The 105,000-nt window shown below is 42.9% G+C and overlaps 4 protein-coding genes and 1 long non-coding RNA gene across 5 annotated transcripts in view; 1 reads left to right on the forward strand and 4 right to left on the reverse strand.

Moving 5' to 3' along the window:
• Window positions 1-3: 3 nt before the first annotated feature.
• On the reverse strand, window positions 4-45,707 carry LOC135098823 (rRNA methyltransferase 2, mitochondrial-like; the record flags this gene model as incomplete). Its single annotated transcript, XM_064001220.1, has 9 exons — window positions 45,101-45,707; window positions 41,720-41,812; window positions 36,435-36,948; window positions 30,728-31,127; window positions 13,665-13,820; window positions 10,878-11,015; window positions 7,053-7,121; window positions 401-543; window positions 4-126 (listed from the first exon to the last, which is right to left on the reverse strand). Coding segments are annotated over exons 5-9 (591 nt in total), but the record flags the coding sequence as incomplete, so codon positions are not given.
• LOC135098824 (uncharacterized) lies at window positions 23,008-24,805 on the reverse strand. Its single transcript, XM_064001221.1, has 2 exons — window positions 23,156-24,805; window positions 23,008-23,031 (listed from the first exon to the last, which is right to left on the reverse strand). The coding sequence occupies exons 1-2, from the start codon at window positions 24,803-24,805 to the stop codon at window positions 23,008-23,010; spliced, it is 1,674 nt and encodes a 557-aa protein (XP_063857291.1).
• On the reverse strand, window positions 23,296-26,373 carry LOC135098825 (uncharacterized). The gene is made up of 2 exons (XM_064001222.1): window positions 25,106-26,373; window positions 23,296-23,432 (listed from the first exon to the last, which is right to left on the reverse strand). The coding sequence occupies exon 1, from the start codon at window positions 26,371-26,373 to the stop codon at window positions 25,111-25,113; it is 1,263 nt and encodes a 420-aa protein (XP_063857292.1). The 3' UTR covers window positions 23,296-23,432; window positions 25,106-25,110.
• Window positions 45,708-65,082: 19,375 nt separating the features above from the next.
• LOC135098827 (uncharacterized protein K02A2.6-like) lies at window positions 65,083-66,417 on the forward strand. Its single transcript, XM_064001223.1, has one exon. It carries the CDS (start codon window positions 65,083-65,085, stop codon window positions 66,415-66,417), a length of 1,335 nt encoding a protein of 444 aa, XP_063857293.1.
• A 36,148-nt stretch (window positions 66,418-102,565) lies between these two features.
• The window catches only part of LOC135098830 (uncharacterized), a 5,782-nt gene continuing 3,347 nt past the window's right edge, over window positions 102,566-105,000 (reverse strand). The window contains exon 2 of the long non-coding RNA XR_010267410.1: window positions 102,566-104,736. This is a non-coding gene — a long non-coding RNA (uncharacterized LOC135098830). The remainder of the gene's footprint in view (window positions 104,737-105,000) is intronic.

Below are 105,000 nucleotides of genomic sequence, written 5' to 3' on the forward strand. Positions count from 1 at the left end.
GCCTCCCTCTGCTGTGTTCTGAATAGCAAACCCAAGAGCAGCATAGGCCAGTCTGATGATGTTCTCATGGTCCAAGTCTTTTATGCCTGAAGCTTTTGGTGCCATATCTGACAGCACAACATCAATCTGCAGATAAAAGATGAAGTGAGCAATACATCTGGGGCACTCATTATTTATCCTTGTCTGGGTGCAGTATGGTGGTTCACAAGACTGTCCCTTGGAGGGAGTGTGAATGATATGTGTGTGAGTGAATAGGGCCTTGTCTGGGCCACCCCATGTGGGATTGCTGGCCTGATATATTGATCAATAGATAATTATTTTCATACAATCCTTAATTTTCATGATAACGATGATGATGATGATGATGATGGTGATAATGATATGAATGCAACAGCCTCACCTTTCTGCTGCTGAGGAGTTCCAGTATTTGCTGCTGTGTCTGTGGTGAGGTGAAGTCTCTCCCACCTAGCAGAGTGGCACCAGGCAGTGGATGGATGGTCTGCAAGTCAATTCTTATCACCATACCCTGACCCTTGTTCTTGGCTATATGAAGGAAAACCTTATCAATCATTATTACTCACATCTATGTTTCATTAGCTCTGCTCTTATTCTAAAGAATACTTAAGAGGAAAAAATGCAAGAACAAGAGGACCAGGTGTTTAAGGATAGTGTGTATGAACAGTAGGAACCTGTCATGGCCAGCCTATTAAGGGAGGGAGGGAGGGAGGGGAAGAGAGAGAGAGAGAGAGAGAGAGAGAGAGAGAGAGAGAGAGAGAGAGAGAGAGAGAGAGAGAGAGAGAGAGAGAGAGAGAGAGAGAGAGAGAGAGAGAGAGAGAGAGAGAGAGAGAATAAAAACTGAGAGAAAGATCAATACAATGACATAAGGAAAGCTATGCATCCACAGAGAACAAATTACAATGCTCTACTATCAAAACTGAGAGAAAAATCAATACAATGACATAAGGAAAGCTATGCATCCACAGAGAACAAATTACAATGCTCTACTAACTCCTTAACTCTTTTTGCTGCTTAAGTTTGCATAACTTTTTTCTGCATCTTAGGCATTACAAGCCCTGTATCTTAATTTCATTTACCAGTCAACCAACTAGGCAAAAATTAAACAATTCACTCACAGAAACTACAGAACATCTGACATATTTTTATGATCTCTGAATGGGACAGGCCAAATTTTGTGCTGTTCAATGCATCTCAAGAAGTCAATGCCTTCACTTATACAAAAACTATAACATTCCAGACAACTATTGCTGCCTTTTCAAAGACACTCATTAGTTCTCCTCTACAATGAACATACTTTACTAAAAAATCTAAACTGGAAATCTTACATCTCATCTCTTACTAAAAATAGGTTGCATGAAGTTATGTGTTCTGTGTCATATCTACCAATGTTATCCTCCTCAAATATGCTAACACTATACAGAGACCTTTTCCATCTTTATACTATCTTTCTATAGGTACTGTTCTTCTAAATCTATTAATAGTGGTGTTCCTTAGGATTCTGTCCTGTCACCTACTCTCTTCCTGTTATTCATCAATGACCTTCTAAACCAAACTTCTTGTCCTATCCACTCCTACGCTGATGATACCACCCTGCACTTTTCCACGTCTTTTCATAAATGTCCAACCCTTCAGTAAGTAAACATTTCATGGTGGGAAGCCACAGAACACCTGACTTCTGATCTCTCAGAAATTTCTGATTGGAGCAGAGCAAACTTGGTATTGTTCAATGCCTCAAAAAACTCAATTATTCCATCTATCAACTCAACACAACTTTCCAGACATCTATCCTGTCTTCTTCAGTGACACTGGCCCTCTCTTCTAAACTGAACATCCTTGGTCTGTCCTTTTCTTATAATCTAAACTGGAAACTTCACATCTCATCTCTAGCTAAAACAGCTTCTATGAAATTAGGCATTCTGAGATGTCTCTGCTAGTTTTCTCACCTCCCCAGCTGCTAACTCTGTACAAGGGCCTTATCCATACATGTATGGAGTATGCTTCACATGTCTCAGGGGTTTCCACTCATACTGCTCTTCTAGACAGGGTGGAATCAAAAGCTTTTCATCTTATCACTCCTCTCCTCTAACTGTCTTCAGCCTCTCTCTCTCATCACCACAGTGCTGGATCTCAAGCTATCTTTTTCAGCTATTTTCATGCTAACTGCTCTTCTGATCTTGTTAACTGTATGTCTCCCCTCCTCCCATGGCCTCACTGCACAAGACTCCCTTCTTTCTCTCACCCCTATTCTGTCCACCTCTCTAATGCAAGAGTTAACCAGTATTCTCAATCATTCATCCCTTTCTCTGGTAAACTCTGAAAATCCCTGCCTACTTCTGTATTTCCACCTTCCTATGACTTGAATTCCTTCAAGGAGGAATCTTTAAGGATTTCAAGACACTTATCCTTCAATTTTTTACTACTACTTTGGACCCTGTTTGGAGACCGGCATCTTAGTGGGCTTTTGTTTTTTTATTTGTTGCCCTTGGCTGGTGCCCCTCCTACATAAAAATAAGTAAATAGATAAATAAATAAAATAAAATAAAATCTGTTTCTCTTGATACCTCACTTCCTACTGGGTGGCCAGGACAGAAGTCCCCACCTCTCCCTAAGCAGACATTCCTTTCTTGGTTGTTCAAGCATCTGGCCTCTAATAATATCTCTCGCTCATGTACTCCTTTACCTTATTTTTCCATCTCCCAAGAGTGGACTTCTTCTACTAGCAGTACCTTCAACTTTGTTCACATACACTTTCTTTACAGACTCTTCATCCTCTCAATATGGACACACCATTTCAGTGCATTAATTTTTACTCATTCATCCACTTCAAATTTTATCACCTACACAAAATTAATGCTCATACCACATTTCTTATACACACTTTCATTGCTCTCATCCTCACATCTTTTCACTCCATATACCTGAGTCTGATGACTCATTTCCACAGCAAACACTTTTGATTCTTGTGTCCTACACCACATGTAGGTCTCTGATCCATGTGTGAATGCTGGCAGGGCAATACTATTATTTAAACCTATCTTTATATCCATAGGTACATTTCACCCTTTCATGACCAATGCAAGTGATCCTATGGCCTACAAGTATGTATCTTTCACTATACTCTCTCTTATCTTTCTTACCATCTCACCTTTGTTTATTACTGTTCTCAGATACTTAAACTCACTCACCTCCTCCATTCTCTCTCTTCCCATGGGCACTTAACAGCTGACACATTCCCCTTAAAATCCTAAAATCTAAAATAACACACCTCTGTTTCCCTCAAACACCATCACTTTACTTTTCTTAGCATTCAAATTCATTACCTATCTCATGCACACCCTATGAAAATACTCCACCATTCTCTGAAGCTTCCTTTCCCTCTGCTAGTAAGACAGTGTTGTCTGCAAACAGAAATGCCACTATTGCTCATCCCACTTCATTCTGCTGTAACCTTGAACCAACCTTTACTAATTCAGCTTTCTTCTTCCCCATGCAACCATCCATGAATATATTAAATAGCCACGGGGGCATCACACATCCTTGCTTCACTTCTGTTCCTAAAAAAACTCTCTCCAAGCTCTTCCTCCATTCTCACACCTGTGTCTGCATCATTATTTCCTTGCAACAACTGCCCTCATACACTATGAACCTTAAAAGCATCTCAAAGGCCTTCTCTATTCATCCTATGATATGCTTTCTCTAGGTTTATAAGTCCTGCATACAAATTTTCATCCTTTCCTAAATACTCTGTTAATGTTTTAATTGGAAAAATCTCACCTTCTCTCCTCAAACCTCACTGTTTCTGAATGACCTCAGTCATTTCCGTCAGTCTCTCAGAGTGGAATAAGTCTGGCTCACTGTTACATGGGCACATATATTTTTTACTGTAATTTCCTTGTAGCCTACTTAGTGGTAATCTTTTAAAATCTTTGCTTATTTCCCAAAGCAGAAGCAAGCTGAAACTGAAACCCTTGAAAGAATAGAAGTCATAGTCCATAAAATTTTAGCCAGCCCCTATACAGTGGTTCCCAACTTTTTTTCACTACATTACATCTTTACTGACTTCTTCAAGTTTGTGTTACCTACATCAAGTACAAGTACAAGTACAGTAGTAATATATATATATATATATATATATATATATATATATATATATATATATATATATATATATATATATATATATATATATATATATATATATATATATAGTTGTGTGCAGTGAGATAATACAATATAAAATGAAGTAGTAAGAACTAATGAGAAAAGAATTATGAGAGAGAGAGAGAGAGAGAGAGAGAGAGAGAGAGAGAGGTTGGACAAGAGGCTTTGACACATCCTGGACACATAGCTGCCCAGCCTGAGGCTTCTAGTGTAATATTTATTTGTGCAATTACTCATTCCCCATATAAATTTCCTTACTGTCCCTTTTCCATTCAATCTGAGTCTTACCCAGTATTTACTAGAAGAGTTGCTCTTGACAATGAAATAATCAGTATTAATTTAGCCTCCCTAGTTTGATCATTAGAGTTTTCAGAAGAAAAGTGTTTTGTTTGTGTTAGACAGTGCAGAGAGTGCAGCGGAGAGTGCATTTGGGTGTATGTGCGTATGTATGTCACCACCCCATCCCCTCCTTCCTTGTACACCCCTCACCCCCTTGTAGCAGAATGGGAGGGAGTGTGCCACAGTAAGTCACTAACCAGCACTTAGGTGGAGCAGAAGTATTGAGATGAGCACTAATATCTGACGGAGACTGAGGCGGAATAAGAGTTAGTCGGGTCAGTTGCCTTAAGGCAGTAGTTCTTAACCAGGGGTGCTCACACTCCTATGGGGTGCAAAGCCAGTTCCTAAGGAGTATGAGGATGGATAATTGAAGCAAAATATAGTTTTATATATGTGATATTCTTTTCAGCAAAAAATAATAATAATAATAATTCTTTTTGCTACAGCAGTGTTCTGTAAGCTTTGTGAATGAAGATTAAAAAAGAAAAAAAGTGGCTTTGTAATTAATAAACAGCACATCAACTTTGTATCTTAGCTTTTTTTTTTTTTATTTCACCAATTCAGGGGGTGCAAGAAGTGACTGCTGATCTAAAAGGGGTGCTTATATTGAAAAAAGTTTAAGAACCACTGCCTTAAGGGGATGAGTGAGTCACTACTGGGCATACGCCCCTGCCTACATATATAGAATAGGAGTCTCTACAGTATCCTGTCAGAGAGAGTAGCTGTGTATAACACACTCCAGACCCAGGGAAATGACTCCTTGGCTACATGTGTGTGCAGGCCGAGCTCTTGTACAATGAGTGGCAAATGACTCTCCAGTGTGTTAGTGGGCACTCATTTGTAGTTGTGTCTCTTGTTAGTGAGCTTGTTTAGTGTTAAATGCTACTGCATCAGCTCCTGGAGGGTGCTTGACTTGCAGAGGACTTAAGTAATTGGCTGTATAGTGAACTTTACTCCCTCTTCAGGTCCTGACAAGGTCTGCTGTCCACGAGGCAGTAAACGACACTATTTGACTTGAGGCTATAACATACTCTTGGACAGTGGGAGGATTTGTTACTGAGGCTGGTTGTCAAGTGAGGTGTTATACCTTGACCATATATGTGTTATTGCATATTGTAACTGTTTTTTCCTAGACATGGTTGTCGATCCTTTCCCAGCGGTGGGAGTTAATTTTTATTAGAGTATTTCCCTTGTGAAAAGAGTGCATGAGTCACAAGGAACCCTGTACACCCATATTAAAGCCCTGCACTGAGTCCATATAGGATGTTGTTCAGTGAAGCTAGTTGAGGTGTGGCATCTTTGTAAATTCAATGGGAAGTGTAGTCGTAACATTATATATATATATATATATATATATATATATATATATATATATATATATATATATATATATATATATATATATATATATATATATATATATATATATATATATATATATATATATATATATATATATATATATATATATATATAAAATAAAGAAATGGTGGTAAACTTTTTAAAGCAATCATTCGATTGAGATATTCTAATATGAATACCAAAGTCTCAATTTTCTACAAGTTACAATTGGATTAGTCCTGAATATATTACTACGCTGCACCCTCAGGACACCCAGCAGCTAGAAACACCTGTGTCTGTAGGTCCGACATGGCTGTGCCAAGTAGGGTGGTGGATAATATGATGCCATCCGGCCAAGGACAGGACAGCCTGACAAAGATGAAACCAAAGACTGTATTTTGTGAAAATGGGCACTTTAATGAGTACTTAATAATACAGCACAGTACCAAGGCTAATAAAATGGTAGATAGGTCAACTCATCTTGGCTCACGTGCTCACCAGAATCTCAGAGCACGTGATCAGAGACCTGGGACTGACGCCATAGGGTAAAAAATTGGAGAGGTCAGGAGTAGCATGCCAGTTCACAGTGGTCATGTGAGAAAGACAGGTCTCTCCTCAAGAAGTCAGAACTGACGTAGAATACAGGCTGTTGTTAACCAGTATTCCAAACTGTTGTACTGTATCCAGTTGCAAGTCTTTATTCCAGAAACAGAGAAACACATGTTTTTATAGCTTTCCAAAAGATGAAGATGAATTTTTTCATGTCATGAGGCTGTCATGCAAATTACACGGTTTACATTAAAACCTGATGTAATGTAAGAAATCATCAACTAAAGTAGGGTTAAGTAAGAACATATCAGAGCTAGTAAAATAAATGAGTTAAACTGATACTTTATCTTTTATTTGTCATACTTGTATTCCCAGGTGCTGTTATATGAATAAGTATTAAGTTATCACGTCATAAGGTTGTCATGAAAATTTCACCATCTTCATAAATAATTAACTGATATGGTGTAAGATCATTGCATTAGCTACACTTCTGAAATAAGCTCATTGCATTAAGTCTTCCATTTTCACACACCATTTTCTATCACGACATCTCAAGACCTCTTGTGGCCACAGTATTAATATCCCCCTTCCCTGTCCTGTCTCCGTCCTCACCCACAAGGCTGGAATAGTTGAGAACCACGTACCCTTCCTGTGCCTAGGGTTCACACTGGTGGCCAAGAATGATGTTGGTACCCCCTTCCAAACCAATAATTCTGAGAAATGAGACAATGAATCCATTCTTTACTTACATTTTCACTAATATACATTATATAATGTAAAATAATGCAAAGTTGATGATCTACAGGTAAACAGCAAATGAAAAATTCAGAGATATGTTGGTGACCATGAAGATCATCCATGGGGGTCATAGGCTAGCTAGATCTGCTGGTATGAGTTCCTAGTTATGCCACACTGGAAGGATTATGCATTTATATACGCCGTCGTCTAATGTTTCCCAGTCATGTTCTCTAACGCACTTTGTCACACATTACAGGCAAAAGATGATCACTTTTATTTATGAGCAATCTGTGTGTGTGTGTGTGTGTGTGTGTGTGTGTGTGTGTGTGTGTGTGTGTGTGTGTGTGTGTGTGTTTGTGTGTGTGTGTGTGTGTGTGTGTGTGTTCTTTGAGGAGCTGCACACCATTTTCTGATATGATGCTCCCCACAGTCAGTCTCTCTCTCTCTCTCTCTCTCTCTCTCTCTCTCTCTCTCTCTCTCTCTCTCTCTCTCTCTCTCTCTCTCTCTCTCTCTCTCCAGGCAAAAGATATGATCATGTTTATTTTGCAAGAGTGTGTGTATGTGTGTATTTACCTAATTGTATTTACCTAGTTATGAAATACAAGACAAGAGCCACACTAGGCTCGTGCTGTCCTGTCTCCATATTGATTTTTATCCAATTTTTTAAAAAAATTTATTGACTGTCTTGGCACACACAGTCTCATCATTAAGCTCATTCCTCACTGCTATGCTCCTGTGGGGAGAGCTATGTTTCTTGATGTCTCTTCTGCAAACACTCCTTATCAGTTTCCTTCCATGTCCTCTGGTACCTGTTGTACCTGATATCACAAGATCATCCCTATCCAATTTTTCCATTGCTTCCAATATTCTATATAGTGCTATTAAATCACCTCTTTCCCTCCTTTTTTCCAGTGTAGTCAAGCCCAATCTCATAAACATCTCCTCATAACTATACCCTCTTAGGCTTGCAGGGACTTTAGTTGCAGCTCTATGAATTTTTTCTAGCTTTCTGATGTCCTTCAAACTTGGTGACCACACTAATGTTGTGTACTCCAGTCTTGGACGTATCATTGTTGTTATCAGTTTTTTCATTGTATCTTCGTCGATGTAGGAGAACGCTATCTTGATGTTTCTCAGCAGATTATATGTTTCTCCAGTGATCTTGTTTACATGCTTCACAAACAACAGTTTATTAGAAATGGTTAGTCCCAGATCTTTTAATTCTGATCTTACAGTAATTTTCTCATTTCCCAAATAGTAGGTGCCTTCTGTTCTTCTCGCACTTTTTCCAACCTTCACCGCACTACATTTCTTGGCATTAAACCCCATGTTCCTCTTCAATGACTATCCATTTACCTTAATTAGGTCTTGATTCAGAGTTTTGCAGTCTTCTTCATTTATTACTTTTCTCATTATTTTAGTATCATCATCTTGTAGCTGATGATACTAAAATTGAGCTCATCAACTCATGTAGCTTGTCACCCCATCCATCATGTCATTTACATATATTACAAACATAACTGGTGCTAGTACCGATCCTTGCGGAACTCCACTTATTACTGATCTCCATTTTGACTTATTGCCTCTGATTACTGTCCTCATTTCTCTGTCCATCAAGAAGTTGGTCATCCATTTTAATAATGATCCTCCCAATCTTCCTATATTTTTCAATTTTCATATTAACCTTCTGTATGGTACTTTATCAAATGCTTTTTTCAGGTCTAAGTATATGCAGTCAGCCCATCCTTGCACTGTATCCATTAATCTTAAGTAGAAGCTCATCACATTTGTTACACAAGATCATCCTTCTCTGAATCCAAATTGTCTTTCTGTTATCACGTTGTTGTCTTCCAGGTATTTCACCCATCTGTTCTTGATGATCTTTTCACAAATCTTTGCTATTGCACTTGTCAGTGATAATGGTCTATAGTTTAATGAGTCTTCTTTACTTCTGGCCTTGTGAATTGGGATAATATCTGCCCATTTCCAATCTTTAGGTACTCTTCCTTCCAACAGAGTGGTGCTGATTATATTGCATATCACTTTGGCTAGTTGTGGACTGCACTCCTTTAGAATCCAGTTTGACACACTATCAGGTCCCATTGCTTTCTTTACATTCAGCTCTTCCAATATATTCTTTACTTCTTCTGTTGATGTTACTAGCTCTTTTAGACCAGTCCCATTTTCCATTGCTATCCTTTCTTCCCTAAATTAATTCTCCTTAGTAAACATTGAGTGGATGTATCTATTGAACACTTCAGCCATCTCTTTTGGGTCCTCGACCATTTCTTCTCTGACTTTTATTCTGCTAATGTCTTCATTACTCTTCAATTTTCCATTGATAAATTTATAAAACAGTTTTGGTTCGTCTATACATTTATTATCCACAATATTCTTTTTATAATTCTTCTGCTTATCTCTACGTATTTTGATGTATTTCTTCCTCTTTCTAATATAATTGGCCACAAGTCATGTCTCTTATTCTTCTTCCACTTATTCCATGTTTTTCTCTCTCCAGTCTAGCTATAGCACATCTCTTGTTATACCAATCCTTCTTAAACAGGTTTTCTGTTGATTTCTTAGATACCCAGTTCTCCACTCCTGTATTATAAATGTCCAGGAAGGTGGTCCACTTTTCTTCTATGTCACTCGTTTGAAATACTTTGTTCCAATCCACTTTATTGAAATACTCCCTAAGCTGTTCAAAATTTGTCTTACTACAGTTCAACCATTCTCTCCTGTGATCTTCTTTTCTTGTACTGAAGTTTTTATCTATAACTAAGAAGTGAATCAATGCATGGTCATTTTTAACTATTGGGTTTTTGTTTTAAAATCCTTTACTATGGCTTGTTCCTTCGTAAAAATTAGATCCAGCCTTGACGGTATTTTATTTCCTCTGAATCTTATGTTTTCTTTAACGCACTGCGTAAGAATATTCTTAACAGCCAACTCCAGTAGTTTGTTTCTCCATGATGACTCACTACCTTCTGTGGTCCAACCTTCCCAAGATAACTCTTTACAATTAAAGTCTCCCATCACTAGTACATCCTCATTTTCCTCCAGCAACTTGGATAAACATGCCCTTGTGTCTTCCAGTATTCTCTTGTATTCTTCCTCATCCCATGAGTTGGAATATGAGGGAACACAGGTCACTATTATATTTTGGCATCTTCCCAGATTTCTTTTTAAGCTTACTTTCAGTAGTTATGCCTCCTGTTCCCCACATGCAGTAGATTCCACCATCAATTCCTTTCTAATTAGGAGCATCACACCTCCACCCTGCTCCACCCTGTGTGTCTGTGTGATATCTAAGGGAATGCATACCATCTCCCCCTCCCCCTTCTCTCTCTCTCTCTCTCTCTCTCTCTCTCTCTCTCTCTCTCTCTCTCTCTCTCTCTGGCAACTCATACCGGGTCCAACAGTGTGAGGCCACACTGCTGCAGGGTAAGTTTACAATCACACTCCTCAGTAACACAATGAGGAATGAGCCAACTAGTGTTGCCAAAACAAAGGTAAAAAAAAAAATGAGATGCCACAGAATTCCAGAAAAGTCAATCTACATGGACTGTGGTGAACAGCACAAGAACCTTCTTCTAAAATAATGAATAATCATGATTAGATTCCTTCAAAATAATCCATAAGAAATAACTCTACCAAACCTATCCCATTCCTCTGTTTCAACCCTTAAACTGTCAATAAATATGTAGAAAGTCAAAGTACATTTCTTTTACCATGTGGAAGACTGTTGACACCCATCACAGCCACTTGTGTCCAGGCCCCTGGCGAGGCACCACACTCCACCACCACCTGCCCAGGCTGCAGCAGATGGCACTGCTTGTCAATCTCTAGCAGCTTGAATGCACTGCGTGCTGTGCAAGAATATGGATTATTCAAATGCAACAATCCTTGAGCTCTACCAAGCTTCTAGTGTTAAATACAGATATCAAAGCAAAATCATGGAAAGTCCCATTCATGGATGCCCCATCCTGCCCTGCATCATGCCTATCATTCCTGTCCTACTATACCTGACCAACACTGTAAACAGGAAGCAGTAGATACATGTTGTTGCAGCTCCATTACTCACAGGAAGGTAGGCTACATATGGGAGGTAAAGTGATGTATACCTACTCTTTCTCCTCTCTGTGTTCTCTCTGACCATTTTCTCTCAACAATGTAGGGTACAAATGCAGCCTATGTTCTAGAGACACACTCTATTACTATTAACATTACATTACGTACATTGCAAAAATCTACAGAATCACATCAAAATTATTCTCATGAAAAAATAAATAAAAAAATAAAATAAAATAAAAATAAGATACATAAATGAATAGTTAAATAAACAATAATAAATAAATGAATAAACCTCTAACCTATCAATGTTTCTGTGAGTGTGGGTGTAGGGTCCTGCACCATGCAATAGTTTTCCAGTGTTGGTCTGACAAGATAATTGTATGCTGTGTTTTATGTCCCATTAGCTGTACAAGTTTCTCAAGAACTTTAGTGTTCTGTTGGCTTTGGAGAGCACAAGTCTATGTAGGTATTGAATTTTAGGTTGGCAGAGATAGATGCCAGGATATTTATGAGTCTGAACTGATTATAGTTGTGTACTGAAGGGTGTATGTGTGGTGGATGGGATTGTGTAGTTGAGTGAAGCAAAACAGTTTACATTTGTCTGGATGAAAATCAATTTGCCACTGCTCCCAATGCTGGAGGGCATCCAAGTACTGCTCAAGAAGTCAACAGCTGTAGAGCAACAGCTGATCCAGGCTGTGTGGATGTTAGTAACTACCGACCTGGTGTTTACAAGGAGGAGGCAGTAGGCAACTGCCAAAATGATAATTGTTCCCAGTGAGGTCTAAAGCACTGGATGAGAGGGTGCTGTGAACTTATCATTAAACCCAGTTGTGACCTCACTGAACATTTCCCTTTGTGTCTCACAACACAAGGGGGCAGTCACAGCCTGCCCTCTACAGACAACTCTCTTCCTTCACACAAAACTATAAGCACCTAATTACACACACACCTTTCTCTCAAAATTGAAAATTATCCTGGCAACTCATACACCAGCCTGAGTCCCCATCTGGGGAGGGGACCACAAATGTACCCAGGTCACACTGCTCTTCTGGTATCAACCATCTTGACCGCCTTGACACCCCCCTTCAACTTTTTCTTCATTAACTTCTTAAACATTCATGGTCTTTGATCTAATTTTAAATCTGTAGAACACCACCTCTCCTCCACTAAACTTCATCTTCTTTTCCTCACTGAAACACAAGTATCTGAGGCAACTGACAGAAACCCCTTTTCTGTTCCCTCCTACTTTCTCTATCTTCATTTTCAATCCAAAGCTGGATGTTGCATTTATGTGCACAACAACTTAACCTTCTCTCGTGCCCATACTCTTGAATCTTCCAAGTTTCCCACCATCTAGCTATGACCACAGAGTCACTTTCAAACTAAAATTTATCTGTGCTGTATACCTTTCACCTAACTCCTCTGATTATAAGAAATTCTTTGACTACTTAACTTCCAAAGTGGAAGTGGAGATCTCCATTCTTGGAGACTTCAATGTTCACCACCAGCTTTGGCTTTCCTCTCCCTTCACTGACCATCCTGATGAACTAACCTTCAACTTTCCTATCCTCCACAGCCTAGAGCAATTGGTGCAACACCCTCCTCATAATAATAATAATAATAATAATAATAGTAATAATAATAATAATAATAATAATAATATTACTATTATTATTATTATTATTATTTAGCTCTTACTATTTCTATCATTATTGTTATTATTATTATTATTATTTTTATTATTATTATTATTATTATTATTATTACTATATGCTTCTTCTACTCTTCTAAAATGTTGTTAGGAAACTTTTCAAATGTCAAATCCATTGCTGATAGCTGAATTCGCAACATGATGACACACACACACACACACACTATTGTTGTGATTGTTGTTCTTATTGTTACTATGGAATGACCATTTTGGATTGAGCGTTTAGGCGTTGTCCTTTCCAGGGATTCTCCCAGCCTGTGGTGCTGCCACAGGCCAGGCAATTATCAGATTGGAAACTATGTGTCACTGATAACCTCGCTCCCCACACACCACCTTTCTTTCTCTCTCTCTCTTTGCATATGCAAGCTACATTTCATGCAAATCCATTTCTATCAGAGATCTATACTTGCCTATGAATCATTAGAATTTGAGAAAAATTTGCCTGTCAGTCAGTTAAGCTGCCTCTCTCTCTCTCTCTCTCTCCCTCTCTCTCTCTCTCTCTCTCTCTCCAATGTGAATTTCATTTAAATGTGATAGGTTTCCTTTTAGACATGAAATTTCCTGTAAAATATGACTTTATATTTTTATTCTTTAGTTACAATTTTTTTTCCACACCACCATTGAGGTAAAAGTCAAGGCACGTTGGTGGCTTTCATTGTTCAGGCAACAATTCTTGAGGGGTCAAGTAAGGATCACCTATTACCCTTTTCTTCTAAAAATACTTACTTACTGAGTAAATAAGCTCTTTTTCTCAGCTGTAGAGGTGAAGAGAGCAAGTGGAAGAGGTAGTTTCCTGGCTGACGGCATGAGAGGAAGTGACCATGGATTAACATGGTCACTTTGACCATGTGACCTCACTCGGTCACCCATGGAGACATGACCACGCCTGGAGGAAACAATGCTAAGTATTGTGATGTTTTGCAAAAAACAATGCAAGTATCATTAAAAAAAAAAAAAAAAAAAAGGTATATTACACCAACTTGCCTTTTTTAGAGCGTCACAGTGTATATATACTACAACACTATTTAATTTTGAGGTAGGAAGTACATAACATGAGGTGTGTCTTGGTATAAGTGTAGCAACCCTGCAGACTGGGGAATCCCCAGAAAGGACAATGCCTAAACGCTCAATTCAAAATGGTCAGACCATTGTACATATCGTCATTGTTATAGTTAGTTGTTGGTCATTATTATTATCTACATTTATCTATATTCCTTAAGTTTTGTTGTTTTCATTATTATTATTATTATTATTATTATTATTATTATTATTATTATTATTATCATTGTTATTATCATCATCTAAGCATTGTCTTTTATCCTTTTAATTATTATTACTTTATTTTTATAAGTTTTATTATTTTATTCTGTTTCTTCTTATGTATTATATATGACTATCATTACTGTGTCTAAATCTTCATGTTCTTGGTAATATTGTTGTTGTTGTTTGCATTGTTACTGTTATCATTATAATTTTCACGTATCTATATTAATATTCTTCATATTAGTTACTATATTCTCATAGTTATTTTATGTTGATTAACATTTCCATCATCATATTATTATTATTTGTATTCTCCTTTTCTTATCATTATTATCAATATTTTATTTATTTTCTACCATCTATAATAATAATAATATTTTTATTATTAGTCATTATTATTATTATTATTATTATTATTATTATTACTATTACTACAATAAATATAATAATTTTTATAATCATTATAATTGTTGTAACTTTTTTATTGTCATTTTTTTTTTTTTTTTTTTTTTGTTGATGTGCTGTAGTAGGAGTTATGATGTTATACCTGATTCAACTTGCCATGAAGGCAGAAGCTCCACCTCTGGGACCTACCATGAAATAGGTTCCACCTACAGTCCACTGTAATTGGCTGATGAGGTGGTGACAAAACACACACACACACACACATTGTCTTATTCTGATAAATAGCTGTATATTTTAATACAAAACTTATTTATCTTTTACATATGTAGTGTCTTGCAAATAAGGATTTTTCTTGGTTTTTACTATGAAAAGAATAACCACTGCCACTTGAATCAACATCCTCTCTCTCTCTCTCTCTCTCTCTCTCTCTCTCTCTCTCTCTCTCTCTCTCTCTCTCTCTCTCTCTCCCTCCCCCCCTGTTTCCAACCCAATATTGGGTAAATAATGAGGTCACAGGGTGATCCCAAACCTCATCTTCCTTGCCACCCTCCCTGTCCACTTTACTGCCATTTCTCAATTCATATTTTTTCATCATTATTATTGTCAGTAGGGTTACAGATAAAAAATACTATTTATTAATACCATAATTTATTCACTGAAATAAACAAAAAATCTTATAGTAGATTGTTCTCTCTCTCCACCCATTCTCCTATTCACTCATCTTCTTCACTGCTTGTGTCTTTCAAACTGATGGTGAAATTCTCCAGACAGTGATTCACCAGTATGTCACTGTCTATAAAGTTTTCTTCCATTTTCATTGTATTTTTTTTTTTTTTATGTAGGAAGGATACTGGCCAAGGGCAACAAAAATCTAATAAAAAAAAATGCCCACTGAAATGCCAGTCCCATAAAAGGGTCAAAGCAGTGGTCAAAAATTGGTGGATAAGTGTCTTGAAACCTCCCTGTTGAAGGAATTCAAGTCATAGGAAGGTGGAAATACAGAAGAAGGCAGGGAGTTCCAGAGTTTACCAGAGAAAGGGATGAATGATTGAGAATACTGGTTAACTCTTGCGTTAGAGAGGTGGACAGAATAGGGGTGAGAGAAAGAAGAAAGTCTTGTGCAGCGAGGCCGCGGAAGGAGGGGAGGCATGCAGTTAGCAAGATCAGAAGAGCAGTTAGCATGAAAATAGCGGTAGAAGACAGCTAGATATGCAACATTGCGGCGGTGAGAGAGAGGCTGAAGACAGTCAGTTAGAGGAGAGGAGTTGATGAGACGAAAAGCTTTTGATTCCACCCTGTCTAGAAGAGCAGTATGAGTGGAACCCCCCCCAGACATGTGAAGCATACTCCATACATGGACGGATAAGGCCCTTGTACAGAGTTAGCAGCTGGGGGGGGGGGGGGGTGAGAAAAACTGGCGGAGACGTCTCAGAACACCTAACTTCATAGAAGCTGTTTTAGCTAGAGATGAGATGTGAAGTTTCCCGTTCAGATTATAAGTAAAGGACAGACCGAGGATGTTCAGTGTAGAAGAGGGGGACAGTTGAGTGTCATTGAAGAAGAGGGGATAGTTGTCTGGAAGATTGTGTCGAGTTGATAGATGGAGGAATTGAGTTTTTGAGGCATTGAACAATACCAAGTTTGCTCTGCCCCAATCAGAAATTTTAGAAAGATCAGAAGTCAGGTGTTCTGTGGCTTCCCTGCATGATATGTTTACCTCCTGAAGGGTTGGACGTCTATGAAAAGACGTGGAAAAGTGCAGGGTGGTATCATCAGCATAGGAGTGGATAGGACAAGAAGTTTGGTTTAGAAGATCATTAATGAATAATAAGAAGAGAGTGGGTGACAGGACAGAACCCTGAGGAACACCACTGTTAATAGATTTAGGAGAAGAACAGTGACCGTCTACCACAGCAGCAATAGAACGGTCAGAAAGGAAACTTGAGATGAAGTTACAGAGAGAAGGATAGAAACCGTAGGAGGGTAGTTTGGAAATCAAAGCTTTGTGCCAGACTCTATCAAAGGCTTTTGATATGTCCAAGGCAACAGCAAAAGTTTCACCAAAGTCTCTAAAAGAGGATGACCAAGACTCAGTAAGGAAAGCCAGAAGATCACCAGTAGAGCGGCCTTGACGGAACCCATACTGGCGATCAGATAGAAGGTTGTGAAGTGATAGATGTTTAAGAATCTTCCTGTTGAGGATAGATTGAAAAACTTTAGATAAGCAGGAAATTAAAGCAATAGGACGGTAGTTTGAGGGATTAGAGCGGTCACCCTTTTTAGGAACAGGTTGAATGTAGGCAAATACATTTTCACCAATTGTTATTAGTCATGTTTTCTATTATGGCTCAGGTCAGTTTCTCTACCATGTGCAGTGTCTGATCGCTGTTTGAGTTATTTAGTCTTACATAATTTACCTGTGCCCATATCAGCTCAATAGGGTTCAGCTCATAGTGGTATGACAGTAACCTTAGCACCTGGTGACCTTGTTGATGGGCAATTTTATCTGTCACATATACTTGCCTATTGACATTCTTCTTTATAATCTCCTGCAACTCTGGTTTTGTTAGTGCTGGATTGTGAGGGATAGTGTTTTCAAGTACAAACAGCTGAAAGATGAATGCACAGGAGAACAGACGGCAGAACAAAAATGGAATAATTTAGAAAAAGCTATCAAAGAAGGAAATAATTTAATCCCAGAGAAAGACAGAAGAGCAAGGAAACCTTCGATGACAGTGATTTTGCACATGATGGATGAAAGAAGAGAGCTTAAAGGACGAAATGAGGAACAGTATAATGTACTAAACAGACAAATTCATTGAAAATGTATTGAGACAAAGGAAATATGGATGAACGACAACTGTGAAGAGATAGAAGAACTGGGTAAAAGGGACCAACAGCTGATGTATGAAAAAGTGAAGGAGATAACATACAAAAAGAAAACAACAACTAGCACTGAAATAAAAGAGGGATGGAACAGTAGTGATGGAAGCAGATGCAATTTTGGAAAGGTAGACAGAGTATATTGGTGAATTATTCAATGACAATAGGGCAGAAACCCTTGATGTGAACAACAATGGGGAGGGCCCACCGATAATGAAAGCAGAAGTGCAGAAAACTTTAAAGAAAATGAAAAAAAGGAAAGGCAACAGGAGATGATGGGACAGCGAGGGAGATGTTGGAAGCATTGGATGAATATGGTGTAGACCTGTTAACAGAGATTGCTAGGCAAATATATGAGAATGGGGAGAGAGTAGCACAGATGTATAAATCAACTTTTATTACTTTGCCCAAGATACCGGGAACTCTTGAGTGCAATAAACATCGCACAATTAGTATCATGAGTCAGGTAACAAAAATAATTTTATGAGTGGTTCTAGATAGAATGAGGAATAAAATACTTCCTGAGATTGGAAATGAACATTGTGGTTTCATCAAGGAGAAAGGTACGAGGAATGCAATCTTCATTCTGAGGATGTTGATAGAAAGATTAATAGAAGTGAAGAAAGATCTTTATGTTTGTTTTGTAGATTATGAGAAAGCATGTCAAACATGTAGACCTTATGATAATGCTGGAAGGGTTGGAAATAGATGGTAAAGATCTTTGACTAATACATAACTTATATTGGAACCAAGAAGCAGCAGTGCGAGTAGGGGATAAGGATTCGGAGACGCAGAGCATATAGAGAGGCGTGAGACAGGGATATGTGATGTCCCCTGATCTCTTCAACTACTACAGTGAAATTATAATGAAGGATTTAAGAGATGGAAGGAGTAAAAGTGGGAGGCACCAACATCAACAACATAAGATATGCAGACGATACGGTGCTGCTGGCAAGACAAACTGCAAGACCTGGTTAACACATTAAATAGATCAAGAAGACAGAGAGGCCTAACAATTAACAAAAATAAAATGGAAGTGATGGTAGTATCGAAAGAGGAGCAACCGTCACAAATAAATATATTACTTGATGCAGAACCCCTCAAACAAACAGACAACTTTAATTATTTGGAAAGCACAATCACATGTGATGGAAAATGTGAGATGGATATAAAGAAGAGAATAGTACTTGCAAAGAATGCATATGGCGAGATTAAAAACTTGGTGACGAATGTTAAAGTATCAATGGATACAAGAAGAAGGTTTGTGAAATGTCTTATATGGTCGGTTTTGTTGTATGGCTGTGAGTCCTGGACAATGGGAAAGGCAGATGAGCAAAGACTTCAAGCAGCTGAGATGTGGTTCTGGAGGAGGATGCTTAAGATATCTTGGACAGAAAGAAGAACAAATGAAGTGTTGCAAAGGGTGGGTGTTAGAAGAGAGTTGATGAGTACGGTTAGTAGACAGATGCGCTTCCTGGGCCATGTTATGAGAAGAGAGGGACTGGAACATCTATCTCAACCTGTAAAATAGAAGGCAAGAGACCATAAGGAAGACCAAGACAGAAGTACATGGATGGACTGGTGCGAGTAACTGGAGGAGGAATGTCTGCAGCTCAGTTGATACAAGCAACTAGAGACAGGGAGCGGTGGCAAACCATGGTTGCCGACGTCCTACGGGATATGGCACATCAATGATAATAAGTGTTGTCTTAGAGACACTGAAGTATATCACATTTTCTCGTTGCTTTATTAGGTGCTTTGTTTATCATGTTATTATGGCATGAGGCATTATCTATAATTATTAATGATCGAGGTGGAATATTCTCAAGCAGTTGTTCCTTGAACCATGCTGTGAATGTATCATGATTCATTGAATCATGATAATCACCTTTATTGCCATTCCTTGACTTGAACATCAATAAGACTCCACCACTTTGTAAAATTATGAAGTGGGCACCTCTTCTTGTTTTCACCTTAGGGACCAAAACTCCCTCTAAGGTCATCTGGCACTTTGCCACACATTCATTTTGATTTATTCAGGTTTCATCCAGATATATTTCTGGTCATGGATTATCTAATTGCCTGTTTTCTTGGAGATTTCACAAGTATTTGCACTGTGCCAGCACAATATCATCTCTCTCCATAAGGATTTTCTGCCCACTGTTCACTTTTTTGTAGCAGAAGCCCATCTTCTTTATAATTTTGTGGAATGAGTCCTCGACCCCTGAAAGCTCACCAGGGCTTCCTTCACCTTTTCAAAAATAGTCATAAGCAACGGGATCTCACCTCTCATAAAATAATTAAATTATTCAGCAAACACTGGTTTCATCAAAGTTGTCGATGCTGTTCATAATGGGTGCAGTTTTCTGCCTCTTTGGAAGGGGTGAGTCAAGTCTTCCCTCCTTTAATTCCCTCTTAAAATGCTGGACAAAACTGTTTGTATCTCAAGCTCTGTCTCATTCATAGTTGTATGTACTATTCGTAGCTAATCCAAGAAACAAAGCACCATGGTCCTACACTGGCTGTTGTAAAGACGTCTGCTCCTTCCACAATCTTCATTCTCAGCCATTACTGGGGGTATGAATCACCAACCTTGCAAAAATATAAATTAATAAATAATTAATTATATCAAACAGATTAGTTATTTATGTTATTTTTACCATCAATAATATAGACTTTATTTATATTTTAATAAAATTGTTTTTGCTGTAAATGCATCCTTGTATACATACCAGACATTGTCTATGAAGGAATCAGGGTGGGCAATGGAGCTCCGCTCTTTGCTGAAGTGAATGCTACTGCTAACTGACACATCTCCCCTCGTGCCAGTTTTTATACACAGCTTTTATATACATACCTGACTCACCTGGCATTCATGGAAAAAGACCCATCAAAACACATGTGTGACCACAACCTGAGCACACAACTGTATGTATGAAGGGGAGGGGTGTTATTTCTCACAATGCCATAAATGGCTCACTCTTTCCTCACCAATAATTTCTATGTGGAAGAGAGAGAGAGAGAGAGAGAGAGAGAGAGAGAGAGAGAGAGAGAGAGAGAGAGAGAGAGAGAGAGAGAGAGAGAGAGAGAGAGAGAGAGAGAGAGAGAGAGAGAGAGAGAGAGAGAGAGAGAGAGAGAGAGAGAGAGAGAGAAAGAGAGAGAGAGACTTTAAGGATGGAGTAGAGTATTCATAATCATTGGTGCTACAAAACAAAGTATGAATGAGGGAATGACAGCATAAAACACTGAGAGACAATATATGCAGGTGTGTGCATGTTTGATGATATAAATGAAAGTGAAAAGAGATGAAGAAGGAAATAACAGAATGAAGACAGGCAAAATGACTCCAGACCCTTCACTGCCTCACCTCATTCACCACACATCCAACCACTCTCTTGCCACCTGTCTATTCCTCTCACAGGTGTGAAAGAGTTTTAAGGTCATGCCCCCTCACCTCATTTTCCAACCCCTCTTCCAGCCACCTTCACATGGCACCCTCTGAGTGTCCAGTAAAGCATCAAGTCTCATCCTATGTTAATAAAGTATACCAACTTACATAATGTTCCTCAAACACATGTGCACACACACACACACACACACACACAAAGATAATTAAGAAATAAAAAAAAAAATCAGGATAAAATAAAATAATACACAAACAAATAAATTAAAATAATGAAAGGCAAGAAGGCAGAAGTGAGGGAGGCAAGGCAAGGCTTGGTGAGATACACACACACACACACACACACACTCTTCTTAATCCTCCCCTGGGATAAGACTCCCAGCATCTGAGATCTTCACCACCACCAACACCACACCTTTCTTCACAAGGGAAGAAGCGAGGAGGAGGAGGAGGAGGTAATAGGCACCTGCCGAAATGATAATTACTCCCAGTGAAGTCTAAAGCACTGGATCAGGGGGTGCTGTGAACTTATCATTAAACCCATCTGTGACCTCATTGAACATTTCCCTTTATGTCTCACAACACAAGTCACAACCTGCCCTCTAAAGACAACTCTACCTCCACACAAAACAACAAGCACCTAATAACACACACACCCTTCACTCAAAATTATAAAGTACACGAGACTTACCTTTGGTCAGTTGAAGTGTGCTTGTAATTTTACGAGGCAAATCACCTCTGCTTGAGGAGAGCTTTCATATGAGATTCACTGCAGCCCACGCACCGTCAGACTTTGAAGCAACGACCACCCACATGAGAAACTGATAAATACCAGGTAAAAGTTGAGTACTACATGGAAACGTACTCATAACGAAACAATAGGGAGGGAGAGGAGGGCATATGAAAGCTCTCCTCAAGCAGAGGTGATTTGCCTCGTAAAATTACAAGCACACTTCAACTGACCAAAGGTAAGTCTCGTGTACTTTATAATTTTACTACGTCAAATCACTCTCTGCTGAGTCGAGCTTTCCTATGAGGCTTCGAAGCCATGTGGGTGGCGTGCCTTGAGAAATTTTCCAGCTAAGGAACAGTAAAGTATGATGTAAACACAAAAAAAAAAAAAAAAAAAATTTTTATCCCCCAACTGAACAGTGTCACTTTGCATATTGGTACATTGTTGAAATACCAATTTATTGCCTTGTCTACTGAAAGGATGTATACATGCCCCTCTACATATATTTATACCAATAAACCTTGCCATACCAGCTACCCTGCCTCCAAACACATAGTGCATCACTGATTACCATACCCTCAGTTGTAAACCACAAATATGTATGCTTATTACTCAAAATAAGGGTTGAACATTTACCCCAGTACTGCCTCCTGGAAAGGGTCACCTGGCCTAATAACATGCTTGTCATAATACTTTGCAAATGTACTTTCCCTAGACCATCCTGCTTTAGCCAGGATGCAAGAAATTGGCACTGCCATGGATTTGGCCTTCGAGGCTGCAGCCGGCCTCACACTACCAGCTGTGAACTTAGTTGTGTCCACCCCTGCCCTATCAAGCATCGTTTTGATCCAACAGGCAATAGTGTCTTTAGTAACGGCTTTGTGGGGTTTGATAAAGCTAATGAGTAAGGCGTGTGTCGCCTGTGAATTGCCCTGTCTAATTTCCTCCATCCTTGCAAGATAATGCCGTAAAGTTGTGCAAACACACAGATTAGCGTCCGTCGAGTAAGCTTGAAATGTAATGGTACGAATGTTAAACCGTCGTCTGCATTGTTTAATGTTATCACTTAATTGAACCGAAATGGAGTCCTGCTCAACGTGCATGCCCCTAACAGTTAATAAGTGGAGTGTTTGAACCCGGGCAGCTTGTGTGAGGGCCATCAACATAACAAGTTTGAGTGTAAGGTCCTTAAGTGTTAGTGTATGTAGTGGGTACATAGCTCTTAGTTCTTGCAGAACTGGTTGTACATCCCAGGTCTCAGTGTACCTTGGTAGAGGCGGTCTCAAATTGAAAACTCCTTTTATAAACCTGACAACCAGGGGATGGTTCCCAGCACTGCACCCATCTACCACAAGACCAAGTGACGAAAGAGCACTTCTTGTTGTGTTAATTGATTCGTAACCCACGTTCCTGTGGAAATTTTCAGACAAAAAATTGATTATGTCATGTACAGTGGGATTATAGGGATTGATATGCCATCTACTACAAAACAGTAACCATCTCCTGATACGTGGGTGATATTGTTTGCGTGTACCTGTTTTCCACGAGGCCATGATGATTTTTGCCCCTGCCGCAGATATTCCTTGTTCCTGCAAGTGTTCCCCGATATCGAACATGCCATCAATCGCGTGTGCCGCATGATCGGGTGCTCTTCGTCAGAGGATGGATGAACAAGGACCCCGTGTTTCTCCATGATTACTCTTGGGTGATCCACCAACATCCTGAGCAGGGTGCCCATCCATGGCTGCGACATCCACAGTGGCACTACTATCCACCCTGTCGTCCCTTCCGCACGCATCTTTTGCAAACACCTAGTAATTAGTGAAAATGGAGGAAAAATATAACATAGTCCAAACCGTGCCCAGTTCAGAGAGAAGGCATCAAAATAAGTTGCTTCTGGATCTGGCTTCCAAGAACAAAATAAATCTACCTGCCTATTGAGCCGAGATGCAAACAAATCAACCACTGGAGTACCAAAGATGCCACACAATTGTTGGAATAGGTGTATGTCCAGTTTCCACTCATGCCTGTCATTCACCTTACGAGAGGCTAAATCAGCTAGTGTGTTGTCCTTGCCTGGGATGTGTGAACACGTGATCCAAGCCCCATTATCCACACACCACTGCCAAATATGTCCCGCAATTACATTGCACACTTGAGACCTAGTACCTCCCATCTCGTTCACATATGTCATTGCTGTGGTATTGTCACAATAAACCTTAATGTAATGCCCTTTCAACTCCCGTCTAAAAGTCTGAAGGACAAACAAAATGGCTTTCAATTCAAGCGCATTAATATGTAGTAATTTTTCCTCCAAAGACCATCTACCCGACGTGGCTCGATTGTTGAGATGGCCCCCCAAGCCTAAACTGGAAGCGTCTGTGTATAAATCAATATCCGTGCCACCCCTAAAAATTTTCCTGTCCTGTGTATAGATGTTATCAAGCCACCAACTCAAGTCTGTTTTCATGTCAGCAGTAATAGTCATCCAATTATCAAAATTACCATACTGAAGCTGTAAAGCTGCTGTCTTTTCCGTCTCCAACTTCCTGTAGTGCAGTTTCCCTAATTCCACAGCAGGAGTGGCAGCGACCAAAAGACCTGTAACTCTGGCTACTTCCCTAATTCTATCCTTGCTTTTACCCAAGAGATTCCGACAGGCCTGAATAATTTTGTGTCTCCTCCGTTCCGGTAAGGTGATCGTCATGGAATTAGTATCAATCACATTCCCCAAATACTCAATGGTCCTGGTGGGTGTCAACACCGACTTCTCTGCGTTAATACAAAAACCCAACTTCTGGAGGAGATCAATAGTGTCCTTAATGGTTGCAAGACATCCTGACCAAGTGTTATTGCAGATGAGGGTGTCATCAATAAAGCTAGTAATGGAATGCCCTCTTTCCCTCAGTGTTGCAAAAACTGGTTTCAATAGCTTTGTGAAAATTCGTGGCCCCTCTGAAAAACCATTAGGAAGACATGTGAATTGATAAACAGTATTGTTCCACTTAAAACACAAAAACTTTTGTTGTTCATCAGCAATCTTGACAGAATAGTAAGCATGTCTAAGGTCAACCAAAGCTAAATAGTCCCCTGCATGAATCAGTCTAATAGCCTGTTCAAAGTTTTCCATTTTAAAATGTTTGTAAGGGACATGGAAATTGAGTTCTCTTAAGTTCAGCACCATCCTATACCCACCATCCTTTTTAGGCCTTAGGAAAATTGGAGAGATAACTTGTCCCATTTCCCTCTGTGTGGCCACAATGACTTTCAGATCCAAAAGTTTCTCAATTTCATCACTGATTATAAGGTTTTCTACTGCACTGAACTTGTATGTAGTCTCCCTTGAGAATAAATGTCCAATTTCCTCAATATTTATATCTAAATGACAATGTTGCACAATGTCTAAAATTACAGGGTCACGTGTCAGTTTTTTCCATTCTGCTGTGAATTTATGAATTCTACCAGCTTCAAAGGTGTCACTCACCTCCACTACTGCCGGGGTCTCTGTGGACCCCGGCTCCTGGCGTTTTTTGAGTCCGCGTCCTGCCGCGCTGGTAGTTGACGTTGTCCCATCCTGGCGCCTGACCTCTGCAGGCCATAGGGTTGGAACCTCATTGCGGAGTTTCTATGCCACGTTCGCCCCCAGTAGCCACGTGACCTGCCACTGGTGGTTTTCCAAGGGTATGCCGGTTTCTTGAGGGAGAACTTGTTCTTTAACTTTTCTGTGTCCTCGATCTGCTTGGCCGATTGAGACACATCATCCCCAAACAGGAAACGCGACATGGGGACCTTATCAGCACATAAGTGGGAATATTTCTGGTTAATTTCCCTTTTCATAAGAAAACGTCTAGCCAAATTCAACCTGTGATTGGCATGACCCAACAACGCCAAGGCGCCGTTAATCATACCTACTTCCTGCACAACAGCGGGGTGGTCACTCTCCTGTGCCACTACATCCAGGGCTAGAAGTGACCTAGTTAAAATGGTACCTGCCTTGAGAATGTCACCACTTACGTCCTTAAGATGAAAATCAGCTTTCTTCGCGTCAGTCTTTAAGGCACCCAAAATCTGCGGGTTACATTCCACAGGCGCCAATGCAGGACAGTTGTTTGGTCGTCTGGTGGCTGATTCCTCCAACATGGCCCTGTAGTCTTCCTCTTGCATACCGTTGTCAAACAATTGATTAACCATAACTGCCACCTGTTGGTCAATGTCTGCAGAAACACTGTCAGGGGGCCCCAAAGCCTTGGCTGCCTGTTGCAAAACACTGCCCCTTTGTGACACTTCTCTAATCTCCCCATCCTCGCTGCTGGAGTCATTAAAGCCCGAGAATGGAGGTGAAACTGTGTGGTGTGTTCCTGAAGTACCCGGAAGATGATCCTCAGGTAACGGAGGAGGGTGAGTATGTGTGTTAGCACGAAGTTTCGCTACCTCACCTTTCAATACCGCCAACTCATCCAACACTAAACGCCATGAAGGTTCGGGAGCTGTAGGCGCGGAAGCCGATGCCTGGTGCAGAGGAAGATTCTGTGCACTTCCATGTAGTTGAGTCGGTTTGTTGACATGGTGGGGCGGCACGTGTTCTTGATCTTGACGGCGGCGACTCCTATGCCGCCGACTGTGCCGAGGCGAAAAATCGGAGGAACTGCCGCTACAATCCCGGGAAAGAGAACTCGTCCTTGAAGAAACACTGCTGCTCCTTCTCCTAAATCCTTGGAAGGCCGCGTCAGGTGGCGGGGCAGAGCCGGACATGCCTGCCGACCAAGAACATAAGCCGAAAGGTTGCATAGCCCCATATGTATGGTTAAAATGGCTATATGGCAGGCCCAAACCCATGCCATTCCTCAATGGTAGGCCTATCCCATACCATTGGCACTATGGTAGGCCCATCCCATACCATAGATCCACCTTAGAAAGCCGTGTACCTGTAGCGATGATGTGGCACGAGCCGGTGAAGGCGGGAGCTGTGTGGTCTTGACGTCTGATCGGCGCGAAAGCTTTCCAGCGACTGACGGTGCGTGGGCTGCAGTGAATCTCATAGGAAAGCTCGACTCAGCAGAGAGTGATTTGACGTAGTAAAATTTCAAAATTATCATGGCGACTCCTACACCAGCCTCAGAGTCCCCATCTCGGGACGGGACCACAAGTGTCCCCATGTCAAACTGCCCTTCTGATAACGACCCTAAGTGCCTCAACTTTTTCTTCATTAACTTCTGCAACATTCACAGTTTAAGATCTAATTTTCAATCTGTAGAACACCACCTCTCCTCTTCTAAACCTCATCTTCTTTTCCTCACTGAAACTCAGGTGTCTGAGGCAACTGACTGTAGCCACTTTTCTGTTCCCTCCTACTTTCTCTATCCTCATTTTCAATCCAAAGCTGGATGTTGTGTTTATGTATGCAACGACTTAACCTGCTCTCATACCCACACTCTTCAATCTTCTGAGTTTTCCACCATCTGGCTATGACTACAGAGTCACTCTCAAAAACTAAATTTATCTGTGCTGTATACCTCTCACCTAACTCCTCTGACTATAAGAAATTCTTTGACTACTTAACTTTCAAAGTGGAGCACATTCTGACTCTCTTCTCTTTTGCAGAGATCTCCATTCTTGGAGACTTATATGTTCACCACCAGCTTTGGCTTTCCTCTCCCTTCACTGACCACTTGTGAACTTGCCTTCAACTTTGCTATCCTCCATGATCTAGAGCAATTGGTGCAACACCCTACTCGTATTCCTGACCATCTTGGAGATTAGCCCAACATTCTTGAACTTTTCCTGACCTCTAATCCTTCTGCTTATGCTGTCACCCTCTCTTTTCCATTGGCCTCCTCCCATCACAATCTCATATCTGTATCTTGTCCTATCGCTCCAATCCCTCCTCAGGATCCCCCTAAGTGAAGGTGCCTCTGGCATTTTGCCTCTGCTAGTTGGGGAGACCTGAGGAGGTATTTTGCTGATTTTCCTTGGAATGACTACTGCTTCTGTGTCAGAGACCCATCTTTGTGTGCCGAGCGCATAACAGAGGTGATAGTGTCTTGCATGGAGGTGTACATTCCTCACTCTTATTCTCGACCTAAAACTTCCAAATCTTGGTTTAACACTGCTTGTTCTCATGCTATACATGATAGACAGGTGGCCCACAAACCAACCCTCTTTTGAGAGTTGGCAAGGGATCCGGGAGGGGGGCGCGAACTTGGAGTAGATGTCTGTATACGGATAACAGACTATACACAGAAATTGAAAAGACAGTGTTTATTTAACTGGCCAGGCGGGGAATAAAGGGTGGCAGGCGGAAAAGGGCAAGGTCACCGGGAGCAAGGCTAGATGGCAAGGTGATTCATGCAGAGAAAGAGGTGAGTTACGGGTCACTTTGCCACTGGAGATAGGACCGTCACCACCGTGCACACACGAGAAACTGGGCTGACCAGGTTACCGAGGGTCAGGGAGCAACGAGACCAAGGACAAAGGTTGGGTTGGCCAGGGTACCAAGGGCCAGAGAGAAACGAGACCGAGAACAAAGGTGGGTTTCATTACAGTTGCATATCTAGCTGTCTTCTACCACTATTTTCATACTAACTGCTCTTTTGATCTTGCTAACTGCATGCCTCCCCTCCTTGTGTCTTGTGCAGCCTCGCTGCACAAGACTTTCTTCTTTCTCTCACCTCTATTCTGTCCACCTTTCTAATGCAAGAGTTAACCAGTATTCTCAATCATTCATCCCTTTCTCTGGCAAACTCCAGAACTCCCTGCCTGCTTCTGTATTTACACCTCCTTATGACTTGAATTCCTTCAAGAGGGAGGTTTCAAGACAATTATCCTTCAATTTTTGACTACCACTATGGACCCATTTCTAGGACTGGCATCTCAGTCCCTCCTACAAAAAAAGTTTCTTATTCAGGAAATATAACCAATTTCAGCTTCTGTTCTTTTACTATGAAAATATCATTCATCTGTATAAATTTTATGATGATCCTTATCAGTGGGTGGCATGTGCACACGCATGCAAGAGAGAGAGAGAGAGAGAGAGAGAGAGAGAGAGAGAGAGAGAGAGAGAGAGAGAGAGAGAGAGAGAGAGAGAGAGAGAGAGAGAGAGAGAGAGAGAGAGAGAGAGAGAGAGAGAGAGAGAGAGAGAATGTTTATTCAAGTGGCAGTGGTTATTCTTTTCATAGTAAAATCCAAGAAAAATCCTTAATTGCAAGGATTGCACATATATAAAAGATAAATAGATTTTGCAATAAAATATATAGCTCTTTATCAGAATAAGACAAAATGTGTGTGTGTGTGTGTGTGTGTGTGTGTGTGTGTGTGTGTGTGTGTGTGTGTGTGTGTGTGTGTGTGTGTTGTCACCTCACCTCATCAGCCAATCACAGAAAGTGTAGCCTATTTTATGGTAAGTCTCAGAAGTGGAGTTCCTGCTTTCATGGCAAGTTGTACCAGGTATAGTAGTAGTAATAGTAATAGTAGTAGTAGTAGTAGTAGTAGTAGTAGTAGTAGTAGTAGTAGTAGTAGTAGTAGTAACAAAAGTAGTACCAGCAACAGCAGGAATCAGTGTAATTAATTTCTTAGTGTTAAAAAGAGAGCAACAGCAATAATATTAGAATACTCATCACCATAATTATTGCCATACACATTGTCATTGCAATCATACGTGTTTGTAACATATAATTATCATAATTTTTATAGAATAATTTCTAATGTCATCAGGTCATAATTCCATGAGTCACAAACAACCTCATAGTCTGATTACTTGTCTGTGGGTAGGTAAAACAGAATGGCGACCTCAAATTAGTGTTACCTGGAGTTATGACTGTAGTAAAAAAGGTGCAGGAGTCACAAGGGACCATGTACACCCATATCTGACCCCTGCACTGAGTCCACATAGGAGGTGGCTCAGTGAAGCTAGTCCAGGTGTGGCAGCTTGGTGAAGGGGCTGGGAATTGTGGTTGTAACAATACATACAAATATTCTGTCACAGACACACACACGCATGGAAGAGAGAGAGAGAGAGAGAGAGAGAGAGAGAGAGAGAGAGAGAGAGAGAGAGAGAGAGAGAGAGAGAGAGAGCATGGGCTCACTCACCTTAGTTGCCAAGCATCATTTCAAGACATATGGGTGTGAAATATAGGCCGCCAAGATTAAAAATAGCCTTCATATCATATGATGTAAGTCTCAGTTACATGCTGTTCATATGATGAATGTCGCAGTTTATGGGTTAAGGACATTAACCTAACATGACCAGGCCTAAACCTTAATAGAAAATAAAGAGTCCAAGGTATGATTGGCAGACCTCCTCTTCCTCATCCTCAAAGGGTACTGGTGCCATCAATTGTTCAGCACTCGACTAATTCTGGCAAAATATGGTGCAATCTTAAGAATTGTATGCCTTGCTTATGGAACTGCATGATAAAATCCAAGTATTTAAATTTGTTTTCACTGCACTCAGTTGCCATTGTGACAATGAATACCTTTGTGGGTAACTAGCTGACTGCTGTGGCTGCAACATATACACATAGTGACTAGCTGAAAATAACTGATACATTGGCTGGAAGTAGGTGACATTTAATGATATTCTAATGTTATTGAAAATACAGTTCTCATTTACTGAATGAAAGAGATACAAGAAAGCATGCATCATTACATATTGGAAACCAACATACTAACACATGCATCACACTATATCTCTCTAAGCAAACCCTGTCAGCATGGACTTATAGTTTGTGATGCAGTGTATGATGGATCACCAATATAACCATGCATGACCCTAAAACAACCCTCACACCTAAATTGTACAGTATGTATTCATCACCAATATCCACATAATTTAGCTGCTTCATGAGGAGCTGCTATAGCTAAGATAATTAATGTCACTATCTCCTTTTGAAAAAGCATCATATTTTGAGCATTAAAAAATTAATCTCAGTCTGAAAAATTATCACGATTAACATATTTACCAAGAAGTGGTCCCCAAAAAACTGGCATACTCTGTCATTCTATTCCAAAGTGTCTTGCATTGGCTAATGATCATAGGGGCCTTGCTGGGGAAGGAATGGGAAGGTGGCTAATGTGGGAAAGGAAGGAGTAAAAGAGTGCTGAGCCTCACCTGTACTGATATTGCTTGGCCAACTTCACATAAGGATCATTTAGCTGTCTCATCAACCAGTCTTGTGAGCTTTTACTTTTTCCTCTCAGATTTTTAGGCACAGTCTTGTAAGCAGCACATGATGTACAAAAGTAACAGCTGCCCTGTACAGTGGTAGTGAGTCTTGAAGCCATCGCTCCAACTACCCTGTCGTGTTCTTGCTCTTGTTGGGGATTTGAGGGGCTGTGCAGGCTGTGGTGCTACAACCTCTAGAGCCCTGAAGGTGCTGGCAGCAGGCAAGTTATCTGGTTATATTCTGGTGAGCTGCCCTGTCATTTGGAGGAAGACCTTGGTATGCTTAAGTGCCTTGAAGGCCAAGCTGGGGTCTTGGAAACCACCCAACAGGTCTTCTAGTGATGGCCTGTGGATGTGGAGTAATAACAGTGAGTGGAGAAGAGCAGTGTGGTGGGAAAGATGGTGAGAAGGACTGGGTAGGAACTGGCTCCAGAATGCATGTTACAAATGTTTAAAATATGTATGTAATCATTAACATTATTTTGGAAGTCTTGCAAACAATATCTATGAATGAACAAAATAGGTGCCTTTTTTCCCCAAAAAAGTCTCAGAAGATGAGCCTGTGTCTTATATGCAGAAATTAATGAAGAAAAAGTTGAGGGATGAGTCAAGACACTTAGAGTTGATACCAGAAGAGAAGTCTGACCTGGGGACATTTGCGGTCCTTTCCCCAGATGAGGACTCTGAGGCTGGTGTAGGAGTCACCATGATTTTGAATTTTGAGTGAAGGGTGTGTGTGTAATTAGGTGCTTGTATAGAGTTGTCTTTAGAGGACAGGCTGTGACTGCCCCCTTGTATTGTGAGACACAGCACCCTCTGATCCAGTGCTTTAGACCTCACTAGGAGTAATTATCATTTTTGCAGGTGCCTACTGCCTCCTCCTTATTAAGCATGCACAACATTTTTTTGTGTCTATAGGTAGTGTGAGTCACCCACAGTGATGTATTGAGTACAGATGTGAAGAGTGTGCTGTGTGATTCTTCTTTTTGAGTCAAGATGACCGAGCACAATGAGCAAAGTACTGTATCAAATTCTGCCAAAAACTTGTTGATACGTAAACCCAGGCTATCAAGAAGATTCAGAAGGCCTTTTGAGATGATGCTGTGGAGTGGTACACCTGGTCTAAAGATGGATGCACTTCAGTGGACAGAAAGCCATGTTGTGCAGACTAGCAGAAATGACAAAATGATTGCAAAGGTTTGAGAAAAAGTCTATGAAGACCATCATGTGGCTATTGAGGAGATTGCTGCCAAAGTTGGAATCAGCCATGGGTCAGTTCAGTCAATTATGACACAAGATTTATTCATGAGGAGGGTGTCAGCCAAATTCGTACCAAAGTTACTGTCTGACCAGCAAAAAGAAAATTTAAAGAAAATCTTCCAGGACATGCTAGAGTGTACTCGCCAAGATCAAAACTTCATGAAAACTATCATCTCTGGCAATGAGACCGGTGTATGGCTATGACCCTGAAACAAAATTGCAATCATCCCTATGGAAGCATCCAGCCTTACCAATCCCAAAGAAAGCAAGACAGGTATACAGCAATGTTAAACTGATGATCGCGTGTTTTTTTGACTACAGAGGTATTGTGCACCATGAATATGCACCACAAGGTCAGACAATTAACAAAAAATGCTAACCTAACTTAGTAACATGCATACCTTAGTTTTCACTATCAATGGAGTCATTGGCTGAAGGTAAGGGAAATATGGCTGGCAGAACCCATGATTTCTTAGAAATTTCAATGAGGACACCTTATCCTTGTAGGACATCTTGATTATATAATGTGGAGTAAGAGCTCACACCAAACAGAGCTTGCCCATTGTGTAAATGATATCTCAAATCTATTTCATATCTATTCATATAAATAACTTCTACCTGCCTATACATATATGTCATGAAAGGGTAGCCAACTAGGTGAGCCTCCACATTGGGTGACATTCATGCAGCGCAGCATGAGAAGTGATTGCATATGATTGGGTATCAAATAATAAATCAAATGTAATTGGAGCATTCAATATTAGTGTTGAAGAAGATCAGTAGGTGGCAACAGTGTTGACTGTGAAGAGATGCAAGCTGAACAGGTCTGCCATGACAGCCCTTCTGTGTGGGCCAAATAATAATAGAAAAGTCCTGCTCAAAAACTATTAGTTTTCAACAGGAAGACTATAAAAGAAATATGTCTTATAAAAGTCACAATTAGGTATCATAAAAACTGCAGGAAAAAAACAAAACAAAATGAGGTAAGTGATTGGGGGTATAAATTCCAATAATACCAAAAGGAGTGAAATGGGTACAAATTCCAATAATACCAAAAGGAGTGCAATCTTGTCTGAAAGGTGAGAGTTGGTAGACTGCAAGAATAGTGATGCCAAAATCAGTAAAGAAAATGTCAAGAGTATTAGGATGATAAAAAATATTCTACCAATGTTCACAGACCCTGATATAAATACCATAAATGTCCCCAGGTCGGACTGCCTTTCTGTCGACGACCCTAAGTGTCTTGACACCCCCCTCAACTTTTTTTTCATTAACTTCTGCAACATTCGCGGTCTAAGATCTAATTTTCAATCTGTAGAACACCACCTCTCCTCTTCTAAACCTCATCTTCTTTTCCTCACTGAAACTCAGGTGTCTGAGGCAACTGACAGTAGCCCCTTTTCTGTTCCCTCCTACTTTCTCTATCCTCATTTTCGATCCAAAGCTGGATGCTGCGTTTATGTGCGCAATGACTTAACCTGCTCTCGTGCCCACGCTCTTGAATCTTCCGAGTTTTCCACCATCTGGCTATGACTACAGAGTCACTCTCATACTAAATTTATCTGTGCTGTATACCTCTCTCCTAATTCCTCTGACTATAAGAAATTCTTTGACTACTTAACTTCCAAAGTGGAGCACATTCTGACCCTCTTCCCTTTTGCAGAGATCTTCATTCTTGGAGACTTCAATGTTCACCACCAGCTTTGGCTTTCCTCTCCCTTCACTGATCATCCTGGTGAACTAGCCTACAACATTGCTATCCTCCATGACCTAGAGCAATTGGTGCAACACCCTACTCGTAATCCTGACCGTCTTGGAGATACGCCAAACATTCTTGACCTTTTCCTGACCTCTAATCCTTCTGCTTATGCTGTCACCCTTTCTTCTCCGTTGGGCTTCTCCAATCACAATCTCATATCTTTATCTTGTCCTATCGCACCAATCCCTCCTCAGGATCCCCCTAAGCGAAGGTGCCTCTGGCGTTTTGCCTCTGCTAGTTGGGGGGACCTGAGGAGGTATTTTGCTGATTTTCCTTGGAATGACTACTGCTTCCGTGTCAGAGACCTGTCTTTGTGTGCTGAGCGCATAACAGAGGTGATAGTGTCTGGCATGGAGGCATACATTCCTCACTCTTTTTCTTGTCCTAAACCTTCTAAACCTTGGTTTAACACAGCTTGTTCTCGTGCTATACATGATAGATAGGTGGCCCACAAAAGGTACTTAAGCCTTCCATCACCAGAATCTCATGCACTTTATATTTCTGCCCGGAACCATGCCAAGTCTGTTCTCCAACTAGCCAAAAACTCCTTCATTAACAGAAAATGTCAAAACCTTTCAAGATCTAACTCCCCTCGTGATTTCTGGCATCTAGCCAAAAATATCTCCAATAACTTTGCTTCTTCTTCTTTCCCTTCTCTATTTCAACCAGATGGCACCACTGCTATCACATCTATTTCTAAAGCTGAACTCCTTGCTCAAACCTTTGCTAAAAACTCTACCTTGGATGATTCTGGGCTTGTTCCTGCCTCTCCTCCACCCTCTGACTACTTCATGCCACCTATTAAAATTCTTCGCAATGATGTTTTCCATGCCCTCGCTGGCCTAAACCCTCGGAAGGCTTATGGACCTGATGGGGTCCCTCCTATTGTTCTCCGAAACTGTGCCTCCATGCTTGCACCTTGCCTAGTCAAACTCTTTCAGCTCTGTCTGTCAACATCTACCTTTCCTTCTTGCTGGAAGTTTGCCTACATTCAACCTGTTCCTAAAAAGGGTGACCATTCTAATCCCTCAAACTATCGTCCTATTGCTTTAATTTCCTGCCTATCTAAAGTTTTTGAATCTATCCTCAACAGGAAGATTCTTAAACATCTATCACTTCACAACCTTCTATCTGATCGCCAGTATGGGTTTCGTCAAGGCCGCTCTACTGGTGATCTTCTGGCTTTCCTTACTGAGTCTTGGTCATCCTCTTTTAGAGATGTTGGTGAAACTTTTGCTGTTGCCTTGGACATATCAAAAGCTTTTGATAGAGTCTGGCACAAAGCTTTGATTTCCAAACTACCCTCCTACGGTTTCTATCCTTCTCTCTGTAACTTCATCTCAAGTTTCCTTTCTGACCGTTCTATTGCTGCTGTGGTAGACGGTCACTGTTCTTCTCCTAAATCTATTAACAGTGGTGTTCCTCAGGGTTCTGTCCTGTCACCCACTCTCTTCTTATTATTCATTAATGATCTTCTAAACCAAACTTCTTGTCCTATCCACTCCTACGCTGATGATACCACCCTGCACTTTTCCACGTCTTTTCATAGACGTCCAACCCTTCAGGAGGTAAACATATCACGCAGGGAATCCACAGAACGCCTGACTTCTGATCTTTCTAAAATTTCTGATTGGGGCAGAGCAAACTTGGTATTGTTCAATGCCTCAAAAACTCAATTCCTCCATATATCAACTCGACACAACCTTCCAGACAACTATTGCCTCTTCTTCAATGACACTCAACTGCCCCCCTCTTCTACACTGAACATCCTCGGTCTGTCCTTTACTTATAATCTGAGCTGGAAACATCCCCGCCAGTTTTTCTCACCCCCCCAGCTGCTAACTCTGTACAAGGGCCTTATCCGTCCATGTATGGAGTATGCTTCACATGTCTGGGGGGGGTTTCACTCATACTGCTCTTCTAGACAGGGTGGAATCAAAAGCTTTTTGTCTCATCAACTCCTCTCCTCTAACTGACTGTCTTCAGCCTCTCTCTCACCGCCGCAATGTTGCATATCTAGCTGTCTTCTACCGCTATTTTCATGCTAACTGCTCTTCTGATCTTGCTAACTGCATGCCTCCGCTCCTTCCGCGGCCTCGCTGCACAAGACTTTCTTCTTTCTCTCACCCCTATTCTGTCCACCTCTCTAACGCAAGAGTTAACCAGTATTCTCAATCATTCATCCCTTTCTCTGGTAAACTCTGGAACTCCCTGCCTGCTTCTGTATTTCCACCTTCCTATGACTTGAATTCCTTCAAGAGGGAGGTTTCAAGACACTTATCCACCAATTTTTGACCACTGCTTTGACCCTTTTATGGGACTGGCATTTCAGTGGGCATTTTTTTTATTAGATTTTTGTTGCCCTTGGCCAGTGTCCTTCCTACATAAAAAAAAAAAAAAAAAAAAAATTAGAAGGAGGGTCATTTCTAAACAATTTATACCCAATCACACTGACTACAGAATCAGTAATAACTGGCTGTAATTAAGTCTCGCCAACACAGCACACCATAACATTATCATTAAAGAGAAATTCAGAAATTAAGTTAATTTTGTTAGTCAAGCAGTTGAGATTTAAAGTAACAAATGTACAGAAATAATCAGATACAATACTATTTACAGATGACTGGTACTCACAAGTCAGAAATGGTTCCAATGGATCTACCAGCCCAAGGAGCCAAGTCTGAGAATATTTAAGTTATCAGTTCCTGCCCATCACTAGTGGCGAGGGCAGTGTAGCATTAAGGTGCTCTCTGGAGTGTCGCCTTCTTTGTTCAGGTCTGTGAGATCAAGATCTGTGAGCCCTGGTGACATCCTATGATATGATCACAGGCATGACAGCTGATCTGACTTTTAGGGAAGACATGTGAGGCGGAGATTGACTGTGAGTGGTAGATGCTTGACGCCGCCAGCAGGGTGGGCAGGTCAAAGCTGGCGACCCCTGAGGCTAGAAGCTGGCTGCATAGCAAGGCACAGTGTGATTGGAAGTGGGACTACTGCAGCAGGGAGTGTTCTGTTGTTTCCTGTGTGTTCCTGCATCAGGGACACTGAGGGTTTGGGGCCAGACACAGGCGATGTAGGTCTTCTTCTTCTTCCTATCGCTTGCTAGGTCCTTTTTCCCTTCAGTGTTATGCTCTGGTCTGTCCACTACCTGTGGAGGATAGTGGTGAGCACAGCACAGGGAACAAAATTACACATGTAACAAGTTAAGTTTCCTCCACACCACACTAGGAACTCTTTCATAACCCTTACTATCCTCTCTTTTTCTCTCTTTCTCTCCCCTTGATATAGGCCCAGCACCATGAGGATTCCACCATCCTCCTCTAATCTCCTACTCCACTCATCTTCTATAATTTCAGTTAAGGAGCCTATCAACTTGTCTCTCTCTTCTTCATATCCAACACACTCCACCATGAAATGTTCCACAGTCTCCCTCACCCCTCTACATGTGTTACATCCCTGGTCCAGCTCAACCCTGTTCCTAGCCTTCACCTCCACTGTCTCTGTCCTTGCCTTCACTAGCAACTTGCTGACCCAGTCTGCTACATGCCAGTGGAGCACCTCAGGTCTCTCCTTCCACTTGTACCACTTTAATGTAGACTTTGTTTCTATCCATCTGCCATCTAACTAGACCACCTTTTTCTATCCTTTTCCTCACCTCTCTGTGTCCTATCCTCCTCCAGTCCTCATCAAAGTTTTCACTCCTTTTCCACCTATCCATTTCCCTACTCCATGAAGATCTAATAGAGTTTTCCCTCACTACCTGTTTCACCCACCTATCCTCATCAAATACTTCTATCTTCTTCAAAAGTTCAGCTTCCCTTTAATTATCCTCTCTCTGAAGGTGCTCCAGCCCATCTCTCCTCTGACAGCTTCTACTGCTGTGCTGCATGGAACACCTAACCCCCACCTACCTACTATATTCTGGGTCTTCTCTAATCTTGTTAAGTCTCCCTCCCGGTAGTAGGTAATTTCAGACCCATACATACAGTAAGGCACTGCCATTCCCTTCCATAAACTTCTGCCTACCTCATACTTGTTGATTATCCTACTTCCTACATTCATTATCAATCCTGTTATCTTCCTGGCTTTTCCTTAATTTATTTTCATTTGTTTTTCATCTCCTATTCCTTCTTTGCTTACCTCTAGCCCCAAGTAAGTGTACCTCTCCACCACCTTTGCTATGCTGTTCCCTAATATCCACTGTCCCTCTACCTCACTGTTAAACTCCACCACCTTACATTTCCTGTCACTATACTTAACACCTCACTCTTGTCCACCCACAACTCCTCCATGTCCTCCTTATTCTTTGTCATCAGCACTATGTCATTGGCATAGGCTAGACATTTTAATCTCCTATCCCCAACTTTAACACCCTTCCCTGAAACCCTGATCCTTGTATGTAAATATTAAATAAAGTTGGGGACATCACACACCCATGCCATACTCCAACATTGTTTCTCATCCAACCTGTACTAATGTCTCCTAATGTGAACTTCACCTTATTATCCTCATACAGCTTCCTAATTACCTGCACTACCTTCCTGTCCACCCTCTGTGTGCAAGTAATGTCAGCAGTTTGCTCCTGTCTACCTTATCATAGGCCTTCTCTATATCTACGAAAACCAAGAACAGCTCCTTCCATAACTTAATATTTCTTTCAATAATTTCCTTCATAAATAGCACATTTTCTAAGCCACCTCTGCCCTGCCTAAAACCACTCTGCTCCTCTCCAAGCACCTTATTCTCCTCTATCCAAGTCTTCAGTTTATTACTAATTACCCAACCTTGGCTAGTATGTTCATCACTGCTATAGGTCTGTAATTACCTACGTCCTCCCTTGGCTTTCTTCCTCCCTTGTGTATGAGTGTAATTCTGTTCCTGTTCCAATCTTGAAGCACCTCCCCTATCTCTAATATTTTCCTGAACAGCCCAGTTAGTGCCCATTTTAATGCTTCCCCACTGTACTTTATGAACTCACCTATGATGCTGTCTGTCCCGCCTGCTTTCCCTGTCTTGATGGCTCTCATCACTAAAGCTATGCCTTGCTCCTCTATCTTAACATCTTCCATCCCCTCTAGATTTATTACTGTAAATGGACATATTTCCTGTTTCCTCTTCCTCCTCCTGCCTAATAATCCTGTGCCAATACTCCTCCACTATGGGCACCACTTCCTCCTCGCTGCTTGCCTCCCTGCCATCCACTTTCAGCTTCACCCCCTGGAGTGTTGCCGGCCCACCCAAGTTTCTCCTTAATCGTCTCCACGCTTCCTTTTCTCTTTCTCTCCGTGGCATGTTGTTGAGGATCCTTGCCTGCTCTCCCTCCAACTTCTCAATCTTACCTCTAATGATTGCCTGAGCTGCTTTCTTTGCATCTATATAATTATCCCAAGCTTGTATCCATTCTGCTTCATACCTTCCTCCAGATCTCTTTGCCAGTCTAGCTAGGTTCCTTTGTTTCCTATAATCTCTTTTCCTGTCTCCTAATGCCTTAGCTACCTCCTCATCCCACCATCCTTTCAGTCTGGTTTTCCCTACCTTAATCTTCTTTACACCCACAGACTTCTTTACCTGTCACCTTATGTTTTGTTTGATGACACATTCCCATTCACTTACTGTCCTTCCTACCTCCTCTCTCTCTCTTGGCATAATTTCTTCCATTTCTCTACAGTACTTCACCCAGTCTGAATTCTTTAAGTTCCACTTCTCTTTCCACACTTCCTTCCTAACTCCTGTACATTTCCTGGTCTTCCCAATGGTAATGCCTATTAAGAAGTGACGTGAATCATTTATTCCTTCATTTTTCCATATCCTACATCCCTATTGCTCTACCTGTTCATTTACTATGACTTAGTCTAATGCCAACTCAATTCTCCTATCTCTCCATGTTACAGGTTTTTCCAACTCCCATTTCTTGATCCTCATTTTCATGTCAGCAGTGAAATCTAATATCAGCTGCCCATTTTGGTTCACCATCTCCTCCATTAACCCTATGTGTCCATTCAGATCACCCATTACAACCCATTTATTTTGTCCTACTCTCTCTTTCAAGCTAGTCACTGCCTCATAAAGCTTCCCGTTATCCTCATCATTCCTCTGGCTCTCCATCCCCATATACACCACTGTCACCCACCACACATTCCATTGCTCTGTGATCTTCACTGTTAACATGTCACCCTTATTGTGACCTAGTCTACCTTCCATTTCCCTTATCTTGATTTCCTCCACACTCCTACCTTCCTTTTCCCTCATAATCACCCCCACCCCTCCTCTTTTCTTCTCTCCTGCTTGCCTGCCTCTGCCTAAGACTAACCAACCTCCTTCACTCCACTCAATGCTGTCATGCCATCCTGTCTCACCCACTCCTATTACGGGTATCCGGTCATTTCACCCACATGCCATTTCGCCACACTATGGAGTCATTTCGCCCACAGGTCATTTCGCCCACACTGTGGAGTCATTTCGCCCACACCATGGAGTCATTTCGCCCACACCGTGGGGTCATTTCGCCCACACTGTGGCAAGGTTGCCAACCTGATTTTGCAGATAGTACTAGGATATACCGAAGGCTGGATATTACGATAATAGCTCATATCTAGTATGTCACAGCTATAGGTAAATGCAACTAAGTAAAATACACACCACTGATCTTTACTGTAGCTGCCTTCCTAGGGTATATGACACAAAGTCCCGACTGCTATCACTGTTTTTAATGATTAGCGTGAACTGGAAAAAACACATTCCATCACAAAATCGTAAACCCTAAAAATGTACATATACAACAAATTAATTATTTTAAAGATAGCTGGGTTAAACAATTCAACAATGCACAATCATAGCATTACAAATATGGCAAAGAAATATACTCTAACAATTATAACTATCTCATGGCTACACTTGAAAGGAGAAACACTCAAATTATCTCCACCCAACCGGGGAATCAAACCCCAGTTCTCTGGCTTGTGAAGCCAGCGCTCTAACCACTGAATTACCGGGAAGTGTGTGTTGGGGAGGGGGCAGCAGGGAGGGGGGAGGAAGGGGGGTTGGAGGAAAGGAGAAAAGAGAGAGATAGCAGGGAGGGAGGAGGAAAGGGCTAAGAGGAGGAGAGGTAGGAGGGAAGGAAAGTAGGGAGAGAAGAGGGAGGGAAGAGGGAGGGAGGAGGGATGGTGTGGGATATAAGCTGGCAGGGAAGAAGAAGAGAGGGGGGTGAGAGGGAAGGAGGGAGGAGGTGGAAGATAAGGGATCGAGTGTGTGTGCGTGTGTATTATTATCATAATAATAATAATAATAATAATAATAATAGCAATAATAATAATAACAACAATAATAATAATAATAATAATAATAATAATAATAATAATAATAATAATAATAATAATAAACATTTTTTTAGTAAGGCAGTCAAGGAGTGAAAATATACTTAATTCATAAGAAACTATTCACAAAGCCTATGGAAGTGTGTGTCTTTGTGTGTGTGTGTGTGTGTGTGTGTGTGTGTGTGTGTGTGTGTGTGTGTGTGTGTGTGTGTGTGTGTGTGTGTGTGTGTGTGTGTGTGTGTTGTTTGGTGGTTCATTTCCTATGTTTTGTAATTACTAATTGACCACAGAATAAAACAGTTCCTGGCAAGATGGTAGACTGCACAGACGAGTGTATTCAGTGCCTCGTACCTGTAAGGGCAAGGCAAGAAAGTCTGCAGTGCGACATGTGTGGGAGGTGGCAACACAGGAAATGCAATACTGGCGTATCTCGTGCTGATTACTGGGCAGCTGTGAAATCCGGTATTTCCATTGATTGGAATTGTAATACTTGCACCTTCACTGACGAACCAACCTCCCATCCAGTGGACGACCCAGCCACCCCTGCCATGGAACACGAACCATACATCCCTGCAGTTGAACAAGAGTCTTCAGTTGATGACCCACCTGATTTGCCAATGGAACTAGAGGATTCACTTGACGACCCAGCCATACAAGATACTGAACTGCAGCCAGAAAGTGAAGTTACATTCCAGCTCTCTGAAAAGGGCACACAGCGTGGTAGAGATAAGCTCGTTGACAGCCATGGGTACACTTACAACAAAAAAATGCAGCGATCGAATGTAACTTACTGGCAGTGTACTAATTGCCCTAAAAGTAACCCATGCAAGGCACTAGTAACGCAGAGAAATGGAAAATATGTAAAGAACAATGTGTTGCACAACCATTCACCACCAACTGGCTCTGATATCGTCACTAAAGTAACATTACAGGTAAAGAAACTGGCAGCACAAGATCTGTTTAAACCAGCGACTGCTATAGTGGATGATGTGTTGCTAAAAGAGATAGGAAATGCACCATGCCCTAGTCTGCCTAAGCCAGAGCATTTGGCAAGAACAGCAAACAGACAAAGACAAATTTTAAGACCGACAGAGCCCAAAAACCTGAATTTTGAGCTAGAAGTAAATCACATTCCTGACGACTTTCTTATAGGTGACGTATCAGTTCGTGAACGCCGCCATTTGATCTTCGCAACAACAGAACAAATAGCACATCTAACGAGGGCAAAGTCATGGTACATTGATAGCACATTCAAGCTATGCAGGCACCATTTTACACAGCTGATGACAGTCAACACTTTTGTGAGGGCAGACAACCATGCAAAACAAGTCCCCTTACTATTTGTCATTATGTCTGGGAGAAAAAAAGAGTGACTACAGAAAAGTTTTCCATGAAGTTTTAACTAGTTTACCAAATGAGCCTTCTGTTCAGCACATAACAATTGACTATGAGAAAGCAATGTGGAAAGTCTTGCTTGAGGTTTTGCCTAATGCCAAGGTCAAGGGATGCGAATACCATTGGACGCAAGCTGTATGGAGAAAGGTTAGTCACTTTAGCTAATTGCCTACAGATTTTTTTATATATAGTACCTGTCAAATAGTAGTTTTAAAACAAATTGGATCACCATAATATGACCAGATTTTTTTTCTTTTGTACAATACAATGTCTAATTTCTTTGTTTTGAAATACTTATGTAGGTTCAAGAGATTGGTCTCCAGCATGCATACACACATGATGACGCGAGGTACAAATACTTACAGAAAGTGATGGCCCTTCCATTTCTGCCTGAGGCAGATATAGGTCCCGTGTTTGAACGGCTCTCACGTCAAGCTACCACAGCCCAGTTGCAGACTATAATGCAGTACATTTCAAGAACATGGATCCACAACTCCTTATGGCCAAATTCTAGCTGGAGTATTTTCAATCAGTCTATCCACACCAATAATGACATTGAAGGCTGGCACAATCGACTAAACAAACGTGCTGCAGGTAGATGTAACCTCCAGTTTTACCTCCTCGTAAGCCTTCTCCACAAAGAGGCTAAATTGACATCTATCTACATAAGGCTAGTATCCGAAAAAAAAGCTACGAAGGATACAATGGAAAAAATATAGAAACTTACAGGGTCAAATATTTACTCTTTGGGAGGAACACATGAGGGATGAGTGATCGGCATATCAGTTGCTGAAAGCGTGTGCTCACCTGAATGGCCCAGTGCGCAGCTGAATCTATATTTTAATAAAAGTTTCTAATTCTTTGTCACTATTTGAATATTACATGTATGTAACTGCCTTTTAATCAAAGTTTTTTTTTATTCTTTGTAACTACTTTTTGGTCATTACTTTCTGAATATTACATTTATTTAACTGTCTTTTGATAAAAGTTTATTTTTAATTCTTTGTCACCACTTTCTTAATCTTACATGTATGTAGATTTTTTAAATAATTATTTCTTTTTTAAATATATGTGGGCGAATTGACTCTTATATGTGGGCGAATTGACCTGTGGGCGAATTGACCTGTGGGCGAATTGACTTGTGGGTGAATTGACATGTGGGCGAAATGACCGTAATTCCTATTACGTCACAGCCTCTCTCTTCTTCTATCAGCACCCTCCACTTTCCCTCACTCCATCTATTTGTATTCAGGAAGGTAAACAGCATCTCTCCTTTCCATGCCTTCTCCTATTCTTGTATGGAGCCCTCCAAGTGCAAGGCCCACTCTATCACATTCCAGGCTACCCATACCTTCCCTATGTTGGACATGTGGACACTGTCTGGTGACCACACCCAATTCATCTTTTCCCACAACTGCAGGCCATCACACTCCCATTCTTCTAGCTTCCCTATGCATCTCCTGTTCACCTATCTCCTCTCCTGGCCAAATTTTTGACCCTCCTTATCCCACCTCATGGGGATGCACATCAATAAGGGCCTCTTGTCTATCTTCTCCCTTACCACGTGAACTATCTCCCATCCACCGCACTGTCTCCTTTCCTCATGTCTCCTCTAAGCCGTTCCCTCCTCCCTTGATCACCACCAGGTCCTCAGGTCCCATTTCCCTGAGGTGTTGTCTCACTACCTCATGGATGACCCTGATGCCTGGTCTCTTTTGTCCATTACCTTATATCCACCTTTTGACAACATGTACATCTGTTTACTTACTCCACTCATGAGACTATCTCTGAATATCCATACTCTCCCTCCTGCCTTCTCCCATGTCCTCAGCTTTGGCCTTCTACCCTACTACCCTACTGTGTCTTTCTCCAGGAGTGGTGTCCTACTCTCATCCATGTCCCTGTCCTTGGCCTGGCATTGTCTCTCTGCTCCATCCAGTTGCTGTCCTTCTCCTCCCTTCTGTTGTAATGATCCTCCCTATCCTGGTCTGTCTTCTTGACCTTACCACTGCTGCTCTCCTGTACTCTACTGGCACAGCCCACAGCCTGCCTGGTGGCCACACGCCTCTCTTCACAGTCCTGCTTTTCTTCACCTAGCTCTGCCTGCTCCTTCCTCCCCAGTAAGTGTGATCCTGAGGTTCTTTTGACTGGTCCTTTACTTCGGCAGGGAGCTTAGAATCCTCCATCCCCCTGCCTTGGCCTTCCTCTTCCCCCTTGGCAGACCTGACGTCACTCCCAGGGGTGTCCTCCCCGGCCACCTCCGTTTCGGAGCCCTCCACCTCATTTCTCACAGTGAGTGCCTCCCATTCCCCCTTCATCCTCAAGAGACACCCGCTGCACAGGAACAAGAGGTTCTTGTTCTTGAGGACCCTATCTCCTGCACCCTTTAGCCCAACACACTCCACACGATACCAATCATACCACCTTCCACATGCTACTCCTCTGCAGCGACGTGTTACCTCCTTCCTGCATTTCTGCAGTCGCTGTTAAACACTTCTTTTTTTTTTTTTTTTGCCTAAAATGAGGCTAACACGCAACCCACACCCTCGAATAAGTTTACAAAATATTTAAGAGCTTCCGCCTAGTACTCACCTACAAACATCAACAATGATCAGCACCGTCAGCTGATGTTTGTTTTGAACGGTGAGGCGGTGAAGGGTGAGAGCTACATCTAGCACGCGGAACGGTTTTCTCACCCATGGCTGTAGGGAGAAAACCCTTGGGTATTGACCCATAAACATGATGCGGATGGCATCGCTGTGTGTGTTGTCCCAGTAGAATTGGCTCAACTGAGAGATGAGGTGTCTTGTGGTAGAGAGAGAGGGAGGGAAATTGCGTGATGTTTACATCTGACAGAGCCATCTTGGGGGCAGTGTCAGCAATCCAGGATTGCCAGATGGGCTTTTTTTTATAGAAAAAAAAAAACTTTTTCTTTTCAAGCATTTGGCCTAAATTACCAAATTTGGCTTTTCTTGAATATGTGGCTTAAATATTGTTACGCACTATGCGATCTCCACTGTCACCAGCTGCTGCACAACATTCGCTACACTTAGCCTGGTTCACACTAGTCTGTTTTTACAGATTCCGTTTCGCGTTCAACGTCTAACAATGACGTCACAAAAACGGAGTCAGTACTGAACGGAGAAGCTACCCGGCCTCCGTAATCAGTATCTATGTTTGTGAACATGGCCGCGAGGTGAGATCTCCTCGACAAGGAATATGGGTAAAACTGCAGGGTTAGACCTCCCCCTTTTCCTCCATCCCACCCCCCCACCCTCCCCAACAAGCTTGGGGGCCTGTGGGGAATCGGAGGTTTTGGGGGGGGAGACATAAAAGAGCGATAAATGGACTTTGAAAATTTAGGGAAATTTCCCTAGAAATTTCCCTAGAATAAAAAAATTGGGGATAAAATTTAAGTTTCAACCAATACACCAGAATAATTATATACCTAACCTAACCTAACCTAGACGGGGGGCTGCGCCCCCCTGGACCCCCCCCAAGGTTATTAACCTAACCGGGGGGGCTGCGCCCCCCTGGACCCCCCCTAAGGTTACTAACCTAACCTAACCTTAACCTAACCTAACCGGGGAGCTGCACCCCCCCTGGAACCCCCCCTAAGGTTACTAACCTAACCTAACTTATATCCTTGGCTAGTAACCTAGCCATGCAATAGTATCTTCGCCACGCAATAACAGTACAGTACCTAGGGAAATTTCCCTAGATTGAAAAAAAGCATTTATAGCTCTTCTATACCTCTTCCCCCAAAAAACTCCCGATATGATGATGATATAATAAGAAATTCATCAATGTGACTTACGTTTACGGTTGCTGTGGAGATATTAGAAAATACGGGTAAAACTGCAAATAATCCGTAATCGCAGTCAGCACACCTATCTCCCGCCATGGCACAACTAAGAGTATATCAGCAGGCCACCCTTGTCAGCCGTGACTGACAGAGATCACACGTATTGTATGGTGATTGGCAGATGTATTATCACGTGAATTGACGACGTCACGCTCCAGCTGCGTGCGCCACACACGAACACACGCATTAATTTGTGTAGCTTCACTCGGAAGGGATGATTGTGGACTTAGTTTCTGGAGGCGGCGCGCTATTAATTTAATTACTACGGCCTTACAAAAGCCTTCCCCACATTGAAAACATCACAGACATGTTCTATAGTAAGTACTCTATCACGTTGCAATGTGTTTTTAATGAATAGAGAGGAGGTCCAACCCTGCAGATATACGGTATTTTCCGGTTGTCCGGTTGTCACTTATTAATACACTGTCATTACCACAGCTGCTGAGTGAGGCTTGTTGCGTTTCTGCAGTTTGTTGGGCTGAAACCTGTCCAGTCCATCCTTGTGCATGTGTTTACATGCTTTGCGGTGATGCCGCTGTTGTGAAAAGAATCTGCGCAGGCGAGAAAATCGCCCCAGTGACGATTTGAGGACAGACGGAGGACGTGTGTGACTCCGCTCCTGTATTTCTAAATAACTTCTCGGATTTTTTTTGCCAATAGTAATTGTCAGGATGGCGGTAGATGAGTGTAAGATGTGCAAGGAGAGTGTGACGATCAGATGTAGTGGCGTGGAGTGTGGTGTGATTTATGGTTCCACACAGCCTGTGCGGGGCTCAAAGCCTCCATCAAGACGCTGAACCACAAAAACATGTCTGGAGACGGCGAAGGAGAAGCTGAAGACCAGGAAGGAAAACATGGTAGCCAAGGAAATATATAAGACGGCGACAGTGACCAGCATAAAGGACACGCAGACGAAGGATGCCAAAAATAGGGATACACAGACTGTGAACATCCGACAAGACCTAGAAGACAAGGGCATGCAATCAAAGGAGAAAGACCAGCAACCACAAAGAGGGCCAACGATGAAGAAAATGATCCAGAGGAAGTCCCCACTCTGCAGTGTTGGGAACAACATGGTCAGGAATGCAGGTTTCCACCGCAAAAACCAAGATGAGCGGGAGCTCACAGGAGTGTCTGCGGGGAGCCAAGATTCATGAAATAAAGAAGACAGTGAATGAGAAGACCCAGAAGTTTAAGAATGATCTGCTTGTGATCCAGGGCGGCGGTAACGACCTGGAGAGGACTGAAGCAGAAGAAACAGTGAGGGAGGTGGTGGAGGAAGTGAAAGCTGCTGAGGACAAGAAGCTGAGTGTGGCTGTGGTGGGAGTGATCAGACACCCAAGAGAAGGAGACTGGTATGAGCGACTGAGAAGATGGACGAACTGCAAGATCCAGGAAGAAGTGCTGAGAATGAAGCTGGACTGGCTGAGGGGCAAGAAAGGCAATGTCAGTTTCATTGACCTGGATCTTACCCCGAGGGAGGGCATGAACTTCCTGCCGGACGGGGTGCACCTCAATGAAGTCGGCAACGAGAGGATGTGCAGGCAGCTGTGTGAAAAGATGTGTGCAATGTCCACTGTGTGCATGGACTGCCTGAATGAGGGATAGGAGTGCACTGGAGTAAGGAAGAGAAGACACCAAGCAGGCAAGATCATGTATGAAACTTGGTTGTATGAATGTGAGAGGATGGGGCAATGGCAAATTTGAAAATGTATGCAAGGAGTTGAATGAATGGAGTTTGGACTTGGTAGGAATATCTGAGACACACCTGAGAAATATGGTGCAAATGGAAGGGGGTGAGTATGTGATGGTAGGAAAGACACAGTAAACAGAAGTTAGGAAGAGACAGCCTTGCTCCACAGAAAGATGAGGCGCCTGAAAGTAGAAGAGCTTGATGTAGGAGATAGTGCAGAGGGTGAGGATGTGTTAGCTGCCTGAGTGGAGTGTAGGGATGAGTGTGATAGGCCTGAGAGGGTAGTTGTAGTTGTAGTGTACATAACGGTGAAAGGTGAGAGAACAGTTATGAAGAATAGCACAAAGTACTGTATATTGAAGAAGATTGCAAAAGATCATGCTGGAGAGAGATTATTATGGGAGACATGAATGCACACATAGGTATTTTAGGTGAACAAATGAATAGGGACAGTGAGATGCTTGATGAGTTTGTGAATGAGATGGACCTAGAAAACCTGAATGAGATCCTGGCAGAAGGATGAGTGACTTTGTGTGCTAGGAACCAGGAGTCTGTAATTAACTGTATGATAGTGAATGGGAGAATGAATGAGATTCTGGACCGCATGTGGATAGATGAAGATGGAATGACTGACATTGCCTCAGACCATAACATGCTGGTACTAGAATGTAAGTTGAATGGAAGGGACAAAATAAATGGCAAGGCTAAGAGGAGAAAGTGGAGACTGAGAGATGTAAGATGGGAGAATTTCCAGGTAGACTTGAGTGAGAGAAACTGGGATGATGAAAACTTGAATGGTGTGGATGAAATGAATGATAGGTTTGTGAAGAATGTGAGAAATGCAGCAGACAGCCAGATAGGATATGTAATAACAAGTACCAAGAAGCGTGCATGTAAGCCATGGTGGAGTGACAAAATTAGGAATGCTAGAAAGGAAAGAAAGAGACTAAATATGGTATGCAGGCAGTGGAGAAAGAGGAGGCATGAGAGTGAGGAGGCCGAGAGTGAATACCAAAATGCATGGACAGTGTATGTGGGTCAGCAGCAAGTGAGAGCTAAAGATATTGAATGATAAAGCTAAGTGTGAGAGACGTGTGATTCAGTTCCTAAGAGAGAAAGGTGTTGAGGGTGGCTGAGAATGGTACAGATTCCTGAGGGTCAAGGGAATGCCTGACAGTGAGAATGTGGAGAGTCTGAAGGTGAATGGAGCAGTGGTGACAGATAGGGAAGAAATGAGAAGGGCAATGAAAGAGTTCTGAGAAGAGATTGGAGGTGTAGGTGATGTACTTGATGTGACAGAAGGGTGTGTGACACTAGAGAGGAAGGACGCAGATGACTTGAATGTAAGAATCAGCAGGGAGGAAGTGGAGAAATGTGTGAATAGGCAGAAGAGTGGGAAGGCAGCAGGGCCAGATGAAATACCTTATAAGATGTACAAAAATGGAGGGGAAGTTGTGACTGATAGAATGACTGAGTTATTTAACCAGGTGTGGGAGAAGGAGAGAGTGCCGAGAATGTGGAATGAATACAGGCGACTCTGCTGTATAAGAGAGGATACATGTTACTGTATGTAAAGCGTATGTACCTCACGGCATTATTCCTCGGCATTTATAAGTGAAATGTTCAATAGTTTTCTATTTGCATGAAAACGTGTAATATGTGTAAGTATCAGTATTTAATGCTATATTAAGCACCGAAGCCGATGCTCACTTGTTAGTAGTGTGGGGTTAACCTGCTAGTCGCCTGCGGGCATCACTCACGGCCAAGTCGCGCTCAGACAAAGACGGGCAGGATGGTGACCGAGGTAAATACTTTAATTTTGTAGTAAAAACTGATTGTCATAGTGCTAAGTCAATTGCATGTATTGTTAATGAATATTGTAATATGTTGAAAGTGTTTAATATCAGTGTATAATGTTATTTTGTAAGAAATTGAGACCGAGAACTTGTTCGCAGTTCTTACGGTCATGCCTACCTCATCAATAAACGTCAGAGAGAGAACTGCCTTTCCTCGACCCTACGATGATGGGTGTGATCAGTAAAACAGATCACCTGAGAGCCAATTGATGCCCAGCCGGTGCGGGTACAATACAAGAGTAAAAATGAGTTGAAAAATTACAGGCCGATTGCATTAGTGAACACAGTAGGTAAAGTTTTCAATGTAATGAGATTGTGTAAGTGGATTGAGAGAGCTGGAGTATTAGGTGAGGAACAGAAAGGGTTTTGTGTGGACAGAAGAGCAGAAGATAACATGTTTGTAGTGAATTAAATTATTGAAAGAAAGAAGAAGGATGGTAGTAAACTGTAATTAGGTTTTCTAGACATAGAGAAAGCTTATGATAGAGTGGATAGAGAAATACAAGGCAGAGTCTTAGAAAAGACTGGGTTGAGTGCAAAGATAGTTAACATAGTGCAAAGTATGTATGTAGACACAAGAGCTGTATTAGGTGAGGAACAGAAAGGGTTTTGTGTGGACAGAAGAGCAGAAGATAACATGTCTGTAGTGAATGAAATTATTGAAAGAAAGAAGGATGGTAGTAAACTGTACTTAGGTTTCCTAGACATAGAGAAAGCTTATGATAGAGTGGATAGAGAAATACTAGGCAGAGTCTTAGAAAAGACTGGGTTGAGTGCAAAGATAGTTAACATAGTGCAAAGTATATATGTAGACACAAGAGCTAGATACAGACTAGGAAATATAGAGAGTGAGAGAGTGAGAGAGTGAGAGTGAGAGAGGAGTTAGGCAAGGCTGTATTTTATCACCAACCCTTGTTAGCTTGTATACAGAGGAATTAGCAGCCAGAATGAGAATAATGAATATGGGAGTTAGTGTGGGGAATGATAAGATATGTGTGCTTTTTTATGCAGATGATTATGGTTATGCGTGAATTGGCAGATGAGCTTCAAAGTTTGTTTGATGTTGTAGATGGGTATGGAAGGAACTTTGGTGTGAGATTTAGTAGCGAGAAAAGCAAGTTCATGATTGTGAATAGGTCAGAGGATGAGAGAAATTCAGTGTGGAGACTGGGAGGAAATGTGTTGCAACAGACAGATGAACATAAGTACATGGGAATATGGATGAGTCTGAATGCCTGTGTGAAGGCAAAGAATGAAAAGATAAGCATGGTGAACCAGTGGGTGGGTCATCTAGGAAGTCACACAATGCTTTAAATGCTATAAATTCAGCCACCGCACTAATCAGTGCAAAGAAACTGAACAAGTCTGCTCTAAGTGTACCACTAAGGGCCATGACTACAGGAACTGCCAGACACCTACCCTTAAATGTGTAAACTGTGATGGAGAACACACAGCGGTCTCCTTTAAATGCCCCATAAAACGCGAGAGTCAGCAACAGCAAAACTCTCCAAAACCTACCCCACTGACAACTACTTATGCTCAAGCCACCACACCCATGCAAGCCATTCCTAACACCAACACAAACACAGAGAAACTTCTGCTTGCAGATATCATCATAAAATACTCAATTCAAACCTCATTTGGCGACCTTAAAAAACAGGCAGAAACCATGAACACACTGCTTGAATACAACGGTTGCCCCATAATAAAACTTCCACCTAATTTCCAACAAACCAACAAAGAACACTTTAAACAACATTGCCAACAAAATGAAGAGACACACGTTCCAGCACCCACACTCCAGGAACCCGAACTTATCATACCCAATGAAACCAGTTCCCCTTCACACAGGGACCTGGGCTCTGAAGAAGACTCAGCTTCTAGGGAACCGCAGCCCCAGAAGCCTACTCCACCACGATCCACCCCTACAACTACCACTACCAATACCAACACCACCAACACCACAAAAAAGATGGGTATAAAACGTTAGATCACAACCGCTCTCCAACCCTCCCCTCCTTCTACACGAACCGCATCAAGGGGTAAGAAAAACACCTAAGACACTCAACAATGATCACAGTAGTACAACTAAACTGTCGCGGTTTCTGGAATAACAGACACCTTATCTCAGAAGCAATTCGATCTATCGATCCAGACATCGTCCTTCTCAACCACACAGGCACACCTCTTAAACCCATCAAACTTTACGGATACAACACACGCTACACAACAGGTACGCGCCATGATGGCGTAGCTATCATGGTAAAATGTACCATCAAACACATACACATAACCGACTGGCCTTCAGCCCACTTCCTGGCCACCAAGATCGAAACACAAAACGGGCAATTTTTAATCGCCACGACGTACAGCAGACCGGATACTGGGCTCCCTCTCACCAGCCTCAACAATCTCTTCAACCACACAAACATACCAGTCTACATACTGGCAGACCTTAATGCCAGTCACACAGCATTTCGACACAACAAGAACAACCAACATGGACACAAACTTCTGCAACTCACACAACTAAAACGCCTCCGTTTCCTTGGCCCTGACTTTCCTACCTGCTATACCCACAATGGGAATGGCAGGCCGGATCTCATTCTCTCCAATCGGCAGTCCCTACCTTTCCACCACCACATCTCCCACGGACCCCTCTGTGGTTCAGACCACGTTCCCATAATCCTAAAAATATCCTCCAACCCCATATCAATCCCATCCCCACCTGTCCCCGACTACCGCTCCGCCGATTGGAAGGGATTCAGGGAAACACTTACAGATCTACACCGACCAACACAGCTCGAAGGCCAACCATATACAGAAATAGACAGCGCCCTAGCGAAACTACACAGTGACATCCTGACATCAGCCAACAGACACACACCAAAGAAACAACACACAATTCACATAGACTTCAGACCCTCCATAAAAACACAACGACTACTAGTGTGTTACAGAACACGCTTTTTACAAAACATGCACAACCTCATTCCCATCTAAAGAGACCTCTGCACCCTTCGCACACACATACTAAATAGCCTACAGGATGATCACAGCGCTCACTGGAGGACTCTAGTCTCCCGTATGGACGGAGCTCGCTGTAGAAACCCTACTCAGTTCTGGCACATGGTGCACAAGCTGAAGGGATGCCAGCGGGAAAGATTCGAGTACCTCCTAGTGAACGGTGATCGAATTACCAACCCAGACCAGGTCACCAACACCTTCCAGACACACTGGCATAACTCCTTCCAACCACACCCTCTCCCTCTTCATGAGCCCAGTATTGCCCACATACACCATATCACCGATCTTGTGCGCCAAAACCTAGCAAACACGCTACCACATAACATTATACACTTAACACGACTAGACCCGCAACACCCTCTCATCACACCCATTGAGGAGGAAGATGTCGCCAGGTTGCTCAGGCACACTCCACGGCGAGCCCCCGGCCCCTCAGGAGTCACCTGGCCGATGGTGCGGAGCCTTCCTCCAGAAATCATATCCAGCCTGACAAAAATATTCAATGCTTGCCTCGCCTCTGGATACTTCCCAAAGGCTTTCAAAATTTCAAACATCACCCTAATTGCCAAGCCCGGAAAAAACTCTCACTTACCAGAAAACTATCGCCCCATAAGCCTCCTTGAAATTCTTCGAAAAACTTTTGAGCGTCTAATCAATTTAAGATTGAGAGCATTCCTCGAAGGTAACGGATTGCTGGCACCACAGCAGTTCGGTTTCCGGAGGAACGCCTCAACTGAGGACGCCCTTAACAGCATAGTAGCCTACCTAAATTTCAACAAGCCATATTACAAGACAGCACTCGTGACAAAAGATGTCAAAAAAGCTTTTGACACCGTTTGGCACACCGGTTTAAAATATAAAATTTGTAATAACTTCAATCTCCCTTTTCTAACACAACGCATCTTGTGTAGTTTTCTGGATGAGAGACAGACAAGAATCCGCCACCAGGGCACCTTTTCGTCATTTTTTACCCCTCAGGCTGGAGTCCCACAAGGCTCCGTACTCTCCCCCACCCTTTTTAACATGTACACAGCTGACCTACCCCTCCCAGCCCACAATGACTCACTAACTATTCAATACGCGGACGATGTAATGCAATTGGCCAGTGCCAGGTCGTTAGATCTCCTAACCGACAAAATTCAATGGGAACTGATGGCGACTAGCCTGTGGAAGATGAAATGGCGAATTCTTTCCCATCCCGAAAAATCAAAAGTCACTTATTTCAACATTAAAAGAAGTCAGCCCCGCCAAATCTCACTAAACAGAATTGATCCAATCCCCACCCCAATCCCCATCAGTAACAACAACAAAGTGCTTGGCCTCACCATAGATAAGCACCTCAACTTCAATATACATTTAAAACAAAAAGCAACCATAGCCGCCAAGGCCCTGAGCAACCTGGAAAGATTTCGCGACAGCAGCACAAAAACAAAACTTCACCTCTACAAAGCTTTCATTCTCCCTCTCTTAACCTACTGCCCTCTTGCCCTCTCTCTCACTGCTCTCTCCAACCTCTCTAAACTTCAGAAGGTTCAAAACCGAGCAATTCGTTTCGCTCTTGGGACGAAATGGTTCGACTTCCGAACCTCTCTCTCCATTCACGAGGAGTCCAACATCCCCCCTCTTAACATAACACTCCACAATAGAATAAAAAAACAACTAAGCTCCTTCTCCGACAGACACACAATCACATACAATTTCATTACCAACCTCCCCCCAGCTTTCCGTCACCTGCCGCACTGCAATCTCCTTGATCCTCCCACTGTGCCTCCTGAACCTGTCTTCTAATAATGGACTCCTCCTTTCTTCCCTTCACTATCTCCTTTCTCTGTACCACTCATGGTGTTTGAGTGGCATCATCGTCGTTCTCTCGTTCACGTGGGCGGGCCCGCGTGCCAACACCTAGTGGTTTTGTCATATTTTTTGTCTTATGGTTTTGTATTCATATTTTTGTTTTTATGCATTATTTTTCTGTCTCGCAGCCTAGGTTTTAAGGTGGCACCGGACCGCTCCTGGGAAAGGGACGCGACAAAAAAACACCGCCATTAACATACCATGCCTCTGACCGAGGGAGTGGGGTCGTGTGCCAACACCTAGTGGTTTTTTCATATTTTTTGTCTTATGGCTTTGTATTCATATTTTTGTTTTTTATACATTATTTTCTTGCCTCGCAGCCTAGGTTTCAAGGAGGCACCGGACCACTTCCAGAGAGACGGGGATAGCACGAACCGCACTCCTCCCACTGACGTCACGGCAATGGGGCCCCCGGCCGTCGGCATGACGTTCCGGTGGCGGTACCCCCCGAGGTAGTTAAGGAGCGGCCAGTACTGATGATGGGGACGGTAACCACACCATTCAGTGGAAGCCACTTCACCCCCCACACAGAGGTAGTTGGGTGCGGCAAGGGCTGGGCAGGAAGGTAGTCAAGAGATGGTGGGGCGGGGCCCTGGAAGCATCCATGCAGGAATCCCCATTCACCCCCCGCCACCAGCGACTTACCGCGTGCAAGCAGATGGTATTAGATTTGACCCCTCGTTGCGGTGAGGGAGCCTTTTCGAGCCTCTGTCATTGCACATCCTACCATCACGTCAATCATTATCACAAACCATCCTCACCCTCCCCATGCACATAACACCACGACATTTTTTATATTCTCTTTTTTTTTTTTTTTTAGCAGGTTGGCCTTTTTGCAGGACGAGTCACAGGATACGAGAAGAAAGGACCAACACCGCTTTTTCACCCACCACATTATATCATACAATAAATATCCCGGCCATCACCAAATCACTCTACTACTATCCGTGGTTCGGAACCCACGTAAAACTGTAGGTCCCTCCGCTATACGGATGTACTTCTTCCTCTGTCCTTCTTTGAACCAATAAAAAGCACAAAAAAAAACCTTTTTACTCTGACTGTCCTTCACTCCTCTTTCACATCCTGATGGTGCAGGCTCTGGATAGTCTGGCCCCTAACTTGTGCGTGGTTTGGCCCGGGGTTTTGGGTGCGTGGGCGGCGTCCATGGCTGTGGCTGTCTTGGGCTTGGCTTGCTCGGTTGGTGGCGGACTCTCCTGCTTTCCCCGATAAGGACCTTGTCTCCCTTGCCATCTTAGAATGAATATAACACGTAAAAAAAAAAAAAAAGAAAAAAAAAGATGTCCTTCCTAATTCAAATTGCGCCTGGGTCAAGCCCCAGTGACTATTTCTCCTACTACAATTCCCTTTTTATCACCCCCCTATTCTTCCCACTATCCCCACTTCTCCCTCCCCATCTTTTCTCTCTTTGTTATGTTATGTTATGTAACCAGGAGTCAGTCCGGACCTCTCTCTCTGTGTGGTGTGATTGTACTCCCTCGCTCCACAAATAAACGCAGCCAAGATTCTGGTGTCTCTGCTACCCTTCACACCCCAACATGGCGCAGTATCGTTTACACTGGGGTGAGGCACCAGGATGCGTCGGAGGAAATCTAGGAATGGAGCAAGCATCCCTGGAAGAAGTAGTCACCGGCACACCATTACCAAGCCCCCGCCACAGCTACCAGGCAGTGTTGCCAACCTCTACAGACGTCTCCGCCCCACACACGTACTGAAATTACCCTACATTTGCCTTCATTACCCTACGATGGAGGATGAAAAAAACAAATTGTCATAATACTGACAGGTATTTATTTATATGGTGACCGTATGGTATATAACAATTATGACAAAAGTAATTTCATGACCAATTTTGACTCATACCAGAAACAGAAGAAACCACTTTCACATTTCCTTAAGGTTATAGAAATCAACACATAAAAATGATTCAATGACTGTTTTTAACCCATACCAGACACCAAAGAAACTACTTATTCCTTTTCTTAACAAAACAAAAGGGTTTTATTGAGATCTACATATCTTTGAATGCATACATCGATGCATTATGTAGATTGTAGTGTTCAGCACTAATTGGCTTATTTCTGCAATCTTCATTCTTTGCTACCATGCTTGATTTTGTTACTAGAATAGCATTCAGTAGTTCTGGCCCCATTTTATTTCTTTTCTTCGTTTTAGTGTCAGTGAGTATTGAAAAAATTCTTTCAGTCTCAGCATTAGAGTGAGGTAAGATTAGAATCAACTTAGCCAAACATACCAAATTTTTAAACACTGATTCCTCATCCACATCCTTCACACCAGACAAGAAAACCCAAAACTCAGCATCTGTTTTCTTCTTCAGCTCTGTTATTTCTTCTTCATTAAAATAAACTGGTAATTTTCTCCATTCTTCATCAACATCATTATTTTGATCTAATAAATGACTATATTTCTGTTTGAGGAGACTAAGAGAGGGAAGCCTACGTCTACTTTGCAAATCTAGTGCTACTGATGGTTGAACAAATTCTACTTCATGAAAGAAAGGGTCATCTAGTGGCAACCTTTTTTTTATCTCCTCTAGAGCTGACTTATAAAAAGACAAACATCTGGTTCTGAAATCAGTTACATGATCAACTTTAAGGTTTTCTTGTTTGAGTATATCTTCATACTTTATTCCTAGGAAGACTTCAGATACTGGGAGGAGATAATCCAAATTCAGAGGCTCCCGGGCATTACATATCTCCCGGGCATTACATAACTATGGGAATAGACAATTTAAAAAGTATATTTTCTTAGTATAATTCTTATTCATTTACATAAAATACCTTTTTCTGCAAAATACCTACCACGCATATCAAAAAGTTCTAATTACCCTACGTTTTGCTCAGATTCTGTAAAATTACCCTACCGCCCTACAGACCAGATTTGAGGCTAAATTACCCTACGCGTAGGGTAATTACCCTACGGTTGGCAACACTGCTACCAGGTCCGAGTCCTTCAACACACCCCTCGCCCCACCAGCATCTACACGACCGCCTAGCGCACAAGCAACTTCACCATCACATCGTCCGCAGGCTCCCCCGTCGGGTCCTGGAACTGCAACTCAAGGCATGTCACCGGCGGCGTTCGAGGCATGGGTCGTTAGCGTCGAAGACTACGGCCTAATCTGCGGGTGGTTCCCGCCCCTCGCCGCCCCATACGTGCGTCTCCTGTGCGACGGCAGTCTCCAGCAGCGCATTGACGCACGCTTTGACAAGCAGGACTTCCGGCAGCTCTCAATCAGTGCAGCGGTAGAGGTGGTGAGAAGTGTGGTGGTCGGACGGCGGTGCGAGGTAGGTGCATGGTCCGATCTCTTTCAGTACTCCCAGGAGCCGGGAGATAGTGTCGATGCATACATGTCGAGGTGCCGTGCCCTGGCAGCCGAGTGCAATTTTCGCTGCCCAAAGTGTGATGACTCACTGACCGAGTACATCATGAGCAGAAAAGTGGTCATGGGGTTCAGTGATCGCAACATGAAAGCTGAGGTGTTACGGTGCTTCCCTCCTCTGGCGTCCGTGAGTGATGTAGTGAATCAGTGCGAGATCATAGAGGTCGCAGACAAAGTGGCGGGGCAGCGGGTCACAGGGAACGTGGCAGCCCTGGCGGACGCAGGAGCGTCCACCCCCTACCCACCGCAACCCCCGTATGTGCCGCGCCCTCACACCAGGCAGGGGCCCCGCCACCTCCAACGCAGTGATTGTAGGAGGCGTGGTGGCGACGGCAGACCTGTCAGTGCGGATCGTCTGCCCCTGGCCGCAGGCGGAGTGCTGCACCACGGCCGTAGCCGACACAGGGGCTCAGGTGTGCATCGCTGGCCGGCCCCTGCTGGAGAGTCTGGGTATCCCCCCAGGGCAACTTCACGCCTCACCCAGGACAGTCAGCCACGTCGCCGGTGGAGGGGTGAAGCTTCTGGGAAGCCTCACGTGCGAGGTGACAGCTGGGGCCATCACCACGTCTGAGTGCGTATACATAGCTGAAGGGGTGCAGCGGCTGTACCTGTCACTCGGAGCTTGCAGAGCCCTTCAGTTGGTGCCGCAAGATTTTCCCCGCCCTGCAATCAGAATCAGCGCGTTGACAGCCCCTGCGTCTCTCAAGACCTCGGCCCACCCATTGTCACCACCCTACGAGTTGGTAGAAGAGAACGTGGGGCGTCTAGAAAAATGGCTCCTGGAGGAGTTTGGATGCACGGTGTTCGCAACAGAGCGCACGCCTCTACCAGAAATGCGTAGCCTGCCACACCACATCCACCTCCGTCCCGGCGCACGCCCCCACGCGGTGCACGTCCCCGCCACAGTCCCGCACCACTTCTACGACGAGGTACGGCGCCAGATCAACGACGACATCGCCAGAGGCATCATAGAGGAAGTGCCTGCCGGAGAGCCGACCGAGTGGTGCGCGCGCATGGTGGTGGTGCCAAAGAAAAACGGGAAGCTGCGCAGAACCGTGGACTTCCAGAAGCTCAACCAAGCTTGCCTGCGCGAGACTCACCACACCAGGACTCCCTTTGATCTCATCTCCAGCGTGCCCAAGCACACCTTCAAGACGGTCGCCGACGCGTACTCCGGGTACCACCAGATACCCCTGGACAATGAAAGCCGCAAGTTAACGACACTTATCACCCCTTGGGGAAGATTCCGCTACCGCAGGACTCCTATGGGGCACTGTGCGGCGCAGGACGCCTTCACGAAGCGCCTCGATGACATCACGAGCGACGTGCCCAGGAAAATCAAGTGTGTTGACGACACGCTTCTGCACGACGAAAGTGTGGCAGAAGCCTTCTGGTATGGATTTCTGCAGAAATGCCGCGACAACAGGGTAACACTAAGGCCAGATAAATTCAGCTTATGCAAGAGAAACGTCACGTTCGCCGGGTATCTACTCGGCTGGGAAGACTACCAGTCCAGTCACGACCTCATCAAGAGCATCACAGAATTCACGATTGATGTTCGGTACATCAATCGCCGGTGACACAGCCTCTTCTCTCTCTCTGGACTCCGAGGTGACAGGACGTGGAGGAGCGCTGGTCACTGATCCCTTACTTCGCTTCTAACGTGACGGAAAGCAAGGCAGAAACTCCACTACACGACATAAAGCAAGGTAGTAACTCCACTACACGACATAAAGCAAGGCAGTAACTCCACTACACGACATAAAGCAAGGCAGAAACTCCACTACACGACATAAAGCAAGGCAGTAACTCCACTACACGACATAAAGCAAGGCGGTAACTCCACTACACGACATAAAGCAAGGCAGAAACTCCACTACACGACATAAAGCAAGGCAGTAACTTCATTACACGACATAAAGCAGGACAGTAACTCCACTACACGATATAAAGCAAGGCAGTAACTCCACTACATAGCATAAAGCGAGGCAGTAACTCCACTACACGACATAAAGCAAGGGCGTAACTCCACTACACGACATAAAGCAAGGCAGTAACTCCACTACACGACATAAAGCAAGGCAGTAACTCCACTACACAACATAAAGGAAGGCTACACCACCACACAGCGTCAAGCAAGGTCGCAAACCCACCACATAAAGGCCACCACATAAAGCACCACATCACATAAAGCAAGCTGTCACTCTGCTACGTAGTAAGAAGACGAGCTCCTAACACTTAAGCCCCAGCACCTAGGTCATAAAGTGCGTAACAAAGTGAACATGACAACCTATGAAGATCCAGCTACTGTTAGAGCGTTGGCTCCAACAGATATAAATAAAATGACAAACCCACAACTAAAGAGAGCGCTTGCAACTCTACTAACAGCTGATGCCTCTACACAACCATCTAATAATGATCTATTGGAGGAAATAAGAAGCTTAAAAGAGGAAGTGAAAGGCATGGCCAGCATTAAACAAGAAGTGGAGCAGTTGTCTGATAAGTTGGACCAAGCATTCCAGATTATTTCACAACAACAGTTATTTTTAGAATCTTTGGACAACAAGGAGAGGAAGAGAAATTTAGTTATTACTGGGTTGACAGAAGAGAGCGATGTAACAGGGTGCAACGATGCTGAGAAAGTACGCAATGTGATAGCAGCGACTGGATATCAGCAAAACGTTGATCCTGCAGCGTGGGAAATCAAACGACTCGGAAAAGAGGACCAGCGTAGGTAACGACCGCTTCTTGTCGTGGTGGGAGACGGAAATCAACGTAATGAGATCGTGAGGATGGCAAAGAACTTGAAATCAGTTGAAGGACCTCTCTCTTCTGTATATGTCAAGAAGGATGTCCACCCGGCAGTGAGAAAGGAGATGGCGCGGTTGAGGCAACGTGAAAGAGAAGAAAAAGAAAAGCCAGGAAATGTGGGTGTGTCTATTAGTTATGATTGGAAAAGACGTGTGTTGTTAAGGGATGGCAATGTAATCGATAAGTTTTCACCATATTTTTTCTGAATACAAAGAAAAATACCAGTGTGTTGAAATTATGTTCATGGAATGTATGTGGAGTAAGGGAAAAATTGAATGATCCGGAAATTCTTAAGTTCTTAATGCAATATGATCTGGTTTGGCTGTTAGAGGTTAAAAGTGCGTATGAAAAAAGCGTACCTGGTTTCTATATGTATAACAATAAGTCAAGAGTAGGCTGTAACAGAGGTGGTGTTATGTTGCTCATCAAATGTGCGTTGATGCAATATGTGACCAATGTAAACATGGAGGAAGATGACATGATATGGGTGAATTTATCGGTGTGTAAAGATGTGAAATTCGGTGGTGTTTATATACCTCCAGAAGACTCACTATATTGCGAAGCTTCACCGTTTCGAGCGTTAAGTGAGATGTGTTTGAACACTCGTGACGTAGTTGTTTTAGGTGATTTTAATGCACGAGTTGGATCACATGTGTTGTCGTGTGGTAATGGAAGTGTCTATAGATATGATGGTGTGAAGGATCCGGTAGTGAATAGTCACGGGCGTATGTTGCGTAACATGTGTAGAAGTAACAATATGGTTGTGATGAATCACCTGAACAGAAAAGGAACTACCTTAGGAGGTGACTTATCTTTTAGAAGAGGATCAAGATGGACATCGGAGATTGACTTGTGCGTGGTTACTTCCGATTGCGTAAGATTTGTCAGTTCGGTCGAGGTAAACAAGTCAGTTAAAGGTTCCGACCACGCCCCAATTTGCGTAGATCTCGCTACTAAAGAAATGACTCAAGTTTCCCCGACAGAGCTGTTAGAACGAGCTAACGGTCTGGGTGAGTCATACCGAAGAATACTTGCAAACGAGTCGATGTGGAAAAGTCCAAGATATGACACCGTAAACTTACATGATTTCAGTACCGAATTGCTAAGTCTCGATCCACCGAATCCGGACGCTGTTAGTATTGAAAATATTTCTGAAGCCTTCAGATCGAGCAGTGAAATTATTCATGAAGCTGCTCGTAGGAACAGATGTGGACGTCTCGACCAGCAGGAAGAAACGTGGGACAGAACGTTGCCGCGCTGGAGAAGGATATTAGAAACAAATGATGCTAAGTTCATATGGAAGGCCATTAACTGGTCAGGGAATATTGATACGCACGAACACAGACAACCTGAAGACGATCAACTAAAGACCCATTTCGAGAGCTTGTTAAATAATGAGTGTCACACTAATAGTATTCGCACTGTATGTATAGATGACTCGACTCCAACGATACCCGTATTAGACGAACCTTTCACTGTACAAGAATTAGATAAAGTACTCAAGGATGTGAATGTTAGAAAAAGTTATGTTGGTATTTGTCCAGGAATTATGAGAGCTTTACCTGTTGACTGGATCATGTTCTTTTTACATATGTTTAACGTTGTTTTTCTTAATGTGTGTTATCCAGTTTCATGGAGTTGTAGCAAACATTTTGTACTCTTCAAAGGAGGTAAAGACAGACTTGAATGTGGAAACTACAGAGGCATATCCATTATGAATACATTGGCAAAATTGTATGATTACTTAATTTTGAACAGATTAAAACTATGGACAAGTATTGATAAATGTCAAGCAGGTGCTCAAAGCGGTCGAGGATGTGTCGAACAAATAATGACGTTAAGATTATTATGTGACCTGGCTAATTATAAGAAAAAGAAGCTGTATATGTTATTCATAGATTACAGCAAAGCATATGATAGAGTGCCTCGAGGTAAATTGCTTGAATTGCTTAAATCACGTGGTTGTGGTAAGGTTATGTTGCGTGCTATACAAGCTATGTATTCCTGTACTCAAAGTGTGTTACGTTCTGCAACTATTGATGCCACTGTTGGAGTCCGCCAAGGATCTCCATCGAGTTGTCTCTTATTCACCATATACATGGATGAGGTGGTTAGGATGATAAACAGGTGTGTAGATACAGATGGATTCTTGGGGAAACTACATACGCTCCTTCTTATGGATGACATGGTAATACTAGCTACTTCTAAAGAAATGTGTGTGAGAAAGTTAACCGCAGTGTTGGATTATTGCCAAGAATATGGAATGGTACTTAATGAAAAGAAAACAAAACTTATGGTAGTGCGAGGTACAGATGAAGACAGATTGCCGTTAACTGTTCGTAACATCAAGATAGACTGTGTTCATAAGTATCTTTACCTTGGGGCATGGATTTGTGATGATGCAAAGATGAACACAGTATTGGACCTTCACGAAACCGTGAATGAGATGCAACTCAATAAATTTGCAATTTTTTGTGCAGCAAATAACATTATGCCATATACATACAAGCGCAAAGTATTTGATGCTGCTGTCACTTCTGCCCTTCTTTATAGCTCAGAAACATGGTTGACAAATAATCCTAGAAAGATAATTGTTCAATACAATAGAGCAGTAAAGAACTTGCTAGGGGTAAGGAAATTTACAAGCCCCGACATGTGTCTTATTGAATCAGGTATTCCACCTGTACTTGATGTCATAGCAAAAAGGAGAAGGAAATTTCTAGAATCAAAGTTAAGGGAACCGAACGTTGAAGAACCATTCTATGTTGCATTTGAGTTGTGCAGAGTAGCTAATACTCCAGGGTATCAATTTGTGATGAAGGCACTACAGTATAGAGATAACGTAAGTCCACTGGATATAGTCAAAATAAAAATTAGAGAAAAACCCGAGACGGCATCTAAGTATGTGGCGTACAGATCAGTAATTAACCCTGAACTATCAGTACATCCAGTTTATGTCAGCAATGAGTTTGTCCCGGACTACAAAAGGCAGGCCCTTACGAGGCTTCGATTAATGTCACATGATTTAAAAATTGAGACAGGTAGAAGGAATGGAATACCAGCAGAGTTGCGACTGTGTATGTGTGATAGTAATGCAGTACAAGATGAGTCTCATGTTTTGTTAAATTGTTCTTTGTCAAGGGACTGTAGGGCTAGATATAATATGTTGGATTTTAGTAGTTTTACCAGTTTAATGAAGTATAAGGGTAAATTAGGTACTTTATGTGATTATGTTTGCGATGTGTTAAAGCTTTACGGCTAAAATGTTCTTGTTTTTTAAAAGAAAGGGAGTTTGAATTTTTTAGGAGTTAAGTTTGGAGAAAGTTTGTTTTTTGCAATGTGAATTGGTTAATTTTATCTGGACAGGATTTTTATTTGTAGCTCTTTTTATATGATATAATGATTTTAGTGAAATGATTTTTACTTTAAGCTCCTTGTAATCGCAAAAATTCTGTCAATAAACTATAATAATAATAATGCAAGCCCATCACTGATGGATATCCGGTCGTGGTTCGGCCTGGTGAATCAGGTGGCTCCCTTCTTAGCAGTTGCCCCCATCATGGAGCCTTTCAGGGAGCTCCTGAAGAAGCCAGCCGGGAAGACAGTCTATTGGGACAACACACTCGACGCCATCTTCACGTCAGCGAAGGACACCATCAAGAATCTCGCAGCAGAAGGTCTCAAGTTCTACGATACCTCACGCCCAACAGCCGTCCTAACTGACTACAGCCGGCAAGGTATAGGATTCATCGTATTGCAGCAGTACTGCCAATGCGTGTCCCTGGAAGCACCGATGTGCTGCCCAAACGGATGGAAGCTAGTCCTCTGCGGCAGCTGGCACCTGACCGCGGCCGAAAAGAACTACAGCACACTGGAGGGAGAGGCACTCGCGATAGCCTGGTGTCTCAAGAAGGCCCGCTTGTTCCTCTTAGGCTGCAAAAACCTAACCTTCATCACCGATCATAAAGCGCTCACCAAAATCTTCGGTGACAAGGAGCTGAAGGACATTCACAACCCCGCATCCTAAACATAAAAGAAAGGACCCTGATGTATAACTTCCGTGTCAAGTATATCAAGGGGAAAAGCAACTGCGCCGCGGACGCTCTCTCGTGCTACCTAGCATTAGCAAGTGCACCAGAGGACTCAGACGAGGCTGACGATGAAGCAGTGTGCGCTGTCATGGTCGCCGCGGCAGCAGAAGCCACTACAGACGACGTGGGTCATGTGGTAGACCTACGTCATGTGGAGGAGGAGGCAGTCAAAGATGAGGAATATCAGCTCCTCCGTGAGTGCGTGGCCAATGATGGTTGGGACGAGCGGAAGGACGCCGAGCCGGCAGCGCTACGCCCGTACTTCAGGATGCGGTGGCACTTGTCATGTCAAGGCGACATTATGCTTTACACCAGCGATGAGAGATTCCCCCGCCTTGTCATCCCAACCGCCCTCAGACGCACCGTGCTCGTCAATCTCCACGCTTGTCATCAGGGCAGAGACTCAATGCTTCGCAGAGCCAGGCAGTCTGTATACTGGCCCGGCATCGATGCAGAAGTGGAGCAAAAACGACGCCAGTGCCAGGTGTGCGAGACGCACACGCCCTCTCAACCAGCCGAGCCGCTCCTGCCCACCCCACCATCCCAGTTCCCATTTCAACAAGCCGTGGCCGACCTGTTTCACCTACAAGGCAATGTGTACATCGCATACGCCGACAGGCTGACAGGCTGGCTAGAAGTTGAACACCTGTCTGGGGAAGCCACCAGCTCCCGCCTCATCACGTTGTTCCGGCGGTGGTTCACACGCTTCGGCATCCCTGAAGAGCTCTCATGTGATGGTGGCACCAACCTCACCAGCCACGAATTGAGGAGGTTCTTGGAGGACTGGCGCGTCACCCTACGAATCTCATCATCCCACTACGCCCAATCTAATGGGCGTGCAGAAGCTGCTGTCAAGTCGGCCAAGAGGCTGTTAAGAGGCAACACAACTCGCGGGGGCTCCTTAGACACCGACAGCGCTGCCAGAGCGATCCTCCAGTACCTCAACACACCCCTGCATGGCCTCGATGCATCCCCGGCACAGCTGCTGACAGGCAGACAGCTGCGAGACGCCATACCCGTAGAGAGCTCCCGCTACCTCATCAACGAGCAGTGGGGCAGGACACTGCGCGACCGGGAACGTGCCATGATCCAAACATCAGTCAACTCATCAATACGGCACGACCAGCAAGCCCACAGTCTGACACCCTTGAGGCCCGGGCAGCGAGCGCGCATCCAAAACCCATCTAGCCAGCGGGCGGTGGGATCGGGTGGTAACCGTGCTCGAGCTGTCCGCACCCCGTCAATATCTTCTATGTCTAGACGGCAGTGGGAGAGCGTCCATACGGAATAGACGTCATCTTCGTCCTCTTACTGGCGAACCACAGCTGTCAGGTGACTCTACTGAATCCCCTACACCTGTGCGAGTCACCACATCACGGCCTCGTCGCACCCAGCGAGCACCAAGGCACTTTGATGATTATTTCTTGAACTCTCCTGTGTAGGCTAACTTACTGTGTCACTCTAGAATATGTATTATGTTCACTTTTCCTTTGTTTTCCACAACGCATATTATATTTTAAGTTATATCATTACACCATCCTGTGTAATTAAGTGTAGGAGTCTGTATGTTCCCAAGTGCGGTACGATATGTTGGCGTATATATATATATATATATATATATATATATATATATATATATATATATATATATATATATATATATATATATATATATATATATATATATACAGGCGCCATGGGAACTAGGACTCAGTCCGGACCTCTCTCTCTGTCATGGCGTGCCTTGTACTCCCTCGCTCCACAAATAAACGCAACCAAGATTCTGGTGTCTCTGCTACCGTTCACACCCCAACAGACTCACGGATGTACTATGCGTGTAGCTATGAGGTGACGGACAGACAGTTGCATTGTCGCAGCCTCAGAGGTGCCACTTGCTCAAATTACGAATGGTTTAATCTAATTTTTTGCAGGCTGTGGAATATTGCAGTATCTTGTAACAAGACAAATGGTGTTAAAAAAAAGCATGTAATTTACCAATAAGCATGACACAACAACATTATTGCGGTGATTAAAAGTGCTCCTGTAAAATGCTATGTGGTATCATCACTCAGCTGTTTTCAAGGTCGCTTGGACTCGCTCCCCCCTCCTCCCCCACTTTGATGATGCCACATAGTATTTTTATTGGAGTACTTTTAATCACCGCACTAATGTTGTCGTGTAATACTTATTGATAAATTACATGCTTTTTAATACTGTTTGTCTTGTTACAAGATACTGTAATATTCCACAGCCTGCAAAAAATAAGATAAAACCATTCATAATTTAAGCAAGTGGCACCTCCAAGGCTGCAACAATGCAACCGTCTGTCCTTCACCTCATAGCTACACGCATAGTACACCCATACATTTTCAACTCCTCTGATGGGTAAAACAAAGCCTTCAAATGCATATGTGTATAGAACATTTTCTACTTAGAATCACACGTTCTTTCATCTTGTTCAGCATTTGCAGAAACTCGCATTACTTCGTATATATATATATATATATATATATATATATATATATATATATATATATATATATATATATATATATATATATATATATATATATAAAACACACACACACACACAGACACAAACTTGGCCATATACGTAGGTACACTGCTAATATATATATATATATATATATATATATATATATATATATATATATATATATATATATATATATATATATATATATATATATATATATATATACACACACACACACACACACACACACACTTAGCTATATATGTAGGTACACTGCTAACCTAATTTATTTAATTAATCTATCAAAAATAAGTTATAGACATTTTAGTCATCCTATGGTAACCTAACCAAACCAAACTAACCTAACCCAACCCGACCCAACTAACATAATATAAATGAATATAACTAACCTAGACTAACATATCCTAACCTAAGCTAACATTGCTTAACCTAAACTGATATAACTTAAACTAAACTAACCTAACCTTGACTAACATAAACTAACACTAATTAAACAAAACTTAAATAAATCAAACTTGACTAAACTAACCTAACAGACCCTCCACTGAGACAATTTTACCACGATGTTTAGGGTTGTGTTTTCAGCCTCTGTAATGAGGAATTTCCACTACTTTGCATGTACACTGGGAAAATTTTTGCTGTGCGAAATTTTCATGACACCACACCTCATGCTTGGACTCGTCACTTTTTTTTCCACGAACTGTAAAAATCATAAAAATATTTAATTTACAATATAGCATTATTACATTATAAAGCTGTAATTCAGCAGTTTTTTTTTTTTTTTTTTTGTTTCATGTATTGGAGAATTATACCTAGAACATTCAAAATATCAGTATGTGCAACACTGCCCATCTCTCCATACAAAGTTAAACTTGGTTCATCTCTTCTGCTTTTTTTTTTTTCTTATGTAGGAAGGACACTGGCCAAGGGCAACAAAAATCCAATAAAAAAAATATGCCCACTGAAATGCCAGTCCCATAAAAGGGTCAAAACAGTGGTCAAAAATTGATGAATAAGTGTCTTGAAACCTCCCTCTTGAAGGAATTCAAGTCATAGGAAGGTGGAAATACAGAAGCAGACAGGGAGTTCCAGAGTTTACCAGAGAAAGGGATGAATGATTGAGAATACTAGTTAACTCTTGTGTTAGAGAGGTGGACAGAATAGGGGTGAGAGAAAGAAGAAAGTCTTGTGCAGCGAGGCCGCAGAAGGAGGGGAGGCATGCAGTTAGCAAGATCAGAAGAGCAGTTAGCATGAAAACAGGGGTAAAAGATAACTAGATATGCAACATTGTGACGGTGAGAGAGAGGCTGAAGACAGTCAGTTAGAAGAGAGGAGTCGATGAGACGAAAAGCTTTTCATTCCACCCTGTTTAGAAGAGCAGTATGAGTGGAATCCCCACACACATGTGAAGCATACTCCATACATGGACGGATAAGGCCCTTGTACAGAGTTATCAGCTGGGGGGGTGAGAAAAACTGGCGGAGACGTCTCAGAACACCTAACTTCATAGAAGCTGTTTTAGCTAGAGATGAGATGTGAAGTTTCCAGTTCAGATTATAAGTAAAGGACAGACCGAGGATGTTCAATGTAGAAGAGGGGGACAGTTGAGTGTCATTGAAGAAGAGGCGATAGTTGTCTGGAAGGTTGTGTCGAGTTGATAGATGGAGGAATTGAGTTTTTGAGGCATTGAACAATACCAAGTTTGCTCTGCCCCAATCAGAAATTTTAGAAAGATCAGAAGTCAAGCGTTCTGTGGCTTCCCTCCATGATATGTTTACCTCCTGAAGGGTTGAACGTCTATGAAAAGACGTGGAAAAGTGCAGGGTGGTATCATAGGCATAGGAGTGGATAGGACAAGAAGTTTGGTTTAGAAGATCATTAATGAATAATAAGAAGAGAGTGGGTGACAGGACAGAACCCTGAGGAACACCACTGATAATAGATTTAGGAGAACAGTGACCGTCTACCACAGCAGCAATAGAACGGTCAGAAAGGAAACTTGAGATGTAGTTACAGAGAGAAAGATAGAAACCGTAGGAGGGTAGTTTGGTAATCAAAACTTTGTGCCAGACTCTATCAAAAGCTTTTGATATGTCCAAGGCAACAACAAAAGTTTCACCAAAATCTCTAAGAGGATGACCAAGACTCAGTAAGGAAAGCCAGAAGATCACCAGTAGAGCGGCCTTAACGGAACCCATACTGCCGATCAGATAGAAGGTTGTGAAGTGATAGATGTTTAAGAATCTTCCTGTTGAGGATAGATTCAAAAACTTTATATAGGCAGGAAATTAAAGCAATAGGAGGGTAGTTTGAGGGATTAGAAAGGTCACCCTTTTTAGGAACAGGTTGAATGTAGGCAAACTTCCAGCAAGAAGGAAAGGTAGATGTTGACAGACAGAGCTGAAAGAGTTTGACTAGGCAAGGTACAAGCATGGAGGCACAGTTTCAGAGAACTATAGGAGGGACCTCATCAGGTCCATAAGCCTTCCGAGGGTATAGGCCAGCGAGGGCATGGAAAACATCATTGCGAAGAATTTTAATACGTGGCATGAAGTAGTCAGAGGGTGGAGGAGAGGCAGGAACAAGCCCGGAATCGTCCAAGGTAGAGTTTTTAGCAAAGGTTTGAGGAAAGAGTTCAGCTTTAGAAATAGATGTGATAGCAGTGGTGCCATCCGGTTGAAATAGAGGAGGGAAAGAAGAAGAAACAAAGTTATTGGAGATATTTTTGGCTAGATGCCAGAAATCACGAGGGGAGTTAGATCTTGAAAGGTTTTGACATTTTCTGTTAATGAAGGAGTTTTTGGCTAGTTGGAGAACAGACTTGGCATGGTTCCGGGCAGAAATATAAAGTGCATGAGATTCTGGTGATGGAAGGCTTAAGTACCTTTTGTGGGCCACCTCTCTATCATGTATAGCACAAGAACAAGCTGTGTTAAACCAAGGTTTAGAAGGTTTAGGACGAGAAAAAGAGTGAGGAATGTACGCCTCCATGCCAGAAACTATCACCTCTGTTATGCGTTCAGCACACAAAGATGGGTCTCTGACACGGAAGCAGTAGTCATTCCAAGGAAAATCAGCAAAATACCTCCTCAGGTCCCCCCAACTAGCAGAGGCAAAACGCCAGAAGCACCTTCGCTTAGGTGGATCCTGAGGAGAGATTGGAGCAATAGGACAAGATAAAGATATGAGATTGTGATTGGAGGAGCCCAACGGAGAAGAAAGGGTGACAGCATAAGCAGAAGGATTAGAGGTCAGGAAAAGGTCAAGAAGGCGTATCTCCAAGACGGTCAGGAATACGAGTAGGGTGTTGCACCAATTGCTCTAGGTCATGGAGGATAGCAAAGTTGTAGGCTAGTTCACCAGGATGGTCAGTGAAGGGAGAGGAAAGCCAAAGCTGGTGGTGAACATTGAAGTCTCCAAGAATGGAGATCTCTGCAAAAGGGAAGAGGGTCAGAATGTGCTCCACTTTGGAAGTTAAGTAGTCAAAGAATTTCTTATGGTCAGAGGAGTTAGGTGAGAGGTATACAACACAGATAAATTTAGTATGAGAGTGACTCTGTAGTCGTAGCCAGATGGTGGAAAACTCGGAAGATTCAAGAGCGTGGGCACGAGAGCAGGTTAAGTCATTGCGCACATAAACGCAGCATCCAGCTTTGGATCGAAAATGAGGATAGAGAAAGTAGGAGGAAACAGAAAAGGGGCTACTGTCAGTTGTCTCAGACACCTGAGTTTCAGTGAGGAAAAAAAGATGAGGGTTAGAAGAGGAAAGGTGGTGTTTCACAGATTGAAAATTAGATCTTAGACCGCGAATGTTGCAGAAGTTAATGAAGAAAAAGTTGAGGGGAATGTCAAAACACTTAGAATCATCGACAGAAAGGCAGTCCGACCTGGGGACATTTTTGGTCCCCTCCCCAGATGGGGACTCCGAGGCTGGTGTAGGAGTCGCCATGATGGTTTTAAAATTTTTTTGAGTGAAGGGTGTGTGTGTTATTAGGTGCTTGTAGTTTTGTATGGAGGAAGAGAGTTGTTTTTAGAGGGCAGGCTGTGACTGCCCCCTTGTGTTGTGAGACACAAAGGGAGACGTTCAGTGAGGTCACAGCTGGGTTTAATGATAAGTTCACAGCACCCCCTGAACAGTGCTTTAGACCTCACTGGGAGTAATTATCGCTTGATGACTTCCAATTCAGCAGCGGCAGAAATGGAGCCAGCTCCCACTACAGTCACTTAAATGGAAACAGTGGTGACGTCATTGTTGGATGGTGTTTAGAAGCGGAATCCGTAAAAATAGAGTAGTGTAAACCGGGCTTCATGCTGTTCACCATCCAACAATGACGTCATGAACAGAGTTCATACTGAACGGAGGAGTTCACAGCCATCTCCATATCCATGATTGTCAACATGGCCATGCAAAGAAGAGACCTCGACAAGGAGTTCGTTTACTTTTTTTTTTTTTTTATGTAGGAGGGACACCGGCCATGGGCAACAAAAATCCAGTAAAAAAAAAAAAAAAAAGCCCACTGAGATGCTGGTCCCGAAACAGGTCCAAAGCAGTAGTGAAAAATTGAAGGATAAGTGTCTTGAAACCTCCCTCCTTAAGGAATTCAAGTCACAGGAAGGTGGAAATATAAAAGCAGGCAGGGAATTCCAAAGTTTACCAGAGAAAGGGATAAATGATTGTAACTCTTGCATTAGAGAGATGGACAGGATAGGGGTGAGATAAAGAAGAAAGTCTTGTGCAGTGAGGCCATGGAAGGAGGCATGCAGTTTGCAAGATCAGAAGAGCAGTTAGCATGAAAATAGTGGTAGAAGATAGCTTGAGATGCAACATTCCAGTAATGAGAAAGAGACTAAAGACACTCAGAGGAGAGGAGTTGATAAGATGAAAAGCTTTTGATTCCACCCTGTCTAAAAGAGCAGTATGAGTGGAACCCCCTCCCCCAGATATGTGAAGCATACTCCCTACATGGATGGATAAGGCCCATGTACAGAGCAGCATGGGGGATGGGGGGAGAAGAACTGGTGATGTCTCAGAACATATAGCTTTTAGCTAGAGATGAGATGTGAAGTTTACAGTTAGGATTATAAGAACGAGGATGTTCAGTGTAGAAGAGGGGATAGTTGTCTGGAAGTTTGTGTTGAGCTGATAGATGGAGGAATTACGTTTTTGAGGCATTGAATAATACCAAGTTTGCTCTGCTTCAATCAGAAAGAGGATATCCAAATATAGCCTGCCATTGAAGGTATTAACAAATCTGTGTTCAATTGTAGTAGCCTACTGGCATCATTTTTTTTTTCTAATAAAGTGCACTTATATATAAATATAATGTTTTGGAAGACCCAGTCAAAGGGCTTATATTAATGCTCCAAATGTGTAGTGAACAACATTTCTCCACCACTAGGCAGCAGTAAGCAGCTTGGCTGCCAACCGTATGATGTCTATAACACCATGGTAAGAAATAATTTACTTGTAATCATAGTTTTCATGAACTATAGGGCATATCGTAAAGAAAACAATATTGGGTACTTTTTGGATACCATTTTGCATTGTATGCATACGTTTTGTATATTTTGGATACGTTTTTGGATACGTTTATATTTTTCTCACTTGCAACACTGTTGCTACTCGCTAGTGTGTTGTGAGCAGGCGTTGGGCTGGTGTGTGAGTGTGGCTGTGGTCGCGGACAACTCAAGCAGACCAAAGTAAGCGAGTTTTGATGAAATATTTGATGTTGATGATGTTGCATCATGGAATTACTGTTACCTGTTTTTTTCATCACACACACCTCTCTCTCTCTCTCTCTCTCTCTCTCTCTCTCTCTCTCTCTCTCTCTCTCTCTCTCTCTCTCTCTCTCTCTCTATATATATATATATATATATATATATATATATATATATATGTATGTATAACGTAAATTCTGCTGTATTTGGAAAGTGGCAGTTTTGCATAATATTTGGGATAATTACATATGTACGATAATTTTACCGGAAGTACAATAATTTCAACCTGTGTAGTACGATAATATGGCCAAATATGTGGCTCCGCGGTGTGTACAAGTGGCTTTGCCTTGCTCTCTGAGTTTTCTCTGAGTTTTGTGGTTTATATTTCTTGCCTGTGTGCTGAAATACCCTGAAAATGGTGATGAGCGCGTGTGGTTCATGCGAGGAGAGTGTGGCGAACAGGCAAAGGGCTGTGGCATGCGAGAGATGCATGGCCTGGTTCCATGTAGCCTGTGTGGGCATGAGGGAGGCCAACATGAAGGCGCTGGGGTTCGAGCTTCTGGTGTTCCTCTGCAGGGAATGCCTGAGCAAGAGCCTCAATGAATGGAGGAACCAGGATGAAGAAAAAGAAGAGAGAGTGGAGCAGAGCACCCAGACAGAAAACCTGATGAAAGAGGCAGAAGCACAGACGACGAAGACTGAAGAAAGAAAAGACCAGCAAGAAGTGGTGGAAGTGGCCAGAACAGACAGACGCCCAAGGAAGAAGAGAATGGTAGTCAAGAAAGCCCCAGTACGTGTCATTGGAGACAGCATGGTAAGGAAGACTCCCGACTTTGTGAGAAGGGAAATTGAGTGCACCAGCATGGGAGGTGCTAAGATCCAAGACATCAAGAGGAAAGTCAAGGAAGAAGTGCAAGAAATGGAAGAGAGAAGCCTGCTAGTTGTCCAAGGAGGAGGCAACAACTTAGTAGAGGCAGGTGCTGAAGACACGGTAAAGGAAGTGATAGAAGCAGTGAGGGCAGCAGAAGAGAAGAAGATGTGTGTGGCTGTGGTGGGGGTCCTGCGGCGCCCACGGGAAGGAGTGCAGTATGAGAAGGTTAGAAGAGAAACGAACCGCAAGATATGCATGGAACTCATGAAGGTCAAGATGGAATGGATGGCAGAGAAGAAGGGCAACGTGAGCTTCCTGGACATGGATGGGATCCTTGACCAGGACAAATTCTTCGGGAGAGACGGGGTCCACCTCAACCACAACGGGAATGAGAGGCTAGGACGTCGACTGGCTGAGTGGATGAGGGCGAGGCAGGTGTGTTGTGTGGACGACGCATGACGAGGAGGACCCACTGATGTCAGCAAACATGAAAGAAAAGAGACTAACCAGGCAAGTAAATGTGTGAAGATTGGCTGTATGAATGTGAGAGGATGGGGTGTGGGCAAGTTTGAGGATGTATGCAAGGAGCTCAGGGAGTGGAGGTTCGACTTAGTCGGGCTCACTGAGACTCACCTGAGAGATGATGTACGAATGGAGGGATGCGAGTATGTTATGATTGGAAAGGGGCGTAAGGCACAGGAAACACTGGGAGGAGGCGTAGCCCTACTCTACAAGAAAGAAAGAGGACTGAAAGTAGAGGAGATTGATGTGGGGGAGTGTACAAGTAGTGAGGATGTGCTTGCAGTAAGAGTGGAATGCATGGATGGTCGTGGCAGACCAGAGAAGGTGGTACTGCTGGTAGTGTACATGACTGTCATGGGTGAAAGAGCAGAGAGGGAAAATAGGAGGAAGTATGACATACTTAAGAAAGTTGTGAGAGAGCATGGAGAGGAGAGAGTGCTAATTATGGGTGACATGAATGCACATGTGGGAATACTGGGGGAACAGGTGAACAGGAATGGTGAAATGCTTGGAGAGTTTGTTGATGAACTGGAGCTGGAAAATCTGAACGTTACTTTGGCAGAGGGGCGTGTGACTTGGAGTGCAAGAGAACAGGAATCGGCAATTGACTACATGTTGGTGAATGGAAGAATGCGTGAAATTGTGTCGCACATGTGGATAGATGAAGATGGTTTGGTTGATATTGTGTCCGATCACAACATGCTGGTTGTGGAGTGCTTGATGCAGGGTGGGAATGAAGTGAAAGTGGCAAGTAAGAGAAAGAAGTGGAGACTGAGAGATGTAGGGTGGGAGAACTTTCAGGTTGATCTGAGTGAGAGAAGCTGGGACGACGAAAGTGTGCATGACGTGGAGCATCTGAATGAGAAACTGGTTGAGGACGTGAGGGGTGCTGCTGAGAACCAGATAGGGTTTGTGAGAGTAGGTAGAAGAAAGAATGTATGTAAACCATGGTGGAATGATGAAATCAGAGCGGCTAGGAAGGAGCGAAAGAGAATGAGTAGACAGTGTAGATGGCTGAGGAAAAAGAGGCATGAAAGCGATGAGGCAGAGAATGAGTATCTGAATGCATGGGCAGCGTATGTGAAGCAGCAGCGGTTGACGAGACGAATGATAATGAATGCTAAAGTGAAGAGTGAAAGGAGCGTGATTCAATCTTTAAGGGAGAAAGGTATGGAAGGTGGCCGTGAATGGTACAAGTTCATGAGAGGTGAGAATATGTCAGGCAGTGTTGGTGTGGAGAGTCTAAAAGTGGAGGGTGTAGTTATAACAGAGAAGGATGGAATCAGGGAGGCAATCAAAGGGTTCTGGGAAGAAGTAGGTGGGGTAGGTGAGATGTTTAGTGTGAGAGAAGAATGTGTAACACTGGAAAGGAAGAATGCAGATGAACTGGATGAAAGAATCAGTAGGGATGAAGTGGAGAGGTGTGTGAGAAGGCAGAAGAATGGCAAGGCAGCAGGTCCAGATGATATACCCTATGAGTTCTACAAGAATGGTGGGGAGGTAGTGATAGACAGAATGACTGAGTTATTCAACCGAGTGTGGGATGAAGAGAGAGTGCCAAGAAAGTGGAATGAGAGCCGAGTGTGTCTGTTACATAAGGGAGGATTTAAGAGTAAGAATGAGCTGAAGAATTACAGGCCAATTGCATTAGTGAATACAGTAGGTAAAGTTTTCAGTGCAGTGTTGAATGAGAGACTGTGTAAATGGACTGAGAGAGCTGGAGTGCTGGGTGAAGAACAGAATGGTTTCCGTAGGGACAGGAGAGCTGAGGACAATATGTTTGTGGTGAATGAAATGATTGAGAAGAAAAAGAAGGATGGGGGTAAATTGTACCTAGGTTTTTTGGATATAGAGAAAGCTTATGATAGAGTGAACAGAGAAATGTTAGGTAGAGTCTTAGAAAAGATTGGATTGAGTGCAAAGATAGTTAACGTAGTGCAAAGTATGTATGTGGACACAAGAGCTAGATACAGGCTAGGAGACATAGAAACAGACTGGGTGAAGAGTGAGAGAGGAGTTAGGCAGGGCTGTATATTGTCACCAACCCTTTTTAGCCTGTATACAGAGGAGCTAGCAGCCAGGATGAGAAGAATGAATGTAGGGGTAAGTGTGGGGAATGATAAAGTATGTGTGCTCCTTTATGCAGATGATGTAGTTGTTATGAGTGAATCGGCAGATGAGCTTCAAAGTTTGTTGGATGTAGTGGATGGCTATGGTAAAGACTTTGGAGTAAGGTTTAGCAGTGAGAAAAGCAAAGTAATGATTGTGAATAGATCAGAGGATGAAAGTAATGTGGTATGGAGACTTGGAGAGAATGAGTTGAGACAGGTGCAAGAATACAAGTACTTAGGGATGTGGATGAGTCCTAGTGGGTGTGCAAAGGCAAAGAATGAAAAGATAAGTATGCTAAACCAGTGGGTAGGTCGATTGGGAAGCGCGGCAAGGATGAGAGCAAGTAAGTATGATGTGTTGAGAGAAGTGTGGAAGAGATGCATGAGAATGACAGACAGGAATGGATTGCAAGTTGTGTGGGCGATAAGAATGGCTGGTAGGAATCAAAATGAGCGTGAATGGGTGGTAACAAGAGGAGGAAGAGTGGGAGCCGAATGGGATGTGAGAAAATGGAAGAATGAGATAGACAAAGAAGTGAAATGTGTGGGACTGAATGAATGGAAGAATGAGATGGAAAGAAAGAAGACCCTGGAATGGTACAAGGAGAAAGAGGCCCCGAGGTATGAAAGGTGGTATGATGGAAGCCTGGGCGGTGATCTTCTCTTCCGAGCGAGGGCACAGTGTATGGATGTGAATGCAAGGAGTTACAGGTGGTCTGATTCCCGCAGCAAAGTGTGCCAGATGTGTGACATGGGAGAGGATGAGACGGTGAAACATGTGGTGCTGGAGTGTGTGCAGTATGCCAGAGACAGGAATGAGATGATGCAAGTGATACTGACTGAGTTAGGGCATGATAGGAATGAAAGAGTGGAGAAGACAGGAAAGGAATGGATGGTGTTGTTGCTGGGACTGTGTAGAGAGGCGAATGAAAGGATGATTGAGGCGGTGAAAGAGTTTCTGGAGAGAATGTGGCGTGCCAGGTGTATGAACAATTAGGATAGAGGATGCTGTTCGTTTCTCTTTTTTTTTTCCCCCTTTCTACAGGAGTTGCCGATCCAAAGGCCTGGCTCAGGAGTGATCCTGTGCCACCTGTACCATCAAGATCAAGATCAAGATCAATCTGGCAACGCTGAACTGTACGAGCCTAACAGAATCTCATGGCGTCCCGAAGGAAGGTTTGAAGTTGCATGTATAGATACTGACCAAAAAACACCAAAATTCACATGAACGCGGCGCCCACACCAAAATTACTAGTAGAAGTGAGGGAAAGGAAGTCCAGGTGAGTGTGTCTGGCCAAAAATCGCCTTAAAATGGCAAGAATGGACGCTGTTACCACCACAAGAAACAGAAGGGGAGGGAGCGGTGTGTTTAGGGAGAACTTCAGGGATCTGGTGTGTTTGGATTTTGGTTAATGTGTAGAATATCTGCTCCTGCCTCAGCCTAACCTTCACTAGCCGTGTTCAAGTTTACATCTGACATATAAAGGGTCACTGGCAGAAGGCTGGCTGATAAGTACTCTTGGGGAGGGCGGGGGGGATGGGACATCAAACTTTTCTTATTTCCCCACGGAGGGAGGAAGTTGCGGAAAGAGGAAAAGACAGGAGATGTTTGGACTCACTCACCTGCTTGACTCACCTGGATGGCTACCCTTTCTTGACATATGAATAGACAGGTAGAGGTTATTTCAGATGAATGTAAGGGCAGCGCGGATCTGCAGGTGCGCCAAACCTTACGGTATTTTACTGTTTCCCCAGTATTAACGTGGCTTTCCTTACCCTTCTTATCAGAGAAGGGCACTGGTCTACCCTGGTGAGGGGGTGTTCGTTCGTGCGTGTGTGTCACATCTGTTGGCAAGCGTGAAATTGTTCACGGTGATTGGTTCCTTTGAGAATGCAGCTGCTGTCCAATTAAAACATGAGGGATTAATTTAGCCAATGACAGCGCTTTACTTCATCCTGAGGAGGGAGAAGCGCTCAATTTGAAATATTTGAGTTAGTGCGAGGAAGAAGTCTGTCCGCGGTGGGTGTTGCTGCCATTATTTCCAGCGCACCGCCACATTTTGTGAAGAGAAACAAGGTGACCACTTCTTATTCATTTCTCTGCCTTGCCAGTTAGGTTAGGTGACTTTAGTTAGGTTAGGTTAAGTTAGTTTAGTTTGGTTAGTGTGGTTAGGTTTGGTTGTTAGGTTTAGTTAGGTTAGGTTAGGTAGTTTAGTTAGGTTGAATTAGTTTGGATAGGTTTTATTTGGCTAGGTTAGGTTAATTTAGTTAGGTTATGTTAGTTAGGTTAAGTTAGGTTAGGTTAACTTAGTTTGGTTAGGTTAAGTTAGTCTTGGTTAGGTTAGGTTAAGTTAAGTTTGGTTAGGTTAGGTTAGCTACTTTAGTTAGGTTAAGTTAGCTAGTTTGGTTAGGCCTGTAAGGTGGAGGTTGAGCGGAATGATGTCGCTTTCCTCCGGAGTGGTGAATCTGCTCCACCCGGATCCTCGATGCTGGATCCACTTGTTGCGGTGGATTGTTACCCTCTAATTTAATTCATTCCCATCACCACTAACCTTGCTGTTGGAATGACAGTTCCCACAAACACTCGATTTAAATTCAAATTATGTTGAAAGGCCGGGGGCAAATGTGACATTTTTTTTTTTTCCTTTACCTCAGTTAAATTGTCTGTGTGCATGATTTGGTTAGCCTTAGATGTTAATGAGTTAGGTATTCTGTACACAGCATTAATACTGTGATAACATTTTGAACAGTAAGTATTCTGTACACAGCATTAATACTGTGATAACATTTTGAACAGTAAGTATTCTGTACACAGCATTAATACTGTGATAACATTTTGAACAGTAAGTATTCTGCACACAGCATTAATACTGTGATAACATTTTGAACAGTAAGTATTCTGTACACAGCATTAATACTGTGATAACATTTTGAACAAGTATACCGGGGAAAAACTGTGTTTGTGTCCTTCATGACCCAGTGAAGTGTGGGTGGGTGACCCAACTTTGGGCTGTGACCCAAGGGTTAAGAACCACTGACCCAAGGTGATGCACTCTTCCAGGCACTTGCTGTGAGAGAGAGGGGAGACCTGTGCACCGCTGTGCTGCACTGTGCTTGGATGTCCCTGGTTCACTCCTGAGGCTGTACCATTCTTGCCCCTATTGTGAGTATGTCTCTGTGTGTGTGTGTGTGTGTGTGTGTGTGTAGTTGACAATTACTGAAGGGTTTGTGACTTGACCCGTCCCACAAGTGACAAAGACGGCATCACATTGGTCAGTGCTTGCAGAAATGGCTCTTTCTGAGACGTGGGTACAGTTTGTAATGGCCGCCACTCTTCCCTGCTCCATAGACCAGGCCAGCATCCAGGCCGCCGCCTTGCCTGGCACTGACGGCTGTCTGGCCTCCCCGAGGGTCCCTGCAGGACTGGAAGCGGCGTGTGCTGGCGGGAGTGGTGCTGCGGTGGAGGTCGTGAGGCCGGGCAGCAGCATGAGCGGCCGGCAGCGGCGTCAACAGCAGCAGCAGCAGCAGCAGCAGCAGCCAGCCTCAGGTGTGGGGAGGCACAGGCGTGGTGGCAAGAATCATCTGGAGGCAGGCAGCTCTGTCCACAGAGGAGAGAGAGCAAGTTTGAGTGCCAGCAGTGTGACAACACTTTTGTATCCAGACAAGGCCTTAAGTACCACATCCTGACACACAGTGGTGTTAGAAATTATGAGTGTGGTGAGTGTGGCAGGAAATTTACCCAAAAGAGTCACCTCACCACACATACCCTGACACACAGTGGTGTTAGAAATTATGAGTGTGATGAGTGTGGGAAGAAATTTATCAGAAAGTCTACCCTCACCAGACACATCCTGACACACAGTGGTGTCAGAAATTATGAGTGTGATGAGTGTGGGGAGAAATTTACCAAAAAGTCTAACCTCACCAGACACACCCTGACACACAGTGGTGTTAGAAATTATGAGTGTGATGAGTGTGGGAAGAAATTTACCCGCAAGTCTCACCTCACCAGACACACCCTGACACACAGTGGTGTTAGAAATTATGAGTGTGATGAGTGTGGGAAGAAATTTACCCGCAAGTCTCACCTCAACACACACACCCTGACACACAGTGGTGTTAGAAATTATGAGTGTGATGAGTGTGGGAAGAAATTTATCAGAAAGTCTAGCCTCACCAGACACACCCTGACACACAGTGGTGTTCGAAATTATGAGTATGATGAGTGTGGGAAGAAATTTATCTGCAAGTCTTACCTCACCACACACACCCTGACACACAGTGGTGTTAGAAAATTATGAGTGTGGTGAGTGTGGGAAGAAATTTACCCGCAAGTCTCACCTCACCAGACACACCCTGACACACAGTGGTGTTAGAAATTATGAGTGTGATGAGTGTGGGAAGAAATTTATCAGAAAGTCTACCCTCACCAGACACACCCTGACACAGTGGTGTCAGAAATTATGAGTGTGATGAGTGTGGGGAGAAATTTACCAAAAAGTCTAACCTCACCAGACACACCCTGACACACAGTGGTGTTAAAAATTATGAGTGTGATGAGTGTGGGAAGAAATTTACCCACAAGTCTAACCTCACCACATACACCCTGACACACAGTGGTGTTAGAAATTATGAGTGTGATGAGTGTGGGAAGAAATTTACCCACAAGTCTTCCCTCAAGACACACCCTGACACACAGTGGTGTTAAAAATTATGAGTGTGATGAGTGTGGGAAGAAATTTACCCACAAATCTTCCCTCACCACACACCCTGACACACAGTGGTGTTAGAGAAATTATGAGTGTGATGAGTGTGATGAGTGTGGGAAGAAATTTACCCACAAGTCTTACCTCACCACACACACCCTGACACACAGTGGTGTTAAAAATTATGAGTGTGATGAGTGTGGGAAGAAATTTACCCACAAGTCTTCCCTTAACACACACACCCTGACACACAGTGGTGTTAAAAATTATGAGTGTGATGAGTGTGGGAAGAAATTTACCACCATTTCTCATCTCAATCAACACGCCTTCAGACACACTGGGGTGAGGGAGTTCGAGTGTGATGTTTGTGGCAAGTGTTTCAAGACAAAGGGTGAGATTGCCAAGCACGTGAAGATCCACTTCTGAGGTGGTGGTGTGTGGACACATGGGGCCACACCTGTACCTGTGGTGGTGGTGTTGGTGGTGGTTGCCGTGCCTGTGAGGGAGTCATGGCCCCAGCAGTTTTGTGTGGTGGTGGTGGTGGTGGTGGTGTGGTGGTGGTGTGGGGGAGTCATGGCCCCAGCAGTTTTGTGTGGTGGTGGTGGTGGTGTGGGGGAGTCATGGCCCCAGCATTTGTTTTGTTGGCAGTGCAGGTGTGACTTTCAATAAATGTGTGTGTGCAGTAAACCTTTGTTTGTGTATTCACCAGGTGTAGTATACAGGGCCTCAGCTACAGGAATATATTGTAGTGAGGCAGCCCCTCTCTCTCCTTGCCTCAAGTGTTTGTGTATTCACCAGGTGTAGTATACAGGGCCTCAGCTACAGGAATATATTGTAGTGAGGCAGCCCCTCTCTCTCCTTGCCTCAAGTGTTTGTGTATTCACCAGGTGTAGTATACAGGGCCTCAGCTACAGGAATATATTGTAGTGAGGCAGCCCCTCTCTCTCCTTGCCTCAAGTGTTTGTGTATTCACCAAGTGTAGTATACAGGGCCTCAGCTACAGGAATATATTGTAGTGAGGCAGCCCCTCTCTCTCCTTGCCTCAAGTGTTGTGTTTTCGTTTCTTTTTGTCACCCTTCACACATTAGGTTAGGTTAAGTCTGGCACCTTCTTTGCCCCTCTCTCTCTCTCTCTCTCTCTCTCTCTCTCTCTCTCTCTCTCTCTCTCTCTCTCTCTCTCTCTCTCTCTCTCTCTCTCTCTCTCTCTCTCTCTCTCTCTCTCTCTCTCTCTCTCTCTCTCTCTGTCTCTCTACAGGTGAGGGAGCACACAAGTGTAGCAGCTAACAGTTTCTGTGTAATTGTCGTGGTGGTGACTTTCCTCCTCATATTCTCGTCCAGGAAGGGAAAGGCTGCCCTCGTGTTCCTCACCATCCTGTTGTGTCACCAACCGTGTTGTCTGTGTGCTTGTTTGGTGATGACTGGCCCTGCATCACTGTGCCCTCGTCTTTGCTCCTTCACTGCTGCCAGCTGTGCCCGTGGTCATGATGACGGTAGTGATGGTGATGATGATGGCGAGCGAGACATTCAAAGGAGGGCGTTCACGTGCGTGGTGGTGAGCAGGTGATGATTGGAGAGGCACAGAACGTTCAGGATGGAGGAGGAGGAGGAGCAGGAGTCTTTGTGTATAGGAAGGAGAGGAATGTAAGAGGAGAAAAGATAGATGTAGGCAGCTCTGTCATGAGAGAAGGCGGCAGAGTGCACAGGCCACCCTGGAATGTCGTGAAAGGCTTGCGGTGGTCGTGGTGTGCGTGAAGGGGGAGGGTGAGAGGGCAGGCAGAGACAACACCAAGAGTTAACCAGTGTTCTCATTCATTCTTCCCTTTCTCAGGTAAACGCTGGGACTCCCTGCCTGCTTCTGCATTTCCTCCTTCCAATGGCTTCAAGTCTTTCAACGAGGGGGAGGCTCAAGACATTGTTTTATTTATCTATTTTTATTATTCTCATTTCATTTGGCTCCTCTACAGGAACTGGCATTAAGTTGGCTTTTTATTCAAATTTTTTGTTGTCCTTTTCTAACAGCCCTCTTACATAAAAGAAAATAACTAAATAATAACAAGAAAAGCCAGTGTCTCTGGGTGGCGAAACCACTCAGCCTGGAGAGAATGTGCATGGCGTGCCAGGTGTACCAATGGAAGGAGTATTGAGGCAGTGAAGGAGTCCCTGGAGACAATGTGCATGGCGTGCCAGCTGTAGCAATGGAAGGAGTATTGAGGCAGTGATGGAGTCCCTGGAGAGAATGCATGGCATGCCAGCTGTAGCAATGGAAGGAGTATTGAGGCAGTGAAGGAGTCCCTGGAGAGAATGCATGGCATGCCAGCTGTAGCAATGGAAGGAGTATTGAGGCAGTGAAGGAGTCCCTGGAGACAATGTGCATGGCATGCCAGCTGTAGCAATGGAAGGAGTATTGAGGCAATGAAGGAGACCCTGGAGACAATGTGCATGGCGTGCCAGCTGTAGCAATGGAAGGAGTATTGAGGCAGTGAAGGAGTCCCTGGAGAGAATGCATGGGGTGCCAGGTGTACCAATGGAAGGAGTATTGAGGCAGTGAAGGAGTCCCTGGAGACAATGTGCATGGCGTGCCAGGTGTAGCAATGGAAGGAGTATTGAGGCAGTGAAGGAGTCCCTGGAGAGAATGCATGGGGTGCCAGGTGTACCAATGGAAAGAGTATTGAGGCAGTGAAGGAGTCCCTGGAGACAATGTGCATGGCGTGCCAGGTGTAGCAATGGAAGGAGTATTGAGGCAGTGAAGGAGTCCCTGGAGAGAATGCATGGGGTGCCAGGTGTACCAATGGAAGGAGTATTGAGGTAGTGAAGGAGTCCCCGTAGAGAATGCATGGCATGCCAGGTGTAGCAATGGAAGGAGTATTGAGGCAGTGAAGGAGTACCTGGAGAGAATGCATGGCGTGCCAGGTGTATTGACAATTAATATGAAGGATAACGTTAAGTTTGTGTTTGCCTTTTTGTTTTTCCCAGCAGGAGTTGTCGCTACAAAGGCTGACTCAGGAGCAAAGCGAGCCGCCTATAGCGCCAAGCTCAAGCTCAAGATGTCAACACGACACTAGTGGAGTGGGTGTGAGGTGTGTACAAGTGGCTTTGCCTTGCTCTCTGAGTTTTCTCTGAGTTTTGTGGTTTATTTTTCTTGCCTGTGTGCTGAAATACCCTGAAAATGGTGATGAGTGCGTGTGGTTCATGCGAAGAGAGTGTGGCGAACAGGCAAAGGGCTGTGGCATGCGAGAGATGCATGGCCTGGTTCCATGTAGCCTGTGTGGGCATGAGGGAGGCCAACATGAAGGCGCTGGGGTTCGAGCTTCTGGTGTTCCTCTGCAGGGAATGCCTGAGCAAGAGCCTCAATGAATGGAGGAACCAGGATGAAGAAAAAGAAGAGAGAGTGGAGCAGAGCACCCAGACAGAAAACCTGGTAAAAGAGGCAGAAGCACAGACGACGAAGACTGAAGAAAGAAAAGACCAGCAAGAAGTGGTGGAAGTGGCCAGAACAGACAGACGTCCAAGGAAGAAGAGAATGGTAGTCAAGAAAGCCCCAGTACGTGTCATTGGAGACAGCATGGTAAGGAAGACTCCCGACTTTGTGAGAAGGGAAATTGAGTGCACCAGCATGGGAGGTGCTAAGATCCAAGACGTCAAGAGGAAAGTCAAGGAAGAAGTGCAAGAAATGGAAGAGAGAAGCCTGCTAGTTGTCCAAGGAGGAGGCAACAACTTAGTAGAGGCAAGTGCTGAAGACACAGTAAAGGAAGTGATAGAAGCAGTGAGGGCAGCAGAAGAGAAGAAGATGTGTGTGGCTGTGGTGGGGGTCCTGCGGCGCCCACGGGAAGGAGTGCAGTATGAGAAGGTTAGAAGAGAAACGAACCGCAAGATATGCATGGAACTCATGAAGGTCAAGATGGAATGGATGGCAGAGAAGAAGGGCAACGTGAGCTTCCTGGACATGGATGGGATCCTTGACCAGGACAAATTCTTCGGGAGAGACGGGGTCCACCTCAACCACAACGGGAATGAGAGGCTAGGACGTCGACTGGCTGAGTGGATGAGGGCGAGGCAGGTGTGTTGTGTGGACGACGCATGACGAGGAGGACCCACTGATGTCAGCAAACATGAAAGAAAAGAGACTAACCAGGGAAGTAAATGTGTGAAGATTGGCTGTATGAATGTGAGAGGATGGGGTGTGGGCAAGTTTGAGGATGTATGCAAGGAGCTCAGGGAGTGGAGGTTCGACTTAGTCGGGCTCACTGAGACTCACCTGAGAGATGATGTACGAATGGAGGGATGCGAGTATGTTATGATTGGAAAGGGGCGTAAGGCACAGGAAACACTGGGAGGAGGCGTAGCCCTACTCTACAAGAAAGAAAGAGGACTGAAAGTAGAGGAGATTGATGTGGGGGAGTGTACAAGTAGTGAGGATGTGCTTGCAGTAAGAGTGGAATGCATGGATGGTCGTGGCAGACCAGAGAAGGTGGTACTGGTGGTAGCGTACATGACTGTCATGGGTGAAAGAGCAGAGAGGGAAAATAGGAGGAAGTATGACATACTTAAGAAAGTTGTGAGAGAGCATGGAGAGGAGAGAGTGCTAATTATGGGTGACATGAATGCACATGTGGGAATACTGGGGGAACAGGTGAACAGGAATGGTGAAATGCTTGGAGAGTTTGTTGATGAACTGGAGCTGGAAAATCTGAACGTTACTTTGGCTGAGGGGCATGTGACTTGGAGTACAAGAGAACAGGAATCGGCAATTGACTACATGTTGGTGAATGGAAGAATGCGTGAAATTGTGTCGCACATGTGGATAGATGAGGATGGTTTGGTTGATATTGTGTCCGATCACAACATGCTGGTTGTGGAGTGCTTGATGCAGGGTGGGAATGAAGTGAAAGTGGCAAGTGAGAGAAAGAAGTGGAGACTGAGAGATGTAGGGTGGGAGAACTTTCAGGTTGATCTGAGTGAGAGAAGCTGGGACGACGAAAGTGTGCATGACGTGGAGCATCTGAATGAGAAACTGGTTGAGGACGTGAGGGGTGCTGCTGAGAACCAGATAGGGTTTGTGAGAGTAGGTAGAAGAAAGAATGTATGTAAACCATGGTGGAATGATGAAATCAGAGTGGCTAGGAAGGAGCGAAAGAGAATGAGTAGACAGTGTAGATGGCTGAGGAAAAAGAGGCATGAAAGCGATGAGGCAGAGAATGAGTATCTGAATGCATGGGCAGCGTATGTGAAGCAGCAGCGGTTGACGAGACGAATGATAATGAATGCTAAAGTGAAGAGTGAAAGGAGCGTGATTCAATCTTTAAGGGAGAAAGGTATGGAAGGTGGCCGTGAATGGTACAAGTTCATGAGAGGTGAGAATATGTCAGGCAGTGTTGGTATGGAGAGTCTAAAAGTGGAGGGTGTAGTTATAACAGAGAAGGATGGAATCAGGGAGGCAATCAAAGGGTTCTGGGAAGAAGTAGGTGGGGTAGGTGAGATGTTTAGTGTGAGAGAAGAATGTGTAACACTGGAAAGGAAGAATGCAGATGAACTGGATGAAAGAATCAGTAGGGATGAAGTGGAGAGGTGTGTGAGAAGGCAGAAGAATGGCAAGGCAGCAGGTCCAGATGATATACCCTATGAGTTCTACAAGAATGGTGGGGAGGTAGTGATAGACAGAATGACTGAGTTATTCAACCGAGTGTGGGATGAAGAGAGAGTGCCAAGAAAGTGGAATGAGAGCCGAGTGTGTCTGTTGCATAAGGGAGGATTTAAGAGTAAGAATGAGCTGAAGAACTACAGGCCAATTGCATTAGTGAATACAATAGATAAAGTTTTCAGTGCAGTGTTGAATGAGAGACTGTGTAAATGGATTGAGAGAGCTGGAATGCTGGGTGAAGAACAGAATGGTTTTCGTAGGGACAGGAGAGCTGAGGACAATATGTTTGTGGTGAATGAAATGATTGAGAAGAAAAAGAAGGATGGGGGTAAATTGTACCTAGGTTTTTTGGATATAGAGAAAGCTTATGATAGAGTGAACAGAGAAATGTTAGGTAGAGTCTTAGAAAAGATTGGATTGAGTGCAAAGATAGTTAACACAGTGCAAAGTATGTATGTGGACACAAGAGCTAGATACAGGCTAGGAGACATAGAAACAGACTGGGTGAAGAGTGAGAGAGGAGTTAGGCAGGGCTGTATATTGTCATCAACCCTTTTTAGCCTGTATACAGAGGAGCTAGCAGCCAGGATGAGAAGAATGAATGTAGGGGTAAGTGTGGGGAATGATAAAGTATATGTGCTCCTTTATGCAGATGATGTAGTTGTTATGAGTGAATCGGCAGATGAGCTTCAAAGTTTGTTGGATGTAGTGGATGGCTATGGTAGAAACTTTGGAGTAAGGTTTAGCAGTGAGAAAAGCAAAGTAAGGATTGTGAATAGGTCAGAGGATGAAAGTAATGTGGTATGGAGACTTGGAGAGAATGAGTTGAGACAGGTGCAAGAATACAAGTACTTAGGGATGTGGATGAGTCCTAGTGGGTGTGCAAAGGCAAAGAATGAAAAGATAAGTATGCTAAACCAGTGGGTAGGTTGATTGTGAAGCGCAGCAAGGATGAGAGCAAGTAAGTATGATGTGTTGAGAGAAGTGTGGAAGAGTGTGGCTGTGCCATGTATAATGTATGGTATGGATGGGATTGCATGGAATGAAAGTGAAATTGATAAGTTAGAAGTGGGCCAGAATAGAGTAGCAAGGATGGCACTGAGTGCACCGAGGTGCACAGCAGTTGAAGCCTTGAGAGGTGACATGGGATGGAGCACCTTCAGAGAAAGACTGACAAAAGCCACACTTAGGTACAAGATTAGGCTTGAGAGAATGGATGATGCAAGAATAGCAAGGAAGGTGTACCTGTGGAATGAAAGTGGAAGCAAATGGAGGAAGAGATGCATGAGAATGACAGACAGGAATGAATTGCAAGTTGTGTGGGCGATAAGAATGGCTGGTAGGAATCAAAATGAGCGTGAATGGGTGGTAACAAGAGGAGGCAGAGTGGGAGCCGAATGGGATGTGAGAAAATGGAAGAATGAGATAGACAAAGAAGTGAAATGTGTGGGACTGAATGAATGGAAGAATGAGATGGAAAGAAAGAAGACCTTGGAATGGTACAAGGAGAAAAAGGCCCCGAGGTATGAAAGGTGGTATGATGGAAGTCTGGGTGGTGATCTTCTCTTCCGAGCGAGGGCACAGTGTATGGATGTGAATGCAAGGAGTTACAGGTGGTCTGAGTCCCGCAGCAAAGTGTGCCAGATGTGTGACATGGGAGAGGATGAGACGGTGGAACATGTGGTGCTGGAGTGTGTGAAGTATGCCAGAGACAGGAATGAGATGATGCAAGTGATACTGACTGAGTTAGGGCATGATAGGAATGAAAGAGTGGAGAAGACGGGAAAAGAGTGGATGGTGTTGTTGCTGGGACTGTGTAGAGAGGCGAATGAAAGGATGATTGAGGCGGTGAAAGAGTTTCTGGAGAGAATGTGGCGTGCCAGGTGTATGAACAATTAGGATAGAGGATGCTGTTTGTTTCTCTTTTTTTTTCCCCTTTCTACAGGAGTTGCCGATCCAAAGGCCTGGCTCAGGAGTGATCCTGTGTCACCTGTACCATCAAGATCAAGATCATTCCTGCTCGGTGTGTGTGTGTGTGTGTGTGTGTGAGGAGAGGGACAAGAATGGTCTCAAAAACCTACATTTATTTCCTAAGGATGCCAAGAGTTGAGTATAGTAGCAAATAAGAGATGAAGGGGTACATAAATAAATGTTTACTCAATGCACTTCAAGGATGCAGTTGTCATTTTAAGAGTGCTATGTGCACTTGTTGAATCAGACACAACCTATACATCCTCACTTCAGCTTTCATGACGCATGGCACTGGCTGGAGCTCCTCGTGCTGCGTATTATGAAATCCATGTGTGTGTGTGTGTGTGTGTGTGTGTGTGTGTGTGTGTGTGTGTGTGTGTGTGTGTGTGTGTGTGTGTGACATACTGACGCCAGCAACGATTTCTGAACATTTATTGGCTTTCTTTCCAATGTGTTAAGATTAGGTTAGTTAGGTAGGCAGGCTAAGTTTGGTTTGGTTAGGTTAGGTTGGTCAAGTTTGGTTAGGTTAGGTTGGTAGGTAAGCTAGGTTTGGTTAGGTTAGGTTGGTTAGGTTTGGTTTGGCAAAGTTAGGTTAGATTAGTTAGGATGGTTGGCTGGGTTTAGTTTGGTTAAGTCAAGTTAGGAAGATTGGTTAGGTGTTGTTTGGGTGAGTTAGGTTAGGTTAGTTAGGAAGGTTAGGTTAGGTTGTTTAGGTTAAGTCAGGTTAGGTGTGAAAGTTGGTGAGGTTTGGTTTGTTTAAGTCAGGTTAGATTAGGAACCCCATGATGTCATCAGAAACTTATATTAATGCTGCCAGTGAACTTTTTTTTTTTTTAATTGTTTGTTTTTTTATCGGGAGTGCTATTGTGAGCACCTGGTGTAAACTGTGAACTGCACAGTGTAGATGAGTATTTACAGGGACAAAACTGTTTTTTATGCCAAGTTTTGATGCTTTTTCACTAATTTGCAATTAATTCATTTTGCAATGAATTTATTAATTCATAAATTACTGTTCCTTATGGTGGACAGGCGGTAAAAATGAAAACTGAATGATTTGTGACAGGGAGTGAATGAAGATTTTTTAAAATCACATCAGAACTTAACAGGAAAAAAAAAAGTTTTGTCCATCATATGGAGTTTGTAGAGAAGCAGGAAATTTACTTTGGATTGTTTCTTCACGTAATGGGTTGATGAGTGACTGTGTGGCAGGAAATTCCTGGCAGGATGTGACAAAAGATGTGTGCATGCAGAGTGTGTGTTTATAACAAATGTTGTAGAGGATTCACCTGAAGACCAGGTGCACATTTTCATAAGCAGGTGTAGTTTCCTGGGCATAGAGTTGCAGTAGATTGCTTGTACAAATATCTCTTTGCAAGGTTATTGGTTTCTAAGAAAGAAATTCATGTGGAAAAACAGCAAAATGCTAAAGACAAAACTGCACGTACAAGTTTGGGATCTAAACTCTTTCAGTATTTTCACCTCTCGTTCTTTGATGATTTTATGTCGAGTTGTGTGGTGCACAGATATTGAGTGTAGGTATGTATTTATTATCACTTTCTGGTTATTACATCTCCACTACGTTTTCAGACGGTTCCGGTGGGTGAAAAGCCTGAATGTAGCACGCCAGAAACACACCCAGGTGGTCTGTGATGACCGTTTCCTCCTTGTTTCCTTGGGAGCAAGGGTTGTCTTCTCAGTAATGCCGTCCCGTACGTGACGAGAGGCTATTTTCAGTAGTTGAGTTTTTTGTCCCTGATAATATACATGTTTTAAAATGCAGTGTTTACATTGTATAATGAGAAATTTTGGCAGTACTCATAGTTGTATTAAAATGTACTGGAATTATCTTGAGAGCTGCTGACTTAATGCGGCGAGTACTGTTGTACCCAACCGTCATTACTGTCTGGATGCGCACTGGTGACGGTGCTTTCCTGAGGCACTGTGAAGCACGGCACGGTGGTCGGAGGTTGTGATTTGTAAAATAATGTATATCAAATGTTGGCTACATTTTAACATTGCCTCACGGTTTAGGTAAAGTATGGAACTGTACAACACAGCTTGTGTTGTACAGCTTTGTTATTGTTGTTGTTTATTTACTCAATTTTTTTGTTTCTTCAGCGTGTCATTCTCAGTGCATTGGAATTTGCTGAGATGGCAGTCCCTGAGGTGGCAGTCCTGTACACGACAGCCACGGTGGTCACAGCAGTGGGACACTTGAAGGTGCATAGATGGCAGTTCTTGAGGTGGCAGTCCTGTACAGGACAGCCACGGTGGTCACAGCAGTGGGACACTTAAAGGTGCATAGATGGCAGTCCTTGAGGTGGCAGTCCTGTACAGGACAGCCACGGTGGTCACGGCAGTGGGACACTTGAAGGTGCATAGATGTGTATATACACACACCTTACTTGTTTATTACTTCTTAGTGTGTGCCATATTCCTTCCCATAAATAGCTGTTTAATAATTGTTTTCCTTCAAATGAACAGTGCAAACAGAATTGTGAGCACATACTGTAAACATCAAATAACTTGGAACATCTCATCCCACATTTCCCTTGCTGCATATTTACATGGTAGGCCGGGCGCACATTGAGACGCAGGCAACACAGGCGACACAGCACAGAGCAGGGCAGAAAACTGCATCTCACTGGTTTAAACCTAAGCACGCATATTGACACGCAGGACAGCACAGCACAGATGCAGACCTGTGTCGGCCTGCGCGACGCAGTCATTCGAACGCAGTTTCCTGTGCCACGTGCGGCGCAGCTTGATAGCAACTCACTCTTTAGTACTCACAATGTCGTCCACGGAGCAACTCATAGAGGCTGTTCGCCATCAAAGAGTGCTGTATGACACTAGTCATCCTGATTATATGAGAGGAACTTATAAGAACGAGTTATGGGCAAATTCTCCATGTGTTTTCCTCTTCTCCATGTATTCACTCCTCCACACTGACCTCTTTGCTCTACAAATGTCATATAATAACATTACTTTCTCGAACTCGTTTTCTGAGTCGGAATCGGAACTAAGGTTTCCAAAGTAATTTTTGGCAACAGCCATGATCAACACTTCCGCACAGGACGAAAGCCTGCTTCTCAATGTGCGCACCATGCCTGTGCTGCGCTGTGCTGCCCTGCCCTGCCCTGCCCTGCGTCTGCCCTGCTCTGTGCTGCCCTGCGTCTCAATGTGCGCCTTGCCATATATTTGTACAGGCAGTTATTTATTTTATACTCCTTTTTTTTTTCTTTTCTAAGGTTCATGTTTTAATTTTGTCCCCAGTAGAACATGAAGCATCCAGGACTGATGCCTGAGTGCTCACGGAAACTTCACAAGTACAGCTTCCACATTATGGGGAGAAATTAATTGTATTATATCAAGTTATTATTGTAGGATGCTAAAATAACAAAATGTTTGCAATACCACCATGTGATGTTTACTACCTGGTTATTTGTGCAGATGTTTTGGACGGCTGAAAATGACTGATGACACGATCATCCCGGACCTTCCACCACATGTTAGCCGGGACGCTGCACAAGGTAATGTCTTAGTGTGTGCCATATTCCTTCTTACATTCACTTTTCACCTGTCTTGTGCGGTGAAGGCCAATGCCATATCATCGTTTGTGTGTGTGTGTGTGTGTGTGTGTGTGTGTGTGTGTGTGTGTGTGTGTGTGTGTGTGTGTGTGCGTGTGTTTGTGTGTGTGTGTGTGTGTGTGTGTGTGTGTGTGTGTGTGTGTGTGTGTGTGTGTGTGTGTGTGTGTGTGTGTGTGTATTCCAGTAAGGCTCGTAGTGTCCTATCTCCATATCTATATTTATCCAGCATTTCCTTAAACTTATCCACATTTGGTGTTGTAACAACTTCATTTCTGCTGTTCCAGATATCCACATTCTTGTGTGGAAAACTGTACTTCTTGATGTCCCTCAAACAATGACTCTTCCTGTTCTTCTTTGAGTGCCCTCTTGTCCGTCCAGCTTCGTCTTCTTTCAGCACCGCCAGGTCCTGGGTGTCTATCTTCTCAGTGCGGTTAACTGTTTTATACATAGTTGTTAAATCTCCTCTTTCTCTTCTAACTTGCAAAGTTGGTAGTCACATTTCTTTCAACCTTTCTCTGTACATTAGGTCTTTTCTTTCAGCTCCGGTACCATCTTGAAGCTGCCCGCTGAATTCTTTCCAACTTCTTCGTGTCCTTCTTCATATGCGGAGAACACGCCACTGCTGCACGTTCCAGCCTGGGACGTAGCATGGCGGCTATAATTTTTTTCATTCTAGTCTTGTCCATGTAATGAAATGCCACCCTAACATTTGTTAACATCCTGTACGTCAGGCCAGGTATCTCACTTGTACGCCGTTCATGGGTCAGGGTATCTTGAATAACCACTCCTAGGTCTTTCTTCTCCTTGTTGCTCTTCATTATTATTTCCTCCCCATTTTATAGTCCCATGCAGGTCTTTTTTTTTTACTCTTTCCCAGTTCCTTCATATGGCATTTGTTAGCATTCAGTTCCAATTTCCACTTCTTGTTCCACCCATAAGTCTTGTCAATATCTCTTTGCAGCTCCATACAATCAGCATGGCTCTTTGTTACTCTTAACAATTTTGCATCACCAGCAAGCAGATTAAAATAACTGGTCAAACATTCCTGCATATCACTGATGTATATTTGGAACATAACGGGTGCTAACACTGACCCCTGTAGTACTCCGCTTGTTACATTACTCCATTTTGAACAGGTGTCCCTGATCACAGTTTTCATTTCTCTATCCTTTAAGTAGTCTCTCATCCATTGTCACTTTTTCCCATTGGGCCTAAGTGTTTAATTGGGCTCTGGTTTTTATGTAAACCCCAGGTCTGGCATAGATGGTTCCTCTTCCCCTCTGTATCTTGTAAATTCTTCCACCCATCGGTCCATTGTATTCACCATAGCTAACCACAACATTTCTTCACCATTTCTTGTCCTGCTTTTCCAGAATGCCAGAGATCAGTTCCTTTATGCACCTTATTTCTCTCTCTATGCTGGTTGTCCTCCTCACATTTCCTTTCTCTTCTCTGAATCCCAAAAAATACCTTTCTCCACTCGCCTCCACCAAGTGTCTCAAACCCACAGGGGTTCCAATACAATGTACCCTCTGTCTCACCTCCTCACTCCTCACTGATCAAATTTTCCTTTCTTATGACTGAATCTTCCAATCCTGTTGTTTCTTCTCCTTAATTCTTCTTTAAATTCTTTAAAGTTTAGTTCTGTTACCTCGTGGTCACTTTTCCTGCTGGACGTTTGTATTCCATATTATCAACAATTTCTGGTTCTTTTGTAAACACTAAATCTAGTCTTGGTGGTTCTTCATTTTCTCTGTATCTTGTATTTTCTCTAACCCAGTGGGCAAGTGTGTTTTTCTTTGACAGTGTCAAGAGTCTGCATCCCCGTGACGTGATCCCTCCCGTGGCTGTCAAATCTTCCCAACAAACATCGTTGCTGTTCGAATCTTCCAGCAGTACTAGCCTGTCATTCTTACTCATTATTCTGTCCAAACAATCTCTTGTGTCTTTCAGTATAGTATTATATTCATCTAAATTCCATGAGCTTGTCTTAGGTGGGACATATACCACAACTAAAGTCCTTAGACCATTTACTGCCCGTTTCACCTTCACTTCCATCATTTCCTCGTGTCTTTCTCCAAGGAACACTTCTTTCACTTGTAGCTCTTTCCTTGTCAGCATCCTTACTCCACCACCCTGTTTATTTTTTCTATTCTTCATCCACATGTTGTACTTCATCAATATTAACTGCAGTAACTTCATCACTTAATTTATATTTAGTAACTCCCTTAGTATCAGGCTTATTTTCTCTTAGGAAACCATTTAACTCTTTTCGTGTTGATAATATGCCATTGACATTGGTGTTTGCCACCTTTAGCTCTTTCAATGCCTCTCCCTGTTTCCTGCAAACCACTTCTTTAGTTTCATGTCTACTGCTTTCCAGTAGAATTTCTTTTTCTCTTCTTCGGTTCCTTCCCCATTTTTTGCATTTGCCTGATTCAACATATCGTTCATTTTCTTTTTTTCTTCTTCACTTAAGTCTCTTCTTATCCATATTTGTTTAAAGTCGTCTTTTTTTTTGACAGCTTCCAGGCACTAGACATAACTGTTTTGGCTGCAGTTTGGGACCCAAACCTAACTTTGATTGGCCTGTTACCTCCTTGCACATATTTGCTAATCCTTGACACTTCTTCAGTCTCTCCACTGTGCTGTCACTTTCCTCAACAGCTTGACTAATCACTTTCTTGACTGACTCTATCAAATTTCTCTCTTTCATATTTGATAGGTTTCACTTCATCCTTGACATCAAACACTACCCCACACTTTTTTTTTTTTTTTTTACTACTGTGTCTCTAACTAACTTCTCCTTTTGCTTGATTAATTTCACCACAGAATTTTCCATCTCTTTCTTTAACTGCATCTCCATAATGTCTTTGATATTCACCTCCTCTTCCTGTTTTTTTTTTTTTGTCCAATCCTGTTGCCTTTTATTAATTTCATTGATGTTTTGTGTATTTACACTTACTGTCCTAACACCGTCCTTAACTTTCTCCGCATAACTGCCACAGCATTTCCTTAAATCGCAATGTTCTCTTTCTAGAGAAGCTACCCTAACCATCAATTCATGCACAGTGTTCTCGAGCATCAGACACTTTCTAAACACGGTCGTTCTTGGCATTTCTGTTTCTTCTGGTCTAAAGCCTTGGAAGTCCTTCATACGTGGACTATTACATACTTCTTCTGACCAACTCTCCATTCCGTCTTTGTCTTCGTCTCCGGCCATTTGTTTACGCTCATCAGCTGTTCCACCTGTCACTCTGGCACCACCACCCTCTGTCATTTCTCTTGTTTATTTTTTATTTTATTTTATTTTTTTTTTCCGAATACAGGGCGGTACAGTACATGTAGCATAGCTCCATGCCTTAGGCCCTAGAGTTTGTGTTTATTGCAACTTCTATCTGTCAAATCTGTATTTCTTCTGGAGCCCTCTCACAACATGTCTGCTCAAGGCATGCGCCACACGGTGTGTGTGTGTGTGTGTGTGTGTGTGTGTGTGTGTGTGTATAGCTGTTTGTGTGACAAAGGCTCATTCATGCTGAATACCTTGATATATATTTTCATTTATTGTTTAATGCAGTATGTCTGTTTGAGTAACTTTTGCTTATTACTATATTGATAACAGTAGAGTTTCTTTTGAATTTGTGTTGTCATTACATTTCAATGTTTTATTTTCATGAAGTAAATCATGGTTTGTCCTGCTCCTACAAATGGTGATACTGGTGTCACCTCCATGAGACACTTTGCCTGCAGATGGTGCACACACCACCAATTTATGTGTCTGCCACACCCATGTACATGTGCTAGTGGTTGGAATGCAGGCTTCTGTCGCCAGAGACAAAAGACCTGGTAGTTTGAGGCAGTGTTGAGCCATTACTTGCAGCTGCAACTAGCCAGGCTAGATGAAAACTGTGGTCTCTCATAAAGCCCTCAACAGTCAGGTGACAGTGTGGGCTCTCCCAAGGCAAGTGTACACCGTGTGAATGTACACACTTGAAAGCCACTGTGACTGACGCATTGCCTGTCCGGCAGGTGGCGTCCCTCGTCAGGTGCCCGCACTGTGCCCCATCACTGAGCAGCAGCTTGGGGGAGCAGTCCAGACACCACCACAGCCTCGCCCCAAGCCTGGTGACTGCTGTTATTTGCTTCACAATGTTGTGAGTGCTATAATTGTATACTTTATCGAGTTTTCCGCGTCAGTTCGCGTTTGTCTTTGAACCGTTGTTATAACTTTTTGTTTTGTTTTGTGTGAAAACACCACTTTGCAGAGGCAGCTACAAATGTGAATTTGGTATATGAAAGACAAATTGGAGTTTTTGAAGTTATGATAATTATTAACAAAACAGCTGAAATACTTATGAAATGTTTTCAGGGTGTAGAAAAATCAGGCTGCCGCAGAACATCATCAGCGAGCTCAGAAAACAAGCGAAGGGATTGGGGTAGCAGACCCTGAAGAGTCCACAGCAGCTGAAAACTCCATTTCTCCATATGCAAGCCCTGAAGTGCAGGAGTTTATCAGAGGACAGGTAATTAATGGCTTAGGAAATAAGAAGGGCAGAAGATATGGGGGACAAGGGAGAAGGTTTGCTCTGGCCTTGCGTTACCATAGTCCTAAGGCGTGTAGGTTTTAAAGCTCTACTTTTTCACTCCCCAGCAGTTCCAATCTTCACCTTTGGCTAAGGCAAACTTCCATCCAAGCAGGCTGGAGCAAACAAACTCACAGTCCTGAGGAAGAGCAGACACCACGTCGAAGGGAGAGACTCTGTGGCATGCATTTGATGCAGTGACCATCAGAGAATCTCTCCATTTTGACCCGGCCTCCGATTCCATCATTGGTACGAAGGATTTTGGAGACCGTGGCAAGAGTCTGAAGCAGGCAAACCATGCACTTGTGTTCATGGCTAAAGGGTTGGCCAGGAAGTGGAAAGTGGTTAGGTTAGGTTAGATCAGGTTATGTTAGGATAGGATAGGTCAGGTCAGATCAGGTCAGGTTAGGATTGCCTTATTTTAAGCTCTCATCTCCATTCAAGTACAAACAACGAGCACTTCCGCGTTCCCCGCCCACAAACCCCTCTTCCCAACGAGTCCCCAAGGTCGCCGGGGAACGAGAGAAGAGGCTGCAGAGTGAAGTGATTCCACTGTGTTTTGTGCTCAAAATCGTCCATAACATAAACAATCAATAACGGACATTACAGTTTTGTAGTTTGCGGTTTGGTCGTACTGTAGCAATTTATCCTCCTCAGGCACGGGTTGGTTAGGTTAGGTTATGGCTGCTTAGGATAGGTGGCTTAGGGTAGGCTAGGTTAGCTTAGGTTAAAACCCTTCAGAGAGTCTCTTGGGGCCTTTAGCAGAGCTCGGCTCGGGGAACACGTCGCGTTCACCTCCCAGCCCCTCCACGCTGCCGCCAGTCAGCACGTGGCTCAAGACTCGTCGTCAGGAGCAGGACTAAACAGCCGATCATTTAAAGAATCACATCGTGCTCATTTTTTCAAGTGTTGGGATGATGTGAGTTGTGCACTTTTGTTTGCTGGTCTCCCTGTGAATTGCATGTTTACATTTTTGATGAGTGCTTGCCTTCAAGTAGGATCTGATGCACTCAGTGTAAATACAAGACTGATTTTGTGACACCTGTGATTGCTTTCAAGAACACTTATCAGTCTACCACCAGACTGCAACACTGCCCGTGCTGGCGAGGTGCTACTTAAACTGAGCGGCTGGGCAGTCAGGCATGCATTTTGCACTGGCCACACCGACGCAAAGCATTACCGGTGTTCACCTGACAGCCGCAGGGTGTCCACGGACGTGACCATGAGGACTGTCCACAGTAGGCCCAATGACAAGCTGAGGAGTGAATTTGCTTGCTCTGTGGAGATTCAGGGGAACCACAATCGTCCCCTTGGCCCTGCTGATGCCCTCGGTGAACCAAGGGTGCCCTCAGCTACACGAGAGCTATTTGAGAGCCATTTGAACCAAAACCCTTAAGTTATCATTATTATTATTATCATTATTATTATTATTATTATTATTATTATTATTATTATTATTATTATTATTATTATTAATTCTTTTTATTTATCTGTTTGTTATTTTCCTGTGAAAAGCAGCACTAGATAGGGATTGTGGGGGAGAGAAAGAGCAGGGTGAAGATAGAGGTGTTTCATTCCCCGAATGCTTCAACAAGCTGCCTTCACGGGGAACGAATTGTCGCCGAAGGAGACAGCTTGAAAAAATACCGAGAAATGAAAGGTCTGGTGCTTCATCCTGCTTCCTTGCAACCAGCACGGTCCCCGTGCACTCGTGCAGCCTAGAGATGCTGTCTGATGCTTTCCTGTTGGCTTGCAGCTAGTACAGGATGAAATACAGTTTGTGTTCTGAATTAGTGAGTTAGTGTTGAGCTAGCCACTGTGTTGTTTCCTTGGTGACGGTCACGTGTCCGCCACGTTCAATGTTTTTGCCCTCTCTTTGAGAAGTGTGCACACCAACTGCTGAAATATTTGCACTGCATCACAGCTCGCTCAACAAAACGGGTTACCAAGCTTATAGCATAACCATTACCTGCAGGCTTACCACCTCATTAATATCTATAAGCACCTCTTGAAATTAAGCAATACTTCATTTGTTTAACATGAATTTACAAACACAAATGTGAAGAAAGAAATACATCTTGGTAAAGGATGCAAAATGTTGTAAACAAAAACATTTTGCATCACATTCATATTGGTTAATGTTAGAAAAATGATAAATGTAATAAGCTCAAACACACACACACACACACACACACACACACACACACACACACACACACACACACACACACACACACACACACACACACACACATTCATACAGCTCTATATTTTGAGGGAGTTTCTCCGATACGACCCTAACCTGGGAGCTACTACTGATTTCAAATGAACTTCTGAGTACCTGACTACTGATGTGACGTGCCACAGGGCCTGAGTAACATTTCTACTGCCAGTACTGAAGGTACTATCAAGTCTTCCCTGTACTGTTGTGTGAGCCACAGAAGGTAAACAAGGTGGTGTGTTTTGCCATGTATATATTGTACCACCTCACCGACTTATGCATGTAAAGAAATTCTATTGTTGAACTCCACACAAGAATGGCACACTTCATTGGGTCTGAACCTGAAGAATTAGTGAAGACAAAGGTAGAAAACGAGCTTGCTAATATAACCAGCAGCAATGATGGAAGGGAAAGCAGAAGTGTAAGTAAGACGATTAAGGATGCAGTTGTTATGCTGTCCAGCCTGGCAGCATAATTTCGGTCGCTGTGTCTACAGCTGTATCTACTGCTTTCAAGGAATTCAGGGATAAATTAGAAAACAAGATCGCAGTAATGCTGAGGAATTGCCTCCTGCTCAAGTATGGACACGACAAGATGGAGCAGTACTCCCGAAGGGAGAACTTACGTATTTCTGGATGAGAGGAAGAAGAGGACGAAAGTGAGGAGGTGCTGGAAGCTAAAGTTATAGAACTTGCTGATACTATTGGAGTGAAAATTGAGCAGGATGACATTTCTGTTGTTCACCATTTGCGGAGGCCCAGGGAAGGAGGTAGGCCAGTGATTGTGAGGTTTTGCCACCAAAAGAAAAAAATGAAATTATGCAAAATAAGAAAAAAAAACAAAAAAAACTGAAAGGTAGCAAAGAAAAGTGTATATAAATGATGACATGACCTCCTTAAGGGTTAAAATGTTGAATATGGTTAAAGGGCAAGAAACAGTGAAAAATGTGTCCACAAGGGAGGGGAGCATTCTTGTATAGTTGCACAGTGGGGGTAGACCTGTAGTTATAAACTGTCCTGATGACTTAGAAAAGGTTGTTATATCTGCTCCTGATTGGAAAAGGTTAAATCTAGATCACTTAACAAGGGCCTAGGATGGCCCTGCTGGGGCACAGCACATACTTGGGCATGATAATAGTGTTAGTGTAAGTAATATTAACTCTGTTAAGTTTGTTCCTCCCCTGGATTATATTAATGTGTCGTCTCTTAATGTCTGTGGTATCAAGTCAAGTTTTTATCTATGAATTTTGTTAACTTTATTAAAGATTATGGTGTGATTTGTTGATGTGAAACTAAGTGTGATGATACTGATGTAATTAATGTAAAAAAACAATAAGGAAAATATTGGCTTTGACATTGTCTTTAAGGACAGAAGCAAATTAAGCAGGTTTAAATCTGGAGGTTTACTCATGGCCATCAAGAAAAATGCTAGTTTTAAGTGGAGGCATATTAGTAACACTTATGATTCTTTACTTTCAGTTAAAGTTGATAGAAGTAGTGTAAATTTTGGTAGAGAACTGGTAATAAGCTGTGTTTACATTCCCCCCTCACACTCTAGATGTGGTAATGAAGAGCACTATGACGAGCTGGATGATTTTTTGCTTACTTACTCATGTGATGATTATGTGCATTGCATGTGCTTTGTGGTGATTTTAATGCTCACACTCTCACTATGTGTGATGTTCCTTCTGAGGCTGCCGAGGACCCTGTGTCTGTAAGTTTAACTAATTTTGGAATAACTGAGACTAGAGCAAACCAGGACTTAACCCCAGATGGGAATTCATATGGGAAAAAGTTGTTGGATGTTTGTAAGAATGATCAAGTTTATATATTGAATGGAAGGTTAGGGAAGGACTGCAGCATTGGCAAACAATACAACTATTGACTACTTTTTAGGATCACCAGTGATTATGAAATATGTTGTAGTTCTTAAAGTATTAGATTATGAACCTTTGTGGTCTGATGTACACTGTGGACTACATGCAAGGATCAAATGTGAGATACAAAGTACGGTGCCTGTTGTAAACCGAGAGGCAAAGGAATCAAGACAATCAGGTGTAAGGCCAAGTAAATGGAATGTTGAAAAACAATTTTTATGTGTGAGTAATATTGATGAAACTAAGATAAATGAACTGATTGCAAAAGTGGATGAATTACCCATGGATGCTATTAATCTAGATTTAAAACAAATACTGATTGAGGCAGCACTTGCAACTTTCCCACCATATAAGAAAAGATCATTCATGAAAAAGTCCAATAATGCCACCTCAGTGGGATATGATAAAGAGTGCTGGCCATCTAGAAAGGAATACCACAAAGCTAGACAGAGGTATCATTTGCATAGAAGTAGTGTAAATTTTAACAACATGGTCGAGAAAAGCAGGAAAAATAAAGCAAATCTAAAAAGAGTGAAGAATAAGGAGAGGGATAACTTAATAAAGGAACTTAGAAAATATAAGAGTGATGACCCTAAAGCATATTGGAAAATTTTAATTAGTCAGAAAAGAACTTATCAGATCCCAAGAACACTAAATGAATTCTATGAGCATTTTAAGCAGCTAGCAGGTGATGAAAATTCTGACAATAGTGATGTGAATATTACAAATGATGAAGACCGTGCGGATGCTGAAATTTTATCAGTACTTAATGATCCTATAAGTGAAGGAGAGGTAGTTAGAAATATTAAGAAGTTAAAAAACAACAAATCCCCAGCATCTGATAATAATTATGATATTAAATGAATATATTAAAAGTACTTGATACTGGTGTCATGCCAGCTGAATGGATGGTGGGTACAATAGTGCCACTCTATAAAAACAAGGGAGACATCCAGGATGTTAGTAATTACAGGAGCATCACCTTACTTAGCTGCATGGGGAAGCTGTTCACCTCCATACTTAATGAAAGACTTAATGATTATTCAAACACCTTATCTACCATTAATGAAACACAAACGGGCTTCAGACACAGATATTCCACTCTGGATCATATATTTTTTCTTCAAATGTGTCATTGATTTATTTAAGTGGAAGAAGAGAAAGCTATTTTGTTTATTTGTTGATTATAAGAAAGCCTTTGATATGGTACAGCGTGAAGGTTTATGGTGTAAACTTGTGAAGGAAGAGATGCAAGGGAAAATTCTAAATGTAATCAGAAATATGTACAATAATATCAGATCATGTGTCATGCTTAACCAGATTTCAGACACCTTTGTTTGCAATGTAGGGGTAAAACAGGGGGAAAATTTATCATCGGTGCTTTTTGCTTTTTATGTGAATGATATTGAAAGTAAATTAATTGAATATAATTGCAGTTATGTAAATTTTGGTGACGATTTCTTAAACATGTATCTTAAACTATTTGTTATTATGTATGCAGATGATACAATTATTTTGTGTGACAGTGAGGATGGAATGATGCAGGCATTGGCTGCTGTGAATTTATATTGTAATGAATGGAAATTGAAGCTAAATTGTAACAAAACAAAAATAGTAGTGTTTAGCAGGGGAAGACAAAATTTAACTATGAACTTGAATTTGGTGGTGAAAACATTGAAGTAGTGACAGAGTATAAGTATCTTGGAGTATTATTAAATTATAATGGGAGGTTTTGCAAAGGTGAGCTGGAGCTAAAAGAGACACCTACAAGAGCAATGTACTCATTAATAAGTAAGTGTAGGAAGTTTGACTTGCCAGTGGATATACAACTCAAATTATTTACCACCATGGTGTTACCTATATTGACTTGTGCAGCTGAAATTTTGGGTTACCATATTGCTAGGGAGTTAAGAGTATATGTACATGAATTTTTTAAAGCAGGTTTTGGGTGTTCATGAGAATACTTGTAATGACATGGTGTATGGTGAACCGGGTGTATTTCCACTTGATATTTATATAAAGAAAAAAAAAATGATAGGTTATTGGTCTAGGCTAATTTCAGGTAAAAATACTAAACTGTGTTATTTAATGTACCAATGTCTATTGCAGCTGGATAGGTTAGGGCTTCATACTTCTCCATGGTAAACTTATATAAAGAATATTTGTAATGACTGTGGAATGTCTGGTATGTGGTGTTGCAAGATGTTTCTAATTCAAGATGGGTGAAGAAAGCTATGGAACAGAGATTGAAAGATCAGTGGCTTGTAACTTGGCATCATAATTTAGAAACAAAATCATTTAGCAGCAGTTATAGGGTGTTTAAGACAGATTTTGGCAGAGAACAGTATTTAGAACAGTTAATAAAGGGTGACAGATTATTAGTGACTAAATTTAGAAGTTGTAATAATAGACTTCCTGTAAATGTTGGTAGGTATCAAGGTGTCAGTAGAGAAGATAGGGTATGTAACATGTGTAATGCTGAGGTAGAAGGAGAAGAATTTCATGTTCTTTTTGAATGTACTGATATGGAAATTGTTAGGTTAGGTAATATGTATATAGCAAATTACATAAATAGGCCAACACAATTCAAATATGTTTTGTTCATGCAAAGTATAAGTTCAAATGTGATAAAGAAATTATCTTTGTTTTTGAGGATGATGCTACGCATGTTTAGATAAACAGTGTGCAAAACACCTCAATAGTTTTTTTTTTATTTCTTAATTAGTGACAGTATGTATCATTATATATGCATACACATTTTTTTATATTAATTTTTTGCCATTGCTTACAGCGTATTTCATTTGTATGTATTTGTCTTTTCTTATGTAATATTATGCACATTCTGTATATAATCTATAGTGTCTGTATTCTTTTGCTGGAGAGCTGTGCTCCATACTTTATAGAAAGTCTGACCTTACTCAATAAATTCAATTCAATTCAGTTATAAATTCAATTCACACACACACACACACACACACACCTGTACACAGTGGTGGCGCTGTAGTCCCTTAATCACTGAGTCTTGGCCTTGCTGCCGTGCCAGGTCAGCGGGGGTCATGTTGTCAGGGGTGGTCACATGAGGGCTCACGTCGCGTCGCAGCAAAGCCTCCACAGCAGCACTGGGAGCCCCGCACAGCGCCGCGGCGTGGAGAGGCGTCAGGCCATCCTGGCTCAGCGTGTGACCATCACAAACCTCGGGGATGTTGGCCATGTCTGCCTCGTTGCCCTCCACCAGCATGGACAAGACTTTGTTGTGGTGGTGTTCATGCTCGCCACGCCACGCCCTCTGTGATGACAAACAGACACTGTTGCTGCCCACTTGTGTCACCACCACCACCACCACCACTACCACTACCACCACTACTACTGCTATAAAATGACTACCACCGCCACCAACACCACCACCAATACCATTACTATTAAATCATCACCACCACCACCACCACCAATACCACTACCATTACCACCACTACTACTATAAAATGACCACCACCACCACCAATACTATTACTATTAAATCATCACCACCACCAATACCATTACTATTAAA

Source organism: Scylla paramamosain, unplaced genomic scaffold (assembly GCF_035594125.1).
Source record: "Scylla paramamosain isolate STU-SP2022 unplaced genomic scaffold, ASM3559412v1 Contig85, whole genome shotgun sequence".
NCBI lineage: Eukaryota > Metazoa > Arthropoda > Malacostraca > Decapoda > Portunidae > Scylla > Scylla paramamosain.

Coding starts and splice junctions, on each gene's coding strand:
- LOC135098825 (XM_064001222.1), bottom strand. CDS start 26,373: ATGTCCGGCTCTGCCCCGCCACCTGACGCGGCCTTCCAAGGATTTAGG.
- LOC135098827 (XM_064001223.1), top strand. CDS start 65,083: ATGTATAACTTCCGTGTCAAGTATATCAAGGGGAAAAGCAACTGCGCC.
- LOC135098824 (XM_064001221.1), bottom strand. CDS start 24,805: ATGGTGCTGAACTTAAGAGAACTCAATTTCCATGTCCCTTACAAACAT. Junction 23,032..23,155: donor CATGGCCTCGTGGAAAACAG/GTACACGCAAAC, acceptor AAATTTCCACAG/GAACGTGGGTTACGAATCAA.